Source organism: Plasmodium gonderi, assembly GCF_002157705.1.
Source record: "Plasmodium gonderi DNA, contig: Chr08, whole genome shotgun sequence".
NCBI lineage: Eukaryota > Apicomplexa > Aconoidasida > Haemosporida > Plasmodiidae > Plasmodium > Plasmodium gonderi.
In genome coordinates this window covers 917695-1061873 of record NW_021628933.1, presented here as the reverse complement: position 1 = coordinate 1061873, position 144179 = coordinate 917695, and the positions used below count along the sequence as shown (strand labels likewise).

At 31.2% G+C, this 144179-nt stretch overlaps 28 protein-coding genes across 28 annotated transcripts in view; 18 read left to right on the top strand and 10 right to left on the bottom strand.

Annotated features, from left to right (window-relative positions):
- The window catches only part of PGO_082100 (hypothetical protein, conserved), a gene marked incomplete at both ends in the record, with an annotated part of 2183 nt that extends 1745 nt beyond the window's left edge, over positions 1-438 (top strand). Inside the window, one exon of the mRNA XM_028687432.1 lies at positions 1-438. This exon is cut by the window's left edge and continues 1401 nt beyond it. Within this exon, the coding sequence (XP_028543233.1) occupies positions 1-438 (438 nt within the window).
- A 796-nt stretch (positions 439-1234) lies between these two features.
- Positions 1235-1894, top strand: PGO_082090 (hypothetical protein, conserved; the record flags this gene model as incomplete). Its single annotated transcript, XM_028687431.1, has 1 exon — positions 1235-1894. The coding sequence occupies one exon, from the start codon at positions 1235-1237 to the stop codon at positions 1892-1894; it is 660 nt and encodes a 219-aa protein (XP_028543232.1).
- Positions 1895-3543: 1649 nt separating this feature from the next.
- Positions 3544-4704, top strand: PGO_082080 (stomatin-like protein; the record flags this gene model as incomplete). The annotated part of the gene is made up of 1 exon (XM_028687430.1): positions 3544-4704. One exon carries the CDS (start codon positions 3544-3546, stop codon positions 4702-4704), a length of 1161 nt encoding a protein of 386 aa, XP_028543231.1.
- Positions 4705-9317: 4613 nt separating this feature from the next.
- Positions 9318-16685, top strand: PGO_082070 (DNA-directed RNA polymerase II subunit RPB1; the record flags this gene model as incomplete). The annotated part of the gene is made up of 1 exon (XM_028687429.1): positions 9318-16685. The coding sequence occupies one exon, from the start codon at positions 9318-9320 to the stop codon at positions 16683-16685; it is 7368 nt and encodes a 2455-aa protein (XP_028543230.1).
- A 1675-nt stretch (positions 16686-18360) lies between these two features.
- Positions 18361-22129, bottom strand: PGO_082060 (hypothetical protein, conserved; the record flags this gene model as incomplete). The annotated part of the gene is made up of 3 exons (XM_028687428.1): positions 18361-20991; positions 21323-21747; positions 22048-22129. 3 exons carry the CDS (start codon positions 22127-22129, stop codon positions 18361-18363), a joined length of 3138 nt encoding a protein of 1045 aa, XP_028543229.1.
- Positions 22130-22722: 593 nt separating this feature from the next.
- Positions 22723-28825, bottom strand: PGO_082050 (hypothetical protein, conserved; the record flags this gene model as incomplete). Its single annotated transcript, XM_028687427.1, has 18 exons — positions 22723-22778; positions 24083-24201; positions 24472-24542; positions 24665-24731; positions 24915-24996; positions 25296-25365; positions 25578-25718; positions 25928-25999; positions 26176-26249; positions 26386-26491; positions 26645-26724; positions 26849-26906; positions 27049-27099; positions 27224-27287; positions 27503-27545; positions 27850-27981; positions 28178-28319; positions 28454-28825. The coding sequence occupies 18 exons, from the start codon at positions 28823-28825 to the stop codon at positions 22723-22725; spliced, it is 1800 nt and encodes a 599-aa protein (XP_028543228.1).
- Positions 28826-32308: 3483 nt separating this feature from the next.
- Positions 32309-46522, top strand: PGO_082040 (hypothetical protein, conserved; the record flags this gene model as incomplete). The annotated part of the gene is made up of 1 exon (XM_028687426.1): positions 32309-46522. One exon carries the CDS (start codon positions 32309-32311, stop codon positions 46520-46522), a length of 14214 nt encoding a protein of 4737 aa, XP_028543227.1.
- A 1041-nt stretch (positions 46523-47563) lies between these two features.
- PGO_082030 (RNA-metabolising metallo-beta-lactamase domain containing protein) lies at positions 47564-50455 on the bottom strand (the record flags this gene model as incomplete). Its single annotated transcript, XM_028687425.1, has 1 exon — positions 47564-50455. One exon carries the CDS (start codon positions 50453-50455, stop codon positions 47564-47566), a length of 2892 nt encoding a protein of 963 aa, XP_028543226.1.
- Positions 50456-55153: 4698 nt separating this feature from the next.
- PGO_082020 (triosephosphate isomerase) lies at positions 55154-56993 on the top strand (the record flags this gene model as incomplete). The annotated part of the gene is made up of 4 exons (XM_028687424.1): positions 55154-56065; positions 56296-56416; positions 56606-56700; positions 56880-56993. 4 exons carry the CDS (start codon positions 55154-55156, stop codon positions 56991-56993), a joined length of 1242 nt encoding a protein of 413 aa, XP_028543225.1.
- An 884-nt stretch (positions 56994-57877) lies between these two features.
- PGO_082010 (hypothetical protein, conserved) lies at positions 57878-59796 on the bottom strand (the record flags this gene model as incomplete). Its single annotated transcript, XM_028687423.1, has 3 exons — positions 57878-58950; positions 59157-59240; positions 59724-59796. The coding sequence occupies 3 exons, from the start codon at positions 59794-59796 to the stop codon at positions 57878-57880; spliced, it is 1230 nt and encodes a 409-aa protein (XP_028543224.1).
- Positions 59797-62337: 2541 nt separating this feature from the next.
- On the top strand, positions 62338-67806 carry PGO_082000 (potential phospholipid-transporting ATPase; the record flags this gene model as incomplete). The annotated part of the gene is made up of 1 exon (XM_028687422.1): positions 62338-67806. The coding sequence occupies one exon, from the start codon at positions 62338-62340 to the stop codon at positions 67804-67806; it is 5469 nt and encodes a 1822-aa protein (XP_028543223.1).
- Positions 67807-68772: 966 nt separating this feature from the next.
- On the bottom strand, positions 68773-69099 carry PGO_081990 (E3 ubiquitin-protein ligase RBX1; the record flags this gene model as incomplete). Its single annotated transcript, XM_028687421.1, has 1 exon — positions 68773-69099. The coding sequence occupies one exon, from the start codon at positions 69097-69099 to the stop codon at positions 68773-68775; it is 327 nt and encodes a 108-aa protein (XP_028543222.1).
- Positions 69100-70738: 1639 nt separating this feature from the next.
- On the bottom strand, positions 70739-73450 carry PGO_081980 (endonuclease/exonuclease/phosphatase domain containing protein; the record flags this gene model as incomplete). The annotated part of the gene is made up of 1 exon (XM_028687420.1): positions 70739-73450. The coding sequence occupies one exon, from the start codon at positions 73448-73450 to the stop codon at positions 70739-70741; it is 2712 nt and encodes a 903-aa protein (XP_028543221.1).
- A 1125-nt stretch (positions 73451-74575) lies between these two features.
- Positions 74576-75245, top strand: PGO_081970 (ubiquitin-conjugating enzyme E2; the record flags this gene model as incomplete). Its single annotated transcript, XM_028687419.1, has 2 exons — positions 74576-75001; positions 75189-75245. 2 exons carry the CDS (start codon positions 74576-74578, stop codon positions 75243-75245), a joined length of 483 nt encoding a protein of 160 aa, XP_028543220.1.
- Positions 75246-78123: 2878 nt separating this feature from the next.
- Positions 78124-82239, top strand: PGO_081960 (kinesin-8; the record flags this gene model as incomplete). Its single annotated transcript, XM_028687418.1, has 1 exon — positions 78124-82239. The coding sequence occupies one exon, from the start codon at positions 78124-78126 to the stop codon at positions 82237-82239; it is 4116 nt and encodes a 1371-aa protein (XP_028543219.1).
- Positions 82240-84282: 2043 nt separating this feature from the next.
- Positions 84283-85947, top strand: PGO_081950 (RNA-binding protein; the record flags this gene model as incomplete). Its single annotated transcript, XM_028687417.1, has 4 exons — positions 84283-84403; positions 84554-84652; positions 84993-85147; positions 85447-85947. The coding sequence occupies 4 exons, from the start codon at positions 84283-84285 to the stop codon at positions 85945-85947; spliced, it is 876 nt and encodes a 291-aa protein (XP_028543218.1).
- Positions 85948-87271: 1324 nt separating this feature from the next.
- On the top strand, positions 87272-88403 carry PGO_081940 (elongation factor 1; the record flags this gene model as incomplete). The annotated part of the gene is made up of 3 exons (XM_028687416.1): positions 87272-87402; positions 87738-87888; positions 88203-88403. 3 exons carry the CDS (start codon positions 87272-87274, stop codon positions 88401-88403), a joined length of 483 nt encoding a protein of 160 aa, XP_028543217.1.
- Positions 88404-90457: 2054 nt separating this feature from the next.
- On the top strand, positions 90458-99842 carry PGO_081930 (ABC transporter; the record flags this gene model as incomplete). Its single annotated transcript, XM_028687415.1, has 4 exons — positions 90458-90599; positions 90932-91034; positions 91449-99364; positions 99730-99842. 4 exons carry the CDS (start codon positions 90458-90460, stop codon positions 99840-99842), a joined length of 8274 nt encoding a protein of 2757 aa, XP_028543216.1.
- Positions 99843-100212: 370 nt separating this feature from the next.
- On the bottom strand, positions 100213-101673 carry PGO_081920 (hypothetical protein, conserved; the record flags this gene model as incomplete). The annotated part of the gene is made up of 1 exon (XM_028687414.1): positions 100213-101673. One exon carries the CDS (start codon positions 101671-101673, stop codon positions 100213-100215), a length of 1461 nt encoding a protein of 486 aa, XP_028543215.1.
- Positions 101674-103334: 1661 nt separating this feature from the next.
- Positions 103335-104222, bottom strand: PGO_081910 (hypothetical protein, conserved; the record flags this gene model as incomplete). The annotated part of the gene is made up of 1 exon (XM_028687413.1): positions 103335-104222. The coding sequence occupies one exon, from the start codon at positions 104220-104222 to the stop codon at positions 103335-103337; it is 888 nt and encodes a 295-aa protein (XP_028543214.1).
- Positions 104223-108140: 3918 nt separating this feature from the next.
- On the top strand, positions 108141-109470 carry PGO_081900 (protein phosphatase inhibitor 2; the record flags this gene model as incomplete). The annotated part of the gene is made up of 5 exons (XM_028687412.1): positions 108141-108169; positions 108443-108551; positions 108767-108829; positions 109103-109239; positions 109365-109470. The coding sequence occupies 5 exons, from the start codon at positions 108141-108143 to the stop codon at positions 109468-109470; spliced, it is 444 nt and encodes a 147-aa protein (XP_028543213.1).
- Positions 109471-111997: 2527 nt separating this feature from the next.
- Positions 111998-113832, top strand: PGO_081890 (vesicle transport protein Sec22; the record flags this gene model as incomplete). Its single annotated transcript, XM_028687411.1, has 6 exons — positions 111998-112164; positions 112489-112595; positions 112879-112965; positions 113127-113273; positions 113496-113539; positions 113719-113832. 6 exons carry the CDS (start codon positions 111998-112000, stop codon positions 113830-113832), a joined length of 666 nt encoding a protein of 221 aa, XP_028543212.1.
- A 1127-nt stretch (positions 113833-114959) lies between these two features.
- PGO_081880 (CPW-WPC family protein) lies at positions 114960-116698 on the top strand (the record flags this gene model as incomplete). The annotated part of the gene is made up of 2 exons (XM_028687410.1): positions 114960-115099; positions 115165-116698. The coding sequence occupies 2 exons, from the start codon at positions 114960-114962 to the stop codon at positions 116696-116698; spliced, it is 1674 nt and encodes a 557-aa protein (XP_028543211.1).
- Positions 116699-118360: 1662 nt separating this feature from the next.
- PGO_081870 (T-complex protein 1, epsilon subunit) lies at positions 118361-119968 on the top strand (the record flags this gene model as incomplete). Its single annotated transcript, XM_028687409.1, has 1 exon — positions 118361-119968. The coding sequence occupies one exon, from the start codon at positions 118361-118363 to the stop codon at positions 119966-119968; it is 1608 nt and encodes a 535-aa protein (XP_028543210.1).
- Positions 119969-121910: 1942 nt separating this feature from the next.
- On the bottom strand, positions 121911-131981 carry PGO_081860 (oocyst capsule protein; the record flags this gene model as incomplete). The annotated part of the gene is made up of 1 exon (XM_028687408.1): positions 121911-131981. One exon carries the CDS (start codon positions 131979-131981, stop codon positions 121911-121913), a length of 10071 nt encoding a protein of 3356 aa, XP_028543209.1.
- A 5709-nt stretch (positions 131982-137690) lies between these two features.
- On the top strand, positions 137691-139079 carry PGO_081850 (nicotinamidase; the record flags this gene model as incomplete). The annotated part of the gene is made up of 1 exon (XM_028687407.1): positions 137691-139079. One exon carries the CDS (start codon positions 137691-137693, stop codon positions 139077-139079), a length of 1389 nt encoding a protein of 462 aa, XP_028543208.1.
- Positions 139080-139930: 851 nt separating this feature from the next.
- On the bottom strand, positions 139931-141338 carry PGO_081840 (hypothetical protein, conserved; the record flags this gene model as incomplete). The annotated part of the gene is made up of 5 exons (XM_028687406.1): positions 139931-140041; positions 140344-140412; positions 140575-140608; positions 140883-140995; positions 141267-141338. 5 exons carry the CDS (start codon positions 141336-141338, stop codon positions 139931-139933), a joined length of 399 nt encoding a protein of 132 aa, XP_028543207.1.
- A 2130-nt stretch (positions 141339-143468) lies between these two features.
- PGO_081830 (signal peptidase complex subunit 2) overlaps positions 143469-144179 on the top strand; it is a gene marked incomplete at both ends in the record, with an annotated part of 1954 nt that continues 1243 nt past the window's right edge. Inside the window, 3 exons of the mRNA XM_028687405.1 lie at positions 143469-143511; positions 143835-143899; positions 144157-144179. The exon at positions 144157-144179 is cut by the window's right edge and continues 59 nt beyond it. Of these exons, the coding sequence (XP_028543206.1) occupies positions 143469-143511; positions 143835-143899; positions 144157-144179 (131 nt within the window). The remainder of the gene's footprint in view (positions 143512-143834; positions 143900-144156) is intronic.

Here is a 144179-nt window from a genome sequence, read left to right as displayed (position 1 = left end):
ATTCTTGATCCAACTACTTTTCAAATCTTATGTAAACATATGCATGGAAATATAAAATATTTTGAACCAAGCGATTTCAACAGAGCTGCAAGAGCACTCAAAAATATCAAAATAAAATTTAATTTAAAAGATGAAAAAATTATGAATGCCCTTGCAAGAAATGTAATAAAACAGCATGACTTATTTCACATAATCGATTATCATCAAACTTGTAAATCCATGTTAGAAACAAATACTCTCAAAGACATTTACAAAATCGGTTTAATCAAATATCACAACAATGTTCCTTTTTATGGATTTGATGAATTAACATTGGACTGCAAAATTCAAAACCAAGAGAAAAAAGACAACTATAGGTACAAAAAGGGTACTATTTATTTTTCGAACAAAAAAATTCAGCAGGAATATCCTTTGCATAAATCCTTGAGCCATCTGTGAGTTGCAAAAAAAAAAAGAAAAAAAAAAAAAAACACATATTGTGTCGCAGGTACAGACATATACGACTTTCTACCGTTGATATTCCATTACGTATGGAGAAGGAAGGCAGGACACAAGTCTAATTCCGTACATGTAAACATATTCATTTTTTCGTTTTCACATGTGCATTTTTTTTTTTTTTTTTTTTTTTTTTTTTCTCAATCCATATACCCACTCGTTATTCCCTGCAGTAGGTATTTTTTTTTTTTTTTTTTTTTTTTTTTTTTTTCCCCTATTTGTTACAATGTTGTGAGTATATGTAGAAATTTCACCACAATCAACAACATGACATTACAATTTTGTAATGAAAATCGTCTAATTTTAACATTTTACGAGATGCAATTATCTGTGACAATTGTGTAAAATGCCACTGAAAGGAACTTCTAACCTAGGACTCAGCAATTAGAAAAGTCCACGAAAAGTTCACTGTCTGGACAAAGGACCAGCCCAGTGAATTCCCCCCCAGTGTGCATTACTTAAAAAATAAAATAAAAATCAGATAAACGAGGCAAAATCAGATAAACGAGGCAAAATCAGATAAACAAGACAAAATCAGATAAACGAGGCAAAATCAGATAAACAAGACAAAATCAGATAAACGAGGCAAAATCAGATAAACAAGACAAAATCAGATAAACGAGGCAAAATCAGATAAACAAGACAAAATCAGATAAACGAGGCAAAATCAGATAAACGAGGCAAAATCAGATAAACAAGACAAAATCAGATAATCGAGACAAAATAAAGTGAAGTAAAAATGACACCCATGGCCTTTTGGCTGATCCTCAGCTTGTGCATGTACTCATCTGAAGCGGTATACATGTCTAGTGAAATTCCCACGGAAAAAATATTAACAAGTCATACAGTTCTAAAGAGGGATATAAGTGCTGATGAAGAGAACAATCATTACATCATGCAGGACATCCTCAGCTTACCTGTGGAAAATCGAAAGAACAAAAAGAAGAAAATCATTTATGATGACTTGTCAGAGCAACTAAAAAACCAAATGATAGACAAAAAAGATGCCCGAAAAATAAAAAAATTGAAATTACTTACCAAGTCGAATGAATTTCAAAATTTGCAAAAAAATTATGACAAAAACAAATCGAATGTAAAAGTATTACATGATAATGTAAAGCAAATTATAAGTGTCGCACTTAACATACCTTTAGATGAAATAAACTTACATGACCTTAATAGTCTACTCACCAAATGGAATATCTTAAGCAGACAAAAGGTTACTCCAAACAAAGAGAATAATGATGAATATTATAGGAAAACCATAAAAAGACATTATGTGGATCCTACTTCTGTTACTATGCCGTTAGAAATGACAAATTTAAAAGAGGACAAGCTGAAAAAACAAAGAAGAAGTTTTTTCATAAATCCGGATTATATGTTCGAATTGACAATTTGAAAATTTTGAAACTGAAAATTCTGAAACACGAGTCCAAAAAATGGATCATAATGATGATCACTTATTTTGCATGAGCTCCCTTATCTCTACGTGGTAGTGTAAATAAAAACGTTGTCCATGATACTATCACATATGCAAATGACAATCAAATGTAAATTACAGTGCTTATAGAATCTTTGCAAATCTCAGAATAGGGAAAAAAAAACAAAAAAAAAAACAGGTTCTAAAGATGCATACAGCTTGATATGTGTAAATTTCGTTTGTCCTAAAAAGGACGTATACCAATATTTCTCTCTTTTCTACGATTGAAAAAATTGTATTCATGTTTTGTTCATTTAAACCTGTGTAGGTGATAAATATATAGAATGCATAATCAGCAAAATGTCATACATTTTTCTTTTTAAACACATAAAGGGTGGTGCGAACCGAGCCAATTTTTTTTTTTTTTTTTTTTTTCCTTTCTTTGCTGCTTCTTATAGTGATTAAGAAAATGAATTCCTAGTAAAATATGGCTGGTATTGGTCGCCTCCTATAGAATTCTGAGATCGTGTTTTATACCATTCGTCATTTATCACTTGTTCAATTTAGAACACACTTTCAAAATGTCGACTTATGCACTCGTGGACGAGTTGCCTTTTTTTTGAAATCGACAGAAGTTCAGCTCCATTTTTCTGCACGCGCAGATATGGTGGGGGTGGTTAAGACTATGCATAGATGTTTACATAATATACATAATAGGTATACGTTAATATATACATTTGTAAATATGTACACTCACACAAACATTCACATGTGCTTACATGTAGGTATATGATAACCGCAGCCCACACATATGGGCTCATATTTCGTTCACGTTTCTCCCGTAGATTAAAAGCAAAAGGAGAGCCAGAACAAGGCACACAAAAAAAGATTCTAACCCAAATGAATAAAAATAAAAAAAATAAGTTGTTAAAAAAGGGACATAATGTTATACGTATAATGCTATAAAAAATATATATATATATATATATATATATATATATATATATATATATATGTATATGCATAACGGTTCTACAAACAAGAATGACATTGTAAAAATAAGTGCTCAGTCCATTTGTAGGAAATGCCAAAAAAAAAAAAAATAAAATAAAATAAAAATAAAAATAAAACATTGTATCATAAAAAATAGTGAACGTTTTTAAAATATAATCCCAATAAAAACTTGTTCAAGTAAATTTCTAACGCTTTACCGTGTGAAATTTCATGTTATATGTTTATAAAGGGACAAAAAAAAAAAAAAAAAAAATCAAGCGAACGGGCGAGCGAGCGAATTTATTTACAACTGAACCACGTTTTAATGTAAAACGTCAAAAAGATCGGATGTAAATTCTAAGAGCAAATTTTGGGGGAAAAAAGTCTTTTACTTTTACGATTACTTTTATGATTACTTTTACGATTACTTTTACGTTTACTTTTACGATTACTTTTACGTTTACTTTTACGTTTACTTTTACTTTTACGTTTACTTTTACGATTACTTTTACGTTTACTTTTTTTTTTTTTTTTTTTTTTTTTTTTTGTGTAAGAGTGTATGTATGTATGCATGCCCCTCTCCCTGTGGCGCGAGCTGAGAAGGAAAAACAATTGTTAATGTGATTTGAAGAAAAATGATCGTGACAAATGGAAATTTTATGGGAAAAGGCATCTTGAGAAATTGCCTAAAATTAAAAGATAACCAAAGAAAACAACTATATAGAGTGCGTAGTTATTACACTCAAATGGTAAATGGTGGAAAATATACAGGTATAAAAAATGTAAAAAATGCATGGAATTGGAAAAATGAAATAATGATGTGGCGACAAGGAAGGTGCAGCTACTACACAAGCAATAATGGAAAGAAATATAACAAAAAGCTTCTAAACAATTTAGGATTTGTTATAATACCACAACAAACAGCATACATAATTGAAAGACTAGGAAAGTACAAAAAAACGTTACTAGCAGGTATTCATTTTATTATTCCATTTATAGACAAAATAGCTTATGTATTTTCTTTAAAAGAAGAAACAATAACTATTCCAAATCAAACTGCTATCACTAAAGATAATGTAACTCTCAATATTGATGGTGTCCTATACATAAAATGTGATAATCCATATAATTCTTCATATGGTATTGATGATGCAGTTTTTGCTGTGACTCAATTGGCACAAGTAACCATGAGATCAGAATTAGGAAAACTTACATTAGACGCAACATTTTTAGAACGAGATAATTTAAATGAAAAAATTGTTAAAGCTATTAATGAATCAGCCAAAAATTGGGGTATTAAATGTATGAGATATGAAATTAGAGATATTATATTACCTGTTAATATTAAAAATGCAATGGAAAAACAAGCAGAAGCCGAAAGGAGGAAACGAGCTGAAATTCTACAAAGTGAAGGAGAAAGAGAAAGTGAAATCAATATTGCCATTGGAAAAAAAAAAAAATCTATTTTAATAGCAGAAGGACAATCTTTTGCAATTAAAGCTAAAGCAGATGCAACTGCTGAAGCTATTGAAATTATTTCCAATAAAATTAAAAAATTAGATTCACACAATGCAATATCACTTCTTATTGCAGAACAGTATATAGATGTGTTTTCAAATATTTGTAAAAATAACAATACTGTAATTATACCTGCTGACTTGAACAATATTAGCAGCTTAATTTCACAATCTTTATCGATATATAAAAATATACAAAATGCTAAGCAATCCAACCATTCCACACAAATTCAGTCTCTCCCCAGTGCAGATATCATGCATTCAGACCAGAAGGACTAGTGAATACACAAGGAGGAATTTTATTCGTCTCCTTGATCATATATTCTATTTTATTTATGTCACGCGCTTATGCAACTCCTTTGATAATGCAGACATGACTTAACCGCACGCCCACAAAATCCCTCATCCTTTCCCTTTTCTCATGTATTGGATATCCTTGTACCTAAGGGATAAAACATGAAGAGGCATGCAATATCATATCCAACTAAATATTCGCAACGATTTGTTAGAACTTATTTTGCATACATCTCTCCTCTGCACCTGATCGTTTATTATTTGCTTACATTCTATTTTATTATTATTTTACGTTGTTTTATTTTACTTTGTTTTATTTTTCTTTGTTTTATTTATTTGTTTTTCTAGTCTGTTGCAGTTTACTCTTTCCTGCCCCAATCATTTCCTTATCTTATGCCGCTCCATATGACAGCACAGTAATGTGCATATCCAAGAAGCTTACATGTTATGTTTAAGTGCCTTAAAATCCCTTCCGAAATTTTAGTCGTATTTTTGTTCGATAAAATATTTGTTGATGGTATCGTTAGATGTGTAATTACAGATCTTTGTTTATATCATACAGATTTGTGGAATTTTTCCCAACTTGTGCATTTGCACAATATTACACATATTAGAAGCCTCGTCCTTGTTTCTGTTTTGTGTGTCTGCAACACATTTAATCACATATGAGGAACCATGGGCTTATATATATTTTTATAATTATTGGCAAAGTAAAAGTGAACTAACATGGATCAGTATAAGAGGTGTAGGGAAACCTTGGCGAAGGTAGAAGTATAATTTTTACTTCTTTTTTTTTTGGAACATTTTTCATTTTAATAATACATTTTTTGAAATAATTCCCTTATTCCTTTATTTATTTATTTATTTGTTTGTTTTTTTTTTTTTTTTTTTTTCTTTTTTTTTATATATATAAAACACGATTTTTATAAAAGCAAAATAACAGAAAGTACTATTTTGCGGAATAAAACGAATTCACTTTTTAAAATTATTGAGCTGTTATTACTATACGTGCATTCCTATTTTATTTATATTCATTCATTTTTTTAATTCAGTAAGAGGTTACTTTGGGTATCCAAAATAATCATACGTTCACCTAGTTGCATTATCATTTTGGAGATTATAACACACAAGGGGGTGGGTAAAAAAGATTTTGCGCCCTCGTGCTATGTGTATCATTTAAAAAAAAAAAAAAAGAAATGTGGAAATTTTATCTGTACACACAGAACCATAAAACAGTAATATGTTCTTCGTATTGATTTTTCTCAGCTTTTAAGATCAGCATTACACACATGGATGAGCATTTTTCTATAAGCATTTTTATGGGTTCATCAAGTGGACAAAACGCTGTCATTTGTGCATGCACACATGTATCTGTACATATATATATGTATATATATACATTTCTGTTATTGAAAACCCTCTGCTGTGTCGCACCGAGGTGCTGTTATAATTACGCAAAAGGAGCTAACGATTCCTTGGGAGCAGACGTAACTTGGTGTTGTCCCTAGCACGCCTTTTTGCATATTTCTCAACAGATTCAATGCTTCTAGATCCACAAAAAAATAAAAGAAAGACCAATCAAACAGAATGATCAATAAGTAATAATCATTATAATAATTCCATGTTTTTCATTTTTCCTCCTATTCAAATGACGAAATGCACAGTCGTTTTTTGCTGAATCGTTTATCTCCGAATAATGCTTTGCATAAAACTGACATTTATATTTTTTGAAAAATTGTTTTTCCAAATTAAAACATAACTCATTTTGAATTTTCCCAAACGAGGGATGGCCGCCTTATTTATGTGTCTTGTACATATATGCCCACTGTGTGTAAAAAAAAAAAACTGCTTGAAAAACTGCTTGAAAAACTGCTTGAAAAACTGCTTGAAAAATTGTTTAAAAAGTTGCTCAAAAAGTTGCTTAAAAAGTTGCTCAAAAAGTTGCTCAAAAAGTTGCTTAAAAAGTTGCATAAAGGTTGCTTAAAAATTAGCTTATATAATTTAGAAGACATAAAATAACGCACGGTTATCTCTTATGTAAAAAATTTATTTTTACAAGAGGGCTGAAATACGGCACTTGTATTTTTATTTAACATCCACACTTAATTTTACAAATTGCTTACGTGTGGATATATGCTCGTGAACCATTTTTGTGGTAAAAGTATTATAAAAATTTGTACTCCTTTATTATAATATTTTATTATTTTATTTTATTTTGAGGTAATGGATTTACAAAAGTGTCAAATGACACAAGTGGCTCATTTTGTTATATTTTTCCAGTTCCACTTGCATATTTTTATTTTACCCATAGGTTAAATAATATGGGTTGAGCACACCCCAAAAATAAACACGCAATTGTGTCAACATAAAGGGAGAAAAAAAAAAAAAAAAAAAAAAAAAAAAAAAAAAAAAAAATTTATATCCAATTGCTATTATTTTTAAAGGCATATTTGATTATTGGCAAACGGTGTAAATTATATGTATGCGTGTATATTGTTCACCTCATTGCGTGCTCGCAGATGAAGAAGCGGTATTGTATATTAGGAAATAATAGATAAAAGCATAAGTACGTTTATTTCTTTCATTTATTTATTTATATCTATCTTGTTTTGCTTTATTTTATTTTTTCATTCTGTAGGGACCGTCACGATGTTCATATTACCTGGTGTATATGTTTAAAAATAATGCAAACTAAATTTTTTTTTTTTTTTTTTTTTTTTCTTTTTCGAATAGTATTTGCCCTATTGAATGTGTCATTGGCTAAAACTAATTTAGTATACTTGTTCTTTCTTTATTTTATTTATTTTTTTTTTATATTTCTGTTAAGCCATTCAAAATTGTAACTGTATGCATAAATAGTATTGCATACATACAAGAGAACACCACGTGAAGGTGCAGATTATGTACATATTATATATATTCATATTGTTTTTCCTTTACCACCCCATTCCCTTACCCAACCCACTTTAATGTGTTATGCATATATAATATCGTATACATGTATATATATGCATTATGAACATATGACAATCTTGGCATTTTTTCATTTACACGAATTAATCCGCTTTTCGTACTATGTTAAGGGACTTTCCTTTCTGTTTCAAACCTATATTTCCCGAATACTTATAAAACTTATATATATGAAACTTTTGCCTCTTTGTGCAACCCCAAGGAGGGAGAAATATTTTCACACGTATATATATATATACATGCATACCTTCAAAACATTCAACAGCATCATTAGTGTCATTTAATATAATAATTCTGCTTCAATTCTCCACGTGACCCTTTTTTTCACTCAAGATTATATAAAAGAAAAAAATAAATAAAATAAGAAAAAGTACTGCAAGGGAAAAAATCCCCAGTGAAAGTTCTTTAATTTGTAGTATGCAAAATTATGTATATATATACACAATATATAACACCGTGTTAGTGGGCTATTTTTTACTTGTACACTTTTATACATATGCATATATATATACCACAATATATAGAAGAATAAGCTTTAAAAGTTTTTAACGTATAAATATGTACATATATATATATATATATATATATATATATAAACATTTATTTACCATTCCCAAAAAAAAAAAAAAAAAAAAATAAAAAAACTGCAGGTTCATATTTTTATTCTTTTAATTTCAATGAGCTTTAAATATACATTTTAAAGCTTTGCTTAAAGGAGGCCAAGTCATTTTCACATTTTTTTTTTTTTTTTTTTTTTTTTTGTTCTTTGTTCTTTGTTTCTCATATGTATATATAATGCATGTGCTTTCTCGCACATTCAAGCGGAACAACTAACTGGTGGTTTAAAGTACGTAGTAGTAAACATATGCATATACATTTGCATATACATTTATATATACATTTACATATACATTTACATATGCATTTACATATATATATACATATATATACAAACATACATACATATTTATACGTGAACTTATATATTTGACCATACGTCCATACCTACACTCCAACATTTTGACGAGTCAAAGAGACCATGTAGGTATTGTCATCCGAAGAAATGTAAAAAAAATTATGAACAGTTCATATGAAAAATAAAGAAAGTACATAGGAAAAGCCTTACTGTTCATAACAAAATAGAACAGCTAAAAAAAAAAAAAAAAAAAAAAAAAAAATGCGGAGAAAGTATTTATAATAAATAGAACATATTTTTGTGTATTTGTTTTTATGTATTATATGTACTCATGTGTGTTTTCCAAACATCAGAACAAATGGATGTTAGATTTCGTTATACAAGAGCTTTAGATGTGTTAATGTGAAAATGTCGAACACGAGTATATTTGCATGAATGGAAAAATTCAAGTCCTTACTATTCCCTATCCTCAATCCTATATATAATTAATTAAATACATGTTTGTTGTTTGAGAGTGATTGAATTTTTTTCTTCAAGAGCTCAGTGGTTAGCATAGGAATATTTGTAGAATTTGCTTACTTTAAGAAACGTTTCTATGAAGTGAAAAGAAAGGAAACAGGGACAAACACACCATTTTTTTTTTTTTTTTTTTTTTTTTTTTTTTTTCCCTTCACTCCTCCCCCCCTTATGAACACACACATGAAGCAATAAAATGACGATCGATTTGAACATCCCCTATTCAGCATGTGAATTAAAAAGGGTTAAACGACTTGAGTTGGGAGTGTTGGATCCTGAAATAATTAAAAAAATAGGTGTGTGTGAAATTGTAAATGTAGATTTATATAAAGATGGTCTCCCAAGGGAAGGAGGTCTAAACGATATACGGATGGGAACTATTGATTATAAAACATTATGCGGCACATGTAATATGAATGTGAAATATTGCCCAGGTCATTTTGGTTATATAGAATTAGCAAAACCAATGTATCATTATGGATTTATGAATGTTGTTCTTAATGTGTTAAGGTGCGTATGTTATCACTGTGGTAGGTTATTATGTAATATGAATAATTCAAAAGTAAAATATATTGAAAAGATAAAAGTAAATAGTTTGAGATTAAAAAAATTATCAGAAATATGTCAAGGAATAAAAATATGTGACCATTCCACTGCACAAGAAGATGATGCTCTACATCTGAATGATAATGCAGTTGATAGTTTCTACAATAATGATTTAAGCAATTTAAACATGAACCAACAAATGCTTTTAAATACCAATAATTATAGCAACATTTTCGAAATGGTCAATAAGGAAGATGTTGATTGTGGTTGTGTGCAACCAAAATATTCAAGGGAAGGTCCCAATATGTATATTCAATTTATACATAATAGTGAAGAGGATATAGACGAAAGCAAAAGAAAGTTAAGTGCAGAAGAGGCGTTAGAAATTTTAAAGAAAATTCGAAAGGAAGAAATGGCAATTCTTGGATTTAATTCAGATAGATGTGTGCCATCATCATTAATTTTAACCTATATTGCCATTCCTCCTCCTTGTGCAAGACCCTATGTGCAGTATGGAAATCAAAGAAGTGAAGATGATTTAACGTTAAAATTGTTAGATATAGTCAAAACGAATATACAGTTGAAAAGGCAAACAGATAGAGGTGCCAAATCGCATGTTCTGCAAGATCTATGTTCCCTTTTACAGTTTCATATTACAACTCTTTTTGATAATGATATTCCTGGTATGCCAATTGCAACTACGAGATCTAAAAAGCCAATTAAAGCTATTCGTACAAGACTGAAAGGTAAAGAAGGAAGACTCAGAGGAAATTTAATGGGTAAACGTGTGGATTTCTCAGCTAGAACAGTAATTACTGGAGACCCCAATTTAAATATTGATTACATTGGTGTACCCAAATCAGTCGCTATGACATTAACATTTTGCGAAACAGTAACACCATTAAATTATGATAATTTAAAAAAATTAGTTGAAAGAGGACCATATGAATGGCCAGGGGCCAAATATATCATTAGGGACAATGGAACAAAATACGATTTGAGGCATGTAAGAAAAAATTCAGAGAGAGAACTAGAATATGGATATAAAGTAGAAAGGCACATGACAGACGAGGATTATATATTATTCAATCGACAACCATCTCTTCACAAAATGAGTATTATGGGACATAAGGCTAAAATATTGCCATATTCAACTTTTAGATTAAATTTAGCTGTTACTTCTCCATATAATGCCGATTTTGATGGGGACGAAATGAATTTACATCTGGCACAATCACATGAAACACGATCAGAAATAAAACATCTGATGATTGTACAGAAGCAGATAGTATCACCACAGGGAAATAAACCAGTTATGGGGATAGTACAGGATTCTCTTTTAGCTATAAGAAAGTTCACGAGGAGAGATAATTTTTTAACAAAGGAAGAAGTAATGTCTCTTCTTATTTGGATTCCTTACTGGAATCATGTAATTCCGACACCTGCCATTATAAAACCAAAGGCATTATGGACAGGGAAACAAATTTTCTCCATGTTATTACAATTTGAAGATTTGGAAAAATTGAACGATCCGTTAAATAGTGGAAAAGTGGGAGTTGGGGATACCAACCTGAGAATAGATAATGAATTAGGAAGAGGAGCAGGAGCAGGTGGAAGCAGCACAGCACAACAGAAGATGATGGGCAGCACGCTCCTCCAACCTCATAGCCCATTAGCAATCGGAGATGTCATGAACATCAATACAAAGAACCAACTAAATAACAACGAAATGAATGGTACAAATAATCCAGATGATGGTGCCTTCAAAGGTGTAAGAGAAAGTTTGTATAGGAATGTAAAAATTAATTTAATGAGAGATTCATCAACCTCTTGTAAGGATGATAATCCATATTGTTCCATAAATGATGGGAAAGTTATTATAAAAAATAATGAATTGCTATGTGGAATTATATGTAAACGTACTGTAGGTTCATCTAGCGGTTCTTTGATTCACATTTTATGGCACGAAATGGGTCCGGATAAAACAAAAGATTTTATATCAGCATTACAAAAAGTTACAAATAATTGGCTTGAATATATTGGATTCACTGTAAGCTGTTCGGACATTATAGCCAGTAACAAAGTTCTAGATAAGGTAAAAGATATACTGAATAAATCTAAAAGAGAAGTAGCAAAAATTGTGAAAAAAGCACAAAGAGGAGAATTAGAATGTCAACCAGGAAAATCACTCTATGAATCTTTTGAAACGAGAGTAAATAATGAATTAAATTGTGCAAGAGAAATGGCAGGAAAAGTTGCATCAGAAAGTTTAGATGAAAGAAACAATATTTTTAGTATGGTTGCTAGTGGCTCGAAAGGGTCTATTATAAATATATCACAAATTATATCATGTGTAGGGCAACAAAATGTAGAAGGAAAACGAATTCCATTTGGATTTAACCATAGATCTTTACCTCATTTTATCAAATTTGATTATGGGCCTGAAAGTAGAGGGTTTGTTTCAAATTCATATTTAAGTGGTCTTACACCACAAGAAGTTTTTTTTCATGCCATGGGAGGAAGAGAAGGTATTATAGATACAGCTTGTAAAACATCCGAAACTGGGTATATACAAAGAAGATTAATTAAAGCTATGGAAGATGTTATGGTTCAGTATGACAGAACTGTTAGAAATTCATATGGAGATATTATTCAATTCTTATATGGAGAAGATGGTATGGCAGGAGAATATATAGAAGATCAAATCATTGATCTTATGAGATTAGACAATAAAGAAATTAGAAAATTATACAAGTACAATTTTGATAATGATGATGATGAAGAGGACGACAATGATGGTGAAAATAATTATCAAAAAAATTTCTATCTAACAAAAGCAGAAGAAAGAAAAAATTCATACGTAGATTACAGCAAACAAAGCATACTAAATCAAGAGTTTGAAGAATTATTAAAATGTAAAAATAATATATGTACAGAAATATTCACTGATGGAGATACTAGACAACACTTACCTATCAACATGAACAGATTAATTGAATTTGCCAAGTCACAGTTCCCATTTGTTCCTCATCTTATGAACAAATCGAAAAATCAGAATACTGATCAGATCAGGCCTAATATCAATTTGCCCGATGGGAGAAAGAAGAAAAGAAAAAAAAAAAAAAAAAAAAAAAAAAAAAAAAAAAAAAAGGAATCCAAGCAAATCCTTGAAGGAAGCAATGTGAATGATGATCCGAAGGACCAAATGAAAAATAATGATTTATTGTCAGAGATTAAGAAGGAGTATGAAAACAATGATCTCACAAGTGTTATGAAAAATCAGAACGCGTATAGCGGATTCGAACCATTTGATGAGGATCTCGGAGCGGAAGAACGTAGAACATATAGTGGAGAAAAAGGATGTAGTGATGAGAGTGGTGATGAGAGTGACGATGAGAGTGGAGATGAGAGTGTTGACGAGAGTGGTGACGAGAGTGACGATGAGAGTGTGCGAGAAAGCGACTATAACTATTATTACAGCGAAAACGGATCCATGATGAATCCCATAGATATTATTCACAAAGTGAATAACTTTTTGGAAAAACTGGTTATCATAAAGCAGATAAACAGTAGTGATACCCTGTCGCTGGAGGCACAAAATAACGCGACTGTGTTGCTGAAGGCACATTTAAAAACGTATCTAAATTCTAAGTTACTGATACAGACGCATAAAATAAGCATGAAGGGAATCGATTGGTTGTTGCAAGAAATTGAAAAGATTTTCTATAAATCACTTTGTCATCCTGGGGAATGTGTTGGTGCATTAGCAGCTCAGTCTATTGGAGAACCTGCAACTCAGATGACATTGAACACTTTTCATTTTGCTGGAGTGGGTTCAAAAAATGTAACTTTAGGGGTTCCAAGATTGAAAGAATTAATTAATATTGTAAAAAATGTGAAAACTCCTTCAACCACTATTTATTTAGATGACATGGTATCGAATGATCAACAAAAAGCTAAGGACATTTTAACAAAATTGGAATACACAACATTGAAACAGCTAACTTCACATGCACAAATTATATATGATCCAAATACAAGTAGCACTGTGTTAGAAGAAGATAAATTATGGGTAAATGAATTTTATGAATTCCCAGATGAAGATGATACTCAGTTTACTTTGGGAGAATGGGTTCTAAGGATTCAGCTAACCAATATACATGTAAATGAGAAAAAACTAACCATGAAAGAAATTGTATATATAATTTATTCAGTCTTCTCTAGTGATGAATTAGACATTATATATACTGATGATAACTCTGAAGATTTAATTCTAAGAATTAGGGTTAAATATCTAAATGGAGAATACAACTTTTTGAATGAAGATGGGGATAATGCAAATGAAGGGGAGTATGAAGATGAGGAGGAGGAGGAAGAAGAAGATGGAGAAGAAGAAGAAAATGGCAGGCAAGATGAGAAGAAATACAACAAAAATGCTGATACGTTTAAGACCAAAAAGAACATCACAACTAATGAGAAGGAGGAAGAGGAAGATGATGATGCTGTGGTTATTGCACAGAAGAATAATCATGATGGAGAGGATGATAACCAAAGCGTAAGTAGCAATAATTCACAACAGCATAGCATAAAAAGTGAAAATCGATTCGGAGATGGAAACGGTAGTAGTAGTAGTAGCTATAATAGTGATGAAAACAGTGATATAAATCTAGAATTAAGTCACGAAAAAGGGGTAAATGATAAAAGAAAAAAAAAAAATAAGAATATAATGAGTGGAGAGAAGCCCAAGAAGCTGAAGGAAGAAAACCTGGATCGAAATGCAGATCGATCAGAAAAATATGTAGAATATTATGAAGAAGCAGATTTGTTTCTAAAAAGTGAAGGTAGAAAAGCAGACGTTTCAAATGGAAAAGGATTGATGAATCCAGATGACATGCTTGGAAAATCCAATTCGAAATATATGGAAGAAGACGAAAATATGAAGGGAAAAAGTAGCGCTAGTGCTAGCAATTCAGCAGGGGAAACAGGAAATGGAAATGCTACTTTCGAGAATAACGGTGGGAGTAGTGGCACTGGAAATGGCAATAACAACAATGGCAATATGAACGAGGTAAATTTAAACAGCATTCGTAATATGAACAATCTGAATAATCAGTTTAGTATGAAGGAAGACACGGAGGATACGTTTTTAAAAAAATTAATGGAACAGTGCTTATCCACATTAAAATTAAGAGGAATCGAAAATATTACAAAGGTGTATATGAGAGAAGAATCTAAAATTACGTACGATTCAGAGAATGGAAAATTTGTAAGAAGTTCTCATTGGGTGTTAGACACAGATGGATGTAATTTAGAAAACATATTTTGTGCATCGCATGTTGATTATAAAAAAACAGTGTCAAATGATATAGTAGAAATATTTGAAGTACTAGGTATAGAAGCAGTGAGAAGAGCTTTGTTGAAAGAATTAAGAACAGTTATTTCTTTTGACAGTTCATATGTGAATTATAGACATTTGTCTATTCTTTGTGATGTAATGACACAGAGAGGATATTTAATGTCTATAACGAGACATGGTATAAATAGAGTTGACAAAGGTCCCTTAGTAAAATGTAGTTTTGAAGAAACAGTAGAAATTCTCCTAGAAGCAGCAGCATTTGCACAAGTTGACAATCTGAAAGGAATAACAGAAAATATTATGCTTGGTCAGCTATGTAAAATTGGAACTGGTGTTTTTGATATAATAATAGATAACCAGAAATTAAATGATGCAAATCAAAATTTAGAAACTATACAAGATATAACAAGTGCTGGATTTACAACACCAGATAGTCACCATGGAATCACTCCAGATGGGCTTCAATCCCCAGTAGCTATAAATACATTAAATTCCCCTTTACCATTTTCACCAACGTATAATGCAAACTTATTATCTCCAACAGCACCAATTGATAGTGTCAATTGTATATTATCACCACAATGTATACAAAATTATAGTGAAAATAATAATCCAGATAATATTATGTCTCCATCGAAAAACGATTTCAACAATTTAGATACATTAAAATTAGGAGGGAAATTTTCACCTACGCAATCCCCAAAATCTCCCACATCTGTTATGCACTCTCCTTTCTCTCCATTTGATAGTCATAATCAACAAACAATCGATCCAAGTTTATTATTTTCACCCAAACATAATAATAATAGCAACATCATGATGAATTATAATGTTTTTTCACCCAAGGCAAATATGAACAATATACAATCTCCAGCTATGATGTATTCTCCAAATCCTGCATTAGATATATTTTCTCCAAAACAACAGATGCAAAATCATATTTATTCTCCGTCGTATTCCCCAACATCTCCAACATATAACCCAACTAACAACACGGGTTCTGTTAATGTTAACATAGCTAGCAGTACAGGGATAAACAATAGTATTAATTCTCCCTATTATTCTCCAACGTCTCCAAATACACATCTAAACGATATGAACCCAAATATGATGAAGTATCATAATGTTATGTCACCTGCTTATTCGGTTGCTTCTCCCAAGTATTCTCCAACATCTCCAAAGTACTCTCCAACATCTCCAAAGTACTCTCCAACATCTCCAAAGTATTCTCCAACATCTCCCAAGTATTCTCCAACATCTCCAAAGTACTCTCCAACATCTCCAAAGTATTCTCCAACATCTCCCAAGTATTCTCCAACATCTCCAAAGTACTCTCCAACGTCACCAGTTCCTAACAATCCTAGTAGTCCACACTATTCACCATATGCCATAGCATCTCCCAAGTTTTCTCCAACATCCCCTGCATATTCAGTTACCTCTCCTGTGTATGATCGAGATGGTAATGTCAGAAATAAGACCCAGCAACAGCAGAACCCCTTGTCCCCTGCCTATATACTGCAATCGCCTGTACAGGTAAAACAGCACATACAAGATGTTAATGTTTTTTCACCCATTCAACAAGGGAATTACAAGGAGGAGCAGAACGATGATCCATTTTCTCCCATACCGTACAACATGGAGGAGGATGAAATGCAGCAGTGAGGTGGTAGAAGTGGTTGAAGTGGAAGAGGTGGTTGAAGTGGAAGAGGTGGTTGAAGTGGAAGAGGTGGTTGAAGTGGAAGAGGTGGTTGAAGTGGAAGAGGTGGTTGAAGTGGAAGAGGTGGTTGAAGTGGAAGAGGTGGTTGAAGTGGAAGAGGTGGTTGAAGTGGAAGAGGTGGTTGAAGTGGAAGAGGTGGTTGAAGTGGAAGAAGCTGCTCAATTCCCATAGTGACTGAACTTATCATGCACCAATTTTTTACATGCACTGTTTGTTTGAGATCAATATGTACCACGATCGAAATGTGATTTTTTTTTTTTTCCGTGAACCCTATTTGTATATCCTTCCTTTTTTTTTTTTTTTTTTTTTTTTTTTTTTTTTTTTTTTTTTTTTTTTTTTTTTTTTTTTTTTTTTTTTTTTTTTTTTTTTTTTTTTTTTTTTTTTTTTTTTTTGTTATAGTTGTTACTAATGCTATTGACACAGTGCATGTAACATGAGACGTGTAAACGAACCCCTCAATAGGTGCATATAGTAATTAAAACTTGTAACGGCTTTTATGAACGAACCGCAGGGTTTGTGCTACCATCCCAGCTCATTTATCACGAAAAAGGTTTTTTATCTATATATCTTTCGTTTCGTTTCTTTCCATTTCGTTTCGTTTCTTTCCATTTCGTTTCGTTTCTTTCCATTTCGTTTCGTTTCTTTCCATTTCGTTTCGTTTCTTTCCATTTCGTTTCGTTTCTTTCCATTTCGTTTCGTTTCTTTCCATTTCGTTTCGTTTCTTTCCATTTCGTTTCGTTTCTTTCCATTTCGTTTCGTTTCTTTCCATTTCGTTTTGTTTCATTTTTTTTCATTTTTTTTTTTCCGTTTTGTGTTTATATTACATTTATATTGTAACTCGGTTCATAATATCCATGCTTAAGATTGTGCCAGACAAGCACACCCATATTTTTACCTATCAAATCATGCATTGGAGGAGGAAGGCAATTTGATCCCTATTCTAATCGACTGTAAAAATTAAAAGATGTTTACAGCGAAAATCCCAGAAGTATGTTAATCAAAAGTTACATTTGCAACGTGGAGTAAAAAATCAACGAAAAAAAAAAAAAAAAATTACGCGCGCGTGGGGAGAAGCGTGACTTTATAGAAACGTAAGTGTATATATATAGCACTAAAGTATGGGTACAAATGGCATTTGGAGATATAAAAAAATAATAATAGTAAATAAATAGATTTACAAAATAAATAAAAAAAAAAAAAATTTCAACTAAGGGAGCTACTACTATAACTATCGGATATGGCCATCTCTCGTTTAAAATGAGTTCCATTTGTGGGGGAGGGATGCGTAAAAAATAGAAAAGGAAAAAACAACAGCACAGTTGTAAAAAAAATAACGGCAAAAAAAAAAAAAAATCATACAACAAGCGAGACAATGTGTATGCTTTATGTGATGGAAAATACATACTTCCGTCGAAACTAGTTCGTTAATATAATATTACCACTTTTATATACATTTTTTTTTTTTTTCTTTTCAGAAAATGCATAAAAGTGGCCCTCTCCTTTCGCTTTCGAACAAAATTAGGCAAACAAATTTAAGAGTGAAGACATGGCACCTCCCCCGCTCTCCTCTCCTCACTGCGTCCCTAACACGTGCTGTGTGACATAATATTTTTCCTCATTTCAACAATTTTCATTTTTCAAACAAATAATAATATATATATGACTGTCAAAGATATCGAACATATTATATTGCGGAAGAATTATATTTAAAAAATCATTTCTTATGTCACTAATAACATCTTTGATATCATTCGCAGACCGCTGATATATATTTCCCTTATGATAAACAGTCTCTCTACCATTATTCGAAATGATATATGCATTTATATGAGACATTGGAGATATTCTGTATAGCATTTCCATTTTCAATCTCTTCTTAATTGAACTTGTTTCATCAGACGTTTCTATAATTATATAAGCACTTTCGTTTTTAATTTTATATTCCTTCAAAGTGATTAATGTTTCAAGAAAAAAGGACCTACTCGAATAAATTATCTGTTTCGTGTTCAAATCTCTCAACACTTCAATTTTAATTATTGTTCTGCAATTAAAAAATAAATTTGTGTATGGTAAATTGGGCAATTTTTTCTTTCCATAAAAAATGTATAGTTTTAAAAATTCGTTCTCTTCCACTATAACAGATAATTTTTTTTTTATGAGGATTTCAAAAAAGTTAATAAATTTTATTTCTTCTTCTACATGTTGTTGAAACAATTTCATATATTTTTGGTTATGTTTTTTTATAAACCCCATTTCATTCGATATTTCATCATGTCCATGGATTCCTATTTGCTCCTGCGATTTATTATCTGATCCAGATCTAGACCCAGATTCAGACCCAGATTCAGACCCAGATTCAGACCCAGATTCAGACCCAGATTCCACCTTCTCATCCTTTTTCTTTTCTTCCATTTCACAATCAATTTCGCCCTCATCACATGTATCGACATCCTCTTCCTCATCAAGATCATAATTAATGTCACTTTTTTTATTCCTCTTGACATTCTTTCGAATGTATGTACTTCCCAAGGCATACAAAGAATCACAATACTTAAACGTTTTGTATGTCTTCATAATTTCAGGTAGCATTCCTAAGTAATTAATGGATATGTTACTTCTACTCCTAAGATATGGATACTTATTTTCCATATCCGGAAAATTTGCACTGTTCAAATAACTTTCAAATATATGGGACACCAGAGAATAATATTGTTCTTTTTTCACAACTTTGTACGATTCATCGTAGGACAAGTAATATGTGTTAAGGTAATCATCCACATTATTCATGTTGATAAAATTTCTTTCTTTGTATGTGCTACATGAGAAATTTCCCACTTGTATAGAGCACCTTTCGTTATTCAAAAATATATTATTTTTCTCAGCCGGGCAAGTGTTTGTTGAAATGTTCTTCTGCAGAGTGTTTCCACTGCTGCTACTTCCATCACTAACATCACTGCCATCACTTCCATCATTTCCATCATTTCCATCACTTCGATTCAACGGGGCGTTATTACAAAGGTTCAAATCCGAAGTAGGAGATGAAACGCCATTCTTCACGTTCCACTCTTTTACATAATTCTCAGATTTTTTCTCTTCTTTTTTTTTCCTTCTGTTCAATAACTCGCTTTGATTAACTTGAAAAAAATTCTTTAACTCATTTTTAATCCCTAGGTGACATTTCAAGATGAAAGTGTTTTTGTTTACATCATCTAACGAATTCAATATATTACTCCTGCAGTTCTTATTTCCATTGCACAAAATCTTGAAAATTTCTTCATATGTATAAAATGACATAAATTTTTTTTTATAATATTCATTTCTAGAGTCAAAGAAGATGTTTTTTTTCATAATGTAGTAGGGCGAATCATGGGAATGCTTCGAGGGATCCATGCTACTGCTGCTACTGCTGCTACTACTGCCCAGGTTGTCACTTTTCATTTCCCTCTTTTTGGAATACATAACATCGTCCCCCTCCCCCTCACCACTCCTGTCATGGGCTGACTCGCTATTGCCATTTGTTAATATTTTGTAATACTCTTCAGTAAATATAGTATTTTCATAATTTTCCACATTTTTTTTCCTCAGATAAGCTAGTATGTCTTGTATTTTCTTATCCTTAATTTTGTTGACATCTTCATTTAAAAAAAATTCCTTAATGTCAGCTTGCATATCTAAATATAGGTTACTCGAAAGTACATTATATTTGGCAGTGTAGTTATCTATGCATATCAACACATTGTTAAAATCATTTTTTTTTTTTCCTTTTTTTTTTGCTAACATTTCCACATTTTTTATTATAACATCGATCATGTGAAGATCCACAATTACATAATAATTCAGGTATGATAATTCATATTCCTTTATTTGTGGATCCTTCAAATATATATATATGTTCATAATTTTCTCATCTTTTTTTTCTCTTATATAGTTGTACAAAAAATTGAGGTAAAAAAAATTACTTTTAAAAAATGAATTATTTTCATAATTCAATACATTTATTCTTTTTTCATTTGTTAGAAAATCATTTATTACGTAACTCCAAAATGTATCCAAGTTGCTCTTTCCATATAAATAATCTCTAGCCGATCTTTCAAATGTACTTATATTTTCCTCATTTATCTTTTTTATTCTTTCTGATTTGTCTTTTATCACTTGACTGAATTCTTGTTCCATATTAAGCATTTTATTTTTCAGTGTGTCCAGGTGCTTGTTCAATTCCCACAAATGAGTTCGTCTTTCTTTGTCCAGTTTCTGTGACAGGAGAAGTGGAGAAGTGGAGAAGTGGAGAAGTGAAGAAGTGAAGAAGTGGAGAAGTGAAGAAGTGGAGAAGTGGAGAAATGTAGAAGTGGAGAAGTGGAGAAGTGAAGAAGTGTAGAAATGTAGAAATGTAGAAGTGGAGAAGTGGAGAAGTGTAGAAGTGGAGACGTGGAGAAATGGAAAAGTAGGGAAAATGAGGCGAAAACGAGACCAAGCTGATCAATTATGTCACTAATCGTATGAAGAATGGTTAGATTCACAGCATGGCAAAAACGGATCTCACACGAAGACCACTCCTTACATGAGCATCACTCCTTACACGAACCTTTTTGTTCAAATCACTAAGCAAATCAATCTTGGATAGAAGGTTCTTATACACAAAATTGACATAGTATATATTATCCCTTTGGATGTTATTTATAGTGTGATTAAACACTTTTAATTTTGCATTTTTCAAATTGTCCAGATATTTAGAATATCTACGTAATTTATTTTCATTATATGAATAAATTTGATTCAAAATATTTTCATTATGTTCATACGACTCGTACAAACTTGCATCATGTTGTACTAAATGTTCAAATTTGTTCTGTAATTCCTTTTTAAAATCGATAATATAATTGTTCATGTCTTCCAGGTAGTGAACAACATCTAGTATATTCTCGACTAACGAATCCACATTGCTTGTTAGACCAGATGCATCTCCATTCTGTTCAATGTTAGATGTAGGGGGAGTTGGAATCGAGGTGTCTGAAATAGGGGAGGGGAAAAGAGATGCACATGTGTATATAAGTACATGTGTATATAAGTACATGTGTATATAAGTACATGTGTACATAAGTACATGTATATATATAAGTACATGTGTACATAAGTACATGTATATATATAAGTGACTCTTCACATATGGATGACTTCACAAGACATGCGTGGTTAAGCATCCCTCGTAGATATTTCAAACCGAGGTACGTCTTACGAAATCTCTCATTTCTTCTTTTCTTTTTCTTTTCCTTTTTTATTTTGTCCCTTTTTTCTAACTGTTGCAGTGACAAGGCAGAGGGCCCCTCCTGAAGCATACAAATATTAAGCAATACACAAGTATGTTGATAATCCTCAGATGTATAAAATTCATCATAACTGTAACTGTGCGTTCGTGGGTTTAAAAAGGATTGCTCCTTTTTGCAAGAAGAAAATTTTGCTTCGTTCTTGATGTGGTTACTATCACGCCGCTATTACTTTGCTATTATGTTGTTACTACTTTGCTTTATGTTGCTGTTTCCATTTCTTATTTTTTGCTTTCCACGCAATTCTGCTGTACGTGCATTTCCTCTTTTTTCTTTCGCTTCACAAAGCGCTTTGCTATTATTAAATGGCATATTTGTGAAGTCTCGTATATGTGTGAAAAAAAATGTAACTAGCTATTTCCAGGCACGGTTGTTGTAGAGTCATAATATTTTGTTCACCAAAGAGGTTATGGAAAAAAAAAAAAAAAAAGAAAAAAAAAAAAAGGCAAAGATAGGGAGATGGCAAACGGGCAAAAATGGGGAAAAGGCAAAAGGGCAAAAATGGGGAAAAAGCAAAAGGGCAAAAATGGGGAAAAAGCAAAAGGGCAAAAATGGGGAAAAGGCAAAAGGATCAAAATGAGGAGATGGCAAAAAGGACAATTTACTGAAATGGAAAAACGTTAAAAATTATGAGGTTCCAAATAAGGAAACAAGAATGCAATTATAAAATGTGCTTTATCGTTTCTACACTTGACTCAATTCTCTTCAGAAGATTATCTGCAAAGTTGAAAGCAAAAAAACAAGTCAAGAGGTTACTTGGTGTGTATTTTTTGTGAGGTACAACCCATACCAATGTATCACTAGGGTGGTTGCATTTACGATTCAATCGGATTCGATTCAAATGTGAGAGTGGTGAATAAATGAGATGAAAGATATCCCCAAATCTTGGAGAATATACCATAAAATCGTTACATAAAAATACTGCGGAAGGGGATGGTGGTGGATAAGGTCACAGCCACTATCCAAATGAGTCAAAAAAAAAAGAAAAAGAAAAAGAAAAAGAAAAAACAGAAACAGAAACAGAAACAGAAACAGAAAGAAAAAAACAAAATATGACGCCAAATGAATGTATTACTATGTATATAAGTGCAACTGCTTATGCTTGCCTAACATTTTTTTTTTTTATGTTCTTTATTTTTTCTGCTCTTTTTTTTTTTTTTCTTTTTTAATGATACACGTGAATATGATGTATGTGGGTCTTTTTCGCGGAACCGATGCACAGGCACAAAACATGAAAAAAAATGCTTCACTTGGAAATTGAAAATGAAACAATTGTGCACTTTATGCTGTTGCGAAAATGCAATTTTTTATTAAGTTCCCTTTTCAAGAACTTCACGCGGGAAATACCATGTAGAAAAGTGGAAAAGTAAAAAACTCACAAAATTGCAAAGTTACAAAATTGCAAGGTTACAAAATTGCAAAGTTACAAAATTGCAAGGTTACAAAATTGCATGGTTACAAAATTGCATGGTTACAAAATTGCAAGGTTACAAAATTGCAAGGATACAAAATTGCATGGTTACAAAATTGCAAAGTTCGCAATTTTTTGAAAACACACAACTGCTTAACCAATAAAACAGGTGGAAAAAAAAAAAAAAAAAAAAAAAAAAAAAAAAAAAAGGAAAAACAAAATAAAAATAAATAAACAATTTTCTGAAGTTTCCTTTAGTGTAGCATAAAAGTATAAAATATAATTCTCATAGTGGACTAGGAAGAAAGAGACGTCGTTCAAGAGTTGAACAATGTAGTACTGTTTCATATGTGAAGAGAAGAACAAAAGTGAGAATTATAAAAGCTTATCCATGGATTGGAATACAAATATATAGAATGGAAAAACTTGTAAAGAGGAAGGTGTATATTTCACATAAATGTGAAATAAAGTATTCACAAGGGTGTTTGAGTACACATGTGAAAATTGCAAAAAAAAAAAAAAAAAAAAAAAAAAAATGGTTTATATAGGATCAATCTCTCTCTCATAAACTCATCTGGTATGAGGGGGAGGAGAGACGGGCAAGATATACCTGTGTTGCTGAGTAATTTACTTTGGATGTGCATATATTTCTGCTTTGCTATTTTTTTGTCCTTTTCACTATTCTCCTCGTTAAGGTTTAAATTCGATTGCACCTTTTTTTGTAAAATTCTGGGATTGTGAACGATAACGGATATGAATAAGTATATTATTATTTTAAATATATTTTAAAAAAAAAGAAAAAAAAAAAAATAATGCATAAAGAGTGATAGGAAAATGAAAGGAAAACCTTTTTTTTTTCTTCTTTTTTATTTCTCTTTTTTATTTCTCCTTTTTTTTCTCCTTTTTTTTCTCCTTTTTTATTTCTCTTTTTTTTTCTCCTTTTTTATTTCTCTTTTTTATTTCTCCTTTTTTTTTCCCCTCTTTTTTTTTGCGCCTTACCGTTCATTTCTCTCACTTATTCTTTGCAAAGATTCCTCAGACAAGATACTTTTTTGCTGCTTTTCTATTTTCTGCTAATAAAAAAAATGAGGAAAATTATTATTATGTATTAGTGGAGCATATATTATATTTGTAATGATGGTACTTCATCATGAGTTCTTTTTTTTTTTTTTTTTTTTCTTTTGCGCGTTACATTTTTCTTTATTTCTTCCTTTTTGCTGATCAGCTGCTCCTGTATCATCTTTTTCTTCTTTTTGATGCTACGAAATGGGAACAGATGAAATAAAATGTTCAAACAAAAAGGTGAAAACAGGAAAACGAAATAAATTCCAAGTACGTATACTTGACATGGTTAAAACAAGAGTATTATGTATCATGTATTCCCTTGTCGTTTTCTCCACAATTTTTTTTTTTTTTTTTTTTTTTTTTCTCCTTGTAATTACTTCTCTCGCATTGTTTTGTTCATCTTCATTTCCTCCTTTTTCATTTCCTCTAGTTCCTTCATTTTTATCACTGAATCTTGTCCTGTGTTGTAACAAATGAGTATTCGAAAATGTTAAGGGGGAAGGCACATTTGTTGGTACCGTGGCTACAGTTATGCTCATTCTTATACTTGCCATTGTTATTGCGATCGTTGGGGACGTGAGTGTGAAGGTGAAATAACAAGTGTTCATGTCATATTTTGTTCATCGCGTGTTTGCCCATTGGTTAATCTCGTTTCTCTTGTGCATCACTCCATTATACAGTCCTCTACTCTTTTGTCTAATTTTTTTCCCCTATTTTCTGTCTAATTTTTTTCCCTATTTTTGTCCTCTTTTTCTTACTCTTTTTCTCTCGCCATTTCTGTATCATATGCTTTTTCTCCTCAACTTTGGAATCGTTTTTCTTCTGCTCCTATGATTACATTTCGAATCCGAATTTGTACGTTAAGAAAAAGGTCATGTAAGGAAGAGAACACCATAGAAAAGAAGTTGACAAAATTGAAAATTAGAAAAAGATAAAAGAAAAAGGAAAACATTGTAAAGCATGATAAAACTAAAAGGGTGAACACATAAGTGATCCCTTTATTTATTTTTTTTTTTTTCTTTCTCCATCCGGGTGCTTACATTTAAGTTAATGATATTAATGCTGTTAAGATATTTGTTCCTCAAGTTGTTATATGTGACGAATTTCTCGTACCAACCAATGTGTTTGTAAATTTCTTCTTCCTGTTTGTTTATGCAGTTCTTCAACATCCCCACAATGAACTAGGAAAAATAAAATAAATGGATTCACAAATATGTGGGTTGGAAAATAAATGGATTGACAAATAAGTGAATGGATGAATAATAGGTGCGCGCGTCCGAATTGGTCCCCAGTGTGTACACCTTTATTCGCATGACATGCACATGCAATTATTCAGTTTCTGTGCAAAAAGAAGCAGATAAGAATTCCAAATGCTCATATTTCAGTCTACCTCATGTCCAAAATTTGCATTATTTTCATATATCTTCATAAAGTAATTATGTTCATCGTCTTTCCATGTTCCCTACACGATGGTAATGAACATGTGTGTGTTTCTATGCTTTTAAAAATATATACACACACTCATATGTATGTATATATATATATATATATAGTTATATATCCTTTTGTATGCAGGTATGAATACACATGGTCGAATAAAATGACGCCTTTTCTTCTTCCTTCTCCTTTTTGTTGTACTGTTTTCCCGCCTATGTCTTTAATCTGTGCATTAACTTCAAGCAACTTTTGTATTGTACTATCAAGAGCCTTATCTTTTGAAAAAAAAAAAAAAAATGCACAAAAATTAGTAATCGTAAGTCCATTTTGTGTTGCATCAAGAATGTTCTACAACCCCTAAATGTGCATTTTTTTCCATTTTTTTTTCCTTTTTTTTTCCAATCACTGTACCAGGGTTAGTCGATTCGTAACATTTCTCTAGGTACTTCACAATATTTTCGTTAGCTGATATGTCATGTTTCATTACGGTTAAATAGAGAATTCCGTTTAGGTAGCTCTTAGAAAAAGTATAAAAAAAAAAAAAAAAAAAAAAAAAAAAAAACAAATTAGACAAAAAAAATTAACAAATGGAATTAACAAAAAAAGGGGGAAAATAAAATAAAAAAAATGCTACGAAAAGGCTTATTTCAAAATGTGCCGTATGCTACACCTCTTCTAAACACTTCTCTTTAAAATCTTCGAAAATATTTTTTGACAAAATTAGGTATTCCTTTTCATTTAATTCAGAAACTGCATTTTTTGTAAAAAGGAGGAACTAATGGAAATCGCAAAATCAAATGAAATACAAAATATTTGCAAAGTGTGACAAATAAATTCTTAGCATTCTTTGTCTTATTGCACTTCCAAATATTACCGTGAGCTCCTATGTTCTTTTTGAACTCCGAAACGGTCTTTTGTAAAATAGACAACCACTGGTTTGAAGGATAAGCAAATGTAGCAAGTGTATATACAATTCGGTCTGTGTATGGAGACACAAAACTGTATTAAAAATGTAATATGGTGGATAATGAAAACAAATTAAATGATATATTTTTTTTTTTTTTTTTTTAAAACCTCCTTATATTCGTTATCTAAGAAGTCTTTGTGTTGTTTAATATTTCGTCTCTGTGCAGGGGGGGGGGGGGTTAGGGTAATATGCAAATTGGTGTATATATTTTAATTGCGAAGTTTTTACTTCCTTTTTTTTTTTTTTTTTTTTTTCTTATTTATCATTTTTTCTTAATATAACTGTTATTTGATCAATGTGTTCACTGTTTATGGTCTTATTCAATTCCTTATCTAATTTGCGAAATCTGATTGATAAATAAAAAAGGGATGAGTTAATTCTTATATTAGGTTAGTAGCAATCATGTAGAGATGGGTACAAGAACTTAGTGCCTGAAGCAGAGCTGAAGATTTTTCTTAAAAGTGAAATAAAGCAATATAAATGGATAAAAATATGGAAAACAAAATATGCCTAACTGCACATATGCATGTTTAGAATGATGTTCTCAAATTTTCAGTATACGATGATGTTAAGTGTCTATATTTTGATTTCCATTCATTTATGTCTAAGAGAAATGAAAAAAAAATAAAAAAGGAAAATGTGTGTGTGTGTGGGTGGGGGGGGGATAGAGGAAGAAAAAATATGATATCGTGTGCATGTGAATTTTAATTTTTTTTTTTTTTTTTTTTTTACACGAAATTTGTATCATTATAGGAACCATTTTTTCCACAGGTTCATAAATGAGTGTTGTTTTTTACTCATTTATTTTTATTCATTTTTTAATATATCCTTTTTTATTTTTCCCCATGTAGATGGGTCATGATTTACATGCTCAATAGGAATTTTTTCTGTGACAATTTCTCACTTACCCTTAATTTCGGAATTAAACATTACATCTTTTTTTTCATTCATGTGTACATATTCAATGTTAAGAATACTTTCCTTTGTGTAAACCGGGACTACATCTCCTTCTTCACCTGACATGTGCAGGTTGTTCACGTCTGGGTTGTAGTATGCGCTTGGGGTTACTTTTTTCTGTGTTCCTGCATTGAATCAATTTGTTTTTTCGAAGGTTGATGATGTGGCTCATGTTTGTCTATTTATTCCTATGTACTTCATATATATATATATATATATATATACATAAATAAATACATGCATGCATGTGTGTTGTCCCTATTTTCTTGCTCTGCTTACCGCTGCTACATTCCGCTTCAACCCCTTCTTCTACACGAAGCAATTCCTTGTCGTCCACATCCGAATGACCAGCATATGCATCATCTGGTGGTGTACTTTCTTCATCCACTGTATCCCATTGGGGAGTGTTGTTATGTGAACCCTATCATGTGAAGGAAATTTTTTCAGATTCACTTCAAATCATGAACGAAATAAAAAAGAAAAAAAAAAAAAAAACTCCTTTTTTAGAAATGTGTTATACGTGGTTGTTAGTGATGACATGCATCATTTTCTTACAGGATTCGAATTAAGGTCATTTTTGTTAGCACTTCCTACTCCAATTTCTTCCATGGAATATTTATCATCTTTATGGCATGGATAGAAGCTGTTATAGTCATTATCCTCTATGCTTCCTAAATTTTCTGCATCTTCATCTGTTAAAATGATGTGATCTTCACTGTCTACATAATTTCCTTCATCTACCTCATCATCAGAAATGTCCTTATTTGATTTACTTTTATCAGAAAAGCTAATTTCCTCATCCATCATACCTGCCCCGACAGTATTCATATACTTGATCATCATTTTCTTTTTCTCATTGTTAGTGTTATGTTTCGATTCATCATTTTCGAAATTATCTTTACAAAAGGAATCATAATTCTCCTTCATGTTTTTTTTTTTTTTTTTTTCTTTTTTTTTATGTGTCCTTTTTCCCCCTTTCACCAAGTATACTACGTTGTTTGTAAATTGATAAGATCAATATGGCATAACCATAAGTGTTGAGATTATGACTAATATAATTTATGTTGTTTTTGTGCATACAGTAGAAATTGCACACCTATACACATACACACACCTTTTACGTCTAATATGTTGACCTAATTCTTGTGCAACCTCTTATTTTTCACAAAAAAAAGGGAAATAATCATTTGTATAGAAATACTTTTACATGTAATTAAATTTGTTTATCTTTATTGTTCCTGATGAAATCGATATGAATACATTGTATTTCACAAAACATGTGTAGACTCTCGTTCTAAGAGAAAATACATAATTTAAAAATTTCCCTTTTTTGTAAGTTTACATATGTTTCTCTTAGAAAAAAAAAAAAAAAAAAAGGATGAAGAGGGAAAGGAGGCACACATATGTATACACTACTCCTCCTAAAATTATGCACATACAAAACGTTTTTTCATCGCAGTAGGAAAAAAAAAAAAAATGTGCTTCATTTATTAATTTCAATAAAATGTTAAATGGAAGCTTATTGCATGTGATATTTTAGAATCGAAGGAAATAAATATTAATATTTTTGCAAATATGTAGAGGCCAATTTTTTTTTTTTTTTTTTTTTTCCATACCTTCAAGGGGTAGACAACTAAACGGAATGGTACCACGAGACAGGGAGGGAGAAGTTATTTTTATTTTATTTTATTTATTTTTTTTTTTTACTCTTTTTTTCCCCTTTTAAATTGAGATAAAGAAAAATGAAGAAGCACGTAAATAGTTCACATTATTTAAATTCTTTTACATTCACGTTTTTGTAATATTGTTCAGTTTTTTCAAAACATTGAATTTATTTTGACGAAGGAGATATGTGAGTTTGTCTGGCCACAAGCCTGTACTGTGTTAATGCCTTTATGCTACGACAAATAGACTGTAGTTCAAATAAGCAAAAAAAATAAGGCAAAAAAGTAAGCCAAAAAAATAAAGCAAAAAAATAAAGCAAAAAAATAAAGCAAAAAAATAAGGCAAAAAAATAAGGCAAAAAAGTAAGGCAAAAAAATAAGGCAAAAAAGTAAGGCAAAAAAATAAAGCAAAAAAATAAAGCAAAAATATAAGGCAAAAAAATAAAGCAAAAATATAAGGCAAAAAAATAAAGCAAAAAAATAAGGCAAAAAAATAAAGCAAAAAAATAAAGCAAGAATAATTGGCTTTTTTTTATTTTCTTTTTTTTTCCTTTTTTTTGTCGCATAAAAAGTGCCCAAAAATATCTGCTAATTTGAACGAAACTTCCTAAATTTTTCAGCAAGAATATATTAATGAGAGAAAAAAGAAAGACATGCTTACATGGCTGTGCATATTTTTCTTATTCATCATTGCATTATATTCGTGAAAGAGAAAAAGAATATGTACAACTGTGTAAACAGACTGCACACATATGTTTATACATTCCTCATAAAATGAAAGTGAATATCAGTTGTGGGAACATCATTCTATTTATATAATGGACACGTGCGTTCAAAAGCAGAACTTAATGTGTATCCATTCTGGTATGCATTAATAGAGATATTTATTCACTCTTTCGCCACTTTATCTTTTCGACGTTTCGCCTTTGCGCTTATTTTTTTTGCAAACCCAGTTAAGTGATCTTTCCTGATTGTCATTTAATTTGGAACAAGAGGTTGAACAAAAGTATGCGTTTATGTTTTGTGAATAGGTCGTTTTTTCACTTTTTTTTTTGATTATTTTTTTTCCTCATGATATATGTTCTTTCCAGCCCTATGCACGTGGCAAAAACGAATGTATGCGCAAAACACATATACTATTGTGCATGTGTAAATGTATCATGATGTTGTCCAAAATTTTGTGATAAAACTGTGGGCGTACTTTTTTAGACTTCAATATTTTTTTCATCAGACTTGCTTTGGGGAAATAGTAAAAAAAAAAAAAAAAAAAAAAAAAAAAAAAAAAAAAAAAGCTATTATTTTTTCATACAAACGGAGGAAAAAAACTGTGACAAAGTTGAAGAAAAATGATAACAAAATGACCGCAAAAATATTGATTAGTTGTTCGAAAAAAATGTGCACAAAAAACATTCGCACAGTAAATACATGGAAAAGCATACACATGGAAAAAAAATTCTTCCGGAAATAAAAAGAAAAAAAGATACATGGAACATGCTTAAATGGAACGCATTTATGTGGAACGTATTTATGAGCTGAGTTCCACCACACCCTCCTCTCTCTGTGAAAAAAACTCAAATGTAACTTTTAAATTGCATAATGTCCATTTCAAATTTTTGAAAATTGAAGATGTGACAATAACAATGGATTTATGTATGCACAAGTAGGACGCAAACAAAATCATGGAAATTTTTTTTTGTGAGGAATAAATTAGCGTGTCATTTTTTTTCTTTGACGAATTTGTTCACGTGCGTTTTTCAGTATTTGCATATGTAAACCTATTTTCCACATCACTGAATTTTCCACATTACAACGCAAAATTAATTCAACGCCTTATTCTTTTTTACTTTGCATATTTGTTGTTTATTTTCCTATCCTACAGCGTGCGTTATGATTAATTTCCTCCTACTCCTTTTTGTGCAACTCCTGCAAAGCATTTACAAAGCGTTTACGAAATGCTTATGAAATGTTTACTAAACGTTGTACATTTTTTTTTTTTTTTTTTACCCACCTTTTGGTCAATTCATCCAGTCTTTTCATTGCCTCCCTCACCCAACCGTCCATTCTTTATTTTATTTTGTTTTATTTTTATGGGTAAAATATCAAAGGACAAACAATTGATGAGCATATATCCCTTTAGTAGGATCATTTTTAAATATTCCAAAATTTTTCACATGCATACGAATTACTCTTCATATGCCTGTAAACCAAATTAGCACGGATAGTACTTCCACAACGACTAGTGCATCACGCACACATACACACAATCATACATACACTAATGCAGATTGGAACACTTTGTGCACATAGAGCAATAAATCCACAAATATTTCTCTTTTGCCCATTGTTGTGCAGGGTTCATGTTGCATATACATGCACATATACACATATACATAAATGTATATATTTTTTTTTTTTTTTGTTTACCTTGTTGCTTGTCCCATTTTTTGTAAGGAACGGAAAAGCTGAATTTTTCCCCTTGAAATTTCTTTTTACACCTGTCCTGCACCAAATAAGAGCGCACACACACATATACACAGTCATGGGGCATAATTGTGAAAGTGATGATATGTGTGTAAGGACATGTCTATATGGATAAATGTATACAGTAAATAATAATCTGTCGAATTAGCGAAATTTTTTTTTTTTTTTTTTTTTTTTTTTTTATGTTCGACAAATTTTGCCAGTTCACGAATTGTATGTCTCTCCTTTACTTCTCCCTCTCCCCTAGTGACATTACTCCAGAATAATGAAAAAAAAGATAAACATTAAAAATTTTGAGTTGGAGGAAATTATTTTCATACTCTTAAACTGCTTAGATAATGAAAAACAATTAAATTGGGAAATAGTGAACACTCTTAAAATATATGTTATGTATCACAAATGTGAAATTTTAAATTACGTATTTTCTTTTTTACAAATACAAAAAGTAAGCCACGAAAATCAGAAATTGTTGCTTTACTTGATATATGACCTTGTACATTATTGTATTTTTAACCAATTTAGTAACACGGTTGATAAATATTTAGATTATATAAAAAGAGATGTAATAAAGAAAGGAGCAAAATTAACAGCACAAAATGGAAAAAATTACAAATTTAAAGATATATACATATTTGATAACATTTTAAAGTATTCTTTTTTTGATGGTGATGAGTACTGTTATCTGTATAAACATCAGTTTTCTCAAGGAAAAAATTGTCAATTGGAACTCAAAAATAGGGTAAATGAAACGGATTCTTGTGATCCCATATGCAGTAGTATTAGGAAAAGAGGTATAGACACAAAGGAGAAAAGAAAAAATAAGAGAAACATCTTCTATGATGATAAAATTTCAACATTAACATGCTTAAAAAAAGAAGAGTATAAAGCCACTGTAATAGAAGAAAAAAACAATTTCAACAAATTCAAAAAGAACAAAAATCAACAAAGTGATAATTGTAACTTCGGAAAAAGTATGTACAACATACAAAACACAGAAAAGATATCTGAAATAAGCAACATCATTAGAAATATAATAAACTTCCTCTTGAACGAAATTCTATACATTAAGCGGAATGATGAACGACACTACATAATGACCAATCTACTAATTCTATGCGTCATTAAGGAAGATGTCTATTTAAAGAAGAAAATAGTAGACAAGCTGAATTACCACCTGAATGCTACCACCTCCAACCCAGAATATGCAAACAGCGCATCAGAATTGGTATTAATCCAGTCCCCAAATGGAATCAATAACCATGTTAAGAATGTCAATACAGGAAGGAGCAGCAACACTGGATGTGGCAACCACACGAGAAGGAGGAGCAACACGAGTTGCATTGGCAGCAGTGGAAACCCAAGCCTGTACACATACCTCGAACTTTACATCGACATATTCACAGAAATACCTCACCTCACTAAAAGCATTCTCCCAGAATTTTTTAAAATCATCCTTTCTTTGGATCATAGCAATAGACATATGGATATGATATATAAAATTTTTTTCAAAATTTTTTATGAAATTCAATTTCCATCAGTTTTGTATACAATAGTCCATATGAACACAAAATATAAAAAAAAAAATTTTATTTCATCAAATAAGCAACACACGAATGTATATATTGAAAATGATGTAATTCATTTGTCTCTCGAAAATACTAGTGAAGATACCTGCACAACGTACACTAGGGAATCATCACTGAATTCGAATATTCTAAGTAAAAATAATGACATCCATGTCTTTAATGATGATATTAAAAAAGTGAAGTTATGTCAAACACAGGATAAGAAAGAAATGATAGGAGCTATGACAGACAAATGTCTACACCAAATTGAAAATAGATCACAGTATGACATTTTCTATGACGCCCAAAATGATATGATCCAATGCAACATGAGTTCTGCATTTCCTGAGAAGAAAAAACTCGAACAGAAGAGAAGTGACAATAATATCTCCAAAGATGCAAGTGATTCTACAAATACTAATGAAAATCAAGCTGAGTCAAGTCCACATGATTATCAAAATGGATTCAATAATTCCACATTATCAGAAAATTTTTACACTGCTATGAATTCGAAAGAAGAGACGAATGAGTTGCAGGAAGTTTGTAGCGATGATACTACTGGATGCAGGTCCCCTCCTCCTTTCTACGAAGGGAAAAAAACATGTGAGAATTCTCCAACAACAGAACATGAGGTGATTCACCCAAATGAGAATTCTGCAAAAAGAGAACATGAGGTGATCTACCCAAATGAGAATTCTGCAAAAAGAGAACATGAGGTGATCTACCCAAATGAGAATTCTGCAAAAAGAGAACATGAGGTGATTCATTCAAATGGAAGAAAAACCTTCATTGCAAGAAGAAGAGAGAACTCCAATCAGGAAATGCTGAAAGAGGGGAATAATCCAAGACTAACCGAAAATACAACAAATGAGAAGGAAATAAAAAAAACAAAAGAGGTAAAAGATGTGTGCACAAAAATGTTGGATTTATATTTTAACATAATTCCTAATATGAAATATAATAACGAAAATTATGGAAAGATCCTTTATATCATATCAAAACTGCTTCTATATGTAAATAATGAAGAAATGACAAAAAAGACGATAGAAATATATATATATTATTTTTTTCTGTTTTTCAATTCGATTATTAACAATGCAAGTGCGTATGACATTTCTTCTATTTATAACAATGATGCACAAGTATACATAAATTATAGTAACATAAAAGGGTTACCGGAGCACAAAGTGATTAGTAGCTTCAGAATGATCCTACAAAATTCTTTATACAAGATACATTTGATAGTTGCATTTGCAAATCATATAGTGAAGGTGGCGTATTCTATCCTATACATACTGATCAACCAAAATTACACAATTAATAATGCCAAAGGAGTTGTGAAATATATAACCTCTAATTCTTATGTTTCCATATTTATCGAAACTATTGAAATATTTAACATTTTCATATCATGTGTGTATACAAACTATTGCGTATTTAATTTTCTGAAAGAAAAATTCAAATCCAATGTAAAAATAGAAATTCTTGTATCCCTAATTCTGCTGAAGCAGTATATTCTCCTAACATCAGGGGATCTGAACAATGGTAACATTATCCATTTGTCTAATCAAAATATAAAGAAAAGAAATAATGATTATAAAAAATGTTTCAAACGATTAAACAAATTTATAAATGATAAAAATAAAAATAATACTAATAATGTTGAATTTATCATCCAAATTGTGGCAAATTTATGTGATAAATTTAATAACGATTTGAGTATTATCTATATGATACTAGAAATTAATTTAATTTTGTCATACTATCACTATTTTGAACACTTTTCCTACAATGCTAGTGTCATATTGGGGTTACTTCCTCCGATAAGTAGCCCTCTCTGCGATTTGTATATTCGACAGGAAGATTCATCACTTGGAAAAACAGACAACTTTGGAAAAGAATCAATAAATGAAAGTTGCTCCACCCATCGAAGGAACAATAAGGATGGAAGAAAAGAAGTTGATCTTAATGCAATTTCCATTCAGATGTGTAAAGAGAAAGGAAATGAAACACTCTGCATCGATTCTAAAAGGAATGTAAATAGAAATAGATTGAATAGTAATGGTAATGATTCAAAGGGGCTTAATTTTTCCAATGCCCAATTTCGGGAAAAATTTTCAGAAAATTACAAACAAGGAGATACAGATATAAACACGATGAAATATCAGGAAAATGAGATTAAAACATGGTTATTGATACCAAATAAACATGTAATAAAAATTTTTCATTTCATGATAAATATTCTCTTCACTGACGAGACACATTTTAAAACGAAGAATAAAAAATACGGATTTTGTGTTGATGAAAATGGCACAGTTGTAGACATAAATGACACACATAATGAAGTTTTAAAAAATGGATTTGATAACAATAGGATATTTTATGACACGCATTGGAATTATTTTATTTTTATGTATCCATCTGTTCCTTATATAAAGAAATTAATATCACTAGCATTTGAGTATAACTTTTGTTTATATTCACCAAGAATATTATACCCATTATTGTTTGAATTTTTGATAGATATCAAAAATAGTTACAAAATTATAGTAATCATTTTAAAGTCATTGAACATTATGTGCATATTACTTTATAATCATATGGTGAAGAAAAATTTAAGGATTCATTCAAAAATACATTATAATTACTTAGCCTTACCTAATATGAGCACTATTATGTTGGTCTTATTTACATACTGCATGCACCCAAACTTTGTTGTTTCATTTCTTAGTTTGCAACTTATTTCTATACTGAGATGTTTCACTCAAGGGAAAGCATTGACATCTGTTCAGAATTTTACATACTTTGAATTACTTCTCAATTTTATCAAATTAAGTGAAAAATGTATAACTTCGAAGGAAAGGGAAAAACATCTCCAATGTTCCTCATCTCTGCTAACGGAAAAATTGTATAGTAGGAAAATTCTAATGCACATAAGAAAACTTGCCAGATGCATAAAAAGAAGAAAGGGTACAAACAATATGCATAAACGAAATAATGCAAAGTTTAAAATGGCACTTTATTACAAATCTTTAATAAAAATGTGCTACATGGAGATAGCAAAAAGGATTAGTAAAAAGTTATTAAATGTTTTCTTGAAGACATATCCATCTGGGTACCATAAAAAACAACGGAAAAAAATAACCACCATTATTAAGCATTTCTTTAATATAGATTTCAAGAAAATTGAAATATACACATTGCATAGAGATGAAGAATGGAATCACACACTGATAAACACTGCTCAGATTAGTACACCATTCAGTATTGATATGACTAGTCTTATAGGAAATAAGAACACGCAGAGTGACAGTGAGGAAGCACTTCACACTAAAGTAGAATCCATGGATTATGATTTTACACAAATTCTTAGGCTGATGCAAAGATTTTTCAGTACTTACATAAAAATAGAAATAGACAAAATTTACAACTATCATAGCTACATAGTAACATATTTTTATACACTTATTGAATTGATAAGAATTATTAAAAGTAACAGTGAATTTGAAAACACCTTTTTCTTTCAATGTATTGTTAACATACTATGTGTTGTTGTAAAAAAGTTTAATGGGAAATTTGCAAATAAATTAATTACTGTTTTTTTCAATCTGAATGAAGAAGTAATAATAAATGAAGAGGAAAACATGTTCCTAACTCTTTATATGAATTTCTCAAGTATATATAAAAACCATTTTTTTAATTTGTATACAGAAAAATGCACTACATCATACATGAAAAATTGCATTGAGTGTATTCAAATAATGCGTGATGGTTTCTTATATGCAAAAAAGAGTAATGAAAATCAGCTAGACTTTAACAACTTTATGCTACTATCCAACACGTATAATAGTGATATTTCAAGACAAAAATATATTAACCAATTTTTACATTATCTCAATGAATACCAATCTGTATATCGATCTAACATTCTCCAGTTGGATGAACTAAACGGAGGATTACTCCTAAAATGGAAGCTTCATCAGCAGGAGTGTACCTCCAAAAAATGCAGTGAAAATTACATCAAATCTGAGAAGATAGAAATAGAAAAGAAGGGGAAAAAACAAGATAGAAAATGTGCAACAATTTTAAAGAACCATGGAGAAGAATTGAAAAGACAACTTTACAGAAACAATGAAGTTGTAAGAAAGGCTTACGAATTATTAGAAGGTGCACTAGGATCGTTTATTCTACAAAATGATATAAATTTCTCATTATGCAAATGTTTCCATCAAGATATTACAGCTTATTATATAGAGAGTATACTACATAAAAAGAATCTATTTCGAATTCTTATCTTATTGAATAATATCTACCATTCAGATAAAGCAAACAGAAAAAGTAGTGCATTTTCAATTTTTGGAAAATCAAATAATGTTATTAATGCAGAAAATATAAGAAATACCTTAATATTAACTACAGGAATGTGTATTAAAAAAATCCCTGCGTCCAAATTTCGAGATCTATACAACATTAATCAAGTTTATGTAGATGATAAGATATTCAACATTTATGTGAAGCATGTTTATATACCTGTAGTCAAATATAACATCGATTTTTTAAATTCCATTTTCGAGCAAAACGAAGCAGTGGAAAATGAGGAACAAATTCTAAACAAGATACTTGTCAATAAACAGAAATATATTGAAGTTAGATACAAGCAAGAGATAAACATGAACATGCAACTCAGGAACCATATTATCACAAACGTAGAAAAGGTGGAACAAGATTCTTCTTCTTCTTCTCTCAACATCTCACCATTTTTAAAAATGAACAATACACAATTTTTCTGGGCTACAGAAGAACACGTCAACACTTCCACGGACAGTGTAAATATGGAAAGTGTTACAAATGGAAGAAACAAAGGAATCCAAGAGATGAACAACAAAGATCTATGCAAATCCTTACCTCAGGAAAAAACCAGTCTTCTCACGTTTCAGCTTTTAGTGGATCCTGTTATATGTTCACTATACCAGGAGAAGGAAAAAACAATACAAGAAAATTTACTGAAAGCGATGAAAAGTATATCGAAGAAGCTGATGCATATTAAAATATGCTGTAGAAAAAAAAAAACACTACAGCGTGAACAAATGAAATGGAAAAATTGTGTATTACAAAACGTTTGTGATCTCCTCTCAGATTCTCCTATAAGTCTACTAGATGTGAAAAATCATCAGTATGGTATAAAAGACGTGTGTGAATATTACTTGAATGAAAAGGTAAGCGAAGTTCCTTTCTATTCCTGTCTTTACATGTACAAGCATATAATAATTTATTCATCTCTTCATTATATAGCAAATTTTGAGGAACTAACACTTCCCATGAGTAGCTTCACATTCAAAGGGGTAGAAAAATTTGCTATATATTTTAAATACACAAATAATATAATTTTTAATAAAAGTGAGTATAGCATTAAGGAAGATATAAAAAAAGGACTCAGTGAAGAATCGAATAAGAACAACTTTTCAAATATTGTCAACACAGAGTATGAAGAATTATATATTAAGGAAATTAACAAATGGGAGAAAATGATGAACCATGAATGTGGGCAAATTTCAGGAGGTTCAGCATCAAATAAAGTAATTTATAATGATCATTTTTCGCAAGAGAAAAAAGAAAGGAGCACAAAAACTGAGGAAAAGAAGTATCATTCAAATTCAAATTATGTAAAAGCAACAGAAACATTCTCACATGATATAAAACTCGACATTCAAACGGATGTCTACATAAATTTGCAAAATGCCTTGAAGAGCATATACTATTGCCTTTTCATAAAAGAACCCATACATTTCCAGCTAGTTTTTATCATTGTAAATGTTCTAATAAATTTATTTCTAAAAATTGTGCATAATGAAAAAAAACAAATGTATCACAAGTACCCTGAGAAATGGCAAGTATCTGAAAGCGTAGATGATGCAACACAGAAATGTAGTAGTGCCAATTTGGACTCCCATAAAATCAGCAGGAGTAACGAACAGAGTGAAATGCAAAAAGTGGTTCAATTATCCCGTTCATATAAAAATGAAAACGTGTTGAGAAAACAAATGGAGGGGAAAAAAAAAAATAAAAAAAAATTTGCTAAAAAATCTATTCAGTTTAACCCAAAAAATGAAAAACAACGACACGTCGAAAAAATAAAACAAAATGAGGAGAAGCAGAAGGAACATGAAAGTGATGATAAATTTCAACAAAATGTTCATGATAAGAAAATAGATGCAAGTGCCAAATTGGAATCATTGCTAATGAAACCAAATTCGTGTGAAGGTAGTGACAAGTTTGTTCACATAGACAGGGAAATTAAAGCACATGGAGCAAATGATACAATCTATTCAAATAATGAAGATGCAAAATGTAGAAATGTTTATAGAAATCTCGTCTTGGGTGTAACCAAGGGAGAAGAGAAAAAAAAGCATACCATGAAAAAGTACAGAAAAGTGCACAAAAAAATGAAGAATCAAATGTTTGGAAAAATCAGCCAACACGACATGAAACTCCTCCATGGAAAGAACAAAATATTTCTCAATCTAAGCAAGTATCAAGATTTGGCTTTGTCTTCCATAAATCTAATCACTTCTATCATAGTTAAGGCAGTTTTAGAAATTAAATTCTTTCCATTTCAGATGAAGATAATCAAGTATATACACGACACGTGTGTGCTAACCAATATAGGAGAAATTAAATTCATTGCGTTTCGCATACTAACTGAAATAATAATAAATTCTACCATTTCCTGTAAATCTGAAGAGGATAAAGATGCTGAAAAGAAACCCTTTGACAAGGATGCATACCAAAATTCGTTTCCTCAGAAGCGTATGAAAAAGGGAAAGTATAAATCAGGAGAAGATATTCACCATTATAGAGATTCACTAGACATGGAGATGTCTAAAGAAGAAGGAAGTAAAAACGGAGAACTGCATATGAACAGCATAACAGAGAGGAAAGATCATCATGTGAAGACTATGTCATCGTGTAATTCATCCAATTTTGAAAAATATTTTAATTTAATTTTTTCTCCCAGTGTGAATTTTTCACATGGGAAATTTTTCGATGTGAAGAAGGATAGACATGGTGAGTACTCTGGTGAGAGGGATTGCCATGGGGAGTGCTCTAATGAGAGGGATTTCCATGGAGAGTTCTCAGGTGAGAGGGATTCCCATAGAAAGTGCTGTGAAGAAAATGCCGATCACACGAACCTGGAACAGAGGAAAGATTCAAGTGAACATTACCTTGACAGCTTCAGTAACGCAGAAGATAATGCACTAAACGACACAATAAATGAAGACAATGAGATGAGTTACGTGAACAATGAGGAACTCGTTCTAAGTGATCAAATTGGTGAGCGAAGAAATTTAAGAAAATATAAAAGTAGCGACAATGGGTGGTTCGATTGTAGTTTCATATATGAACCTGAATCAGATGACAAATGTCCATGTGTCAATTCAGGAAGAGAGAAAAATAGAGAGGAAACCAGGAATGGACTTAACGAAGAAAAGAAAAAGTGGGTTAAAACGGAACGAAATTATGTCTGCGAATGTATAGGTCTCTTAATTCCTTACATTAAGGACAATGAAAAAATAATAAGCTATATGAGCATATGCTCTGTTTGTGCAATAATAGGAAAATTGGAAAACAAAAAAGTATTGCCAAAATCACACTTCATTTATTTTTTTTTTAATCGAATAGAAATGATTTTGAATGTATTATCAGGGGTCATGATGAGTCTTCCCAATTCTGGTCAGAAAGCACGCAAAGAGATCAGGAAGAATGAGCTTCAAATGAAACATAAAGTAAAGCAGAACATAACCAGTAAGGATATACAGAATATAATGGTAGATGACAAGACAAACCAATTGAAACATTACATCCGAAATAAGGATGAAAATATGATTGAAGAAACGTTTAAAGATGAAGAGGCAATAAACGAGAAAACCAGGTACAGTGATGAAACGGGTAGTAACGGATCAGAAAGGAAAGGTACTAAACTGGAAGAATTAACACATGAAGATATAGAAATGATGAAGAAAGGGCGAACGTTCCATAGTAGAAGACAACCTGCTCCTAACATTTCCAGAAAGTTTAATTACAAAAATGTTAGATATAACATGTACAATATAGAACGGTACAACGAATTTTACAAACGGGTAAGAAACAAAATAGAAGAAATAAACAGAGAGAAATATCAGAAATGGTTTATTAAAAGGCTATGCATGTTGTTAAACAGGAAAAAAAAGGAAGTAAACTTGTTCAAAATTATAAATAATATAATTAGTGAAACTTTTTCAGAGAAAGAAAAAAAATCATACGTAAATTATCTCATTAATTGTATTCACAATAGAAACAAAAGGGTTGCAATGAATGGTCTAAATTTGCTTATGTATTTTACATGGACTGAACAAATTAATAACGAAGATATTGACATAATTATGAGTAGAATTCTCAATGAGTTGCACTATTATACAAAATTGAACATTTTAAATGGTGTAGAAGGGGAAGATAATATTGCACATTGTAGGAGCACAATAAAACCAAATAGCACACTAGTTACATATTGTAACATGTACAAAAAAAAAGAGAAAAAAATCAAGAATCCAAATATTTTAGAAAGATCATTGCATATAATTTTACTCTTTTGTAGAAAATATTTCTATGTAATTATAAGCAAATTATGTACACTGCAATCTAAATATAGCTATGAACACATCTACTTCATCTACATGATATGTAATAATGAAACCTTGTTACATAAGGCATTAGACTATTTATTTTACATAATAAATAATATGAACACAATCAAAGTTAATAACAACTTTAGTAATATACTATCCTTGATTTTCCATTTCTTCAAGTTTCGAAATTCATACCTAAGGCACTACGTAAAGACATACTTTACAGAACTTTTCATAATCATCTTCTATGTCTTAGGGGTAAAACAATTAGCTCATGTGAATGGAGCAGTGACTACCCAGGTGAATAGGAAAAACGAATTTCAGTGCATAAATGGAAATAGAAGCGAACATGAATATAATCACACTAAGGTTAAGACTAAGGTTAAGACTAAGGATAAGACCATCAATCCTATGGCACAACAACAAATGCTGTTATATAGTCCATTATGTTCAGATAATGAACACGATGTAAAATTGAAAGAGAAACAGGAAAAATGCACTGATTTTCATTTTCTCAAAATGGTTAAGCAAAAAGAGGAAGGAACCAGATCCAGCTTGTCTGATATGAATAGACGTATAAATAAAATTGACACAAAGAATGGTTCAAGTGCACGTTTTATTAGTATATTTAAAAAGGAGGAAAACCATTTCAACACAAGTTACACTCATAAAGAGAGTAACGATGATTGTGTAAATTGGAAAATAAATCGAAGAGAAAATAAAAAAAAGATAAACGATTTAGATACTTTTACAAATATGATCAATGGATCCCCATTTTTTACCAAAAAAAATAGCATACTCCATACTAGGGATGTAAAAAAAATATCAGGAAAAGAATTCAACCAAAAAATTTACAAGAACTATACATACAACATAAGTGTAAATAATACATTAAACTGTTTCAACATCATGAAAGAGATGCTAAAATTGAATAATAAAAAAAGAATTTTAAATAACCTTGAAGAGAGTAAGGTGGAAAAGTTCCTATACTACAAGCACTCATTTGAGAATGGACTAATGAAGTTGATATTCATTTTTTTAAGCAATATCAGTCGAAGTGGCAACCGAGGGGAGTTCCGCAAGGTGTTCAATTTTGTAGAAATGTTTATCAAGAATGATAACTTAAATTATGTAATTATATCCATATTGATATTGTCACAACTGTTATTATGCATGCATATAGAGACAGAAAATTTAAAATTAATTGAATCCACAATTAAAGCCTTATGTTATATCGGCTGTGCTTACAAAAACGATTTGATTACAAAATATTTACATCTATGTTTCAAGAATTTATTCATCATTTTTAAGAATATCATGAAATATCAAATCGAAACAGGATTAGAACCGTTCCCTGTTCTAATCAAAGAAAAATATGCTTTACATATTCTTAATTCTCTTTTTATGAACCTAGGAAATAATGATAAAAGTATCCTTAAGGAAACATTGAATGCTTTCAAAGAAGCTTGCAAATATGAAAATGACAAATGGCCTTCCCACCGATGTGCATCTTATGTAAAAATTTTAACAGAACCTGCAGTAGTTCTTACTTATCTGAATAGTACTCATGCATCTGAGAAGGCGTACATTTGTGGAATCCTCACCGAGATTTTTAAGACATGCTATATGGAACAATCAAAGAAAAGGATCCAAGGGATTCGTCTCACACATGAAAAATCAATAAAAGTGGAAAAATTACTCAAGAAACACATATACGAAATTCTCACTTATCTGATTATCCATCTTGCAGATAAAAGAAGAAACTTATCAACCAAAGTTTGGGAAGCTCTAAAAGAACTCCTAAGATTTAAATTCTCTGAACATGTCAATCAAGCGTTAGCATATTTTGACCGAAAAATGTTTCTACCAAGTAGATTAGACGCAGAGGTAGGGGCAGAGGCAGATACACAGGCAGATGCAGATGCAGATGCAGAGGCAGACACAGAAACAGACAATTGCATTGTCATACAGAAAGAATATTTCAAAGATGCAAATATAAGTAAGGAAAATAAAATAATATCATTGGAAAATGATGAAGCATACTACTTTGCACGCATCCCCAGTGAGAATAAGAAAACTGGGAGTGTCAAAGGACAGATGAGTAGGAACAGACTTGTAAATAATTATCCCAGTAAATGTTTTACAGAATCTAAGATGAAAAAGAAAGAAGAACAAAATTTATGTATGAACAAAACAACTCCTGTTCAGATGAATTACTCCAATGATACTACTTCTAGGGAGACACAGGAGAGAAGAGAAAAAAGACTTAAAATGAATGATATCAAAAAAAGACATTCAGCTGATAGTGTTTCAAATAAATCGAACGATAAGAGTGATGGTAGTAAAGAGGATAGTTCATCACAAAAAAAGAAACAAAAAGTCAACATGTACTATTATAACATTTTTGTAGAAATATTTATTCCTCTTATCATATGTATCGACACAAAGGTGTCTTACAAAAAAAATTTATTTACACAATTAAATAATTATTTGTACGAGAGTGAATTCAACCCGAATGTAGAAGATTGTAACAACCTGATTCATATAAAAAACGAAAAAAATAAATTGTACGAAATATTTTACACTCATTTGAAGTTAGACTTGAGAAATATTAATAGCTTATACAGAGCCTACATTATTCTTCTAAACAGTAGAAGATATTTTTATCAAAAAATAAGGAACTCGAAAATTCAAATTAGTGATGATGTGGAGAAAATGATAAAAGAGTATGAAATAAAAAGTACCAAATTTAGGGCAGAACATGTGCTATTTGGAGACTTGAAAAATTACGTACATAAGAAAAAATTTGAAAGCGGAAAGGGAGGAAATGACAAAATGGGCGAAATGGGCGAAATGGGCGAAATGGGCGAAATGGACAGAATGGACAGAATGGACAAAATGGAAAAAATGGAAAAAATGAATGAAATGAACGAAATGAACGCAGAAGGAAACATCCCCAATAGTGGCACGCCTGCTTTAGCTAATTCTCTCTTGAATACCCTATCAGAAACTTTAAACTACTCCTATGATAGCATCTTTCTCAACAATCATAGTGCAAGCATTGAGAAGGAAAATGAACACAAACGAAAATTTGCAAAAGGAAATAATGCCGAAAAGGTGTCACACAAATGGAACCAAAGATATGCAGATTTGGAACAAAATGCGTACACTTTTATGTCTGTATCGAAAAATGAGCATTACATAAACCAGGAGGAAGAAGCAACTGTGGAAGAGAAAGGAGAAAATAGTGAAGAAGCAGAAAGGGGTTATGGTGTGGCATTGCATAGAGATCTCGAATCGAAAAGAGACCAAATTGAAGACAACAATTTTGTTAACAATCACAAACGACCAATGCATCGAGATAAAGAGGAGAAAGCTTTCCTGATTCTACAAAAAGGATTGCAACACGATTGTAATGAAGTGATAAGGGAGAATAAGAACGACTTGGTGTTTGAAGAAGGGATGATTAAGACGAAACTTAAAAAGAATTCTTCCTTACTGGAATATAAGAAAAGTCATTCATTAGACTCTGAAGAAAAATTATCTGACGAGAATTATATGAATTTTGTTTCAAGTAGTGATGAGGAGGATGGAAGAACAGCACCATGTCAAGAAATAACATCTGGGGATGAGTCATATGAAAAAGATATGATCACATCAGAATTACGTCGATATACACCGAATGATAGAAACACAAAACAATTTATCATGAGAAAGTGTGAAAAAATACAACTATTGAATGATAAATACAACTTTGTTAATCATTTTAAAACTGTATTAAATTTAAAGATGAATCAAAATTTGTTACACTGGATTGAAATGCTCAAGTTCATAAAGGAAGATCCATCATCTGATTTAATTTTAGTAGAGGAAGGAAAAATTGCAAATTTTATTGATTATTTTGAGTCTTCTTTAATATGTGCCTTAACAGTCATAAAATTTGTTTCGCTCTCATTGGATTCTAAAAAGCTACATAAGACTGCCTTGAAGATTATGAAAATGGAACCTCGAACAAATGAACAAGTAAACAATGTGGAAAACGGAAAAAAAAATTCACACTTGCAACATCAAATGGAGGAAATGTATTTAATACAATCGTTATCCATATCTACAAAGCTTGAAGCCCTTTGTTCTTCTGTTAGCAAACAATTATGCACATTTCTACAGCAGGATATAAGATGCACTGAGCATTTACCTCTAATTAAGTCTCTCTCCATCCTACCAACATTGAAGCATTTTTCACAATTTTGAAGTGCCTTTACAAAGTTCCCAGTTGGAAAATGTGCAACACAAAAATGTTCACATGTCTCTACGCAAGTTCCCCCATGATCTCTTGCACTTGGCATGTAGAAGTGACCCACACACATATACATATACATATATATATATATATATATATATATATATACCTACATACTGTCGCTTTTTTCTTCCTCCCTTTCTTCTCTTCTTTTTTCCGGTTCACTGGGTGGGACATAATTCACAACACATGGCATTTTTTTTTTTCGTTCCTCTTGTTTCGTTCCTCTTGTTTCGTTCCTCTTGTTTCGTTCCTCTTTTTTCGTTCCTCTTTTTTCGTTCCTCTTGTTTCGTTCCTCTTTTTTCGTTCCTCTTTTTTCGTTCCACTTTTTTCATTTTGTGCCCTTTCAGTCTATGTTTTTTTTTTTTTTTTTTTTCACCTCCACCTTATTTTGGTACAAATAAAATTACCATTCTTGGAGTCTTCCTCCATTTGGCTTTTATGAGAATTGGGACATGCATTTATAAAGATGCATTCTTAAAAGGGCAGAAATTAGAAACCTCTTATGCAAACGTAGAAGCGATAAAAAGGGGAAAAAAACACCAAAAAAAAAAAAAAAAAAAAAAAATGAAATAAATAAATAAAAAGTATGACGTATAAAAATAGAGTCCAAACTCTTACTTCATATTTGCGTATATCTTACGAAATGCTGCTAACCTAAACAGTAATGAAGATGAATACACATTCCATGATAAGAAAAGTATAATTATGTCACACCATTACAAACCCTGGTGGGAAAGTTGTATACATCCCCTCTCTTCTCTTTTTGCATGATTTCCGTTTGGCTTGGAAAAAAGATATACGAAAAAGTTGAAAAAAAAAAAAAAAATATATATATATATATATATATTACTTGTACAGTTTTTCTTCCTATTTGTTTTATTCCATTTTTTTGTGTTAATTAGCCACATCATTTTTATATATATTTCTGCTCATTAAACATAACTGGGTAAGTCTACTGGATCTGCTAAAATTTATGCTACTTCATATCCTCATTCAGCATATTTACGAATGGATTCTATAAATTTTTGTATTACTGATCCAGGAGCATCATCCACATATGACCATTGAATAAACAGAGAATTTTCACCATCGTGAATAGCTCTTAGTGACATAAAGGATAAGAGAAAAAAATAACCAACATGATGTTTTACATTTTTTATAATCACCTTTTCACCCAGAAAACGAATATTATTTTTATTTTTCATATTCAAAATTTCTTGAAAAAAGGTAATAACGAAATTGTAAAAATTTTGATAACTTATAGTGATATTTTCCTTGAACCGCAAGTTAATCAATGGTAAGGTTATTATTTCTTCTTCCATCACATAGTTATTCCTCTTACTCATGAAGTTACTCAAATTGTTCCTCCTACCTAATGCACTGTCATCTTTATGATACTCGGTTCTTGATTGATTTTGTAAGCGGTTTGAATTTTCTATATAGCTTTCATTCTCCTCCTCTTCCGACAAGAACAAGATTGAATCATCGCCTGGTTTTAAGCCTGTAGTACTTTTCTCAACTTTACATGAACCCTCTTGGGTGAACATGTTTTTTTCGCTAACAGGAAAATACAGACAATTCATAGATGCATGGGAGTATTTTTTACTTATACAGTCGGTTGTACATCCCTTAGGGTCTTTTTCTCCTTCTTCTAATGTACCTTCCATTCTGGACATATCTTCGAATTTCCTTTTTCCTCTTTGCACAAACTGATCAAAAAGAGATAACTCCTGCGTTTCACCACCCTGGGTATCATATGCACCACCCACGTTACTACTTGTACATAATTCAGCGGAATAACTCATGTTTTCTTCCATTCTTTGATCTTCTCCATTTTTCTTAACCGTTTCAATGTTCACATTACAAGTCGCTTGAGAAGTACTACAATTCTGTATGTCTTGCTTTTTAACACTACATTTTTTTAAGAAAAATTTGGAATTTTCTTCAGAATCGCTACACGAATATGAACTTTTAAAAGAGAAGAGGTTAGATATGCTGAACGATTGATTATTTCGACAAATTTTATAGGAAAAATTCCTTTCTTTCAACTCCTTCAGGAGTTCTCGTTTTGGGAAAAAGAAAAGGAAAGGCTTTTCTCTAATACTGAAGTAGATAATATATGAATAGAAAGAAACAGAAAAAGTAGAATCATAGAATGAGGATTGGAAATCGTCTCCTTTATATGTATAATTGGTTTTTGTATTAGACAGAAGGGTATTTCCCTCCTTTTTGTCTTTTAATTTTCGAATTATATGTTCATAAAGTGCGTGATGAATATACACATGATCCATAGCTCCTTTTGAAAAGTTGAACTCACAATATTGACCCAATGAGGGACAAAAAGAATTAATTAAATATTGTGTAGATATATGTTTCGATAATTTTTCCATTGAATTTTTTTCTCCGTGTACAAAAATAACATTCTTTGGAACTACATGTCTTATAAGTTGTTGTATACCATTCGAATCTGCATGAGCTGAAAAAGATAAGTAAATAATTCTGCATGCAACATTTATATATGTGTTTCCATCAAAAGATATTTTTCTTTCTCCCATAATTAATTTGTGACCTACAGTACCTTGAACACAATACCCTGGTAAGACAATTAAATTCTGAGATGAACCAGCCCATGCTTTAAAAGCTTTCAATGATAATCCTGTGTGTAACATTCCAGGTGTGGCAAATAAAACCATAGGTCTATTTTGACTTAAGTAAGTGTTCACAAACGGAGAAATGTTCGTAAAATCAAACAAATTTTTTTTATCTGTTGAAATACATGTACTACTAACCCATGAGGAATATATTTTATAATATTTATTTGCATTTTCTGTTAATCCACATCCAAAATATATGGGATAATTAATTTTCATTTTTTTCCAATATGTGTCTAACAATATAGATAATTCTTGTGCTCTTCCAATAGCAAAAACTGGAATTAAAACCTTTCCTCCTTTGTGCACACATTCATGTACCATGTTGCACAAATCCAATTCGGATGCTTTTCTAGTCGGTCTCACATATGTGGCATACGTTGATTCAGAAATAAATATCTCAGGATTTAGTGATGGTATTTTAGTACTCCCTAAATGTTTATCTGGGACTGTGTTATAATCACCAGTGTAAATTACACTAAAATTGTTTACTTCTATTTTGAATATACATGCACCTAATACATGCCCTGCATAATAAGGTGTAATGGACATATCCCCCATTTCATATGTTTCATTAATTTGTAATCCAATAACTTTGGAAATACAGGAATGTATATTTTCTTCATTGATGTTCCATGGATCCTTTTTTAAACTACTTATATTATAATTTAACAATTCATCTGATTTTTCATTAAGCATTTTTATTTGCCTTTCTAAGTTTTTTTTCTCCCATTTTATATCTGCAACCCTACATCCATCTAATAATAAAATTGGACTTAATGCCTTGGTAGGATAACTCATAATTATAGTCCCTTTATATTTTAAAATTTCTGTAAAAAAAGGTAATGCACCTATATGATCCATGTGAAAATGACTAATTATTACACAATCTATTATTTCATTTATCCTCTTCAAATTATTTATTAATTTTTCTTTATTAGAAATGCTGCTATTCACTATGCTTATATTCACCTCTGTGTTCAAATGGTGTTCATACACATTTCCTTCTTCCATTCCTTTTTTTTCTTCCTCTACCAATGGGTTATAATCATTCTCACCAACAAGGATGTTGAAATTAGGATATTTTCTTTCATCTTTATACCCTAAGTGCGAACCACAATCAAACATCACTCGTCGATTTTCCAGTTCCACAATTACGCAAGATCTTCCAACCGTTTGACCTGCCCCTAACACTTGAATGATGATTTTAGTCTCGTTATAGTGATTCATCTCAGAGCGTTCGTGGCAGTTCATCAGTTTTGAGTCGCGCACTTGGAGAACCTCTATTTGAGGGATCCTTCATCTCGTGGTGTTTTTTTTTCCACCAGTGAGTGTTCTCATAGGTGTTATTCATGGATGGTATTTCGGTATGATATTCATGGATGGTATTTCGGTATGATATTCATGGATGTTATTCAATGATGTTATTCATGGATGTTATTCAGTGATGTTATTCAAGAGGTTGGTTCCCCCCCCTTCACATTTCTTTTTTGTGATAAATTCAAAAGCTACAAAAAAGTTCCACTCCTGGTGGATACGCCTCCCCATTTACACAAAAAAAAAAAAAAAAGAAAAAGTAAACCCACTTCAAAGAGTAGGTGATGATTTTAGGATTCTTCTTCTCTCTTTCCCTCAAATTAAACGAGGCACCACGTAAACATATAGAAGTGCCAACAAATACATATTTTATAGTTGATCTCAGTAAAAATTAAGAAATACAAGCGATTTGAGAAACTGGACTCTTCTTATAAACCCCAAAATATAATTTGAAAAAAAAAAAAAAAAAAAAATCTCAAAAAAGAAAAAGCGCAAAGGGACGAAAAAATTTTTTTTAGCATTTTTTTTTTTTTTCCCTACTATGAAATGTTTCCCGTACTTATTAGTGCAACGTAGAAGATCTGTAAGGGCTTGTGGGGTGGGTAGGAATCACATGCAGGAACAACCAAAAAAGGGTGAATGTTTGCAAAAAAAGAGAAAAAAAGAAATACCCCTTCAGTTTTGCCTATTCATATGCTTCCCTTTTTATGCTTCCCTTTTTATGCTTCTCTTTTCATGCTTCCTATTTCATATTATCCATTTTTTTTTTTTTTTTTTTTTCATATTTTCCTAGGTTGAAACAGCTTCAATGTTTGAGGAGAAGCTGTTGATCTTCACCTGACACCCTTTTCATTTCATCGTGTTTGTGTCACTTTAAACCTCCCCATCAGAAGTGTGTTAGAAGGTGTGTGTAAAATAAATCCATATTTAAAAAAAAAAAAAAAAAGAAGAAAAAGTTCCCCCTTAAAGTCTATCTAACCTCGTTTTACTTAAAATGCTTACTGGAAGTAGGTAAGGATTGCAGGAAGATTGAGTTTATGATGATAATAGCCATTGAATTTTTTGATTTTTCAACGTTTTGAAAATTTTACAGGGGCTAAAAAATTCTCGACAGAAAAGTAACATATTTTACAAAGTGTTTGTACTCCTTTCGCACTCACAACAGTAGTAGAAAAAAAAAAAAATAGAACAAACAAAAATAGAAAAAAAAAAAAAATTATGCACATGGGAAAACATAAAAAGGTTTAACAACTCATTTTTAAAAAGGCTTTTTCTTGCGAAAAGTTACATATATTGTGAGAAATAAATGTTATCATTTTCCCATAACACATTTACCAATTTGTGAAGAAAAAAAAAAAAAAAAAAATTATTTCAGAGTGGTAACTATATGCAAAAAATAAACAAAACGAGACCTTTTTTTTTTTTTTTTTTTTTTTTTTTTTTTTTTTTTTTTTTTTCACACATTTTTAACTTTTTTCAATTGTTTAAATGGAACTTTCTAAATTTTAAAACAAGTTATATTCTTAGCTGCACCGGAAAGTCCGAAGGTTGTCAAAAAGGAAATTCAAGCAAATGTGCTGAGCGTGCAAATCGTGCCAAAACCTCCTAAGTGTTCTCAAACATTCACGTGTTTTTTTTTGTGGCTACCCCCAGTATACAAACAACTGTGTAGAGGGAAAAGTTCTGAAAGCCATTTGAGTAGGTCACTTCGCACACGTTCCTCGAGACATATAAAAGTCTGTGCAAGGAAAAAGCTCTGTACATTCGAAACAGTGTGAGGTACTTGTTCCACTTGGAGAGAAAAAAAAAAAAAAAAAAAAAAAAATACAAAAGAGACATTGCAAAGCGGCGAAGACAATATTCAATTTCATCCTAAATTGCAAAAAAAGAGAAAGAGAAAATAACCGAACCAAAAAGTTGGCAGAAAAAATTGTAACAATCTAGCAAACACGCAGGAGTACAAAAAAAGGTGCACGTTGCGCAGAACACACACGAGGAGGGGAGAAAGCATCATGGATTTTCCCAATGCAGAAAACATTAGCCAACTGTTCAATATGCATTATATAATCGAGGGAGGCAAATACATAAGGAGAGAGATGAATGGAAGAAAATCATCTACAAAAAGTGAAAGTTCTTCACATAATTTTTTTAACTTAACAAGAACAAATTCTCCAGGTAATACTATTATGAATGATTATCAATTCGAAATTTTTACAAGTTTAAATGAAAAAATTAGAGCTCAAACCCCCCAAAAAAACAAGGTAGACAAATGTATAAGTACAGATATACCGACACATGAACATGGCACATTTTATGCAACTATTACTATAAGGTGTAAGGAGTGCGATCAAGAGATTAGAAGAGATCTGGAATTCTAGGAAACCAAAGAAATACATGCAAGGAAAGAGTTCCCTATGGTGACCATGATGTTTCACTCCTAATTTTTTCACAAAATTGGATGAATCACTATTTTTTGAGTGCGTCTCCCCATGGATATCATTGTTTTTGCGATGCAGAAGGCTAGATCATTCTTTCGTTGTTCATTTATATACTTGTTTATTCATTTATTTTTTATATTTTATTTTTTTTTAACGAACACACACATCTGCGTAGAGTGGAACGCGAGGGAAGCCTCAATTAAATTGATTTACGTCCATTGGTTCCGTTCTGTTTTGTTTTGTTTTGTTCTGTTTTTTTTTTTTTTTTTTTTTTTTTTTTTTTTTTTTTTTTTTTTTTTTTTTTTTTTTTTTTTTTTTTTTTTTTTTTTTTTTTTTTTTTTTTTTTTTTTGCGTAGTGGATATCTAATTTCTCAAGGGGAATATTGTGATCCCCCGAAAAATCTCCTACCCCAGCAGTCCATGTGGACGTGCAGAAATTCACAGAGATTAGAAGAGGGAGCTGAAGATACATGTAGTATTCATTTTATTAAGGAACATCCTATAGTTGGAGTTTTCCCCATTGTTTCACCCATTTGCATAATTTAAGGTACCCATATTAAGATGGATAACAAATGGATCAGTTATAAAAATATGTGGCATGTGGGAAAGAACTAATTTAGTAATACATGTCGATATGATGTGATGAAGCAGTTACCATTATATTTGTCATACAAGCAAAAGGAATTATTTTTAACTTTTTTATTTTCATTTAAAAGGGCCATGGGAGCCTCGAAGGGTATGCTGTACTGTAAAACACAACACATGATACCATGGCAAATTCCTACATGCCTGAACAAGCTTAACCAAAGGATAGAGGAAGGGGTCCACAGTGAAGTGTATTCTAACTGCATAAATGTTGTGTACATTTTTTTTTTTTTTTTTTTTTTTTTTTTTTGTCACTATCTGCAATACAATCAATTTTTATTAATTAGTTTTATGTAAAGTTCATTTCACAGTAGTTTTTTTTTTTTTTTTTTTTTTTTTTTTTTTATGTACTTCCTTCAGGATATGGTTTGTGTGGAGAATTACTGTTAATACTACCTACATAGCGCACTTACATTTTTCAGTTCCGTTTGATTGACAGTACACTACAGCATGTATATATATATATATATATATGTGCAAATTTTTTAAAAGTAAAATGTAGAAATGGGTAATTAACTTTTTCCCATTATGATTCATTTGAATTTTCATTTGAAGCAGATTCTTCATTCTAAGCCTGCAATCAATCACCCAACTTTTTGCATCTTTGCTTCCATCAATGCATCTATCGTTAGAGTAACAAATGAATAAATTTCTTAATTTCCTCTTTTTTAGTTTCCTAATTTTTTAATTTCCTCTTTTTTAATCTCCTAATTTTTTTTTTTTTTTTTTTTTTTGCACTATAGCATGTGCATGATTCGTGCATTTGTCACAAGAAGTCCCATTTCCGAATACATCCTCAAATTCTTTTTCATGAATTTCTACATTTGCCTCTCCCCGTTTTTTTTTTTTTTTTTTTTTTTTTTTTTTTTTTTTTTTTTTTTTTTTTTTTTTTTTTGTATTTCGTGTTAAGTAATGAACTTATACAGGTCTCTTCCCCCATGGATTGAATGTGTGCCTTTTCACTTTCACCAAACAGCACAGGGGGGGTAAACATAGAGTATGAAAACTTGCAACCTCTTGATCCTTTTGGCTTTCTACATAAGTAGAGATGTACATATATATATATATATATATACACCTAACATTATAACTTTTTTTTTTTTCTGTTTTTCCTTCTTTTTCTTTTTTTTTTTCTTTTTTTTTTTCTTTTTCTTCTTTTTCTCTCTAATTTTTTTTTTTTTTTTTTTTTTTGCAATAAATGAATGTGCATGGTTCGTACATTTTCTAAAAAAACACACATTTCCGTAAACCATCCCTCAAATTCTTTTAAGAAATTTGTAAACTTTTCCTCTCCCCGTTTTTTTTTTTTTTTTTTTTTTTTTTTTTTTTTTCTTTTTTTTTTTTTTTTTTTTTTTTTTTTTTTTTTTTTTTTTTTTTTTTTTTTTTTTTTTTTTTTTTTTTTTTTTTTTTTTTTTTTTTTTTTTTTTTTTTTTTTTTTTTTTTTTTTTTTGTTTGTTTTTCTTGGTTTTCTTTTTTTTCCCTTTTCCTGTTCGTCGCCTTTTTCTCTGAGGTTCCCTTTGTGCCAAACATGACAAAAAGAATACTATATGTGTTATGTATTTATTGGTTTAACAAAGGATGCATAAAATTTAATCATTGTCATTCGGATGGATCATCAGTTGATATGTTTTTTAATAATGATAAACCTATGAATGCATTTTACATTTGCTCTAGATCCTTGTTAAACGGGAAGAGAAAATGTTCCAAGAAAAAAAAAAAGTTATGCAAGACACGGAAATTATACTCTCAGTGGGGGTACCTGAATCACGTCACAGGCACACATTCATTTTTCAGTTGTCATATGGATATAAAACAGACAAATTCAAGTACCAAAATGGATAGTCAAATGAGACGCCAAATGGACAGCCAAATGGGAAGCCAAATGAGAAGCCAAATGGGAAGCCAAATGGACAGCCAAATGGACAGCCAAATGGACAGCCAAATGGACAGCCAAGGGGGTATCGAAACTAAGGAAAGAACGAAAGATAAAAAAATTATTATTGGCAACTGGAAATGCTACCTGCCAAAACAAGAAGCATATAATCTAATTGATAGCTTCACAAAAATAAAATATTCTAATCACATTGATATCATTTTGTCCCTTAATTTGTTATTCATTCCTTATTTACTTGAAAAAATTAAAGAAAATAATTCGAAAATATTTGCATGTTCGCAAGATGTAAGTTTAGTAAACGGTTTAGGAGCCTTTACAGGAGAAACAACAGCTACATTAATACGAGAGTTTGGAAATGAGTATACCATAGTTGGACATAGTGAGAGGAGACGAGGATTTTGCAACAATGGGGAAACTATAGAACAAACAGCATTGAAGGTGTATAATGCTATGCAATCAAAGCTGAAAGTTATATTATGTGTCGGGGATGATTATCAAAATGAGAATTTTCAATTTCCATCGTTTAGGATGAGAAAATTGTTTTCAGTAAGAAGGCACACAAAATAAAGAAAAAATGGGGAAAACAGAAATACATTGTGCATTATATAAACGAGCGGGTGCTGTGAAGAAAGATTGACATACTTTCGTTACTCCGATCTAACCATTTCTACTTATTTGCTTTGAAACTACGTTGTTTATCACATTTGTTCATTTTTTTTTTTTTTTTTTTTTTTTCCTAACTTGCACATCGATTCCTTAATCTCACCGCTTTGCAGCTGATAAAACAAACAATACGAAAAGATGAAATGAAAAATATTATCATAGCTCTGGAACCTAGTTTTGCCATTGGCACGGGAAATCCTGTGTTATGTGAGGTTTTGAATAACTGCTATTGGGGTTAGTTAAAATAACCAGAAAGGAAAGAAAAAAAAAAAAAAAAAAAAAAAAAAAAATGAGCAAATTTGACACGTCATCGAGAAGTGCGTTTTCTACGCAGCTTAATATAATGCAAATATGTACATCTGCATATATTTATACATATAAATTTTCTTTTCCTTTCTTTTCTTCATCTTTTCCCATATGCAGACATAAAAAGAAATATAGCAGAAGAAATGGACGAGAAAATAAGCAACGAAATGAAAATATTGTATGGAGGTTCCGTAACAAAAGATAATATAAAGGTATATGTCTCCTTCATGGGAAGATGAAAATTTCACCTTCATTTTTTAATTCATTCGTATATTTTCAACACTTTGTGGAAGGGACTCCATTCACGTTACTACGTGCCACAGCATGTCACTTCTTGTCATTTCGGATCACTTCACGTCAACCAGTTCATATGACTTACACCTTTGTGCAGAACTACGTGGAAAAGACTTCGGTTGATGGATTCCTTATTGGAAAGGGCTCACTTGACGAGACTTTCATAGACATAATAAAGTACCTTGATCGTGGTTACATGTCAAATGGATAGTTAGTAAAAATGTCAAGTGATGACCAAGTAAAATGATAAAAAAAAATTATATGATACACCCCACCCACCCTTTCCCCTTTTTCCATCCCCATGGAAAAGAACTGCGTTATGCATGTATCATCCAAGACAAGAGACCCCGTTAGATTCCACATTGTCCGCTCTGTAATGTCCACCCTCCTGTACCTTTTTGCTTTCCCCTTTTCTTCTTCCTCTCTGCTTCCTTTCTTCTTCCTCTCTGCTTCCTCTCTGCTTCCTCTCTGCTTCCTTTTCTTTTCTGATTAGTTTTATATTTCCTTCATTTCGGTTATTCTTCCTTTTTACCCCCACTGCTAACGAATTAACCGTCTGGCAGTGTTCAAAACACATAGGTACTACACCAAAACACAGGTAGCAATAAAATAAAAAATGAAATAATTGAATATGGGTATGTATCATGCAGTGATAAACACCTAGACAGTGTCACATCAAATTGGTAGTTACTACGTTCTCTGAGTTATGAAAACAAAATATTTAAGGTGCGTATGAGTTTGTGTGTGCATGTGCCTGTGTAATTGTTGTTCTTATCGATTGTTCGGTTTTTGGGTACCTTTGTCCACATATGTATTTGTGAAGAAGGGAAACAAGCAGGAGGGGGTAAAACATAACAAACAAATGGGATTAAAAAAATAGAAGGCAGGGATAAAGGTACATACAGAAAAAAAAAAAAAAAAAAAAAAGGAAAAAAAAAGGAAAATGTGTACACTATGATAAATTAAAATAAACTGAAAAAGTGACATACATAATTTTGGGGGGAGGGGGCCATTGCGTTCCATGTAGCACAGACCCAGCTAAAAAGGATGCAAAAAAAATAAATGAATAAATAAATAATTGCTGACAAAAAAAAATTACATTTTTATAATTTTGATTTTTTTCATCTTCTTCAAGCTCTTTTTCTGCTTTTTTTCCTCATATTTTCTCTGCTGCTCGGCAGACATTTTTTCTATTTTTTCTTTTTCTTCCTGCAACTTTTTGGCTTTTTTTTGCTCTTGCAATTCCTTTAGTTTCTGCTTTTTTTTTAAATCCTCCTTTTCTATAATGCTTCGAAGTTTTTTCACGTGATCTCTAACCTTTTCAGGTAATTCAATGCAATGACATGCATCGATCATGTAAATTGAAAAATTTATAAGAGTTCGTAAATCTTCCACATTTTCTGGGATAACAAAATTTAGAAAACAAAATTTGTGCTTTCCGCTTTTGTTGTTATGTTGTTGTTCCCTTTTCTCCTTTTCTTCATGTTTCTCATTTATTTCTTCTTCACAATCGTACAGTGCAATGTCGGAGATGCAAATGTAATTAATGTACCTATCGTATGTGTTAAAAAAGTTTAATAATTTCCCACTCAAGACCAAGTCCATAATTTCGTTGGAATCTCCTTTGATGTCATAGGTTGCCTTCAATTCCTTTTTTTGCAAAATTTTTGTGTATTTATTCAAATTCGGGAAACGACAGTCAATATTTTTTTTCTGGTGCTTTTTATAAATACATAAAACATTTTTGTCTAATTTTTCAAAATGAATAGCTATATTCATAGTATCATTTTGGTTGATAAAATAATTAAATACATAATATCTCCACACACATTGTCTTTTACATAAATTTAAATTAACAAAGTAATAATTACAATTTTTTCTACCTGTACAATAAAAATCATATCTGTCATATGACTTTTCTAGTAAAAACGATTTGTCATTTCCCAATTTTGCAAAATTTTCCAAAAATATATCTTTACATGATCTCAGCCAATAAAGTGCAATCATTCTGTTCTTTTTTTTACCCATTATTCCATTCACAATTGTCACTATTAAAATACAAATAAAAATTCCTATTTTGAGGTAAAATAATTTCTCATTTTCACCTGTCCATGTGAATGATAAATTATTTTCTTCCCTGCTGTTTCCATCATTTTCTTTCTCTCGGCCTGAAAAGTCGAGAAAAAAAAAAAAAATATATACATATATATATATATATATATATATATATTCAACTTCTACAACATTCTCAAATCAACGATAATCCATTCGCATAGGCCAATTTTTATTCACACATCTCAGCGTATGGACTCGTTTACACATTCTATTTACATTCAATCAGTGCGTGAAAATTTTGTTGTCTACACATTTTTACCATCTTTTGAATTTTTCATTCGATCCCAATCTCCAGGACGAGCTTCCTCCGATTCGTTAACTATTATAATGTCATCGAGATTGTCTGAAAAAAAAAAAAAAAAAAAAAAAATACATAAATAAATAAGAATAAAGGATTGCATAAAAAAAAAAAAAAAAAGGCAAAGCAAAATTGTTCTCTTACACTTTTGCAGTGTTTGTATTTTGCCCTTTTTTGCACTTTGGCCTGTTTGTATTTTTGCGTGTTTTTCTTTTTCCAACAAAACGGATATAAAAATTTAAGCATGAACGACGTCATATTAATGTAACACCTTTTGGAGAAGCATATAAAGAGGAAAAAGTTTTGGAAGGAATTTATATATATCCTCTCCTCCCTTCCCGCCTCTTTCCATACATAGAAGCATTCCAAATAATAAATAAAAGGAAGTGCGGATATTTTTCAAAATATGTATGAATAAGTTATGGGGGTAGACAAGAATCTATTAACATGTGTGTTGGGGGTCTGTTAAGACCATCTGTGCAATGGTGAGAATTTCATCGTGTCGAACTTTTGTTTAATTAGACGTACCATTATGTGAACGGGTAAGGTAAAACGAGAAGTAAATTATAAAGAATAAAACAACTGTTGTGAATTGTTGCATTTCTTTAGTTTTTTTTTTTTTTTTTTTTTTTTTTTTTTTTTTTTTACAAATACACGCACTGCTGCACTATCTTATGATATATTATGCTGTGCTATGTTGTCCTATGTTGTCCTATGTTATGCTGTAATATGCTTCTTCTTTTTTGTTCCCCTTCACTCTATTTGTGCAATTCACGCATACGTAATTGTAATGAATGCATTATTTAATGTTTTCTCTTTTATTTTCTGTTTTTTTTTTTTTTTTTTTGAGCGTGGGACATTTTCCTCTTATGTTTAAAACTTTTGGTAGTAGTTAAGCTATGTGATAGAGTGGGTGTGATCTCAATACAGGAATAGAGTACGGGGTTCAGTCTTCAAATTTGTACTCCTGGGAGGGTTTCAATTTTCTGTTTCTTTTTAGTTTGTAAATGTAAGAGCTGTTCCAATTCTGTTCTGGTGTTCTCCCCTCCCACCCTTTCAGATTTCGCTACGTTACTATTTCGTTATTTCTTTTCTTCTCGACTGCTTTTCTGCTTTATTGCTTCTGTGTTAAACTTATTTTTAGCTTCACCCAAAGGATGTTTTGTTACCTAATTGGAATTGCTAGTGTTCAATGGTATTTTCCATTTGACGGAAAAGGTTCTTGCGGTGTTTTCTTATTCTCTGTTGTAACACAATACATCACCATCATTATTTTATTTTATTTCAGTTTATTTTATTTTATTTTGTTGTATTTTGTTTTATTTTGTTGTATTTTGTTGTATTTTGTTGTATTTTGTTGTATTTTGTTGTATTTTGTTGTATTTTGTTGTATTTTGTTGTATTTTATTTTATTTTTTTTTTTTTCCTTTTTTTAAGCAATTTGTTGGCGTAGTTCTCAATATGCGTATTTCTTTTCTTTTCTTTTTTTTTTTTTTTTTTTTTTTTTACAGTGAAGGAGTTTTGGTGACAAGGATCTTTTAGAACTTGGGGTGTTTTTGCAGTTTTTTTTTTTTTTTTTTTTTTTTTTTCTGGTTTTTTTTTTTTTTTTCTGGGAATTCGTGTTTGTATGGAAAAGGGTAAATACGCACATATATGTGTTAATGTGTAAATACGTTTGTTTTATTCCCTTACCTAAGTTTTATTTATTCTATTTAAAATTTAACCTACTACACACATATGTGTCAAGATGAACGGCGTGCATAATTTTTTCTTTTCGTGGGTTACGTAATTCGAATACGATGCCTTCTGCATTCGCAATTACGTGCACTTGATGCAGTAGCATTTGAGAATTTTTCAATTAAGAAATTTCCAAATGAGGAATTTCCACTTGAGAAATTTCTACAGGAAAATCTCACACATGTGACACTTCTATTGCCCCTTTTTATTTTCCTCTTTGCCTTTGCCTTTTTTTTTTTTTTTTTTTTTTTTTTTTTTTTTTTTTACCCATTCCCTCATTTGGATAAAATGGAAAACACTCACGAACACATCTCGAGCATGTGAACCTTTTTCTACATTCACTTTTTCCACTTTTTTTAAAAGTTTACAACACGCACTTGTTTCGGCTTGGGAGCAGCTGTTCTTGCTTGGGCACAAGGTCAAGGGAAACACTCACCCCTACCTGCCCTTTGTAGTTGTGAATATTTACATGTTCATCTACACAAGCACATACCTATCCACACACTCTTATACTAGCGCACAGAGACATGTTTAACTTTCTCATCCCGATTACCCCCTTCACCACTTGAATCAAATCGACAATTTCAATAGACAAAATAGCCCTATCAAAATTCTTTTAATTTAATTTTATTTTTTCGTTCGATCAAAAAGGGCTTTTTTCACCACCTGCTTACTTCTTCCTTTTGTTACATTTCTCTATCTTCCTGCTTCTCCATTTGGTACATTTCTGTATCATGCTGCTTCTCCCTTTTTATTATCCCCGTTCCACCCCAGGTGTCACATGCCACTAATGACAGAAATAAAATTTGCATTTCCTGCGTGGGTGTTATTTGTACCATGAGCTCATTTGAAATGAAACCCTCCTCTCAAAGAAGGAAGAAATATTTATGGCACTCCATCACTTGGGGCGTGTAGATAGTCTAATAATTTGTGATTGATCCCTATCATTTGGATATCTTTTTAAATTCATCTTTTTATTTTAATTTTTATCACTCCGGGGGTATAGTGTTTTCATACAGGAGAACGATTATCCGTTGGTCTTCAGCTCGTCCCATTTGTTTGCACTGAGACAAGAGCTTCAATTTTTTCTCCCTACACCCACCACCACCACCCGAATTACATGTCTGATATCAGTTCTAGCTGAGTCCCAGGGTATTAGATTCCATTTTTTCTGAATTCTTGACAAGTTTAGGAATTGCAAATAGTGTAGGTGTATCTGGTTTTTTTTTTTTTTTTTTTTTTTTCCAACATTTTTTCTAGCTTTTTCTTCTTACCCCTTTAATAGCCTTTTTTTTTTTTTTTTTTGAGGTACCATAAGCTGCTGGATGAAAAATATAGATCGAACCGAGAATACACAACTGGAAAGACACGAATCACAAAAACAAGAGAAAAAAAAATCGGAGTAATGCTGTATACACAGATAGCTAACCTGTTTCAGTGGGTGTCTGTCAGAATAAGGGGAACGAGTAATGATAACAGAATCTATTTGATATCAAATTTTGATGTGAATAGGGAAGACCATGAATTTTATGTGAAGAAAGCACAAGAAAAACTAAAGGATGAAGATTTAAATATAGATATAATATATGGAAAAAAGCATAAAAATGAAATTAGAACTGCAAAGTATAAGTTGTATACCTTTCTTCCATTAATTGTCTTTTTTCAATTTTTGCGATTGGGAAATTTGTATTTTTTATCAATATCCATGTTGCAACTAATTCCAGAAATAACAGATTCGAAAGGAATGCCCACATATCTGATTCCACTCATTTTCATTGTTGTTGTGGCTATGATAAAAGAATTTTTTGAAGACTGGCAAAGACATAAATCAGATAATGAAGAAAATAGTAAAAAAACTATGGTGTTCCAAAATGGAATTCTAAAAGAAAAAAAATGGGCTGATGTGAAAGATGGAGATGTAGTTAAAATATTTTCTTATGAATATTTTCCTGCGGATTTAATAATTCTTAATTCTTCTAATAAAAAAGGTATTGTTAACATAGAAACCAAAAATGTTGACGGAGAATCCAATGTTAAGCAAAAATATTGCCTTCCACAAATTGTTAAATATTTCATAGATGATCAACACGCTGGCTATTGTAGAACTGAATTGATAAGTGAAAGTCCCAATGATAACATATTTGATTACAAAGGGAACATGCTCTTGCCCCCTCTGCAGTATAAAAATGATATGGGCCGAATCGTGCACTTTTATGATACACACCGTGAGGGTAAGCCCAAAAGGAGGAAGAGAAAAAAAAAGACCCCCAAAGGTGCAGAAGATGAGAGAAATGACAAAGATGAGAGAAGTGACAAAGATGAGAGAAGTGACAAAGATGAGAGAAGTGACAAAGATGAGAGAAGTGACAAAGATGAGGGAAGTAACAAAGATGAAAGAAATGACAAAGATGAGAGAAGTGACAAAGATGAGAGAAGTGACAAAGATGACGATGGCGGAGAGGACAACTTGAGCAGCTTCTCTAACAGCCCGAACCGAGATGGCCGACTTAGTAAAGATCAAGCGACATATGGGACACAGCTGAAAAGTAGAAGCAAATGCAAGAAGAGACACGAGCAGTTCTCTCAACACAGGGTCGTACAAGTGAACATAGACAATGTAGTACTGAGGGGAACATCCCTGGTAAACACAAAATGGATATACGGATTAGTAATAAACACAGGAAACAGAACAAAGTTGATGAAAAATGCATCCACAAAATCAAGACAAAAATGGTCAAGATTGGAATTTGTATATGGAAATCATGTAATAGTTCTAATAATGTGTCAAATTTTTATATCGTTCATCGTTGCTATAGCTGGTGTTCTATGGATGAGAAGAAAGGGATATAAATTATGGTATTTAAATTTAGGCCATCAACCTGATAGTGTCAAAACATTTTTTATTACTATAGGTTCTATGATTCTATTATTTGGATCATTTATACCTGTCGATTTGTTATTAATATGGGAAGTCGTAAGACTTTTACAAGGGTATTTAATCAATTGGGACAACGATATGTACAGTGTAAAAACAGGAAGACATGCTGTAAGTAAAGCTGGTCAACTGTTAGAAGAGATGGGAAATGTTACACATATTTATTCAGATAAAACTGGAACACTTACTCAAAATGTTATGCAACTTCAAAACATTGGATTGGGGAATAAAGGTATTTATGGATATTATGATTTTTGTAATATTATGGAAAATATGAAAAAACAAGGATTTGGTAGTCAAAATTTTTCTAATCCAATATCTGTAGAATGTTTACAAAGATCACAAAATTCTGAAAGTGAGGTCCAAGACATACATTCTATAAATGATGATGCTTACATCACTCATGATATTTGTGATGTACAGGAAGAAAATGGAAATGAACAAATCAAAGAAAAAAATGTACACAATAAGATTAACTCTAGCTTCAAAATGAACTTAGATAATGATAAATCGAGAATACCATATGAAATTCCTCGTCTCACATGCTCCAAAACGTCTGCCAATCCACATGCTCAGAAAAAAAATATTATGCATCGAAATAGTCTGAGTTCAAATCAGATGATTTCGAATATATACACAGAGGAAGACTTTAAAAGGGAAGAAAATGAATTCGTTTTCTTCAACCGAATTCTTTTTGTGAACAAGATATACAGTATCAGACATGACGTGGAGGATCAAGTGCATTTCCTCCTCCTCGTGCTCAGCCTCTGTCATAGTGCTATGATTCGTAATGTGGACATAGATGAGATGGACGACACTGCGCGGGGGGATGAGGCGATCTACAGGGCGAATATGGGGGGGTCCAACGGGGCGAATAAGGGGGGGTTCAACGGTGCAACTAACGGTGCAACTAACGGTGCAACTAACGGGGCAACTAACGGGGCAACTAACGGGGCAACAAACGGGGCAACTAACGGTGCAACTAACGGAGCGACCAACGGGGGTTATAACGGGGGTTATAACGGGGGTTATAACGGTGTGACGGATGGACCATATGATCTGGTCAAGGGTGCCGGATCAGGTGAAATAAACGAAGGCAATGTTGACAAGAAAAAGATATACGATCGAGAAACTCAGATGAACTACACTTATATCACTGAAACACAACCACAATATGATGCAAGTTCACCAGATGAACTAGCGTTAATCAGCACAGCGCTTTACCTTGGGTGTGAATTTGTAAGCAGACCCAATCTGACGACTATTGAAATTGAATTGACTTCAACATTTGCACAAAGATTTATATTAGGAGAAAAATCATTCAATGACTTTGTGCAAAAGAAAGCTTACTATGAAGAGAATTTCGATATGTACTTTTCAGAAAAAAACAAAAAAAAAAAAGACACAGAATTTGATGAGCAGATTACAAAAAGGAGCAGCAACAACCATGTTATTAACAATTTAAAAGAGGAATGTGCCAACTTTCATATGTCCATACCTATTAAAAACATTTTTACACCAAATAAAATGAACATACAGAAGGAAAAAAAACAAAACAAAAATGTTATAGTTCCATTATTATCATACGAAATTTTAGACGTCTTTGCATTTGATAATGTAAGAAAACGAATGTCATTAATTGTCAAAAATGAAAAAAAAGAAATCTATATGCTAGTTAAAGGAGCAGATACTAGTGTTTTAAAACTAGCATCAAACAACCAAGAACATACAGTAGATCACGTTGTATATCAACTCAACGCTTTTGCAACATCTGGATTGAGAACCTTAGTCTTGGGATATAAACACATGACAGAGGAAGAATTTATCGATATGTATCATAAGCATGTAGAAGCAAGAAATAAATCAGAATTGTATAGGGACGATGAAAAATATTTGCAACAATTTTATGATGAAGCTGAAAATAATCTCACAATTATTGGATGCACAGGAATTGATGACAAGCTGCAGGATGAAGTTCCACAGGTCATACAAGACCTCAGAGACGCAGGGATAACAATATGTGTATTAACTGGAGATAAGCTAGAAACAGCCATAAATATTGGTCATTCTATAAACATCTTGAATAAAGAAACGTACAATGCTGTTTTTACAGAAACGGACCCGACAGTGTTGTTGGAGCAAATAAATATCCATGAGAAAAATACCAACGCTGCAAATTTGTTGAATATAGACCATGGTACCAAATGGTGGAATAGTGTAAACTGGGAAAATTTAAATTTAGATTTAAGATCTGAAACAATTTTAAATTTTATGAAAACCAATTTTTACGGTTCTATGAAAAAGAGCATCATATCTTCTTCCAATGTGTACAATTTCAAAAGTGAAAATTCAATACCTGAACTAGCGAAACAGGAAAAAATATTTAATTCCTTTTTAGAATCTAGTGAATCATTCACCAATAATTGTAACGAATTAGACAAAGCAAAAATAAAGGAAAAATCACACTATTCGCAATTCTCTATAACAGTAACTGGAGCAGCATTGGATGAAATTATGAAAAATAAAATTCTCAAAATCAAATTTTACACGCTAGCTAGAAGTGCATCTACACTTATTGCATGTAGAGTAACCCCAAAGCAAAAGTCTCTTTTGGTTAAAGAATATTCTGCATTCAATCCACGGGGTACATCATTAGCTATAGGAGATGGGGCAAACGATGTTGGTATGATACTGACAGCCAATGTTGGTGTAGGAATAGCAGGCAAGGAAGGGCTACAAGCAGCTAGATCTTCAGATTTTACCATAAGCGAATTTAAATATTTAAAAAAATTATTATTTGTTCATGGAAGAGAATCATTAAGAAGAAACTCCTTCTTAGTCTATTTCTGCATTTTTAGAAATGTCAGCTTTTGCTTATGCTCTATGGTTTTGAATTTCTGGACAGGTTATAGTGCCATAGATGCATGGAACCCGTGGACGAAGCAAATTATCAACATAGCTTTCACATCATTACCTGTTATATTTTTCGTAGCGCTGGACAAACAATTACCACATCAGATTCTTTTAAAGAATCCGTTACTCTATGAAACATCACCATCTACATTATGGCCTCTATATTCAAATAAAAAAATAGAATTTTACACACAAAAAATAAAAAAATTATACAAGAATATTTTCAGCTGTTGTCTCATTCCATTTAAACTTATTCCTTTTTTTCAAAAATTAGCTAATAAAATGAAATCATGGATAGGAAAAAGATCAAAACCAGAAAAATATAGAGCTTATGGCACACATTATTTGTTCGTATATTTATTATTTGCCATTTGGCTAGCTACAGTAGAAACGGTCATTATATTACATTTTTCCACTGGACAGTCTCCCTCACTATTCCAAGACAATCACAATATAGATATCGATTTTAATACATTTTCACAAATACTTTATACGCATCATGTTATAGCAGTAAATGCAGTAATTGTATTGTTAACAAATACATGGTTCGTTATTTCACATATTGTCTTATGGATTGAAATTATTGCAACATTCTTTTTTTGGTTTATATTAAGTAATACCAAGTTTTTTTTAGATATCATAGGTGCTGATGAATTACATGGTACATTTGAAAAAGCTCATTCTTCAGGAAATTTTTATCTCTCCTTATTAGCCTCAGTATATATATCTCTACTACCTCTAATAGTTCTTATGACATATCAATTTATGAAAAAGCCAACTATGGAACAGATCGTTTTAGAACAACTTAAGTTGGGAAAATTTGAAGGGTTAAGGAAATATGAAATTAAGAAACTTGCGTACATTGACAGTAAAAATAGTTTTAATGCCTTTTCACACAAAGGATTTGCTTTTGCAGTAGAGGCAAAGGAGGCATTCTGGGGATTAGTACAAAAAGCTATTTATAAAATTAAAATTCCACTTGCAAAGGAGGAAATGACATCTCTAAAAATGAAGAAAAAGAATTAAATAACATACCTGTTTGTTTCTCTGCCATAAACTGCATTGTTCAAATCACGAATAATTAGATGAAGGAAATATAATGTATCATTTCTCCGCTCTGAGACAATTTTTCTTCATCCTTTGCAGGAGAGACATGGTGAGTGGCTTTTTTTTTTTTTTTTTCCTTCGAATAGTGTTGGTCATGTTGGCTGTGTTGGACGTAATGAGGAGCGTATGCATCCCCTTCAGATCATGTCTGGATTGTTTCGTTGGTTCGCATGCCACGCAACAGACAAATACGTGCAGTGCGTTTCCTCCTTTTTTCATATTGTTATATTATATATATATATTTTTACAACCTTGTCATTTCTTCACCAAGTTCACCACATTTTACCTTTTTTTTTTGTTTCTTAAATTGTTTTTCGGCACTGCACAGAATGCACCGATGCACCTGAGCCTACTCTTGCATGTGTTCCTTTTTGTTTCAATTTATTTTATTCCGCCCCCTGATGAAATTTTGTTGCTCCCTCGTAATCCCCGTTGCACCAGCTAATTTGTTATTTTACCCTACTCCTTTATTTTATTACTTCATTTCATTAATTCATTTCATTACTTTATTTCATTACTTTATTTCATTGCCTTATTTCATTACCTTATTTCATTACCTTATTTCATTAATTTATGTTTTATTGCCATATTTTTTTAATTTTTGAGAGACAGTAAAAAAAGAAACTGTTATAATATATGAAAAAGTGTACAGAAAAAAAGGACCAAACGTATGGTATATGTTACGCAAGAGGTGATAGAAATGAAAAAAAAAAAAAAAAACACATACACAAACGCACACATGTGTGTAGGTTCATATATGCACAGTTGTGGTGACACGTTCTATGCTGTGCCAAACATGAATCTTGGGTACATTGAAGCCAATTTTAAAAAGAAGGCTGGGAGCGGAAAGAAAGTAGATATACAAACGAGAACCCTCTATTTCCCTCATTCTGTTGCCTTTTGGAATTCCCATGGAGTGTTATCTAATGGGCATACTTGTCGAGCCTTAATCCACCTTGATATACAGTGCAAGTGAAAGGCATGATTACATACACCCCATGCAACTGTACAACTCTCTTTGTCAATTTTTTTTTCCTTATTATTACCATCATTTTCGTTTAACTTAGCTTGACATTCAATACATAAGTCCATTATATGATTTCTACAAATGGCACAATTATCTACATTGATGTCCCAAGACCATGCAGCTACTCCTGACCACTTATGGATTTTAAAAATTTTCTTGTCTTCGTTCTCTTCGTTATTAACCATGATGTTTTTTTTTTTTTTTTTTTTTCCTTGAGTAAAAGTTGATGCAGCTATAGTGAGGTGTCCGTTACACGATTTGGTTCAGAAAAAATGTGTACAAAGGTGGATGCATATGCATATGTATATAAGTTATATATAAATGTATCTATATATACATTCGTACATGTAGATATATTTATCCTATAAGAAAATTAAATGCTTATGAATTAAAAATCCTACTTAGGGAAAAAACACTTCTTTTGTATTTTTGAAAAACATCTTGCTGTGTAAATTCTCTTCCCCCGAGCTTGCTAACAAAATGGATATATATTATTTATAAAATAAAACATAATAATAGTGTTATTATGCATTGGCTTAATCCCGTACTTTATGTACCTATAAACTCAACCCTTAAATGTGGGCGGGAATGAGCAAAGAAAAAAATGACCCATATTTATAAAAAATTCTGTATTTTATATTTTTACTATGAAATGGACACATATTCCGCATACCAAGTTTAGCAACACAGTGATAAGAAAATAAAAAAAAAAAAAAAAGCACAATCATACTTTTCGGGATTATTTCTTTACATTTTCGTTATCTTCATTTTTTGTAAATGCTTCTAATTTTATTTATACTGTTTTTGTTTCCTACTCTTGTGTGCATTTTAAAAAAAAAAAAAAAAAAAAAAAAAAAAACAATTTAATTTTAATACAAAAAACAACCCTATTTGAATGAACTTATTTATATTCCAAAATGGAGTAGTAGCATTTATGTGACATTTATTTTTCTTCCCCATGATATAGAGAAAGAACACCTCGTATATAATCCTCACGCACTACTTAGGTTCATGTGTGTCAGTTTTATGTCGTTAAGAAATGAGAACGCGAGCACAACACTGCTGAAAAGTTATACGTATTTTAATTCCTCTTAAATGGTTACCAATTTAATCCCACTTTAATGGTGTACGAGGTTAGCTCCTTTTAAATGGTAGGCAAAGTCAGTTCTGCCGACATGTGTGAACTATTTTTTGTTAGGAGATTTTTAAATGGCCCATACGATATGTAAAAAAAAAAAAAAAGAAAAAAAAATAGCAACACACACATGCGAATATGTAGTTTTTGTGTAAACCGTAAACATTTTTACAATTTTTAAACATCACCTTTTCCTATTTGGTAAAAAAGAAAAGTTGCACAATTTTTTAATATTCAAAAAAATAATGATCTGCTCACGCAAAAAAGCAAAAAAAAAAAAAAAAAAAAAAAATTAACAATGTGACAAAGCAAGGTAAAGCAAAACAAAACAAAACAAAGTGATAAGATATGAATCCCTAACGATGCTTGCAGCACAAGCAAATCAAGGGTACAGATTTCATGGATTACATAAGAAATAATATGCAACTCAATGGTTATGTAAAACCCTCAAAAAGAATAGCAAAAGCTCATGTTCTGTAAGTTAATGTCTATTTCTCCCCCTTACTTTGAAAAAAATACCCGTATATTCTGCTTCTACGTCAACTTAATCGACATACAAGAATTCCACTTCTATGTGCAAAAAAATAGAATAACAGATTGGAATAGAAGTCGGAGAATGAAAGAACAGGTTTTCCTTTTTTTTAACTCTTTTTTGCCATGTCTTAACGTAGTGGTAGAATAAGGGCATATCACATTTCTACCTCAGCAGCTATGGATATGTGGTCACTTGGGTGTATTGGAGATAATACACCATTATATTTATGGAAAATTTCCTTTTCAATACCTTTTAATATTCTTTTGACCTTAAGGCTAGGAGATAAAAATATATAATCCAAAACATCAATAAAATTATTGTTCCAATTGGTGTATGAAATATCTCCCTTTTTGTATGCTGAATATAAAGGCATGAAAATTTTCCTGTTTAAATAGGGACCACTAATTTGTTCAGAATTATTGGATTTTTTTTTTAAGTCAAATAGTGTTGGATATTTATTCAAGTCATCAAATTCTTTTTTAAACAATTTGGCGTTTATCCATATATCCGAATTTGAGGTAATATCCTTTCCTTCAAAGAAAGAAAAAACTTCGGACTCAAAATTTGTATTGAAATCTCCATTCAGCACAACATAAACGGGTTTACTATATTTTTGTTCATATGTTTTTTTTAATGTTTCCAAAATGTGTAATAATGTATAGGATTGCATTGCTCTAATATGGCTAGCTAAACTGTGAAAATAAAAATGTGTATTGGCAATAAGGAATATCTTTGCGGACTTAATATGTGTGTAAATACCAATTTGAAAAATTGTTTTAATTTCTCTGATAATTTCCTCAAGATCCTCTGACAAGTTGATAAATGTGTCATAGACCTCTTTCAATTCTGAATTTTTTATTACTTGATTAAATTCATAATTTTTATACTCAATTAAGGTGAATTTTTTTTTATTAACAAATAAGGAACAACCATCATTTCCGTAGTTATTTTTTGGCTTGTATGAGGTATAAAAATTCTCATGCAGGTAAACAGAAAATAAATTTGAGTGTAGATGTTCACTAACTTCTTGCAGACTTATAATGTCATAATGATGACTGATATCATCTATTAGTAAATGGGATCTATAGTTCGTTTTTAGATAACATGGGTCTACATTTTTGAACATGTATTCAAGTGCATACTTCGTGTTGGTGTATATTGGAGCAAGAATGTTGTAAGTCAAAATGCGTATCAAGTTATCGCTTCTATCGTCGTTTATATTTATTGTTTGGATAAAATCAGCATATCTATTTTCTTTCCTTTTTAGTTCTTCCTCAAATTCATTTCGCAACACTTCAATTTCATTCGTTACATAAAAAAAGAAAGGGTTTTTTTTATTATATATAACAAGTTGAATATTTTTGTTTACATCTTCCTTGCTTGGCTTATAAAACAAATCACATGATATTATCACTTTGTTGTTATTCGAACGTACCCAATAATATGCATACTCATTAATGTCTGCCAACGGTACATTCACAGGTATGATTGGATGGCCATTATATACATCCATGGATACATAAATTTGTTTAAGGTCATATAATCCTTTGAATATATCTATTTTGTGTTCATTTATAAGAACATAACTTAATTTATTAACTATATGCACCAAAGTCGCATTTTCATCCACTACATTGTTTTCACTATCAAAAAATTGTATACAGATTCTTGAACTTTCATCATTTTGTTGTGTAGAAAAATCAGTCGCACAAGGTTCAGTGTTCCTATTCCTGCTCTTTTTTAGCTCTTTTTTCTTTTTTTGTTCTGACTTTTTTATATTTAAAATTAATCTATTCATTAATGATTTTAACAGTTCATCTTTTTTTCTTAATAATTTGAATTCCTTAAAATGGAAATATAATTCTATGTTAAATTCGTCATTTTCAGTTTTATTTATTTTAAGGTAGTTGCAATTTTTTCTTATATCTTCAAGTTGTTCAATCGTGAAATATTTGCTACACCACATTACATGTTCATTACTCTTACTACAAGATTGGCTGTGATTATTGTATGAATCCACTGTATGTATATTAGTACCATTATCTCTGCGTATAAAATTCCCCCCATCATGGTTCTTTTTAATATCACTTTTATTGTCATCATCCATTCTTCCCCAATGGTTTTCATTACATTTCTTTCTTATTATCAAATCACTTTCGGTATATTCAAATGTGTCTTGCTCAATTGAGTAGCTATCTTTATATATGTTCTTTTCTTTCATATGAATTGAGTTGTCTGCAGTTTTATTTTCATTAGTCCAAATGTTCGATTTCAACTGAATTGTTTCTTCCTTTTCTTTGCTTTCATTTTTTCCTGAACGTGTGCAGTTAAACGTCGAAAGGGTACTTTCTCCTGTGTCACTCATTTTGAGCATAAGAAAATGTTTTCTGTTTTTCAGAGGATAATCAAGAGGGGTCCTTATTTTGCTTTTCCAATTCTGTGTCAGTGACGAGGTCCTGTGCCGAAAGTTGCCACTGCTGCTATTGCTAATGCCGATAATGCCAAAGCTAAAGTGACTCCCCAATTGCCTCAAATAAGACTTTGTCAATACTTTTCTCGGATCATCAAAATGAACACTTCCGTATCTGTTCTCTCCGACGTGGAGAAAAAGCAACCTTGGTTTGTTCGGAATGCTATGGAAATGTTTTGTCAGCAAAAATAGGATTTTTTTTTTTCTTCCACATGAAATGTCTCCTTTTGTGGGATAGCAGTTTTTCTCCTTTTGTTGTACTTTTGTTAGCCTTGCATTTGAAACATATTTTATGCTTGTTTTACTGCAAGATAAACAAAGCATGCTTTTTATTCTTGGGAATAATAAAACTATGATTACTGCTGCCAGGTATATAAAGAAATATATCCTTGTCATCTATAAAGTTTTATTCAAACTTTTGCATTTGCATTGGCATTTTTGTTTTCATTTGTGTGTTTTTTTTTTTTTATTTTCATTTTCATTGTTTTCTCTTCAAAAATTTTCCTTTTCCTTTTCAATGTTGCGGATGTATGCTGCATTGCGTTAGTGTAGAAAAATAAGATGTATATCTATTTCTTCATTTGGGTCAAAATTTTGAAAAAATGACACTTTGCCATTTTCATTAATATGAGTAATGAAAAGGGGTGTACAAGAGGATAAGGCGAGGTTTCAATATTTTATTCTTCCCCATTACATTTATTAAAATAATATATACACAAAATTACCCAACTTTTTTCCTATGCAGATCCTGTAGGAAGTTTTATACTGATTTAACCTCGATAGGAATTTCCCCAGCGTGTTATTTTTCCGCTGAAAATTATTAACATGACAAAAGTGTTAGCTTAAAAAAAAAAAAAAAAAAAAAAAAAAAATATGACCATTCAGGTTATTTTTTTTTCGAAATAACCATTTTAAGAAAAAATGTGAAGAAAATTGAGGTAATAAAATTGATGAATAGAAGACGAAATATAAACAAAAAATATCATAAAATAAGAAAGAGGAAAAAAAACCCACAAGTTGTCAAAGAGGTAAAGAGGTGAAGGAAAAATATACATACGTACGTACATGCATACAATAGTAAAGGAATAAGCTAGAAACACTTTTCAAAAGGTGAAAAAACAAAAAAAATTAGGGAACATATTCGATAAACAAACTCTAGGAAGCAGCCCCCCAATAATCTTTTGGCATCTAATAAAAATTGAGCATAATAAGGAGGAACAATTTTTTGAAAGCTCAATTTTCATTCCTGTTAAAAGGCTTTTTTACTATGTTATATATAACACGAAACTAGGGGGAGAACACTTTGTAAGGAAAAAAAATATAATAAAAAAATATTTAAAAACAAAAACGATTACATGCGTAGACAGCTTATCAGTGAAGGAATATTCTGCTTTAACAAATGACATGGAAAAATACGTATCACAATTGACAAATATTCTTCACAACTTGACGATGACTCACAAGGAATAACTTCTACCAACTCTTTAGTGTGTCACCCCCACCCCCCACCCCTTAAACAGCATGTCCACATTCGCGAGAAGAAGGATAATTCAGGATTTAAATAAAATCAATAAGGAGCAGAACAAAAGTTTTGAAGCAGCTCCATTTTCAGATAATATAATGTGTTGTCACGCAATTATCAGAGGACCAGAAGATACCATATGGGAATGTGGAATTTTTCATTTAATTATTAGTTTTTCCGAAGAATATCCCGTAAGCCCTCCTAAAGTAAAATTTTTGTCAAAAATATTTCATCCTAATATATACACCGATGGGAATATTTGTTTAGATATATTACAAAACCAATGGAGTCCAATTTATGATATAACTTCCCTCTTAACATCTATTCAGTCCTTGCTGAATGATCCAAATACTTCATCCCCTGCAAATCCTGAGGCAGCAAGGATATTCATTAACAACAGGAACTTATACAATAAGAGAGTTTTGGTAAGACACATCGGACCAGTGTTAGGATGTATATGTGTGAGGGAAATATATATAGACATATGCCTATTAAGGGTGGTGTACTTTTATGCAACACTTTTTTCTTTTTTTTTTTTTTTCGTATCACTTAAAATACTACTACATGATGTGGGATACATTTATTTTATTTTATTTTTTTTTTTTTCGCAAGATGTGCGTCGAGGATAGCTGGGAAATACCAAAATTTAACATGAACAGTTTTAATTAAGAAAGAAGAGAAAATAGTCATATTTGTCGCAGAGGATATGTATTTATATAAAAATGAGAAGGACACTCTTCGATTATATTACCGCTCGAAAGTCCTAATGAAGAATGAATAAGTAAAGAAAAAAAAAAAAAAAATACCTGACCACGACAAGTATCTTGCAAAAGGAAGTATCACTTTGCTTTATAAAATTTAAAATGAAGAGAATATATTTTTCCTCAACTTTTCCACTCGCATTAAACTATAAAGCATATAGTTTTCGTGGAAACAGTGCAGATCGCATTACTTAATCTATAATGTGTAACCCCCAATGGGTATTTTCATTTACCTTTTGAATTAATACTTTTATGAAGACTAAGATTAAATTCCGATTTGTGTTACACTAAGTTTGGTTAATATGAAGAATAAGATAGAACAAAAAAATCTGTTAAAAAAAATGTGCACAAATTTTTTTTTTTTTTTTTTTGGAGTTACCCCAAAAATGGAAAATAAGACACGAATTTTAGCAATTTGATATTTTTTAATGCAAACAAAAAATTTGAAGAAAAAAAGGGGAAGAGGTTGAAAGGGTAGAGGATATATATTTGTATATGTGTAACAATGTCGAAGAAACAAAAAAATATATTTTTACATGCTTATAGACGCCTGAACATGCCACACAAATATTTTTTTACTTATGAATGTGTAACGTGCAAAGAAGTTAGGACAAAAATAAGGGAAAAAAAAACACAGTATGGTAAGTATAAAAGGGACAAGGTGAGTATTAGTATTCTTTAAAAATAAATAGAAAGTGAAAGATAAGAACAAAGTTGGAAAAGCACAACTAAAATATATATATATATATAGTGTACACACTAGTGGATCTACGAATGCAGGGGCGCGGGAAATGCCATGCATGGGACTGTGACATACACAGGTACAATGAAAAAAGGACATATGCAAAAAAGAATATATGAAAAATAGGAAAGGCACAAAATGAGATAGGAACAAAATAGGATAGGCACAAAATAGGTTAGGCACAAAATAGGTTAGGCACAAAATAGGATTCTAAATAAAGTGCTAAACGCGAAAAATTACAAACCAGCATCTCCATTTTTTCCCGTTTCATTGGCACACCACTACTTTATGCACATTTTGCGTATTTTCAGAAAGTGATAATTGTTCCTTCTTAGTAAACTCCTAATGAGAAGTTTTGCAAGTACAGCAATAAGCAAAGATGTTAAAAAAAAAAAAAAAAAAAAAAAAGCATACTCATGTATAGTACATACATATGTCCATATTATGTACACGTCAAAATTGTGAAAAAAAAAATAAAGAAAAAGAGGCAAAGAAAAGGGTAAAAGAAATAGTATGATGGAAAAATCCTTGTCTAGAATAAAGTCCTTGGATTTATCACATAGAGTGCGTTGAAGTATGCGAAAAAAAAAAAAAAAAAAAAAAAAATCAGAAGAAAAAATTTACAAAAAAAAATGTTTAATATTAGCAAATTTGACGAATGTTTCCAGTTTTTAACAAAATTGAAGAATACTTCCAATTTGTGGCACATTTGATGAATCTTTCCAAATTTTTAACCAATTTGATAAACAGTACAAATTTTAACTAATTCACGTAATTTCTTTTTTTCGTTTTTTTCGTATATTTTAAAATATGACACATAAGTGTTTTTCGTATGCGCACTTGTTTAAAAAATAATTTCCTACTCAAACGTCCCTGACACTTTACGGGAATTCTTCATTCACATAGGAGTCCATAAGACTTATTTACTTTGGTATATTTCGATCGTGACGTTAACATATTCGCCAGCTGCTGCAGCGTCATATGAACTTATTTTCCACATACCCCCAACCGTATGTATGTATAAGTGTATATGTGTATGTATATATGCATGTATATACATATGTTCATGTACACACGCCTTTGTATGGATGATCCGCATGGGCTGAGGGAGAGAGGAGTGTTAAGAATGGGAAAGTAGACCTTTTCCCGTCACATGTTTAAACAGTATTTTACGAAGGAAATTCTATGAAACGCATGCAGATACACATAGGCCTACACAGGTATTCATGTGTGTATGCACCTACATGCAACCGCACAGTTGGTCTTTATTGTTTTTTTATTTTCACATTTTATTATATTATTATGTTATTATTTTGTTATTTGTATATCTGCATATTTGCATATTTGCATATTTGCATATTTTCAGATTTTTACATTTTCAAATTTTCATATTTTCATATTTTCATATTTTCATATTTTCACATTTTCATATTTTCATATTTTTCTCTTTTAATCACGAAAGTGTGCAAATATGCCCCAATTATTTCACAAAAAAGGTAGAACATCTTTCACCACTTCTAACTTTGCGTAAATGGTTGTCTGCTCATATTCGTCTGTGTAAAAATAATTATTAATTCGCCGAATGGTTATTAACAAACGTCCATTGCAGTAGCACATTACTGTTACTCAACTTAAAGAAACCAAGGAAATTTTTATATCACGCAAGAGACTCAACCTTGGTGTTAAAAAATTCTCGTGCTTTTATTCAGTATGCCTTTTTCGCTATCTGCCACTGCATATGCCTGGCTTTGTCAAGGCATGGACTAAGGCGGAGATCAGTACCAAAGGACTTTTTTTTTTTTTCTTTTCTCTTCATCTCACACGCTTATCATCATCCACATCCCTCATTTTTCAGCTCTCATTTCTGACTTCTCCCATCCCACTGATCATTCCCTTTCCTCTTTTTAGGTAGAATACATCCACCACTGCGACCACACACATGTGTGCATATTTACTAGTTAAAAGAAGCAAATAAAAAAAAAAAAAAAAAAAAAAAAAAAAAAAAACTATTATCACACGTGTGTATGTGAATGGGAAAAATAAAATGAGCGAGAGATTCTCCAATGTAACTAAGTGGAATAATGACGAAGAGAATAACAAAAGCTTAAAAGAAATTTATGTAAATTACAAAAAGTTATTAACCCTTAATTCAAATAGTACGAATGCAGAGTGTGTCACAAACTCGGCCAATGCTGTGGACGGAGCTAGCTTTTTTGTGTGTGCACCTGACCATGTTAATACAGATAACGGTGCAAACTTTGTCAGTACGAACATTACTAGAGGGAATACAATATTTTTTGAAGCACAAAGCGAAGTAGATGAAAAGGAAATAAGCAATTATGCCGCCTTGATACACAACGATGAGAAGGATGAACAAAATTTAAAAAAAAAAAAAAAAAAAGTCAAGGATGAAAAACGTTCAGAAAATGAGAATACCGAAATACACATTTCGACTCATATTTTCCCTGTGACAAAAAATGATGCTATTCAAAATAGAAAAATAAATATATTAACAATATCTCCCGAAGTTAGTGATGCAAAAAAGAGTTGCAAATTCCCTCAAGGGAATAATTTTCATTTGAAAAAATCCCTCAACGATGAATTCGTGTCAACTCATAACAAGAAATTAATTTTAAAAGATAGTGACAATTTCATCAATCTCCCACGTGTTGGTGGCTTTAGCAAGGTTAGTGCACATAGAAACATAATCCAACCTGGTGATGCTATCAACAACAAGCAGAAGCAAGAAGAAAAGAATCATGTCCCGACCACGCGAAGTGTAGAGGAAAAGGGGAAAATCAACAAAACATATAACAAAAATAACACTCATACAAACAGTATAATCAATTATAATGACCGTACTTTGAAAATATTTTGTAATTTAAGAGAAGACAGTACAAAGAGTAGTAACCACGAAAGTGGAAGTCGAGGACGAAATCGATTCCAAATTGGTGCTGGAATTTTTCAAACAGGTGGAAGTAATTGTAAACCAGTTACAGCCATCCCAAATGAAAAGAAGAGGGAATTAAAGAGAAAAAACAATTTCATTTCAGCTAGTACAATCGCTCAAAATGGTACAAGCAATAAGCCGTGCATAGCAAAGCGAGAAATTAAAACAAAAAACGTGAACATGAGAAAGAAAAACGAGAGCAGAAGCGAGAACAAAGTCGAACACAAAAGGAGGTTATCATTAAGGAAGGTCCAAAATAGTAAAAACACCATGGACAACGTTAATGAGTATCCAATAACGTCTAAAAACATTTATGACAGCATATACATTCCTCAAATCAATATAAGAAATATAATAAATTCGGATCTTACATGTAACTCAGCAGCAGAAGCTGCATACGCGTATAGTAACAACGTCACAACACTTGGTTGTGACGAGAATGGCAATAACGGTGCAGGTAATGCATTAAAACGGTCTGACAGTTCTAACCTAATAAACACACTTAACGCTTATTCTAACGTAAAAGTTGCAGTGCGAATAAAACCAATTTCAGAATCGGAGGAAAATATCGTTTCTATATTTAATAAAAACTATGTTCTTATCGAAAAAGAGAATCAAAAAGAATGCTATTTATTATCACAAAAAAAAAAACAAGCAACATACGTTTTTGACGTTGTTTTTGATGTTAATGCAACGCAGGAAGAAGTATTTTTACATACAGCTAAGCCACTAATTCCACATGTTTTTAAAGGAATTAACTGCACAGTTTTTGCATATGGTGCAACGGGTTCTGGAAAGACTTACACAATGTTAGATGATAAGAATCACAATGGAATTGTCCAGCTATCCTTACTGCAACTATTCACAATAATAAAACAGAAGAAATATCAAAATGTGAAAATCATTATGAGTTTTCTAGAAGTGTATAACGAAACGATTAGAGATTTATTAGGGAAGGAAAAAAACAAACCATTGGAAGTACAAGAAGATATTGCAGAAGTAAGAGTAAGTAATTTATGCGAGGTGCAAGTTGAAACGTATGAACAAGCTATGATGTTAATAAATGAAGGAGTAAAAAATAGAAAAATGTCACCTACGAGGGAAAATAAAGTATCTAGTAGATCCCATGCAATACTACAAATTTATGTACATAATGAAATATTAGATAATAATATGAACACAACAAATTACAAAGCTAAATTATGCTTCGTCGATTTAGCGGGTTCAGAAAGAGCTAGTGCTACATCTAACAAAGGAGAAAGATTTAAGGAAGGTTCCTATATTAATCAGTCCCTACTAGCATTAGCTAATTGTATTAACTCATTAGCATCTAATAAAAATATACCCAAAGTTAGAGTCAAGTATAGAGATAGCAAATTAACACATCTACTGAAAAATTCTTTAGAAGGAAATTGCCTAGTTGTCATGATTGCAAATATTAATCCATCGAGAAAATCTTTTCAAGAATCAAACAATACACTAAAATATGCCTTTCGTGCAAGGAATATTAAATTATGCGCAACTGTTCAGACAAATGATAATAAAGAAAGTGACTTTGAAAAAATTTTAAAAAGAAATGATATTTTGCAAAAAGAATATGATACATTGTTAGAAAAATATAACAAATTCAAGGAATTTTTCTACAATTTAAAAGTACTTTTCCATTTGTACAAAAATGTACACTCTTGCTACCAACGAAAAGATAGTACATCTGGAAAAATGTCTATCCTAGAATTAAAACAAAATATTTCCATATATGAACAATTGATTAAAATCAAATCAGAGGAGGCAAAGAAAAAAATTAATTCTCTCAACCAGAATGAACAACAAGATGAAATGTTTCAACTAAACATTTTTGATTCTGTTGTAGATAAAGATTTAGACTATTTCATTCACACAAATTTTGATATTCTAAATGGTAAAGATCGAAACAAACAGGTTCTTCTCGATAATATATCGTCAGACATAAATTTTATGAAAACTGATTATAACAAAGTGTGCAAAAAGGGTGTGGAAATTTTTTCACACAATGAAGGAGAAGTGGAAGAAGCTGAAGAAGTGGAAGAAACTGAAGAAGTGGAAGAAACTGAAGAAGTGGAAAAAGCTGAAGAAGTGGAAAAAGCTGAAGAAGTGGAAGAGGCTGCAGGAGTGGAAGGAGAAAACAACATATCACATGAGGAGAATCCGTTGAACCAAAGGGGAATAATAGCTAATAACGAATTTACTACTTCAAAAAATAGACACAGGAAACCATCTAATGGTCTTATTACAGACCCTGTTCTACCAGTGAACCGTCCAGACATTTATCATATAAGTGCACCCACAGGAAATGCATCAGCTGATGGAAGAATAACTATCACCATGGATAGTACGGCACGGAACGTAAAACGGTGTGAGAAAAAAAGTTTATTTCAAACGGATAGCTGTACTAAGAATACAAAGGAGGATGAAAAAAAGAAATGTGGAGATATAATGAACAAGAATATTTCTAATGGGATCAGAAATATGAACATTACAAATGTGGAAAAGACGACAAGTGGTGTGAATATTTTTAGTCATGCCCATAAGACACATCAAGGGAAAAAAGAACAATTACAAACATTCCACAATAATCTGACAGATATGCAAAATAGTATATTAATGAATACTATAAACAAACAAATGGGAAATTCTTCTCATGGATCTATAATAAAAAAAAAAAATGTAACAGAATTTTTGATGCAAGGTAGTACAAAAGAAAACACGGAGCATTATCTTAGCTTAAGTAACCATAAAAATAAAAATACCATAATCTCCGAATTTAAAAATCATGACCTGTTTAATTACAATAAAATTTTAAATAATGAAAATATAAACAGCTATAACGATGGGATACACAAAGACACAAGCAACATCTTCAAAGATAGTAAAAATCTTTTCGATAATTCAGATATGCTCAAAAATTGTACAGAAAATTTTTATGATTCCAATGGAGACAAAGATGTAAATTTGACAACCTTTGGAAAACCTATGGAAATAAATCGAACAAACGATGGTATTAGTTTTCTTAAAAAAAAATCAGATTCACAGATTAACACTCTTAATAATAATATCGAGCTTAAGGGGAATAAGAGGAAAATAGCTCTTCTTGAGGAAAACCTAAAACATGAACATTACGATGAGAATTCTACATCTGTGCAGAAAAAAAAGTTAAAAATAAGAGGAAAGTGATATAACTCACCACTTTGTACTTTCAAACCTTGTGCATCATATGTAGCTACTTTGTGAACAAAATTACATCCAGCTCAGACACAAATTTCGTTCAAATCTGCCAAACAGGGCAATTTACACAACAAATGTTAGAAGTTTTTTTTTTTTTTTTTTTTTTTTTACACACAATACCAAAAGTAGTGCCCAAGTATGAACTCATTTCTCTACCTAATAGCACATAATGAGGATGATAAAGTCAGATGATCAGATAGTATGAAGCATAAAATGGTTCATTAGCAAATCAATAATCCGATTGTTACTTAGTAGTACTGTTTGTAGACCCGAATTTTGCCGTGTCAACATGTGTGAAACACATTTTTCCATCGATGAGGCCCCTGTTCAAAAGAGAGAGAGAGAGAGAAAAAAAAAAAAAAAAAAAGTGCACCTATAATAGTATGGTACAGCACGGTATATGTGTGTTTTCCTGTGTGGAAAATGTGCTGATTGGTGAAAACTTTGCACATAGATATGGTTAACCGTTTAGCCATCGTCAGAATGGAAAAGGACTCTTGTATTACTCCCCACAGTGCTTTTTTCGTGCAATATGCTTCTATTAATTAAAGGGAAATTCCGCTTTTGCATTTTTTTTTTTTTTTACAGCATCATCAAGGTTGCCATTACCACGATCTTCACCGCTACCACTACTATCACTTATTACTATTTTAATTTTTTAATTTTTTTAATTCGTAATTTTTTTAATTTTTTATTTTTTCACCCTTTTTACACACAAAGCTGGAGGAGACAGTGGGAGTAGGAACGAGAGAGACGTGCTTAGCTTCATTCCATTGTTTGTATTTTTGAATAAGTTTGTGCTTATGTGTGTGTGTAATAGAATCCACGAATTTGTACCCAACCGAAGTTTTGCAACATTTTTGTGTTCATGTGCTACACACTTATATATATATATATATATATATATATATATATAATAACACATGTTTCCATAATGGCACTTCAAATCTGCAGTTACATGCGATATCAGCTTCAGCCACACAATATGCACATACATATATACATATATAATATATATGTATCCACGTTTTTGTTTTTTTTTTTTTTTTTTTTTTTATGTACATTTATAAAAGCTAACATTACGTTAACCCCATAACTCTATTTCTTATTTTTAAGTTAACCCCAAAAAATAATAAGTTTTTTTTTTTTTTTTTTTTCGGAGATTCAAAAAAAAATATATTTATTTTATGAAAGAGCAATGAAGCAATGCTCCATGCTGTTCTACAAACTTCAGGTTTATGCATATTGTATGTATTTTATATTTTTTCGTCATTTGTGCTAAGAAATAAAAAAAAAAAAAAAAAAAATGAGGAATATAGTATTTTGAGAAATGCTTCTTCTATTTTTTCTCCTTTTCTTTTACAAATTTTTTTTTTTTTTTTTTTTTGATTTTGTTACTGCTTCGAAGGAATAATATGTATACTTAGAGAAATATTTTTGAAATAAGGTATGACAAAATTGTATGTCCTCATGTTCATATTTTAATGGAACCTATTGTATCGTCTTGAGTGAGGGTTAACATAAATTTTTTTTTTAACTCAAAAAAAAAAAGAATGGTGAAAAATAATTTTAAAGCACTTAATCTGTAGGTTCTTTTTTTTTTTTTTTTTTTTTCTTAATCGTAAGGTAGAACAAAGAAAAAAAAGAAATCTAATGTAATTACAACCTATTTTATTGGATTATAATTACCGCGCCTGAAAAAAAAAAAAAAAAATAAATAAAATAATGAACCACTTGTAAATGATTGCAAATATATATGTTCATCTATGATGGAATGCCATTAGACATATGACTACAAATTAGCTTATGCCATATTGGATAACAGACCGTATGTAAACTATATGTTAGCCAATAGACTGGGGCTATATTTTTTCAGTAACAAAGGGGAAATCCAAGCAGTGAGTTCAGATGATTAAGGAACGAAAATAACCAACAGAAACTAACGACAAAGCGAGACAAGCGAAGAGACAAAAACACAGGCATGTATTACAAATGGGCATATACGACAAGATAAGGAACATTGAAAACCTGAACGAAGCGGAACTGAAGAACATTGGAAATTCGGATGCTTCGTGGCATGATCAGTATAAGGAATCCAGTTATATTTACATTGGTATATAACCCCAATTGCAAGTGGACTTGCGAGTGCCATCTCATGTTACTGAACACGGATTAACACGTAGAAGAGTGTTTAGGAACATCATTTTAATCATGTACACACATACACATTACGTCCTATTGCTTGTTCTTGTCCAAATCGCAGGTAACCTAGATAAAAGACTAACTGAAGGTGACATCGTTATTGTTTTTTCACAATTTGGTGAACCGATAGACGTTAATCTAGTGCACGATAAGGAGACAGGTAATTCAACATAACTCAGAAAGTGACAACGATGAAAAATATATATATATATATATATATTTTTATATAATGTGTAACTGTATTATCTCACATCATGCAGTAGTTAGGACTGATGCACCAAAACATGTATAATTCATGAAAACATTTTATCTTCTCGCATGATCCTGCGTAGACTGGTCTAAATATGATCCCTCTTATGCATGCTCGTCTTTTTTAAAATCCTCCATGATTAAGATATGTATGGTTCACTTTAACTCTCCCTATCCCTTTTCTACTCATATTGATTATTGAAACATTTTGGATAATTCTTGCTTTTTCCCCTGAACCCTCCACCCATTAGGAAAGTCAAAGGGATACTGCTTCTTATCCTATGAGGACCAGAGAAGCACAGTCTTGGCCGTTGATAACTTCAACGGTTACAAACTTTTAGACAAGCCATTAGTCGTTGATCATATACTAAATTATAGGATTCCCCAGAAATATGCTAATGCAGATGTAATTTTTTGCGTTGTTTCGCCTTGGCTTGCATATACTATATTATATTATTTTTATTTTATTTTTTTTTTATTTTTTTTGCCGTTCACGCGTGTTCCTTTTACACCATGAATACGTATATATATATGGAAGCATACTTAATGATGTATTTTTCCACTGTATTGGTGAACCGTTGCACTTTCGCACTCCGTCCATCTTTCTGTATGTTTACATATGTACCTTCCTTCTGTATGTCTATTGAACTGCCCCTCCTTCTGTACATCTTTTTTTTTTTTTTTTTACAAACTTACACCATGCAGAAGGAAAATGAATACAAACCAAGCGGCGCGGAGGGCCAAGGAATAGGTGTATACAACGTCATTGAAAGTGAAATAAACTTGACGAAAGCTTTTGAAAAAATAAAGAATAAGTATAATGAAGAGAAAAAAAAGGAATTGCTTGATGAAGATGAATTATGGGCTCAGAACTTTGAAAAATCGTTAAAGAAAAAATCAAATGATCATCGAAAGGAAAGAGAAGATCGTATTTCAATTTCTTTTCCTGTGGTTGAAGATAGAAAACATGGATGTTCAGGAGAGAACTACAGGTTACAAAAAAAACACAAATATGTAGATAAAGAAAAATATGATAATGTGTCCCATGCGCGTGTGAAGCATTTGTCTCATCACACCAAAGGGGAAGACATTCGCAAAAATAAAAAACGCATAAATTATAGTGACAGCCAGGAGAGTGGCTCCAGTAGAGGTTATAACAAACGGGGCCATAGTGCATATAAGAGAGAGAGGAAAAATCGACGATGAAAATAGTAATACGAATATTTCTCTCGTTTTTGTTGCGTGTAAAATGAATTTATCCGTTCGCGACCCATTTTTTCTGCACCTTTTTTCTGCACCCATTCGAGGGGAAAGGCAAACGGGGAAAGAAAGTATAGACATCGATCAGATATGGAATTAATAAAAATTCTTAAAAAAGAGGAATTATAAAAATGTTACTTTATTGTTAAAGTGTGATCCAAATAAGTGTTCTCACACAATAGAGGCATAGTGCTCTCGATGCAAGCATTTAGAACTCAAAATATTAATCCCACTGCATACCCTCCCTGAATGAATATTTTATTTAACGTGAATCAGAAATGTTTACATACATTTGTATGCACCATGTGAATATGCATAGGGATAAGAGCGCATAATTTTGTAACTTCCGTATATATGCGTTCATTCACCTCATGTGGGTGCTTTAAATGTGTGTACACATATGTATGTATATGTATATATATATATATATATATATACATAAATTTATATGTGCATTCATCTTATTTTTTAAATACCTGATCTTCGTTTTCATACATTTGTTACACCTTTTTTGTGCAATTTTTACTTTATTATTATTTTTTTTATGTACAGAGATATACCTCATAAACCTTGACTTTTTTAGGGATCAGATTGATTATCCCCACCCCCCTTTCAAATCTTAGCCATTATACATTTTTTAACAAATTTGAATTAAAAAAAAAAAAAAAAAAAAAGTTTCAAATTGAGAGATAAAAGAAAAAAAAAAAATGTCCTGTTTTAGCTAAATTGTAGACTTGAAAAAATCGATGATCGAATGAGAGTGCATAAAGATGGAAAAGCAATGCTAGCGATTTAATTGTTTGCTTAAGTAGGAATATGTGTATTCACATTTATCCATATGTTCATGTGAGAAGAAATGCATTTATGTGTTTATGCGCATCATTGAGTGAATACTTGTTAAATGTACTTTGTAACAAAAAAAAAATAAAACAAAATTAAAGCAAAATAAATGAAATAAAATTAAAATGAAATAAAAATGAAATAAAAATGAAATAAAAATGAAATAAAAAAACCATCTGAGTGTTGCCCTATTGAGATAAATCTCCCCCCCTTTTCTCATTGCAAAACATTTAAGAAAAACAATTTTTATGAAGATATATTTTTGTTCTCTCATATTTTTACATTCATACGGGGAATGTTTTCATTTTCGTTCACAATTTTAGCCCTAATTCATAGAAGTAGAGGTGCTACGAATATTCATCATTTTTCGTGGTAAATTTTACACAAACTCTGCTGGATTTCACAAATAAAATAAATATAAAAAAACAAAATGGCAAATACATATGATGAATTGTATGTACCTCTCAGCTATTACCTTCTACATAATGAAGGGGGTCAAGAAGGAGTAGTGGGAAATGATCAACCAGCGAAAAAAGGGACTAAGAAACAGGTTATTAACAAGTAAGGTGAAGAAAATAATCACAAACTGAGAACAGATAGGAGAAAAAAAAAAAAAAAACCAATAACCAAAATGGCGAGAAATGGCGAGAAATGGCGAGAAATGGCGAGAAATGGCGAGAAATGGCGAGAAACGGCTGTACCATCCAACCTCACAGTTAATACAGTTGCACGGCATGTGCATCCGTGGTAGAGTATTTTTGTCTTCACACAAAAAAGTTCATATATGTATATATATACATTTCTGTGCATATACATTTTTTTTTTTTTCGCACATGAATATCTATTTTCTTTTTAACCATCACCCTACCCCCGTCCTTAACTCTTCCTTTGATCAGATCTTCCCTTATCATTGATATAAAACCATACGGTGAAGAAACAGATTTAGATCAAGTCCTAAAGCTTGTGAAGGAAATTCAAATGGATGGCTTGACTTGGGGAAAGGCCCATAAAAAAACTCCATTTGCCTATGGCCTCTTTAAGTTACAGGTAATGCAAATATGAATGCATACACATGCACAGATATATACATACATATATATATGCGCTTTGCAAGGACCTATTTATGCTAATTTTGCCTTCACCATTATCGGATGTAAACACGTATAACTTAATATTGTGTGTTCACGAGGAGTGCATTAACATAATGCACAACGACCTACACGAACAGACGACACATGCTGTATAAACACGTTCCTTCCCCCCCATGAGTGCACACGTTTATCAAAGTAACACAAACAGATGTCTCACCCCGTTTCCCTCGTCTTTATCACCCCATTTGCAATCCTCCTTATCACTCTTAGGTTTCTTGCGTAATAGTTGACGATTTAATCAACACAGATGAACTGATCGAACGGATAGAAAATGTGGGTCTAAGTTCAGAGGATATTAAAAAGAAAAAGGAACTTCAAGAATTGATGGAAGGAGACAACGATGAGGAGTTGGATGATGAAGTAGAAGGACTTGTTCAATCCGCAGAAATTATTTCTTTTAACAAATTATAACTTCTTTTGTTTCCTTTTATTTATCCAGCTTAGCATTTGAAAGGTGTATTTATATAAATTGCACGCACCTACTGTGGTTGTGCATCTACATAATGTACGTTTTTATGTGCACATAGGATTACACGCACATGAAGAAGTTATGTGTGTGTGTGATATTTCTCGTAATCTCATTACAAGAAGCATCGACAGAAGCATTACAAGGAACCCCCTCCCCTCCCCCCCCCCCTCTCCACAGCTGTGGCAAGCTGAAGAATTCATTTTTCATTGGGTTAATTTTTTTTCCACAAATTGGAGGCAAAATAAAACGTGCTGATTTTACATGCAAAGAACTAAAAGAAAAAGTCTTCCTGCATGGTGTTATGAGTGTTCTGCTACATATTATATATATCCCAACACATATGAAGGTTTTCTTCCTCCATTTTTAACTAATTAAATTACAATCATGCACACACATATGGGCTCCCATTGTGCTGTGAACAAATATTAATACATCTGTTTAATGGCCTTTTATATATATAAACCATTTTAAAGTAAATACATAGTAATTAACAAAAAAAAAAGAATTCCATCTAAAGTGGATCCTATATGACCATATATCAAAGTAGTTTAATATACACCATGTTTTTACTATATCTATACGTGTTCCTTTTCTTCTTTTTGAATTTGCACATTTGTGAAAAAATTGAAAGTTCAAAAGTTCTGAAAGAAACAATTTTAAAAAGAAAATAATATGGAAAAGATATGGAAAAAATATGGAAAAAAATATGGAAAGAAATATAGGAAAAAATATGGAAAAAAATGTGGAAAAAAATATGGAAAGAAATATAGGAAAAAATATGGAAAAAAATATGGAAAAAAATATGGAAAAAAATATGGAAAAAAATGTGGAAAAAAATATGGAAAAAAAAAAAAATTCGTAAGAGTATTGTGTAACACTATTATAGTAGCCATTGTAAATTATTTAATCCACGAGTTTTTAAGAAACGGACGGAGCAAAAGGTGTTTTTTTTTTTTTTTTTTTTTTTTTTTCCCATATACTCTCTCTTTTTTTTTTTTTTTTTTTTGGGGGGGCCTTTTTTTTAATTTTTTTTTTTTACTCTTTTTTTTTTTTTTTTTTTTTTTTTTTTTTTTTTTTTTTTTTTTTTTTTTTTTTTTTTTTTTTTTTTTTTTTTTTTTTTTTCCAACATTGGATTTTTCTAATTTTGATTAGGAAATTTTATTAAGTTAATAGAAAATCGGAAATTCTAAAAAAAAAAAAAAAAAAAACATTCTAATACACTATTTTATGACATTTTTTAAATTACTTAGAGAAGTAACATTTTTGAGTTCTATCCGTTTATTTTCCTTTTGTTTAGTTTAGATTAGCTAATTCATTTTATCGTAGTTTAATTTTTTTTATGTCAAAAAAAAAAAAAAAAAAGAGGCCGTTGCCACTTTGAAGTAATTAAATATGTTCATGTTTTCTCCCATCATCTTGATCAATGAAACTTTTTTGTGTATATATATCCGAGTTTGCCACCCGATTCTATAGGCTTCCTCAACTAATTTAAATGCTTTCCTATTGTTCATATACATGTATATAGATGCGTATACATGCATATATATGCAAAGAAAATACATTTTTTATATGTTGCCAGCGATTGGTCTCCTTTTCTCCTTCCCATCTAATGTTACTCTGTTATCTATGATTGATTGGGTTCATTAGATGTGCATATAAATATATGTACATATATATATACATATATAAACATCTATATGTGTACATTGTGCATAGGTTCATTTGTTTATCTGTCCTTTTAACTGTCGCTTCTTATCACAAAAACCGCTCATTTCTGACATTTCTTAGTTTTTATGCACCTGAACATGCACACCATACACTCACGCAGTCGTTATATGACACCTATACTTTTACACATTATATTAGAATGACTACCTCATTTTATAACTTTTTTGTTGCCTTTTTTTTTTTTTTTTTTTTGTTTGTTTGTTTTTTCTTTCTTCCCCCTCGTTATTTTTAATTCAATTTAAAAATAACGCTAGTTAAATAAAGTAGAATGAAGACCCGTAAGTTATACGGATTGATAAAAAAAGCGTATTATGAAAAAAGAAAAGATTTAATTTTTTACTTTTTCTTTTTATTAATACCTTTTTTGTTAGTATCATTTCATTTGTTCCTAAGGAATATAAGTGATAAGTGTAAGATATAAATAATCAAATTTCTGCATATCTGAGTTGTTCTTCAGGATGCATCCTTTTTTTTTTTTTTTTTTTTTTTTTTTTCTCAACAATTTACCATTTGGGGTGTATACAAATTTGTTTGCATGCACGAGTAGATACAATTCTGTTTTTTGTTTTAAACTTTACACATTCGTTTTCAAGTGTATGCCTAGTTATATATATAAATGTTCAAAAAAGTGAAAACACTTGTTTTTCTACATATGTATTGGTAAGCTTATTTCTTATCTTATCTTACTTCATCCCTATCTCATCTCATCTTTTTTTTTTTTTTTTTTTATATAACTTCATAGATTCGCTTGAAATATATAACGCTACTCCAGAAAATGATAAAATAGATTTGAATGACACAATAAGGCAGTATGTCTTATTTTTGAGCAATGAATTGTGTTCCAAGTAAGACCAGAGGGAGAGAGAGAAAAAAAAAAAAAAAAAAAAAAAAAATTAAAAAACTTAATCAACAGAATGCAACAGAACAATAGTAAAATCAATACATCTTTACGTCTTTGTACATTTGGATGGAATCTCCAATTTGTGTTACTGTTTAAGTTTATATTGGATATATGTCTTTTCTAATTGAATGTCTTAAGTGCCTGACCGTGTACCCGTGTGCCTTGTTGTGGATGACCGGGACAACATCAGACATCTCCCCACCTAACATGCCAACTTTTTTATTTTGAGCACACGCGAGATCATCCCATTATTTTGTCACACAAGCACATATATATATACATACGTATGTGCATGTGTAAATGCTATGAACACTCTATTACGTCTCAATAACGGCATTCCTATTTCCTCCCCTTACAGAGAAGTAGAAGAGAATGTATACATAAATCACATCTGCGTGACACCAGATGATAATATTTCGAGGGCCTTTGTGGCCTATGCAAACGAAGTTGATCTGAACATATTTCGAGTGTACAAGAGTGAAGAAGAATGTCTGAAGAATTTAAAATACGCTATACAACTTAGAGCTAGCGATTTAAGCAATCTGAACAAGAAGCAAAATGGAGGAAAAGATGAAAATAAAAAGATTTCTAACTTAATATCCATTATTAAAAATAATTTGAAACAAAGCGATTCTGTGACCTTGGATGAACTGTATGGAAAAATACATTCGCAAAAAAATTATGACGATTTGTTAAGTTTACATTTTGATGAAGAGACAAAAAGAGAAATTAAAAAAACAAAATTATATAAGTCATTTATTAAGGATATGAAAAATTTGAAAGATGAAAGTAGTTACAATGCTTTCTTCAAAGATGAAAAAAAAAAAATTTTTTTTTTTAATTTTGTCAAGAGTAATCTTATTCAGACGAACAAATCTTGTGGATTATTGGCCATTGAAAATGTCACATATTCAGATGAAGAAAGTAAGTTGAGTTTTTCCTACGTTTTAGGGAGAAAGCCAAGTTGGGAAATTAAGAATGATGCAAAATATAATCACATGAATGGACAAAATTCACGCAGAAAATTTTCTCAAAATGATAGAAATGAAAACCAGGTTAAGGGAAAGAACGAATTTGCAATTTACCCTGTATTTTCAAATGAACACAAAAATAAAAAGGATGTCATTACAAATGTGAGTTACAAAATAAGAGTAGGAGATTACGCTTTGATTGAATCTAGTGAGGATTATTTTTTTAACGATATTAATATAAATTTAAAGCAGAATTTTGTAAATTTCAGCACCATCGATGATTTGTCTTTTAACATTTATTTTAACGAATGGTATTACAGAAGTTTCTTCATTGTGTTGGAGTATCACTTTAATTTATTCTTGTTGAGGTATAATAGCAGCGTGCAGATGGCTTATAGTGATCGAATTGGTTCTTGCCCAAACGAGAAACGTGATTCGATCTATAGCGAGAAATACAATTCTCACAGTAACGAAAAATATAATTCACGTGTGAGAATCTCTTCTCCAACCGATTCAACAGACACGTATTCATCCGACATGCCGAAGAATCCCGTGGAAGGAGAACGACAGTCGAAGAGCACATCCATGCTACATCTGAATGATTTCTTTTTAGTGAAAATGCCAATGAGGAATATGAAGATAAACGCTTTTGATGCGTTTGAAAAAAATATATTTCGAGTTGTGATGTTTTTGTGTGTCTGTCTATTCATTGTAAATATATGCTTTGACATCAACAAAGAGAGAAAAATGAATATGGAAAATTTTCTATTTTGTTTAAAAATAAATAAATATTATTATTATTTTTCATGGCTTTTGTTTTACTTTCTTGTGTTATTTGTATATAATATCTTATTCAGTTATATAATATATGTATATATATACAAAAGATTTGTACATTATTTTATTGTATTCACATGTATTTATTTTTTTATGATGAATAGCTTATTATTTACCATTATTTGTATGCAATTTTCTGATAATAGTGTAATAAATTACATTGCATCCTTTTTATTTTTTTTTCTCTTCTCTTCCTTCCGCTTAATTATACACTCAGGTATTGGAAGAGTTTTGTCATTCCTCGTTTTGTTAATTCCTCACGCATCCTTTTGTCTAGCATTAGATTTTTTTTTCATTCTAATTAAAAATGATATTCCAGTTTATTATTCAGAATTATTTATTAAATTTGAAAATATATCCCTAATGCATCTTTTCCTTCACTCTCTTTTATCCTTTCTATTGCTAATCTGCATATTAACTTACATGATCTATTATCGAAACAACCACCATGGAATGTTATATCAATGGACAAGGAAGAAAAATAAAACTGTAAGAAAAAGTGAAACAAGTTGGGATGAACGAGTTGCAAATTCGAGAAATACTTTTATGTTACAGATGGAAAATCACGAATTGAGTGAAAAATTATGCAAAGAGAGATTCACCTATCATATTCCTTCTGAAGAAACAAAACCAAAAAAATTAAAGCAATCACAAAAACCAGGAGAAAAACAATATAGAAACAGTGAATTGAGAGAAGAACATTACAGAAATAACGAATCAGACGATTGCTATTTGATCATAAAGAATGTGAACAAAACATATGGAAGAAAACATGTTTTGAAAGATGTTTCATTAACTTTGAGAAATAACAGAATATTCGTTTTGCTTGGAGAAAATGGATCCGGAAAATCAACACTCATTAATATCATAACAAAAATGATAACGAAAGATTCAGGGGAAATAAGCTTCTTTAAAAACAGATCGAAAAAAAAAAAAAAATTGAATAATCTTACAAGGGTCCTAGATACTAGCGCTGATATACCAAATAATGGACATAACATCTTGACCAATTTGTCTACTACCCTTCCCAATAAATGTAGAAAAATTATACAACATTTAATAACCTCTCCAATGATTGGAAAAATTTGGAAGAAAAGGAAAAACGGAATGAAACTGAGTTATTGCAGCCAAAATGTTATTCTTTATGAAAATCTAACATTTTTTGAAACGATTATAATCTTTTTATTATATTATAATAAAAATATTGAAAAATATTTAAAAAAAAAAAGAACTTTAAAGATTATGAACGATTTGGATTTATCTCCATATCTGAATCATAAAATTAAAGATTTGATAGATGATGTAAAAAAAAAAATATCCATTTTTATCTGTTTTCTTGTGAAAAGAGATGTGTACATTCTAGACGAACCATTCATTGCTTTGGATATTAAAACAAAGACCAAACTTTTCAAATTTTTTGATAAAATTAAAAAAAATAATATCCTTTTTATATGCACCCATGATATTTATGAAGCCAACTATTTTGCGAACGACATTGCCATTATTAAAAGTGGACATATTATTTTTAGTGGATCCAAATCTCAATTTCTGAAACTAGTTGATTATAAATTTGTTCTTAATATTCGGTTTAACAATCAAGAGACGGAAAAACAATACCCATTTTTCTCAAATTCAGGATCTATTCAGGAAAGGTCAATTCGGTCTGCGCGAGCGTCTAGAGATGGACTTACTGGAGCATCTAAAGATGATCCTACAGGAGATTGTGAAAAACTACCATCTAACCACAATCGTAGCAATTTATTCAAAATTTTAACTGAAGATATAAATACAACAGATAGAAAAAACATAGAGACAGTAAAAAAACATATAATAGATTTTGTTAAAATTATGAGAGAAGAAAATAAAACTTGTTTTATATTTTTTAATTCCAATTATGTATACTGTACTTACAAAATTAACGAAACAGAATCTTTAAAAAAATTGCTCTACTTATTGAGAAGGTTCAAAAATATTCTGACCTATCAGCTAAAAACGATTGACATATATTACACGTACATATACATCTACTCTTATAGTGAAAAAAAGAACCTTTTGATGAATGTTCACGATAGAGATCTCAGCTACCTAATAAAAATGGATCCTCTTTTTTATCTCTTCTTCGCAAATGTTAAATATTTCAATGAGTTGAATAATAATATGCTAATTTCTAAGAGTCAACAGAGTACCAAACATTTACCATCCGATTTTGGATATCTAAGAGACATTTTGATCAAAACAAAAAATAGATGCAACTCTCAATATGAATGTGAAAAGCGTGCCTACTTAACTGCACGTGAATCTGATGAATTCCTTTCCATACATACTGCAGATTGTACACCCATAGTGCAATCGCACACACAATCATTTACACAGGTGCAAAGGTGTAGACACACGAAAGACACGATGATGAGAGTGAATAACTTCTACATAGGAGGAATGATCAAAAGATGGATTAGCTTGTTCGCAACATATGTTAAGCCATCTCTATATATGAAATTAAAAAAGGATTTAAGCAACACCAGTTTTTACTGGTATAAATTTTGGGTTCCAATATTTTTACTATCCCTAGGTTTACTCATAATTAAATGCGTGTCTCTTTTTGGAAAAGTTAAAAATATAGAATTGGATTATGCAACAATTTCTTCAAATCATTTGAAGAAGAGTACATTAAATTATTATATTATTTATACATCTGAAATGATTTCACATGATGATGAACACAAAATGCAACAAGTGGTTTTGAGCACTGGAGACAATAATAAGACCCCTGTGGATGTTACTTCCAAATGGTTCCAAAAATGGAACTGGAGGAGACAAGAAAAAAAGGTACATCCAATGAAAGAGATAAAAAATGACATACAAGTAAAGAAGAAAGGAAGTGTTAATAATATATTTGATTTCACAGAAAATAACTTTCTGTATTACAATAATACGATAAAATCTCTTCTGGATAAACATTGCATAAATGAAAAAATTAGATATATTGACGAATTTATTAATGAAGACAATTTGTATGAACATGTTAATAATTATTTGAAAAAAAAATCAATTCTTGAGGATGATATATCGTTAGGCACGTACATATTTCATATTAATGAAAAACAGGTTCAAGATAACGATTTAGATACCAGTTCACATGTAGAAATGAATATAAACCTTTTTTATAACTACACCTCTATTCATTCGTATGCATATTATACCAATTCGGCCTTTAATATTTTATCAGATTTTCAAAACTCTCTCATGAATAGTGAAATAAAAGGAAACAGTGAAAAATGGAGCATAAAAGAAAATATCGCGAATGGATCATCCAATCTAAACAAAAAAAAAATAGATGTAACTAATGAACCATTCACCATAAAATTTCATGAATACTTTCTAAGGGACTTCTACATCAACATGTATGTGTTCTTGTCTATAGTAATATTTTTTTGCGTTTTCTTTGAAAAATTAAAAAACGAAATTGAATATAGAAAAGTTTTCTATCACTTCCATGTGCATAAATATGTTCATTATTTTCAAATTTTGCTATTAGAATATTTTTACTATTTAATATATATTATACTATTAATCACCGTTTTGTATCTATTTGAGTATCAAGGATTTGTAATTTCATCCTTCTTTTTATTTCTAATGCTTTATGGATTTAACACCTTTTTATCTATTTCTTTATTTTCTTCTTTATATTTGCATAGTTCCATCCTTTTTGTATTTATAAATTTCATTTTTTGTGGAATTGTTAGTATAGTTATCTATGTTTTAGCCATTTTGTCCTATGCTTACAATAATGAAGTGTTGATGAATCTATCTCATGTTCTCGTCTGCATATTCAGAATTCTAGATTCCTTCTCCCTGTCCCATGTTCTTAATATTAGTAGTTTATGTATTAATATGAAACGTCACATGAAGCAAATGGATGAAAATGTAATGAAGGCAGATTCAAGGGAAATTTTCAAAACCAGTAAGATTTATACATATCTCTTTGGAACATATAAAGATGTATTTCCATCAAATCAGGCAACTAAAAATTATCCTGCAGGTGTTTCTGAAGTAATGAATGGATTTTGTGGTGAATCCAGTTCGTTTTACAACACTACAGGAGATTTTTACTTCCTAATAGTTAATTGTGTGTTGTATTTGCTTATCTTGTTTTATAAATTGTATAAACATAACAAGGCTAGACAGAACCAGAACCAAAGCCAGAATCAGGATCTCAAAAAGGTAGATGCAAATGAACTTGACAGAGATGTTAGAACCCATTCCTCTTCCCAAAAATATTTCTTCTTCGTTAAACATTTCTACTTGGCTAACATGGCATACAAGTGTGAAAAGGATAAGAAAAAAAATGGATTCTTTAAAATTATCAGTTTTGTGAAAAAATTCTTAGGATTACAGAAAAAAAAAACAATCGTAAAGGATTCTTACAACTCATTTGGCAACTCAGAATCGGAGACAGAAACGAATGCAAGCCTCGATCAGCATGATGAGAAGCAAAAAAGAAATGTAAAGGTGAAATTGTCAAAACCATTAGATAATCAAAGTTTCCGCTACGAGGATGGTGAATGTGAAGAAACCATTGAAAAAATGACAGATCTGGAAAGTGTGTTGAAGGTGGAGGATGATTCCACAGCTGAACGACACATTGGAAAACACTCCGCAGAAGAAAAATATATACTGAAAAATATAAACGTAAGAATGAAGCCATACAAGATATATACCTTTTCATCCATATTTAACCACGACTTGAATGTTCTTTATTTTTTTAAGTTTTTTTTCTCCAATGAGAAGAGGAAAATTGGCATCGAGCGTTACCACTGCCTGGGGATCAACAAGGCCTCAATGCAGAATGGGAAAAGAGCCAAAAGTGGAGAAGCTGTTAAAATTGGAGATGCTGCCAATAGTGGAGAAGCCTCCAATAGTGGAGAAATCTCCAATAGTGGAGAGCCAACAAAACCTCGAAGAGATAAGAAAAAAAGGAACAAGAGGAGAGGTAGAAAACACCCAAACAAAAACACCAAGTCAAGCAATAATAAAAACACCATTATCAACGAAGCATTCATAGCACCAATGCAGAGGGAAGATGAAACGAATTACAAAATTGTGCTCATACCAGACATGACAATATATGAACACGTTAAGATAATCCTAACTTATAAAAACATAATACTTACAGATATGGAACTAATGTACATGATTCATTTACTCATGCTCATCGTTAATTTGAAATGTGATATACATCTAAGATGCAATGAGCTCAGTGGGGGGATGAAGAAAAAAGTGGAATTAATTCTTAACTTGCTACGAAATGAAAAAATTATTTTCCTCTACAAATTGAATGATAACATAGATTTCTGTTCTCAGATTTACATAAATACTATTCTGAAGAATATCATATTGGTTAATGAGTATGACGATATGTTCAGCCTGGGTGATCTAAGCGAACGCAGCAAAAACCACGTTAAAAGGGACTCACAGGAGGAAGGTGAGATTAATCAGGTGATGCATCAATCCTGTACAGTGTACAGAGGAGACAAATCAGAGAAAGAGAAAAGTGACTACAATTGTGATAGATACGGATTGCCACAGGATGAAGGAAAGACGACGACGTGCCTCATTTCGTCCAACATGCAAAGTTCGAATGAAAATATAATAAACTCATATATCAAGGAAAATATTTTGAAAATTAAATTTACTCCTAAAATTTTTGTAATTTATACACATATATACACAGACATTCTTTACTATGATTATTTATACTTATTCAATAAAAAAAAAATTACATACCACAATTGCACAAAGAATATTATTACAACTTTCAAGAATCATTATTCTTTTCATGTAAAGTTGAAGGGAATTGACGAAGCAAAGATCCATGAATATATAAAAGTTTTCTTTTGCACCAACAAACGTGCGTTTCTGAAATTTAGAAAAGTTGTGAATATATTCGACCAGAGAAATGCTATAATGAGGAAAAAAAGTGGATATGCATGCCTTACTGAAGGCAATCCGGCATGTGACCGTGACGATGACAATGTCTGTGACAATGATCAGGGAGCCCATGGCATATTCACAAACTCAACGATTTCATTCATCGAAAAAAACGCAAAGAAGGGTGCGCTGAACCTACGCAACATTTTCTACATTTTTAAAACCGTCAAGAGAAAAAAAAAAAAAAAAAAAAAAAAAAAAAAAATTTTTTTTACAAGATTTCTCAAGTTTCACAAAGTCCTTCTCAATCTAATAATGGACAGCAAATCTGATGTTATTTTATACCTAAACAGAAATAAATACATTTCCATATTTCTGCTCTTCAAATTTGTAATTTGTCACTTAGCTTATGCTAGTATTCAAAAGTTTGTTCAAAAACATAAGGAAATAAAAACAGTTTACTCTGAGATTACTAAGTTCAATCATTACTTTTTTATTTTAAAGATACCACACAGTAGGCACTTCTTCAAGTTGTTGGGTAAGCTTCAAAAAAAAAAAAAAAAATAAATAAATAATAATAAAAATAAATCAGGGAATGGAGAGAGACATAAACTATTCGAGTAAAACCAATATGATGATGAGACAAGGCGCCGTACATTCGTTGGCAAAATCCACTCGTCGTCTATATGGACATACTCTTCTCTCCTGCATCTCCCTCTTGTATCTCTGTATGTATTTTCATGTGCCTTCATTTGTCCATATTTCATTTGTCCATATTTCACTTGGCCATATTTCACTTGGCCATATTTCACTTGGCCATATTTCATATGACCATATTTCATTTGACCATATTTCATTTGACCATATTTCATTCACGCCCCATTGTATTACGCACCTCTGCAGAAATTAACCAAAGAATCAAGTTCAGAGACAAGGAAATACAAGTCCAACGAGTAAACATTAACAATGTCAATGCGAACGATATTTTCCTCCTCCTCTTTAAGAAATTGCTTTGAAACGTTTTCTTCTTTTAATATATTGTCAAGACCTTTTTTTTTTTTTTTTTTTCTGTCCACTTTCATGATAGCTACCTTTTTGTATAATTTTTTTTTTCTCTTTCATAAAATGTAGTTAACTACGTGAAAAAAAGAAAAAAAAACATACACCCCCAATGCCCAGGCAACATATTACCCTTTTCCTCTAGCACAAAAAAAGATTATATAATAATTAGGTAAAAATTAGATAAAAATTAGATAAAAATCATATATATATTATATAAAAATTATTCAAAATACGTCAGTGTAAATTCTCATGGAATATATCTTCCTGCCAATGTGGACAATGAACAGGTGCATGTGCTGAGGATGCCCTCTTCGCCCAATTTGTCTACTTCTGATCCCCATTCAAATGCGTCCAATTCTTTATCACCCCCTCTCTGCCCTCCAATTTCTGACACATCTGCTCAAGTACCTGATTTACATGTTCCATCTCTCGCAACATTAAGTCAACACTCAACTCATTATTTATCAATCTCTTGTATATGTCTAACACTTTCTCGTTATCTTCGGTTAGATGAATGCGAATAACTTCCTCAAAGAAAGCTGAAGGGTTCTCGGCACGTGGAACTACTCCCTTCGTGAGAGATTGAACATAAGAGTGCAACATATCCATTGATTTCGCTTTTTTCACATTTTCTATATACTGTTTGCATTTCTTTACTTCCATTCTGTCTAAGTAAATATAATTCATTATTCTCTTTATCATGTTATCATTTATGCATAGGTTTATAAACATGGCCAACGACAACAAAATGTGTCCCACGCTTTTGCATTGGCTTCGCTCTTCACTTTTGCACTGCCTTCTGTCTTCACTTTTGCACTGTCCACTATGTTCACTCTTGGCTTTGCTTTCCCTTTCGATCGTGGTTTCCTCCTGGGTTAGGAGAAAACACGGTTCAGTCAACAGCCAATCATACTGATTTACTTTTTCTCGAAGTCTCTCAAATTGCGTGCACATAATGTTCTTCCGAAATGAGACATAGTTGTTATAATTTAAGATCTTCATATAAGTTTTTTCCATTTGATAATCATCAGATTTCTTAGTTATCTTCTCCTTTTCCTTCTTCAGCATTCTGATTACCTCGAATATGTTCATATTTTTCCCTCTTGGAACACAGTTGTTTATGTATCTGTGCAGTCTAATATTGCTTAAAAACTGTGGATCTGATAATTGTGCAAATGTTATAATTTCATTTAGCTTATCACAGAGTTGATTAAAATCTAAAAATAATTCCATCTTGTTATCACTTGTTAAATATGTTTCTTTAATTTTATTTATTTCTACAGTGCTCTGAATAGTTCTTCTTATCGCAACAATGTCGTTTCTTATTTGATCAATTCTTTCAAGAACAGATTTTGCAACAACAACATCAGTAGTATTATCAACCGTAGGGAGCTGAGAAATTTCATAACAATCATTCGTACACCACTTTTTTGCTTTTAATCGTTTAATTTTTTCTTTTCCCAGAATTACTTGATCTCTGTCTTCAGTTTCAATATTTATCTGTTTTCCTACAAATGATTTAAATGACATGACTGTGTTCATATTTTTATATACAACAAGTGAACCTGTTTTTTTTGTATCTTTACAATTCGCATTATTATTCACTTCAAATAATTTCAAATTATTTACGTTATACTCTTTCCCTTCACTAGTAAAAGTCTCATAATTTTCTTCATTCACATATTTGAGAAATTTATCCTGTCTATAAACCGATTGTAGTTCTTCATACACTTCTCTTTCGAAGATCTTAATTTCCATATCCCTTTTCTTTTCTGTCAGAATCATTTCAACTATTTGTGTGAAAAGATCAAAGGGAGATGATGTCGAATTGGCAACTTGGTAGGGACAAAATATTACTGTGCGAAAAAAAACTTGACTGAGATGTAAAGTAAGGGAAAAAAAAAAAAAAAAAAAATTGAGCTTTTGTTTTTACCTTCTTAACAAAAGGAGAATATTCGAAAAAAACTAACCTTCGTCCGTTCTAAGCGTGGAGGCATGTACGTGCATATGCATACAAGTAAGAACATATTTATAGATACATGCATACGCTCACACGTGTACCTATGCGTTAGAGTTGGACCTCACTGCATAATTTGCAGAGCTTCCCGTTTTATCAAGCAAATGTGCACACAGGAAAAAAACTGCAAGAAAAACGTGCTGCAAATATTTAACGTCTTTGTATACACACAAACAAAAGGCCACTGTCATTGAGTGAATGTTTGTGTGTATTTGTATGGGGCAAAGAGTTTTTTCTTAAGACTTTCACAAAAAAAAAAAAAAAAAAAAAAAAAAAAAAAAAAAAGGAAACATATACCTTTAAGCGTTAATAATATCCAATGTGAACTCGTTTTTATGCATTCCTTTAGCAAAAAAAGAGCAGAAAAAATTAAAAAAAAAAAAAAAATTGAGAACTATTTTGCAAGTTGATTAATTAGGCTAAATTTGCCAAGACGGTGGACATTTAAGCGTTGTACTTAATTACATTGCAAGTCTCGTTTCTTCCTTTTTGAGGAGAGAGAGAGGACTTTAAATATCTCTTTTGTAAGCAAATAAATATACATGCTGCACATGCTCTACGTGCAGTGTAATATATTTACTTTTTTTTAATCAAAATTCTTGTGCTCAATTTTGTGTATGTCTAATTGGCAATAGAACAATTTATGGAAGAAATAACCACATTCATTGGTAGTAGACTGTTACGTGTATGTATAAGAAGTTTATTCATTTTAATTAACTGGTCAACCAATGTGGTGGTCAAATAAGAACAAAATAATTTTTTTTTTCTTTCCTACAAACTTGGTTGATATTATAATGACACAAAATGAACAAAAAGAACAAAAAAAAAAGAAACAAAAAAAAAATAATGGGGCGTTACAATTGAAGTGTTCATGAAACGAGAAAACGATTAGGGGGACAGCAATGTAAAAAAACATAAAGAGGTACTTTGCATGCACTTGTGTGTGTGCATTCTCAATAAATTGTTTTGAACGCTTGTACATAATCCAGTGAATATGAAAACTCCTTATTTCTTCAAAAGTATTATCTTAATTTTGTGTTTCCCCTACTACATGCATATGCAGTTTTCCAATTAACTGATATACCAATTAGTGCTCACTTATTTGGGTTATCATTTTTACCTTACCAGATCAGGTGCTTCTTTTTTTTTTTTTTTTTTTTTTCCCCCTACATGTGTATCTCAGGGAAAAAATTTATACATATACATATACATGTGGTCGATGTGGTAACATACACACGTACAATGGGGACCACACCTTCCAAACACTTCATTCTATTCACGACATCGCGAAGAAAAAAAAAAAAACATTCATCCATACTACAAAAAAATGATTGCACAAATGATCATAAATGTTATCACAAGTATAATCACAAACATTGTCAAAAACATTATGACAAACATTAACACAAAAATAAGAGGACGCCTTTTTTCATTTCAAGGGGGATAAGAAGTTAACTCGGATGGCCCATACCTCATCTGTCACTTCATCTCTTACCACTTCACATAAATAATTAACAACACAATCTGAACTAGATAAACAAACACAACCAATGGGCATATCAATAAAATCAATCACAGCAATCGATGAGGACAAGGTTAAATTACAGATTTTATCAAACCAGGGATAAAGATCCTTCATATTTTGATTAAATAAATCGTCCAGTTGTTCCTTACTATTAATATGGTTCATTCCATATTTCTGAAAAAGAGTATCTGCACTATGCTTTAAGGATTCTATACAGAATAATCCAACTTGTCCACTCTCTATTGTTAAAATATTGGTAAAATAATTTTCCAAAGGCATAAGTTCATTTTTATTGTTCATATAATAATCTCCTCTTTTTTGATCTTTCAAATCACTAGTTGTAGAACTAAATTTATTGTTCTCACAAATTCCAATATGACTATTATTCGGTTCTAATTTTGTCCAATTTAATTTATTAATTTTGTCAATTGTTAAATATTCATGCATAAATTCTGTGTTGTTAAAACAGATAAATGATAAGACCATTTCATTTCTAACATTTTTGTACGAGTTCGCGTTGTTAATATATCCAGCATCTGTTTCTTCTTCTGCAGCTGATTTCATACATAAATTATTATTTTCCCTTATTGCAAACGAGGACCATAATCCAGCTTTGGAATTCTTTATATATATACCGTTTAAGCTTTCCTTCGGTAGCAATTCTTTCTTCCCACTGATGTAACTATTAAAGTAGTTCAGCATGCTATAATTTATATACAACGGATCTATCAGTAGCAACTCGTTCATCTGAGTAATGAAACATCCTGCATCTACCAACTCGGAATTTGTCATTGTGTATTTACGTTTCTGTTCCTTCCCTCCCCCCTTTGGTTTTTTTTTTTTTTTTTTTTTTTTTTTTATTCCTTTTTTTTGTGGATGAAGAATTCGTACTTTGTTGCAGGTGTGGGTACAATGTGAGTATAGATCTTAAGTCATATACACTTCGTTTCTCCGTTTTGTGTGCTCCTAATGGAATATTCTTCTCTCTTTTTGTCAATTTTAACCTTCAAAATTTCTTTCTTTTCTTGAGGGCAAAATTTATGTTTTTGCTTCTCTTCACTTTCGCAAATATTCTTTCCTGTCAATTAGGAACAAAAAAAAATATTAGCTCATGTGAAAAAGTAAAAAGGTTATTAAAGTCATCAAAAGGGAAAAATGTGATGAACGCATCATGCACACTCTAAATTTTTATAAAAGTACCAGATGGTAACACACGTCTCGTGCCACTCCACATCGTAAAAGTCCAATTCTTTTTATATTACCTTTTTAGAAAATATCCATACACCGAAAAGGTTGTCAAAAATAGAAAATTCTCAAAAAACAAAAAAAAATTGTCCACTTCGTATGCTTGTTTTATGCGAACAAATATGATTACAAACAAGTTTTATCACAAAAAGAAAAGGATGCTGAAATTAGAGAAGCCGTAAAAAAAAAAAAAAAAAAAAAAAAAAAAAACACGCTCGGGTTATGCGCAATTGTAGCAGTGAGGATTGGGAAAAAGTGGTCACCCGCTAAGTGCCTATATCTTTCCCTTCCTGAAGCAAAGCACGCACAAATGGGTAAAAAAAACAGATAAATACATGTGCTTGAGTAGTAACATATGAAAATGCTTGCATGCATATATACACATACGTATACATATACATATATACACATACATATACATATATGTAAATACCGATGCTACTTACTATGTTACAATTCCCAGTGTTGTGCAGGAACACATCATTTTTTACATAGATCTACACACTGCAACAAGTGTTTTTGTATGCACACCCCCTCGTCTAATATCAAAGCTGATGGCTATGTTCCTCCTTAAATTTCTCCCCCACCCTTAGCTTATAATTTATTTTTTAAAAAACAACAACAAAAAAAAAAAAAAGATATACAATCATGTTTAGTAACCCTTTTTTTAAGATGCTGGAAAAAATATAAAGTTCAAAATAGGACAGAAAAAGGAGTGGATAAGTAGCACTAAAGTTTTAACACCATTACATAGACGCAAATTTGAAAAAAAAAAAAAAAAAAAAAAAAAAATTCTGCTTTAAGCCAACAAAAAAAAAAAAAAAGCTTCAAAAGGGTTGTAATTAAGAGGTTCCATAAGTCATGTCCTTCGTCCCGCACATATATATGTATATATGCACACATAAACAGACATGCGTACTCGTATGTGTAAGAAAAAGGGTGCAAAAAATTGTCCCTTCTCTTCGAAAACGGACAATAAAGCTAATTGTCTGATTCATCACCACGTGACCTTTTGAAGTTTTTCTTCTTAAAAATATAAATTTAAAAAAAAAAAAAAGAATATCATATTAGTGATGTATACATATATATGTAGCTAAATGTAAGGGATACGCACCCAACAATTCCTAATTCGAACAATGTTCATGAATGGGAAATTCAGGCAAAGAGATACTAACAATTATCGTTGTGTATATACTAATTTATCCATTTTTATCAGAGTTGTAGTATTCTTATGACTTTCGATATATTGACAGTGCAAGAATGTAAAATTTTACACACAACTGCATAAGCGTGTGTGTTACGTATGTATAATACAGAGAAACATATACATCATATTTCACAGTTCCATTCGAAAAAAGTTGAACACGGCATCATTCATCGACATTCAACACTTTTTCCATTACATTATGTAATAAGAAACTAAATAAAGTTGTGTATTTAAACACATGGACATATATTAAATTCTCTCCACATAAACAATTTTTAGAATTTTTGAATAAAGATAATATAACGTATTCAGGAAAACGAAAGTATATGTATGTGTTCATCACACTTTTAATAATATATTCTTTACATTACACACATATTGTTTTGGAGTAATTATATACAAGAAAAATGGTAAGATACTTATGTTCACCTACATACATATCAGGTATAAAGCGATGGATCATACCACACATGGTATTTTCTCCATTCTGGCATAGGAATCAAATACACCAATTTTGCGATACTATAATTATACACTTTCATCTGTTCAGAACTATGATGATTTGAACATCTGTGCAGGAATTTCAAAGAATTCAAAATTTGCTCCTATTTTATTATTATTTTATTTTTTTTAATCAATAAGAAGAGAAACAATATTGTGAAAAAACAAGAGCGTGTCAGAATTCTCTTCTACATATGGGGGATTTCCTTCAGCCCCTTTCCCAAATGGTAACATGACAAAATTTCATTAATTCATCGTTTTTCTTGAAACTTGGACATATGAAAATGCGCTAAATTGTAGATCTCTGCAGGGGGCACATAAGCACAGATGCGCATTCTCATCAAATATGTCCATCGGATTATGCAACTGGAATTTCCACACATTGCTAATATACAGTTGCTATAATTCTATACACTTTCCTAACTGGGACATGAGTTCAATAAATAAGCAAAAGGGAATTGGAAAACTTGACAATCCGGATTTATATGGTACTTATTCCTCATATAAGAAATACCAAATCCATGTATTTGCATGTTATGGAATACCATGGGAAAGTCAAAAAAGAAAAAAAAGAAAAAAATTTACTAATTTTGAACTACAGCTAAAAGTTAATATACGGGATTATATAAGGAATCTGTGTGTACACAATCTTTAATTTCAAAAAGTGGTAATTACTTAAACTTACGCAAGCACCCCTATTGAATTATACATTCTTTTCTTTTTTTTTTTTTTTTTATGTGCATACGGGTGATAAATTTTCTATAATAATGCAAGGAGAGTAATGTCTTATGATATGTATTGTGTATAATGAAGATCTCACACATGGTTAAAAATAAATAGGTTTGAGGAGGTTCATTAAAAATAACGGGCATTAAATACAGCCTTAAATATTTTATAATATTCCCGTGGATAAAAATTTTTTTTTTTTTTCCCCTATGGGCGTTGACCACGTGTGGGGTGACAAAGCAGTCAGTTATAAAGGAACCACAAAAAAAATGGCCAAAAAATAGGCAAAAAAATTGACCAAAAAATTGGCAAAAATATAGGGAAAAATATTGGTTAATATATTGACAAAAGGCAAATATGCAATAGAATTTAAGGGAATTAAATGAATTAAAAATTCTTCAACACTGCTACTACTACTGCTTCTACTCTTTTTTTTTTTTTTTTTTTTTTTTCGTACATACGCAACAGGAGTACCAAAATTTAACTTATGCCTGAATGAACCTTGAGAAGCCATTGCGTATATATAAGTAGTTCCAGTTTCTTTTAAACTTTACATACCGTTAAAAATTGCCATTTTTTTATGCATCCTTGAATTATAGCATTAAAACATAAGTTGTCATATGCGTGTTGTAGCTACACATAATTGGAAGTTCTCGTGTTATATCAGCATACTTTTTTTGTGAATATTATTTGAAAAAAGCACTCCCCAGGCTTTTCCCTGCATGCATACATTCTTACATATACATACCTACATATACATCTCTACAATATTTACCTACATGAGATACGATACCTATATATATATCCCCATATTAACATACCCCAATTAAGCAAAAGGACAGCAGCTCGAAACCTTTGTGACGTCGTATATATGCAGCGTACATATATATATATATATATATATATATATATATATATATATATATATATGCGTATGTTTTGTAGTTGCATTTACAAGGAAAATATGAATTTCTAAAAAACATTTGAAACGCATTGGAAAGTATTGAAGAATATGAAAAACAAGACGAAGGATGAAAAAGAAAATCGATAAAACCGTAACGTAATGACGAAGAAAATGAAACGCAAAATAGGAATTCTTAAAGAGAGGACTTGGCATGATTACACATCCGTAGAGTGTGCAGAGATATATGCCTATATTCATTCCACTTTATGTACGAGTGTTGGAATGGTCAATTTAATAAAGTGTCTGTAATGTTCCATATGGTGAATGGAAACATTTTAGTAACAGAGGCGTTGAATTATACAATTTACGAAAAAATATATATATTTATTTATTTTATTTTATTTTTTTTTTTTTGCCTGACTTGTTCAGAAAAAAAACTATATCATGGGACGAAGTCACCATTAATGAGCAAGACAAGGATAGAGGTTCGAGAATGAAAATTCTTGAGCCGAACACTCCCTTCAATTTTATTTTGATGGTACAACTCATTCACCTTTCCAATCGACTTTCTTTTTCTTTTTTTTTTTTTGTGTACATGTATATGTACGTTCATGTTTGCACATACAGAGGCTCACCTGCGAAGTATGCATTCAGTTGTTAGTAATTATATCAGTTGTGCAAATTACTGCCATTCTCAACGTACGACATTTTTCCATTACAACCTCATTTTCAAATTTGAAACATTTAACGTAGGATAGTGCTTCGGAAGATGAAGCTTCAAAATTTGGAGACGCAAAGGGACAAAACGAAGGACAGGTAAAAAAAAAAAAATAAATAAGAATAACAACATAGCATCATGCCGAGCACATGAAGATAGACATTTTTATATGTTCTCATTTGTTCTATTGAAAACATGCACAATATATGAATTGTTATTCGGCTTTTTTTTTTTTTGTTTTCTTTCTTTCTTCATTTTATTTTTTTTGATTTGTCATTTTGCTTAAATTTTTAGAACAATTGTTTGAACATATATGATAATAATTTTTCTTTCATTTTGTTTCCAATTTTTTCACATCTTCCCATCGACAGAATGACATTGCCAACGATTTAATAAACAAGTTAAATCAGTTGGTTGAGAAACAGGAAAATAAAACCGCTTCTAATATTGATTTTAAGGAAAAAAGGAAGAAACATTACAATGAGTATAAGATGCTTCAGAAATTGAGGTAATATTTGCATATTGCAGCGCTCGAGCACGTGCGAATCCCCCACTTGCATGTGCATGCGCATGCACATGTATGAATACATATATATACATATACTCGTACGTCATATGCTTTCGTGCACACAGAAAGTCCGGCACATTTGATGAAGTAGATGAGGTAGACGGAGAGTTCAAGCTAGAAGATCATGACTCGAGCTGTGAAAATTCCCATATCCAGGAGTCAGAAGAGTAGAAGTCGATGGAGGAAAAGAAGGAAAAAAAAACTCAGGGAAATAAGTGGTTAACGGCCACCTAGGGGATGATAAAAACCGACACGCATACACACATCCCAAATGTTCAAATGTTCAAGTATCCATATGGAATATTAACTTCCCATTTTATAAGAAAATTATTTTAATACATCATGTGTGCCCAATTAAAAATGGACATGCTTTTTCGTATTACGGATTGTAGTATACGCGAAAATTATGAGTTTATTGTGCACACAGCGATAGGCCCTGTGAATGTACGCATACATACCGTTGCCTTTATTTGTATTTATATATATATATACATACGTGTGCATTTGAAGGAATAAACGGATGAAGACAGTGCCGTGAATTCCCCATTACTGGAGAATCCAATATGTAGTTGTAGTTGCATGCGTAATGTTTTTAAATTTTTTTAAAATTGTAAATTTTATTTTTGCCATTGTGATACAACTTCCCGTTTGGCAATTTTTTTTCATCAATTTTTTATACGGAAAATAAGGAAAAAAAAAAAAAAAAAACCCTGTATAATTAAATTTTTAAATACATGTCCTTTTGCAACGCATATTAAATTCTGAACATTAGCGTGTAACCCTATTCGCAATATTACATATGCATGTTTTATTTGTGAAAAATGATGTAAAAAGAGATTGGCAACAAAAATCTCCCATTTATGTAGGTAAAGGAAATTATATACAAATGGACAAAATGTATAACTAACAACTGTCTCAATTTCACCCTGAGCGTTATCATTCTATTTCTGCAAAATGCAACGTGGATTGTAGTAGTGTCTTAAATACCAATTATGTTGCTTTTTCAAAGGCAAACCGAGCCATTAACAGTTTTTCCTATCAAAATGAATGGATTTATAGGTTAGCTCTTGTCAGAATGTTTCACGCTTGTCATAAGAGTATTCCCGTTTAAGCATCAGCACAGGGGTGATATGAGGCCAAGGAAGAAATAATTATCACTTGATACTTTCTCAAATGTATCAACCATGTTCATATAAGCTGCTTGCATATGTAAGGATATATATATCCGTGTATATATATGTATACACATTTATGAACGAACAAAATGTTATTCTTCTTAAGTACATTGTGCCCCGTCTTCGTGTAATTGGGTGATGGTGGGATTTTTATGATTTGCCTGTTTTAATCTTTCCCACAACGGTCTTCCTATTCGTTTATTACATTTCCAAGTTGCTTTTCCATTTGAACAAAATTAAAAAAAAAAAAAAAATCTGAACAGGCAAGACGAATTTCCGAATTTTTTACTTTTAAGAAGATTATTATATTTTTTTTTTTTTTTTCCTCCTAGCTCTGTTAGTTTTATTTTTATTTATTTGAACAATTGTAATAAAACTTCTGTGAACAGTCAGAGGGAAAATCTACGAGAGTAAAACAAATGAAAAAAAAAAAAAAAAAAAAAACTTTTATAGTACACCTATATTAGAATGACATTCATAAAACTTGAAAATAATAATTTTATTTTGAATTCAAATAAGGGATTCCACAACTGAGTGTTTTTTTTTTTTTTTTTTAAATTATCCTGGAAAATAAAGCATTATATGTACATGCATATTTTTTAAAAGAAATGCAAAGTACAACTGGCAAAGCGGTGTGAAAAAGAAATGACAAATGAGTGACAAACTAAATGACCCAAACCAAAATTTGGAAAACCTATTTGAAAAAAAGAAATAATACGAAAAGGAGAATATTTTCTCGCATGACAAAGTGAAATACTTCTTTTTTTTTTTTTTTTTTTTTTGTTATCTTTATTTCTGAATTTTCGTTTTTTTTTTTTATTTATATTTTTACTTGCACCGTAGATTTATTTTGCTTTTTTCCCACTTTTTGTGCATTCTGCATTATTTTTTCTACCGTTTTATTTTCCACTTTTATAAACAAAAATAGCTTGGTCGTATCACTTGCTCAGTTCTTCTGAAGCACAAGAGGGAATGAACATATTTTTGTGTTTGATGCCTGTTTTAAAACACTGTATATAATGCACACCTTTCACCTACACGTATTTTGCCTATTTTGACAGTTTCCTCAACGTTAGCATGAGTTTTTGTCACAATAAACGCATACATGTATGCGCATTTTTACATGCACAGAAGAATCCAATGTGAAGTTATATATATATATATATATATATATATATACTTGCATAATGATTTACCTCTAAAAAAAGGAAGAAAAAAAACCAACATAAGAATTGCACACTAAATGTGCATTCTTCAACGGCTCATATTCGTATACCCTATTTATTTTTTTGTGTTTTTTTGACCTCCTTCCCCTCTTGTACTTTCTATTAACGAACCATTAATATCCTTTTACAATACGTGCAAATAAAATATGATTCAAATTTTTTTACGACCGAGTTTGAAAAGACTACTTAATATCTTCCATTTGTTAACCCACTTAAAAAAATACATAATTTAATTAAAAAAAAAAAAAGAAAGAGATAGACAGATATATAGATAGAGGGGAAAAAAAAAAAAAAAAAATGTGTGATGTGGTAATTTTGTGTAGAGTCAGTGATGGGATGACCTTAGTTGAAACGAACAGCGAATCAAAAAACATCGCACACAAAATTGAGTTAAAAAAGTTATGTAAGAGACTGGAATCCTTTCCAAATTTGTCTACCGTGACATCAAATCAGTTCAACTATCAGTAAGTACTGGGAAGCATAATCTGTTTGTAAAAGAAACGCAAAACAAAATACTACACGACAAAAATAAATATAAGACAAAAATGGGAAAGAATGACAAAAACAAATTCCAAATGCCAGTGTCAAAAGAAACTATGTTTTAGCGTTTCCAAATGTGCACACGTTTTAGACAACTCACCTGAAATAGAACGAACAAATTGTGAATTTTCCTTTGGAAAAAAAAGAAAAAAAAAAAAAAGAGGGACCTTACCTTTTCTGCTGTTTCTTCTACTCAGTGAAGATATTATTATACGCACCATATATTATCTTTCTCTTTTCCTTTTTAGCTTTCTTATAGAAAATGGAATAGCATATATAGCAGTTTTCCCTGTCACTTATCCGAAGAAATTAGCTTTTTTGTTTTTAGGCGACATTTGCAAACAGTTTAATGAAGGTTATACACACTGCTCTTATTTCTCAATTCGTATCACTCATCTCGCATCTCTTATCTCTCATCTTTTTCCTCGCGTGTTTCGTCTGTTTCTTGTTTTGCACAAGTACCTTTCTGTCCAATTATTCTGTACAAAGTGCGTGCTCATGCATCCATGTGGGTCAAGCAGTGCAACCGTTGTGATTTGTGCACTAGATATTTTTGTGTTCCCTTTCCCTTGTATGATTTTTTTTTTTTTTTTTTTTTTTTTTTAACATGGCTTTGTTTTCGTTTTTTCCACGCACAGAACTGATGATACAATATGGAACCCATTCGATTGATTATAGATCCATTATCGAAACAATTGAGAAACCTTACTCCTTCATAAAATTCGGTAGGAAGTTGTGACTATACCTGATGTATCTCATGAATGTTGCTCTTTATGTTTATATTTATTTTATCACGTTTTTATTCCATCTTCCCCGTTTCTTCCTCCCGAATTTGCTTTTTTTCACAACTTTATTATTTCTCCTCTCATCCACAACACTCGCCAAGATAGAAAAATTTCAAAGATAAAACAAGAGTATAAAGATCCGAGATCTAATATTGCCATAAAAAAATTAAATGAAAGTTTGAATGAAGTTAGCAGCATAATGAAAAAGAACATAGACGATATTCTCTTACGGGGAGAGAACCTGGAAGGTCCGAATATTTACACGTAGCATTTGTGGCAACTGCAGTTGTTTTTTTTTCAAGTATCCGTAGTTGTTGTTTCATATCTCCCTCCTGTAGTTTCTGTTATATTCCCTTTTATTATTTAACACCGTGATCTGTTCATTCCTTCGTTCACGCATATATGTGTGAAGAATTTACTCTCTTCTCCCCTAAGTATTACTCAATTTTCTTTTACTTTTTCACATTCAGACGTCGGAAGGAAAGCCTTCAATTTGAAGTATGAATCAGAAAAGGTACGACATAGTTTGCAATTCTATCAGAGAATGCACACGTGAGTATATCTTAATTTCTTTGCAATATTAAACAGTGTTGAGTGAACCATATGACACACTGTCTATATTATATACATTCTATCCCCTATGCAATTTTTCGGCTGGCTTTTTATTCCTCTTCTCTCCTTTTCCATATGCAGTTTAAAAAAGTGTCAAGAGTTCTAAGTCTGAGATATACCTTGTACCAATACGGAATCCTAGTCTTTGTAATCTTTTTCTTTTTTTTAATAATAATATTCAAAAATTATTTTTAATTTCTTATCCATAAAATTTTATTTCCAATTTTTTTTTTTTTTTTTTTTTTATGTTTTTGTACCAAAATTTAACCCACAGCATATATATATGTTTAATAATTTTAAAAAGCATTGTATCCAGGTCGAACGGGTCTACTCGCACATTTAGCAGCGTAAAAAAAAATGTGCGGAGTGGAATATGTGTGTATATACAGCGGTAGACACATATGTGTGAGGGGGTATGAAGCCAATGGAAAGGTAATAATTCTTTGTCCGTTTAATCGAAAAGAAAAAAAAAAAATTAGGTATTAAAATATTTCTATTAACGCCTTTACATATTTTACTGGTAAAGTGGTTCCTATTGATCTGTACAGGTGTGTTATCGTTACTTCGTCCTCTTGGTTAGCTGGCTTTATTCGCAAGGTTATTATTTCTCCGCGTTTATTTTACATTTCTGTTCGTATCTTTCTCCCAGACAAGTTTTTCTTTTCTTTATTTTATTTTCTTTCTTCCATATTCTTTCTTTTCTTTTCTTTCTTTTCTTTTCTTTATTTATTTTTCTTTATTTTATTATTTTTTTTGTTTTTTCCTTCTATCACCCCCCTCCCTATCGTTTAACTACATAAGTGTGGCAAAGTATCACTGGTGAAATATAATAAGTGAATTTCAAATCTTGTTTATGCTACTAAGAGGATATGGTTTCTCATCGAGTATGCAAACACATGTGCATATAGAAGGATGCATACATGCAATAATACATTCCCATTTTGTACATATAAGGAATATTATCTTTCCTTTCCCTTTCTTTGTGCTCTCTTTCTCCTTGTCTTGTTTCGGTGAAAATGTTTTGCATGTGAGTTGCGCTCCCAACACAATATATGTCTGATTGCGTATGAAACTGAAGAACCTAGAGTGTCACCTACTTTCTCATTGTTCAGCCCGAGGAATTGCTAACGTGCGTGCGTGTTCATGCAGATTTGTACATATTTGTGTCTATCTACGTTTTTTCGCTACTTCACTTTTTCTCTTCTTTGCTTCTTCACTTTTTGGAGTCTTCCTTTCTGAATGTTTGTTGTACACATGTGTGCGTTCTTGTAGCTCGCGCCTATCGATCATTTCTCTAAAGTGTGCGCAACTTCCATTTTGACATGAAGAAACGACTTAAGCTTGTTTTCATTTCCCTTTGTGTTGTCGCCCTCAGTTGTCCAGGTAAATTATATGCGAGAGTGAAAGAGAGCCTGAAAGAGAGCCTGAAAGTGAGCCCAAAAGACCCAATGCAATCTCAAATGTAAATCTCAATGCAGGTGGCAATTCGCACAAAAAAGACAATATCACTCGGAAGAGTGAGGAAAGAAAAATAAGCAAATACAACTTTGCTTCTTTGAGGAAAAAACTGCACATAGAAAATCAAGAACAGGTGAAGGGGAAATCAGGTGCTGAGACAAACGAACCGAGAAAAGAGAATGAAGGTAAGGACGAAAAGGAATTTACCCATGTTCAAACAAAGACTGGAGAGGAAAAACTCACCATAGAGAAGGAATATGAAAAATGTATCAATATGATTGAAAATGAATTTAAAGATAAGAAAGTCAAAGGGGATTTGAAAATTAAGGAAGAGCTAGAAATGTTGTGTTTGAAAAAGAGAGAGGAAGATGAAGTAGAGGAGAAAAAATTAGAAAGAGAAAAATTAAAAAAAGAAATGGAACTTAAAACGAATGGCAACGTAAAACTTCAGAGCGACTGGAGGGTGCAAGAGGAACACCGGAAAAAGGAAATAATATCAAATTTGGGCCTGTCCAACAATCTTGATATTTCGCTAGAAATTTTGAGTGAATCCCTATCAGAGGTAAAAAATTGTATGCGCAATTATTCAGAAGCGTGTCCGCTAAATTGGAAAATAAGTGAAAACAATAAAAACGTTTGCAATGCACCCGATTCGTATATAGGTCCCTGTGGAAGACAAATGAGTAACGATATAGATGTTAGTGAAAAAATTGAAAAGGAGAAAACGTGTTCCATATTTTGGCCATGTGATTATGCATGCACCCAAGATTTTGAAAATTCAGTGTGTCCATTAGGCTGGGTTATGGGAAAGAGTGGTGACTATTGCATATCCCCAGATGGATACACAGGAAGTTGCTTAAAAAAAATAAAATTTATAAATATGAGTAGTAAAGAAAAATCTATATACTCCAATCTATGTGACATTAGATGGCCATGTAAACAAAAATGTACACATGATTATTCTGTTTTATGCCCCGATGGGTGGGTAGAAGGATCTGATGGATACTGTTTCGCAACGAGTAACTACAAAGGAAATTGTGAAAAAAAAATTTACTTAAAACATCTCGATGATGTCATGAAACAAATGTATGAACACAAATGCCAATTCAACTATCCTTGCATTAATTCTTGTGAAAAAAATTATGATGATATATGTCCCAAATTATGGATACCAATTAATGATAAGGAGTGTGCACCCACAGAATACTACAATGGAAATTGTAAAGATAATTATATTTTCGTGGGTAAAAATATGGAAGAAGAAAAAAAGGAATTTGAGAAATTCTGTCATGTATCTTATGCATGTCTTAAAAAATGTGACAGAGATTATTCTTTTAATTGCCCAATTGGATGGGGAGAAACAATAAGTTTTTGTTTAGCCCCTTCTTCATACCAATACAATTGTGATAGAATGATGAAGAAAAATATGAACCAATGGGAAAAAATTCAAATAAGCAAAAAATGCCTTGTTTTTTGGCCTTGTTCAAACTATGAAATACTTTTAAAAAATTTGTTGCATAACAATATTTCTCCTTCAGATTATTTGTCAGTTGTAAATGGTCCCGTTGATGATGCAACGGGAGCAGTGATACATCCCTCATGAGATTCAGATGTGTATGACGTTACCCCGATGAGAGCAGATACTCCAACATTACCCAAGTGGTGCAATGTTGGAAAGAGGATTTCCCCTTCTCATTCGTGTAATATGCAAAATTGAGAAGCAGAATGGCAATGAAGGGAGTTCCTCCCATGTGCTTACAAAGTTCTATCACAGTTTTATCATAGTTTTTTCACTTTTTAATTTTTCCCTTTTTCCCACAATTTAATACTTCAAAAGTATAATGACTTTAGGTGCGTTTTCCTTTTTATTTTTATGTTTGTGCTTCTGTGGATGAGCGGGGGGGTGGGGGGAGGCAGGTGGAATCATGAGAATACAAATTATTTTTTTACCAAGTAGCAATAGCACACCACGACACTGTTTTATATACAACGAAAAGGAAATGGAAAAAAAAAAAAAAAAAAAAAAAAATACAAAACAAAGTCAAAGCCAGTGTCAAGCCAGTGTCAAGCCAGTGACGATAATTTTATTCTACGTACATTTCTGCGTGTACTTTTTTTTCACAAAGATTATTACCTTCACAATTAATTTCCCGTTTTGTAAATATATATTCGTCCGTCCATGTGTGGGCGTATGTGCACTTATTGAAGTGATTACCTTATTTGTGTATTTACTTGTTACCTACAGAAAGAACTATTTTTTTTTTTTTTTTTTTTTTTTTTCCTCACTCTGACACAAGTGATATAAAAAAACACAGTTTATGCGATTTCCTTTAAAAAGCAATGATCCTTACAACGTAATATTGCACGCGTTTATAGCTTACGAAAAATAAAATAAAATAAAAAAAGAGATAAGCAAACAGAAAGAGAAATCAAGCAATAACAAATGATACAGAGAAAAAAAAAAAAAAAAAAAAAAGTCAATCAACCTAATAACGAACAACAGATAAAACACAAATTCTTGGCAAAATTTAAGTAGAAAAAAGTGTAAACATAAAATATATATATATATATATATACTTATACACTTACGAAAATTCCAGATACCACATCGCAGAATATATACATGCAGAAAAATATCGCAAATATTGCCCAGCCGCGTGGGGAGAGTTTCTAAAACTACACAACTTATGAGCCTTCACCACGTCATGTTTCAAGTGAGAAAATATTTTCATCAAGCATCTTTCACATCCAACCTTCAAATCCACTCTTTGCAAGTGTACCCTTCGTTCGAAAGCTTTTTTTTTTTTTTTCCCCTGCTACATCAACATTGTTACATATAATATATACTGAAAAAGGAATATGTAATTTTTTTTTTTTTTTTTGTTGACGAAAGATAAAAAATCAAAACCCCAATCCCAATAGAAGATATATATTTTTACAAGTATAAATAACCATCAATCATATTCACGAATTATATAATCAATCATATCATCAATCTTATCACCAATCATATCTCAAAATTCTGGTGAAGAGAAAATTTTACACCTTGTGCAAACGTTGAAACAAAACTGAAAACAAATTCATTAGCGAAATTTTAATTTCTCTTGGGAATGTAACATCATTAATCTAACACAGGTGAGCCACTCACATAAGCTAAAAAACCTCACTTCCCTACCTGTCATTATCAGTAACATAACAACATCCCAAACGTTATCAGCACACGATAATAACTCCTCCCTCCTCCCCCCTCGGGTGTAAAGAAAAAATGAATATCGCTATCGATGAGTATGGACAACCGTTTGTAATTCTGAAGGAAGAAGAAAAAAAAAGGATTAAAGGAATCGAAGCGCACAAGAGTAACATCCTAGCAGCAAAGGTAGTTGCTGATATTTTGAAAAGTTCAATTGGACCTAGAGGTATGGATAAAATTATTGTTAGTGAAGACAACAATGTGACAGTAACAAACGATGGAGCGACAATATTAGAAAAAATAGATGTGCAACATGAATGTGCAAAATTATTAGTAGAATTGTCAAAGAGTCAAGATAACGAAATTGGAGATGGAACCACAGGGGTTGTTATTATTGCAGGAGTTTTACTAGAAGAAGCATATGCCTTAATAGATAAAGGTATACATCCATTACGAATTGCTGATGGATTTGAAAATGCTTGCAATATAGCATTAAAAGTTATTGAAGAGATAGCTATAACTGTTGATATTGAAGAAAAGAATCATGAAATTTTGAAAAAATTGGCTAGCACATCACTCAGTTCAAAAATTGTTTCTAGCAAAAAGGATCTATTATCAAATATTGTTGTAGATGCAGTTCTCTCCGTTGCAGATATGAAAAGAAAGGATGTTCGATTTGATTTAATAAAAATTGAAGGGAAAACAGGGGGTCTCTTAGAAGAATCAACTCTTATCAAAGGAATTGTTTTGAATAAAGAATTATCTCATTCACAAATGTGTAAAGAAGTGAAAAATGCAAAAATAGCCATTTTAACATGCCCATTTGAACCACCCAAACCAAAAATAAAACATAAATTAAATATAACCAATGTAGATGCATATAAGGATTTACAAAATATTGAAAAAAAATATTTCTATGATATGATAGATTCTTTGAAAAAAGCAGGAGCCAACTTTGTCATATGCCAATGGGGATTTGATGATGAAGCGAATTATTTATTACTCAAAGAAAACATACCTGCTATTAGATGGGTTGGAGGAGTTGAAATGGAGTTAATAGCCATTGCAACAGGTGGGAAAATTATCCCAAGATTTGAAGATATTCATGAATCAAAATTAGGAAAAGCAGAATTGATAAGAGAAATTACCCACGGAACTGTCAATAATCCCATGGTCTTTATTGAAGGATGTTCCAATACAAAAGCAATTACTATTTTGCTAAGAGGTGGAAATCAAATGATGATTGAAGAGTGTGAAAGAAGTGTACATGATGCACTCTGTTCTGTCAGAAATCTAATTAGAGATAATCGTATACTACCAGGTGGAGGGGCAAGTGAAATTTATGCTGCACTCGAGATTGAAAATGTTGCGGATAAATGTAAGGGGATAGAACAATATGCCATTAGAGCCTTTGGAAATGCTCTCCTTTCTATACCTATAAATTTATGCAATAATATGGGTCTTAACAGTATCGATATAATCTCAGAAATTAAAACCAAGATTATTCAAGATAAAAAAAAAAACTTAGGAATTGATAGCCTCAATTACAGGGTTGATGACATGATAGAGAAGGGAATTTTCGAAACATTTAATTCCAAGTACAATCAATTCTCTCTAGCTACACAGGTCGTCAAAATGATACTTAAAATTGACGACGTCATTGCACCGAATGACTTTAACTAGGGAACCATGAATTTGCTCTGTTCCACAAACAAAGGGAACGTATCAAAGTACACTTGACAAAATATACACATGCAAAAGCACACTGTTTCGCGAGTCCTTTTTGAGTACCATTGTTACAAGCAGGTCATACGTCAGCCATTTTGGGTCACGAATATTTACTCCCATTTTATCTTGTTCTCTTTATGTGTACTTCATTGTGCAAACTCATTATATTATTCCATACCAATCTTGCTTTTCATTAGTCATCATTTTTTTTTATTTTATTTTACCCAGTTAGGATAACTTATTTGGAAGAAGCGCAGTTGGGTACAAGAGTGCTCAGCACCTCTCACTTTCCACATATAATTGTTTCTCCTCTCGAATGTGCAATTTTTTTTTTATTTTATTCTGCTTCATTCTGTTATATTTATTTTATTTTTTTCCCTATCCTGTTGGAATTCAGTGGGCTTATATTATGCAAACTTGTTTTAGCGGATAACTGAATGCATGCCTATGTGCATGCCCGTGAATTGAACATTTCTATTCGAATAACCATTAAGCTACACCTTCCACATCATATAAAATGACATGAAAAACATACTATAACAACATCACTCAGAAACGTAAATAAATTTTTTTTTTTCTTTAATTGTTATATTAAAAATGGTTATAAAAAAAATGAACCATTCTTGTTGAAAAATAAAGTAAAATAAGTATCACAATAATTATGCCATATCAAAATATTCTGTCGAAAGAGAAACAACATAAATTTCATCCTATCTTGAGAAACCCTATTTTCAAAATGTTCCTTCTTTAGCGTGTGTGTGGGGTGAGGTTACAAGAGTAGTTAGCGACTATCACCACAGCTCATCAATTTCTTTTCTCATTTGTTCGAGGGATTGAGGTATTTAACGCAGTGCTAAAGTAAAGAAGTCAAATAAAATGAAGGGCAAAAAATGAAAAGCAAAAATACAAGGGAACAAAAAACACCATTCGCTGATACCTCTTCCATTGCAAGCAAACGTAACAAAATCCTTTACCTTTAAATTCACAAATTAACAAAAGGAGCACTTTTCTGCCATGTGTACATATATATGTACAACACCTTACATTATATGTGCATCATAATTTGCATCTAGAAACGGTCCACAAGTGTGTTCCTCTGTGAGTAGTGTGAATATTATTACACATTATGCTCCTTAGTCCTACATAAGAACAGTATTGAACAATTGAATTTTTGATTAATGTTGTTATTAAGAGTTTTATTTAAAAATGTACAATAGTATACATAATAGTATACACAATAGTATGCACACACAATATGCGTGCAAAATGTGTTAAAAAGTTAGGTCAAGGAAAAACACTCTTCTAATTATAAGTAATTATAAGAGCAAGTAAATTAGATGCACAAAATGCATGGATGATCGCTATTCTCAAATGTGTTACACACATTGCTTTCAAAAATGATACACGTAATACGTGAAAACGAATAATACACAAGGATTGCATATTTTGCACGTGCTTCCATATTGTATCCTATACATATGAATAGAGAGCAAATAACCCCCCTTCTACCTCTTACAAGGATGTATCTTTACAGTATACACTAATTATATTAAATTAAAAGATGATAACTACAAATATGTCACCATGCATAAACAAAATGAAATAATAATACATGGAAATGAGTAAAAAAAACCCTCCTCATAACTATAAAAACATAGATATGATATTGGAAAAAGGGCGATGGATAAAAGATTTTTTTTTTTTTTTTTTCCTCTTCCAATGTACATAGTGAGAAAAAAAATACGAATTTTTGTGTGCAGCAAAAGTCGTACTTTATATATATATATATATATATATATATGTGTAGCTCTTATAAACTGTATAAACAGGAACTAGGCATTATACAAGACACTGATTACACACACACATGTCTTCCCCTGTGTCATTCTCCGTTTCTTCAAGGCCTTAAAATATTTCTGCAACTTCTTTGGTTGGATGATACACAATTGGAAATTTTCAGATTCTCATTGCAATTTCTTCTTTCATACTGTGTCATTGTTAAATCACCTTGCACACTTTGGATGGGAATTAAACCTTGGCCATATGCTTGATTGTCGTCATAATGGGACACACTGTTGTTATTTCCATTCATTATAGTAATCGAAGTCTTACCTTCTTTTCTGCATATACTGTTGTGCGATGCTGCTGTATAATTCATTTTGAATCCCCTCCTTTTTCTATTCTCCTCCTCGTTCACAATTTTGCTCTTCACTTGTACCAGATAAAGACCATTTGCTAATATGGAGGAAGATAATATTTCTTTCAAAACTTCTGCTTCCAAAGTACTTAAGTCAGGATTATATATTCCTGCAAATTCGTATTCACCATTTTGCAACACATTCATTCTGTAATTCCCATTTGGTATATTGTTATTATCGTTCACTTTAATATCTATAATTGTCTCTCTCACAATGCGCAAGATCTCGGGTCCATCTATTAGTTCCACTTTCTTCAAAACGATGACCTTATTTAATATCTTATTTTCCTCTACTAATGAAGATTCTGCTTCAACGAGTTCCGAACCACTAGGTTGTCTATCACTGATAGTGGCTTTTTTCTCTTGTATTACCTTACCTGCTAGATTTAATACATTTGCCTTTTCAATGGTGACCTTATACCTTCTTCCTTTCTGCATCTTTTCTTGAGACAATAGCATAACATTCTTCAATAAAGAAGAGTCCACTTCTTTTCCTTGGGCATCTTTTCCAATATATATATTTCTATTTTCATCTATTACATGTATGTAATAGTCTCCAATTGTTATGTCTCTTCCAACAATTAGAGAGAACTCTATTCCAAACACATTATCATTTGTTATGACATCATTATCCTTGTCATCACTTACACTTTTAATAGTTACATGGTAATAACTCTCCTGTGCTTCCAATGCTTTATTTAACATTTCATTAAGCTTCTTATTATTATCCTCATCATTTTGCCCCACCACATCATTATCTACGTAAATGTCAATATAGAAATCTAACAAAGTTCCATAAGAGTGATGATATGCCCACGAGTATTCTATCAGCATTCTTATATACTCTTTGTTTATATTGGGTCCATAAATATTTGTTATGAAATATGACCCATTCAAAACTTGTACATAATATCGTCCGTTACTTAATCCCGTCGCTTGACCATACAAGACTTTTTTTAACTCACACTTATTTCCTCTTCCATCATTGTGCAAAGAGACATATGCGTAAAAAGGGCGATCACCTTTATGCAAATCACTTGGGTGTTCAATAAAATCTCTATTAATGCTACTACTACTACTATTGCTACCACTCCTTTGTCCTTCTTCTTCTTCGTTGCTTTTTAAGTGTTCCCTGAATGCGTCATCAATTTGTTTTTTGTTCTCGTCTATTAAGTGTTGATGCTCCTTCTGTGCATTATATTTTTGAATAGAGTATGGATTGTCGAAATAATCTCCTTGTTTGCTTAAAAAAACTTCGTCTATATAAACAAAGTAATTATCGTCTTCCAACTTTCTTCCTGATATTTTCACAATATTTTCAATATCAGCCGAATTCATTCTTTCATCTCCCCTTGATATATAATTAATTGAGTATTTTTTATCCTTGTGTGTCATGTAATATTGTCCTGGTTTCACGTTAAATCCGTGTAAGATATACGATTCGTTGAATAGAAGTATGCCTTCATCGTCTTCTGACGAACTAATTATTTCCACTGAATAACCTTTAATTACATTATTCCCATAATGTTCTTCGTTTTTATTCACAGAAACGGAATCTATGGTTTCAGTTAAAACTATCTGATCAGTATTCATTACGTCATTTACATCTACTATCTCGTCATTTGAAATTTCTACATAATAGGACCCGTTACTTGGCTTCTTATATAACAACTTAAACAAGTCTTCGAAAAAGTACTCATCCCGAGTAAGACTTTGTGCTGCAAGATGATTACTCGCAGCGGTTAATGCATCTTCACCACTAATCATTGTATTGATCTCATCTGAAACATATTTTTCTCCATTGATCTGTATGAAATACCTAGAATCGGTTAATCCTTTCTTTCCAATAAACTTTATTACTCTGTTTTTTATATATAATGGCATTCCAGCATTGTCTAATTTATTTATGACAAGACTATAAACTTTCTCATTGTCACTATCACTCATCAATCCGACATGGGAAGTTTTGAAATTTTCCACCTTCTTAAGTTGTACATTAAACATGTAATTCTCGCTCTCTTTTACTTCCCATGCTTTGTTAATGCACCATTTGAACAATTCTGTATTTTTCAAAGGGACCTGATCAACTGTATGTGCTATGTATTTTCCTTTATTTATAAATACGTTATAATTTCCTTGTTCTCCATTTAATTCTTCATTTTGCACATTGATCACCTTTCTAAATTTTCTACCATTGCTTAAAGTGTTAAATGAATTTTCTACAATACATACAAGGGTATAGTTGCTATTACGCCTGTTTCCTCCTCTAAGATATGATTCATCAAGTTCCTCATTTTCTTCACTTTGGGTCAGATGTATCCTCTTTTTAATATTCAATTCATATGTACCATTCTTTAAAACTTTTTCATTCATCATGTCTTTGAGAAATCTATTATTTAGGACACAATCTCCTTCCAAGCACGTTGCCATAAATATCCCATCCTTCACTACTACTTTAGCTATGCTAGAATTTAAGGTTCCCGTGAGTAATGTGTACTTATCTTCGTACGCATCTTCTTTGTTTTCCTCATTTACATCTTTCCTCTTAATGCTTATCAAATAATCAACTCGTCTATTGTATTTCCTTTGAGCATACTGAATATTACCTGGCTTTAGTTGTTCTTTGGCAGAATCGATAGTCACTTTTGGAACTGCAGATGGTGCGGTTTCTGTTACTGGTGAGTTTTCTGTAACCGGTGCAGTTTCTTTAACAGGTGCAGTTCCTGTAACCGGTGCAGCTTCTGTAACCGGTGCAGCTTCTGTAACCGGTGCAGCTTCTGTAACCGGTGTTACATTTTTTGCTTTTTCTGATACTACCGCCGATTGTCCGTTTTTCCCAAACAAATTCACGTTAAATCCATTTTTCCTAAAATTGTAAATGCTATACTTGTCGTATGCCGACCCATCTTTATTTACCCTTTCCACTGACATCTTCATATCAGGGATTTTTTTCTTAGCTTCATCTGAGTCAACGATTTCTTTACCATTACTAGAAATTTTTACCATATAGTTTCCCTTGTATAGTCTCATTTGCTCACCTATTTTTTTGTATATCTCATCGAACGTTTCCCTGTTCATCAAATGTTTCTCTTCTGCGTCAGTGAGATAAGTGTCCTTATCAGACACGGTTAAAGATATTACACCCTCTCTGACGATGCACGACGTGTGAACAAGAAAAAAACACTCCTCCATAGAAGTCAAGTCTTCTATGTTTCTACTCGTACTCTGTATTGTGAGCATGAAAGATGTGCACACCTTTATATTGTTCTTTGAAGGGGACACAGTGGGTGTTGTCGTTGGTGCAACTTCTGGGGTTATGGGTACGGTATCTTCAGATGTATTTCCACTCACGGCGTTGCTACCTTCAGTACTTTCGCTACTTCCGCTACTCTCTACCTCAGGTTTCTTTTCCTTGTCAAGGTTCACCTCGTATTTATTGCCATATATATCTGTTATGACTATCTTTATTAAGGTACACGACTTTGCAAGCATCAAGGAGTATATATTATGTGTAGTTGCGTTGTTTAATCCTTTCATCCTACTCTGCAATGTTAACAAAGTAAGAGACCTCTCTTTGAATAAATTTTTGCTAAACGGGAGATTTAAAAACTCCGAATGTTTCAATTTTCTTGGGTATTTATATGCCAAGTAATCATCAATTGTGTAAATTATGGTATTCATTAAATATGATCTCAATGTGAACAATGGCTTCACAACATTGTAAGGATCTGCATGCAAAATAACAGGACCACATACATCTATTTCATACTCTGCGAATTTTGAACTGATAGTGTTGTTTATCAATTTTACTTTTATTTGAACATCTTCTACTTTAGGAACAACTACTTTATCATTTTTTACCTCGTATATAGGTCTTATAGGCATGTTTTCATATATATGTGTTCCAACAATGCCATTCATATTAGTGTCATACTCAATCACATACTTGTTGAATTCATATACTCCATTTTTTATATGCATTACTGGTACATTTCTACACACTAAGTATACAGTATTTGTCTCTAAATTAAACTTCTTTGCAAAACTCGATGTGTCATAATTCTTATGAGGGTAACATTTCAATACAAATTGATTGGTATTGTCAAAAGTATTGGCTATTAGCCCTATATACATAACATTTTTAAGAGATAGAAAATTATGTGGGGATAGAACAAGTATACCGCTTAGATATTTCCCAACTGAATCGCTATGTCCTTCATATAAGAATACATTGTTGAATGAGTTATATACATCTGGCTGCTTTTTAATATATATAGCACTATCTGTGTATGTGAAGCTGGGTACATTATATATCAAAATGTCATCAGGTTTGAACAATGGTCCGGCATTCGAAAGTGTAGGTAAAGATGATATACTTCCTCCATCACTTTCAACAGCAGCACATGTGTTTCTATTCTCTATGTAACTTGTTATCATGCGATGAATGTCCTTAAAATCAGTTTTAATCGCGGCCTCTATTAACACGGGATCTTTTCCAGTCTTATCTTTCAAATCGCTCAAGTTCTTTAGCAGTTCCATGTAAAAATTTACGTTAAATTGTATTATTGATTGTTCCTTTACATTTTTAAATCTGAGCATGTTTTTCTTTATGTGGATCGATTCTAAATTGGTAATGACGAGCATTGCCTCATTGGACGACGGCAACTTAGTGTCATTTAACTCTAGAATTTCCAAATATATTGAGTTATTTCTAATAATCTCGTTCACTTGAGGCGGTACTGATATGAAATAATATATCAATGATAATATTTCTTCTCTTGTTAGAGAATTAGCAAATTCTTTGTTCAACTGATATGGTAGTATATTGCTATCCATTTGGCCAAATAATTTCACCAAGTCATCCCTCTCAAAATTGCAAATTTGAAGTACTTCTTTCAAAATGGCACCTCTGTCTATGCAGTAATGGGTGTCATAAAATATGTTCGAAATGAGAGATTGATTATCATTTGGGATATGCAATTGACCTTTGTTCAAATACAAGGTACTACAGGACTTGCTTCCTAAATTATGTATTCCAATTGAATATACTACCTCCTCTACTATCAAACGAACTGTTCGATAAATGTCTGCAGACATTATATCTCCTCCCATATTCAGTTGAAATCTTTTTGACAATGTTAAATAACTGTTATTAATCATGTTAGCGATTTCTTCCTTGCTCTTGAAAAGTATGTCCTTTCTCTGATAATTTTCCAAGTAAGATACATAGTATGGGGAAAACCCTTCATAATCAAAATCGGGATTATGACATACTTGCAGTCCGTTATGATAATGATGACACTCTAACATTTTATCATAATACATTTCTGGCACTGTGAGATGGGGTATTTTAATTTCTGTATTCAAAATCATGCTGTATGGGTGCACAAAAAATGTTTGATATTCTACATTTATTTCCCTTACTAAATTGTCACCTGCTTTTGATACTATTATAACTTTTTCTAACATAAAGATTGAGTTACTATTCATGTTGTCTATGTACGTGCTGAACACCACAGTTTTGTCTGTCATATTGTGTGGGGCACCACCCTTCAGTAGTAATACTCGTTTTAGCTCTAAAATCTCTTTTTTGTTTATCTCCCCTACAAAGGGAATGGACAAGTTTCTAAATACGAAATAAACGGTATAATTGCTGTTGTTACCCATATTTACCTTTTCAATGTCTTCATTGCCTACTACACTAGGGAGAAAAATAAATTTTTCCATCGTAATCGACACTAATGCTCCGTGTTTGTCAAACTCTGTCGCAAATTCTGTGATCACATTTTCATTGTGATTTATCAAGTCCAGGTTAATACACTCCATGTCTACGTACATAGATTGCATTGATGATTCTTCTTTAGATACGTATCCTGATTCATTCATTATTTTCTTAGTCATGTATGAAATGTCACTTAAGCTCCAATTTACACCTAATACAACGGATGATAATACTTCACGACCTAACAATTTCTGCACTATGCTATGTCCCTTTGTTGATAATGCATGGGCATCATTATCACTCACAAATTTCTTGTCATTTATTATATACTTATAAAGTATGTGATACTTCAATGAATTTTCTACTTCATCCACAAAATTAGAACAACACAAAGCCTTCTTCTTTATTACAAGAACATCATGCTTTGACAAGTAGTACGCCATCTCGTTGATCACGTATTTCTTGTTAACATACTTAAACTCATCAATGTAAACGAAATATTTAATTCCAGCAAAAGGGGTGGTGGTGTTAGGTTCATTTGATCCATCTTCTACTGATGTGCAATAGCCACTACCGGATTTGTATAATTTCTTTGTATAAGACGATGTTAACTCCGTTATATATGCAGCAAGCAATGAAATTTCATTTATTAGTGTATCATATCTCGTTGTGTGACTTTCCAATGATATCTCAAATTTGTCTTTTAACACAGAGCTTATACTTTTCACAACAGCTTGATCGACTGGTTTTAACTTGTCCAAATTCTCCAAAACGAAACTGTCAATTAATTTAATTCCAGTTAATTCGTAAAAAAATGAATAAAAGTCGTAACTATTTGACAGATATGCCACCTTAAACATGAGTATGTAAACATTGGAAAAATACTTATTCGGGTGTTCAAGATTTCTATGTGCATACAATAAGTTTAAGTTGTTTTCATCAATGCTCACATTTAATTTATACTTTTTAACTGCTTTCAACGGGGCATGTGATTCATATATTTCCATATTTACCAAGTCAAATACATCGTGTGAATGTTCGTGTTTTTTGAAAAAGTTCAAATGTATCTTTTTGTTCTTGTGGTGTATAAAATATTTACCCAATTTTCCCTTTAACAGTACTTCTATTATCATTTGTATCGCATCACAGTTTAGAGAGTCATTCACGAGAATGTTAAATTTATTCATCAAGTATGCATATGCCCCCAAGCATTCGTAATTATACGGAGACACGTTCACAAAGTGAGGAGAAGTTTCTTGTATGTTGTATTTTTCTTCACCCTCGTAGAAGTATATGTAATCATTTAAAAATTTCATATAAACATTGGATTTTATTTTCTCATAATTTATACTTATTTCTCCAAATGGATACAATGATATATCATTTTGTTTTGATGTCTGCACATGCGTTAACAAACCCTTGTTATCTATCACATTAACGGTGTGTACTTTCACATCAATCTGTGGGTATAACCCTTGGTGAAATTCGTAGTCCTCGTCCTCATTGTTATTATCACTGTGCAATCCGTTCTGCAACTCTCCCTCTAAAACAGTGGTGAATAACTCTTTTGAACGTCTCAAGCTAATCATGTTTGAATGATTGTTTATGTAAAAACTGTTATTGTAATATGTTAAAATATAGCTTTGCTCGTGGTGTGAAGCAATTCTATGAACACTACTCTTTCTTTCTGAATTATCTAATTTGTAGACAACTTGCAACATTTCTTCGTGTCTTTCATCAAAATGTGTCCATAGATTCAGTCCTAATCGATTATTTTTTAGAGTAGCTATATTCTCAGATACAAACCCTGCATTGCTCAATACTAACTTGGTTGTTACGAGATTGCACCTATTGATGTATTCCTTACACAATGTGTCCTTGTATACTGATGGAACCGATACGTTAGGTATGATGCGTTGAGGAACTGGAGTTAAAATACAATAATAATCTTCCATTATGTTACGAATTACGGAAGGGGTTAGCACAATTTCGGGATATGGATTGATATTTATCATGTGTACACGTAGTAATCTCGTATCAAAAACGTAACCGAAGTTATAAGCAGGAAAACAAACATTTGGAAATCCTTGATTTTCTATACATATTTCACTAATTGATATATAATCCAAGTTCTCTTTAATCATTATCGGATGCTTATTATTACAATTTTCTTTGCATTCAATAGGAAAGGAAACTTTTTTAAGTACCGTTATGTCGGTCATATTTACATCTGTTCTGTCACTCTTACTTCCAATAATTTTCATGGTTACTACAGTATTGCTATTTACATATTTCGAAACACGTTTTTTTAAATTCTTCACAACCGTATCATCAACCTTGATATGCACAAAAACGGTGTATCCGAATATGCCATTGTAAAACAACTCCAACGTGACATCCTCAAATAGGACCTTGTTCGTTAGAAGATGTTTTAACATTAAATCTTCAGTTAGGTTATGCTCTATATAAAACACTGAAAGGTTACAATCCAGCTCGTACGTGTGATACATAGTTGATATGTTTGCATAACTTTTAGTAAGCCTCATAATATTACATATGTTTTGTTGTTCTTTTCGCAACTTTAAATTTATATACTTACTTAACTCCTGGGCAATAGATTTCAAAACAACTAAACATATTTCAGATGAAGATCTAAGTATTAGTTGATTATCCTTCACTTGAGCAAAATGGTTTTTTCCATATTCTGAAACAAATTGAGATTCTTCTTGAATTATTAAAACATTATTCAGATTTATTGCCTCTGCATTAAATTCATACGCAAGAGAATTTAACAATACTGCCAACTCCTCGGCATATACATTATATTCCTGATCTACATGGGAAATATTGTTATTTTTTTGCAAAGTTAGTCCAGTAGTATAGTATAGCATATTTTCATATGAAATGTTGTACAACTGCTTAAACAAGTTAAAAAGAATTCTAAACATGTGTACATATTCCATTCTATTATCCACGTTACTTTTATAAATGTACTTCTTTTGATAAAAAACAAGACTTATGTTAATTTTGACTAAACTTCCCATAACACTTCTCCTAGAAGAATAGTAGCCTCTTTTGTACATCAAAGGATGTTCAATTATGTAATTTTTATTGCTTATTTCAATGAGATTTTTACTTTCTAAACTTTCGTCGAATTTGATAAATATCGGATTCTCTGTAAACATCATCAATGATGCCTCTGTGTTACCTCTTGTAGAATTAAATTTCTTTATAAACTTATCAACCATAAGTATGTGGTAACAATTCATGCTACGTAAATCATAATGAATGTTGTAATTATCCGAGTGTGTCATTATGATACCTGAACAAGGATATACCAATTCGTTATAGTTAGAGTATAACTGTGAGTAATGTTCAAATGTCTTTTCATTTATTTCAGAATGGAAATATAAAAGTTTGCTAAATAAATAATTTCCATGTATAAATTCCTTTTGCGGAAATGTTATTTTATTTTTTTTGTCAATTCTTACTGTGTGTATAATCCTGTCTTCCATTGATGTTAAGTCAATTTCTTTATAAGTGTCATTACATTTGTTACAGTAACATTTGTCTCCGATATCATAATCTTTATGGTATATAAAATCTGCCACTTCCAAAACAATGCTGTAATGCAATGATGGAATGTTTTTAAAAATAAAATGAACACTTCCATCAATGGAAAAGTTATTTGTTAAATTATGCATGGAGACAATATCACTAGACCCTTTTTGAACTAACGTAGCTTTAATTACATGGCCACTTATTCCATGTTTTACATATATGTGATAGTCTGTTGTTTCACAAATTCTTTCGTATTCTAAGACACATGTGTTTCCAAAGGATCTTACATCTAGGATATAACGCCTTTTTCTAAATAATGACTTTGAGTCTTTCTGTTCAATGTTTTGATAGTTGTCATTACTACTTCTAACGTTACCTTCAGTGTCAAATGCATTTGCAGTGACAGAACCAAGGTCATTATACCAAGATGGATAAACTATGCCAAAGAGGCACAGAATAAGAGCATAATACAAATTTTTAATATACATTTTTGCTTTAAATATATCTAAAACATGTGCGCAATCATATTAGTTTAATTTGTAAGTAAAATTATAACATAAATTTGATCATAATATTATTATATTTATATGCACTATATATGATACATATAACTTTACCTTTATATGTATGTAAAGGTAGACATATATATATATATATATATATATATATATATATATATATATATATGTTTTTACATTTATTTCTTTGCTCTTAAAAGAGAATTTTTATTTTATAAAAAAAAATTATGAAGAAAAAAAAAAAAATTATGCAAAAATATTTTATGAAAAAATATTATAAAAAAAAATATATTTATTTTAAAATATATTTTATTTAATAAACATATATTATTTGAAAACGAATAAAATAAATAAATATATTAATTTATTTTTTTGTAGAAATAATAATGAATTAGTAATGTTTTTTTTTTTTTTTTTTTTTTTTTTTTTTTTTTGGTTAGCCATTTTGAATAGATAGATCTTTTGACATATGTATTTTTGGCTAGCTTAGTCCTTATAAAACGGTATTAAATTTAGAATGGTACATTATTGTACTGAATATGCCTATATTTATAGATATTTTTTTTTTCCAAGTAGCTAAAAGTTCCTTCCTTTTTTTTTTTCATGTAGCCAAAATAATTTTTTTTTTCTAGGTAGCTAAAAAAAATTTTTTTTAGGTAGCGAAAATGTATATGCTTTTTTTCATATATCAAGAGAAATTTTTATTTAATTTTCTTATATTTTTTATTTTTTCTTGTGGTTGAAATGACGTTCTTGCAAACGAGGTACTTTGATAAACCGTACTCTACACATTCTAAAGTACAATTTTAAGCATTTGCAACATTCACGAATAGGCATGCATTTTGTTTTTAACATTTTTTTTATTTTAACATGATCCTGAATGGAAGTACTTACTTGTGTGCATATATCAAAAATGTAAGTGTATATAAGTGTGTGTGCATACGGAAAGGGGTATACATATATGTAAACGTATTCACATAAATTTTTTTATATTTCTCACACGATTCTCAACAGTTTAAAGCTGTTTATATATTTATCTGTGTCATTATGATAATAATTTTATATTTATATAGAATTTTAATTTTCGCAAACGAAGTATATTTAAAAACATAGATGATATAAACAAAATTATGAAATAAAAAAAAAAAAAATGTTGCCTATTTCCGAAGTTTAAATATAATATAAATTATCTAGTGTTATGGAAAAAGGATTAAAAAAAATTCCTTTTTTTATAAGATATTAGTATTTATATTCTATTCGATTGAAATGTGTCTAATTCCATACAGTTTCTTAAAATATATATATATATATATATATAAAGGGGAGAAGGGAGAATAAGGAGAGCTTTAAACCTGTTCAATGTCATAACTTTTAACTTGAGAAATTAATATTTTTGTTTTTAAGAATAAAGTATATTTATAATTATATAACAGATAAATTTGTAAATTTTCACTTTTCAATATATACATATGTCATTGAAAATCACATCCGGTGTAATGACTCCTACATACGTTGATATTGCTCTACTTACAAGTGCACTATAATTTTCAATGTAAGGTGCATTTCACTTGGACCGTTTTTCACAACTTAGTAAAAAGTTGGAAATATAAAGGAATATATTAAATATAATTTCATCAGAATAGCAGTAATAGCTTTGTATTATTTAAATGTATATAAAATAAATACATTTGCTTAATTGCCGATCAGCAAAAGAGAAAATATTCATATATAAAAACTCATGCACACACGCTGGGTTATTAGAAGTGTAAAAAAGATATTTACAAAAAATTCGTCCATCTTATTATCCATTTATAGTGAAAAATTTCTACAAAATGATTGTTTGAAATTTAAAGGTGAAAATTTATTTTTAAAGCTTATGTATGTCATTTTTTTTTTCTTTTTCTTGTTTTTTTCATTATATTATTCTTTCTTTTCTGTGTGCTCTATAATTTATATCCTAAAATGAAATGAATCATTAAAATGGCATTTGAAAGAAGGTTTAATATTTAATGCGTGTAAAATATTGATATTAGGGTACACCATTTTTTTGACATATATGGCTGACCACTTTATTTTTAAATTGTACCCTCTGGTTTAGTATACTCCTTAAGTGTACGTATAGTCCGGGGAGAAAAGCTTTTGTTTCCTTTTTTTTTTTTAATAAATTTTTTTTTTTTTTTTTCTACAAGTGGCGTACCTCTTGTATGTCTTCGGGAATATGTAAATGTAAGAACAAATTGATATAAAGCTGTAAAAGTAAATGGTAAAATTAACGAAATACATTTTCTTAAAAATAGTCTCTTTGATGCATGTAACGCCTAATTATGGATAACTTGGCATAACAAATAATGTGAACAAACATTTAGACTTTTTATTATTTTCTAAAGGTTGCTGTTTCATAAGGTACATAACTTAGTTAAATGGTTAAACGTTCAGGTATAAATATGCAAAGAAGCCTATGTATTGATTAATATTATGAAACTTGTGATATCAAATGATAAGCACGCAAGAAGTTCAGTATTTTCTTTGAGATAAGAATTGAAAAATATGCAACATTGTTGATGGTTAGATTTCGTCCTATGTTATCACACAAATTGTATGCATTGCTATGGATTAAAAAATAATTCGATTTTGATTGAAAAATGTATTATAATCTTTTTTTTAAGAACGAATTCTAAAGTCGCTATCCAAAATGGACAATTGTAAATCATGCTGACACTCACGCAGAAATGGAATTTATATCCCTGTACACTTTGATTACAACATAAACCAAGCTTTTTTTAAACACTTTATTTTCTTTTACTCGTAAACAATAACACATTGAAAACTCTCTTATACATATATGTATACCTAATAGCCTATTAAAGGTACAAGTGAACATGCAGGAAGAGGAAGCTGCTTAATTCATCCTTTATCACTTGCATGGTCTTTGTAAAAGGTGTACCTTCGTAAGAAAAAAATGACCCTTCCTTGAGTAAGCAAAATTGGAATATCGCTTACTTGAAGATTTGTAATTATTTTCCTTAGTTTCGCGAAATCTTTACATCATTTTCCCATTTCTATTCTATCACAAGCGTGTATGAGCTTTTCCCAATTTGGGATACCTCCAGAAGTAACTTCCTCAGAAACATTATATATTGTTCACAGGAAACTGATGGAAAGTAATAACATACTATAAGCCCCATGGTTATGTGTTCCAAATATGTACATGTATAAATGCTTATATGCATATTTTACCTTTAAAATGTGGTTCCACAATGTTTTTTTATTTTCTCTATGGGTTTAAGGAAACATTTGTGATGATATAGTTACACTCTCAATGGAGATTACTACTAAACATATATATATTTTTTTTGTTGTTGTTGAAGCATTTATACTTTTAAAGTGTCATGTGTATAATTATCCATTTTGCTTCAGGGGGGATATAAATGGGGTGGCGAGGGTTGCAAGGATACAGAGAAGTGTTGAAATTAAATAAAAAATAGGTACTTAATCCTTCACAATGCGCATTAGCATTCACTTTTGCGTGTACAGAATGATAATTATTCCATTGTTCTTACGTAAAAATTGTCGCATCTTTGGTAGGTTTACACCAAAAACGGACACATAAGTAAGAGAATTTTTTATGTAAGCATATTTGTCTGGTTATCATATAGGTTCACCAAAAAGGATGATCCAGAGGAGTGTGCGAGACATGTAAAATATGCCTGTGAACAACTGTACTTACCGTAGCTCCACTCCCTTTTTAAAATTATGGGAAAGGAGTTATTTTCATGTACATATATATAAAGGCACTAATTAATTGAAATTACACTGAGAATTGTTTGAAAAACCATCGAGTCTTTCGCATAGAATATGTAGGAAAAAAAGGCAAAGTTTAATTGAGGAATTGTGAAATAACATATAATTTCGCAAAAAAAGAAAAAATAAATATATAAATATGTATTTTTCCTTACAGATATGTGTAATATATATGCATATGATAAAATTTTATGTGACCTAACAACCCCTAGAAGACCTTCTTTTGATGAAAGAATACAAAAAATATATATTTGTTGTAAGTTTTTACAAAAAAGCAAACATTATTGTGATAAACAGTGACTAATGTTGAATAATTCTTCTCATTTTTGATTCCTTTTGGGGAAGACATTTTGAATTTTTTTTTTTTTTTTTTTTTTTTTTTTTTTTTGTGAACTGTTTTAATTTCATATTTTGAAGGAATTAACTTACACCATTAGAGTGCTTAGCCGAGAAGTCATGCAGGGGTAAAGGTTTTATTAGTGTACCAAATATTTGTGAGGTGGGCATTTGCTTGATAAATGTGTTTCTAACCTATAAAAATAAAATACCGAAAGGGTACATTTTGAAGCAAAAAATAAAAGAATAAATAGAACAAGCGTTAATTTTTTGCCAGAATAAACTCTCTACTATTTGAATCATCATTTCACCCCCCTTATTTGACATTAATATATACAATGTCTGAAGGTAATACATATAAATATGGAGTGTATGGTTTATGTGTTACACATTATATACCAACTTGGAACTGTATCTATACCTTTTAATGAGCACAGGAGTGCTAGCATTAGCATACTTATTTTCAATAAAAATGAAGAAAAGCCGTATAGAATTCATATAAGGGTAAATTGTGGCACACTTTTTTTTTCTTTTTTTTTTTTATCCTATTAATCTTTTTCAAAAACCTATAAAAATAGTTACGCCTCAAGGTGAGAAGGATACTTTGTATACTACAGAAAACAGGACGATTCAAACTAAAAGCATAAAATGTGAACTTAAGAAGTATTGTGTAAAAAAAAAAAAAAAAACACTTTTTTTTCCATTTCAAGGCCAGTAAATAAATACTATAGTCCATTATCTTTCCCCGTGTTAATAGAGTGCCAAGGTCTGAAATGGGGAAAAAAAGTTATCCAAAAATCTGCCCTACTTTTGTTGGCATAAAGTGGAAAGCGCTAAAAGCGTTGATGATGAAAAAAAAAAAAAGTAAAAAAAATATATTAAAAAAAAAAGCGAAAATAGTAGGTAAAAAAAAAAGTGAAAAAAAATGTAAAAAAAAAAAAAAAAAAAAAAAAAAAAAAGTGAAAAAAAAATGTAAAAAAAAAAAAAAAAAAAAAAAAAAATATAAAGTCTCCCCCCCTCAAGCCCCCTAAAAAAGGAAATGAATAAATAGCATGTGTATATGTAGAGAGAAATGGAGGAAAGTTGTGCATTTACATAAAATGGGCACATTACACTTTCATTCATTTTTCTAATTCCCCATAATTTATACACTCCTATTTCTTGGTGCCTCAGAAGAAAATACTTGTGAATGTGAAGATATAATAAAAAAAAATAGTCTTTTGTAAATATTCACCAAAAGCAGTAAAATACAGTACATAAACATGTGACATGGAACAGCACAGTTCTTATACCCTACACAGCATTCACCTAAAAATAAAAAAAAAAAAAAAAAAACACACCAAAACATATAAAACCGTATGAAACTATATCATAACACACCAAAACATATAAAACCGTATGAAACCATATCATAACACACCAAAACATATAAAAACAATATCGAAACTTACATTACCCTAACAAGGACACGCTTATTCAATACAATCAAAGTGACCCGTTTTCAGCCCATTGGGTCACATAAATTCCATCACTAAGATAAAAATGAAATGTTTTGTCATTGTAGATGCACAAAAGGACTTTCTTCCCATGGGGTCCTTCAATTCTCGAAAAGATTATATTGACGCACTGAATAAAATTAACTCAATAAGACTAAAACTACACAATTGCAATGAAGCAGATTTAATAAAATTAAAAGACTGTAAACATATGATGCAATATCAACAAGATAAATTATTGAAAGAGAACATTGTCGAATATTACCAATGTAGTAATGATATAGATGATCAAAGGATGGAAGAGGACATCCTACTCTTTCCACCTGACAGTGAAATGGCGATTAATGACCTATATGCGTGTAATGGGTTACACAACAAATCTGCGAACACGGTAGTAAACGGGATGAAAGGCATTTACAATGCTCATCACAGCAGTAATTGCCATACAAGGGAAGAGGTACGTCAAAAAAACGTTAAAAATGATTCACTGTGCGATGTTCAGAATAGCTTTCATCATGATATGCACATGAGTAATAATCACCTAAAGGAACATGGTCCCATTGTGGCAGAAATTGAAGCAGTTATAAAAGGGGTAAAAGAAAAACCAAGTCGAGTAAGAACGAACTTTGTCATGAATATTTTATCAGTAGATTATCACCCACAGTATCATGTTTCTTTTGCTGAAACACATAGAACCGTTTACGAGCAAATAAGTAAAAATTGTGGTGTAAATAAGAATAACACGAAAATGAATGGAAATGGAACAGACATGGCATCCTTTACTGAACCAATAGCATTATTAGAGGGAGAGGAGCATCTACCCAAAGACAAAACATATGAAGAAAAAGAAAAAACAAAACATAATGAAGAAGTGTGTGAAAATAATAATGAGGACGATGACATCCAATCAACGTTTCTGAAAAAACATAAAATTTCCAATCTAACGGATGTAATAAAAAACATAAGAAATATTACATCAACCAAGTATATCTACAAAAATGTCAATTCATTAAATGACATAATGGAATATAGCAAGCTAAACTTCTTAAACGAAGTGATAGATGTGTGGCCAGTTCACTGTGTTAGAGATACTCCTGGATGTAAAATTCACGAAAAGTTATTTAGACATATCAACGATATTGTTATTAAAAAAGCCGACACAGAAAATCATGATAGTCATACCATATTTGAAAATAATACAATTAATCACAAAATTTTAAAATTATTGAAAGAAAGAAATGTAAAATCGGTCTACATTTGCGGTTTTATATTCGAATACTGTGTTAAAGAAACAGCTTTATCCTTTTTGAATCATGGATTTGAAACTTACATCGTGGAAGATGCAACGGCATACTTACACGGAAGACAAGAAGATAAAGAAAATATAAGGAAAAAGGGTATACACTTTGTAAATTCTTTAACCATGTTTCTTTGATCAAGGAAAAAATAAGGAGGGAGTATATAAGTTGTAAATACACCCCAATAGGACGCTCCTGCAAAATCAAGCACTCCTGCAGTTTCCTGCATGTCAAGGTTTTTAATCCAACAAAAATTTGCTCATCTGCGCATATTCCCATCACCACTCCTATGAAAAGTCGCGCTATTTTTCCTGTTCTCAAGTTGCCACGGCTGAAGAACTCGCTCTTCACATGCGATAGGCTATTTGTATTACCATCAATTTGTCATCATAAATCCGCTCGAAAATATATTCATTCTCTTAATATTTTAGCACGAGTGGGGGCATATAGATAATGAATACCCATTTATTTCATTTCAAAATTAGAAATGAAAAAGTGGTTATAAAATGGTTATAAAAAGGAAATAAAAGGGTTATAAAGAGGCCATAAAAGGGTTATAAAGAGGCCATAAAATGGTTATAAAGAGGCCATAAAAGGGTTATAAAGAGGCCATAAAAAGGTTATAAAAAGGCCATAAAAAGGTTACAAAAAAAATGTTACATTGCGATTCAGCGTAAAAGGGGATGTAAAATGTGAGATAAAATTTTCGTTACAATGTGTGGGATGTGGGAAACAGCATAAACACGTACAGGAGGATGAACCAAAATGGAAAACTAATTATAAAATGTATTTTTTGAAAAATAAAAAAAAAGTAAAACGTAATAAAGAACATATAGTGAGTGATGCCAATATATGTAGGTATAAAGAAAAAATAGCAGAATTAAATCGATGGCGAAAATTATAAGAGAGAGAAAAAATACTTAATCCATAATGACATACCTCTATATGTGACGCCTGAACTAGCTAAGGGATGCCCCTTGGAATGTGGTTAAAATTTATTAAGCTGTTCTCTATCGAACTTTAGAGCTCTCCGCTTCCATGCCCACAAAATAAAATTTTCATTATGGCTGAGATATCTTTTATTATTTTCTAGCTTTGCCTGAAGGACAATGGAAAATGGAAAAATATTCGATGTGTCCATTCCATGTGTGTGTTGTTAAATTTGAAACTGTTATAACTACAGATGCAAAGAAGTGTTAACTTGTATGCAAATGCGTATAACATACAATACAGAAAACATTCATGAATAATTTGTACATTTTCACTATGTCCTAACATGTACATCCTAGCTCTTAATCATGCATATAAATGTAACCATAATTATGTAACTTCCAAATTGCACATACAACAATTTGTTTTTTTTTTTTTTTTTTTTATTGTGTTTGTCTCGTCATTTCACACCTTGACACATTTATCCTGAATAAGGTTATTTATTAAATTAAAATATGTCCTTTTTACCTTTTTTGTGGACTAACAAAAGAAAAATGAACAATGCACACCCGTGTGTGTGTTTGGTTATATTCATGTGATATCTATAAAGCATATGTGTCCGCCTATATGTACGTACGTATATAGATTATGCTTGTTATTGATTTAAATGTGTTCACATGTGTACAAATTCGTATAACTTACATTAATAACGATATGTTTAAACTTTTTCAAATACCTATAAAAAAAAAAAAAAAAAATTAAGTGGAATACAAAAAAAGTGATTATACTGAACAATCTATCCTAGGTTGCGATGAAACGATCATAATGAACATAGTCTTCAAATTATTGCCAACCCTGAAGATCTAAAAGTGAATTCTCTACATATACGCGGACATGTACACTGAATGGATATGTTACAAGCTAAACTCTGTAACTTACAAAATTTATCATCGTAAGAGAAAATTTTCGTACTCTCTCTCTTGCACTCAGGCAGATCTCCCCTTCCTCACCATGTCAAAACTTCAGTGTCTGTGCATCTTTCCTTCTTTATATTTGAAATATAATAACACGTGAAAAAAGCAAAATGTACATATTTCTCATACTCTAGGGTGTAATTTTTGTCCTACAGTTTTTAGGGGCAAGGGATGACCAGTTGCAAGTATGACTAGGAGAGGGGATGTCTAAACGCGACATTCGCGCGATACACAAGCGTATGATTGTGCTTATATATTTACACACATTTATAGAAATTTATATTATTTACACATATTTATACTTATTAACAAATATTTACACATATTCACACATATTTATACTTATTAACACATATTTATACTTATTAACACATATTTACACACACAGATGAGCAGTCGTGTGGGTTTTTTATGACCTACCTCTATGAGGGAATTTTTCGAGTACCCGCTGTGTGTGTACTCATTTCCGCCGAACGCAATATCAACATTCATTTTCTTGTGTTGGAAAAAAGGGGAAAACAAAAATTATCACTTAGGATTAAAAAGATATTTGCATGCCTGTGTCCCATATGTATACTTTCGTTCCAAAAATGCGTATAAAATTAACATTCATGCAAATACATATGTGTGCATAACATACATGTGCATACATATGTATTCAAACGTGTGCATATATGTTCACCTAAAACCGGAAGGATTTGTTCAATCGATACAATTGAACTCGGAAAATTTCATACGGGAAATTAAAAACGGGCACACGTAATGGGGCACACTTTATTTACTCTTTTTTTCAAAACATATTTGTCACACTGTGATTTGTTACGCTGATTTATCGCACTGTTTAGTCACGCTGATTTGTCGCACTGTTTAGTCACGCTTATTTGTCGCACTGTTTAGTCACGCTGATTTGTCGCACTGTTTAGTCACGCTGATTTGTCGCACTGTTTAGTCACGCTTATTTGTCGCACTGTTTAGTCACGCTGATTTGTCGCACTGTTTAGTCACGCTGATTTGTCGCACTGTTTAGTCACGCTGATTTGTCGCACTGATTTGTCACGCTGCTCTTTCCCTGAGCATTTTCACACTGATTTGTGACACTGATTTTCCTCTCGGTTTTTTCACTCTGATTTGTCACTAGATTTTTGTCCAATCCATTTCGCTCCTTCCCATGCGTTAAGACGTCTTTTTCTTTTTCTTCTTTTACTTTTACTTTTTCTTCTTCTTTTTCTTTTTTTTTTTTTCCTTTTTTACTTTTTTTTCTCATGCGCTTGTCAATTATGTAAAAATAATAATACAAGTGCAGGAATGCATGTACGCTCTTTTCATAAATTTTTTTTATGTACAAGCTGAACATTGTGTATATTTTCCCTATGAATATTTTTTTTCAGTAATCCCTACACTCGTGTAACATCCGTGTACGTGCCTTCCCCCTTTAGTTTTTTTTGGTACTGCTGTTTTACAGTTTTTTATTTCAAAGGTTTTCCTCTAACTTTTTTTTTTCCTTCTTTTCATACTCTTTTTTTTTTTTTTTTTAAACGTTTTTGTATTCCTCCTTTCTCTAGATTGATAAGAAATTCAATAACACTTCCTTTATCTTTTCTTAAATGACCTGCTCCCGCCTAGATATGCTTACTATATCTACCTTGTGATCAAGTGTTTCAAGAGACTACAATTTTTCTACGAACATAAGATTTTCTCTTTCCCTTACTTATTCTACAGTTCAAATTAGATTCACTTTTTATTTTTTTTTTTTTTCTTTTTGTTTTTGTTATACTCTTATTTTATATGAGTTTTTATTTATTTTTTTTTTTTATTTTATTTTATTTTTTTTTTTGTTGTATTATGTAAGCTAAGTTTCGTAGATTTAAACATTGCAAAGCATACCATAATAACAAACATATTTGTGGAGTCGTGGCATATGATGAGATATAGCTAATCCGTAAATATTGGGGCCTTTCTCTTTATATAATTTTTCTTTTCTTTTTTTTTTATTTCTTTTTTTATTTCTTTTATTTCTTTTTTTAGTTCTTTTTTTTATTTTTTTATTTTTCTTTATTTTTTCTCTCTTTTTTTTTCACTTTTTTTTTCTCTTTATTTTTCATTTTTTTTTTCTCTTTTTTTCCCCATTTTCCCTCCCGTTTTTTTCGCCTTCTTTTTCACGTTCCTTCTCCCAATACGCTCATTAAAAACATCTTCATTTTCTCATTTGCTGTGCCCAACAAATTTTGTGTAATTTTAATTCAAAGAAATTTCGCACATTAGAAATTTTCTAGCTCTATTGTACGCCATATATATGATAATATAATATATACATGCATACACCCCAGCAGAGAGTACCACCACAACTTCCTTAAGCATTCATTACATTTTTGTTATCATTGGGGTACAGAAAAAGAATTCATGCAAGTTTTCTCCATATTATTACCATTATAAACCATACTGGAGTTTTCTATGAGCTTTTCACCCTTTGTATGAACTTCGCACACTGTGTATGAACTTCGCACACTTTGTATGAACTTCCCACGCTTTGTATGAACTTCGCACGCTTTGTGTGCATTTTTCCTCTCAATTAAGAAGTTGTTTAATTATCCTAAGACAGAGAAACTATTGATAAACAAAAAAATGGGAACGACAAATGGAGACGATGAGCATACGGATAGTACGTGTAAGGATTATACAACCATTATATAGAGGATGGAAGTATATTCGTCCATGCTGACAACTTCAGGATGTTCTTTCCTCTGGCCCCCGTGGAATCATAAAAAAATGAGAGACAAATTAACTGGGCAAGGGAATCGAAAAAATATATAGAATAATAATACATAGGATAACACACAGGAAAAAAATATATAAATAAAATATAATGACGTTTAATCTGAAGGGGGGGGGGGGGATATAGGCACAATTACCATTATCTTTGCATAACCCATTCTGTATCGTTTTTATTTGCTCACCCGTACCCCACATACACAAATCCCTTTCTCACAGATCTTGTTAGAAATCTGTACAGTGAGCAAGAATTGAAAAAGGTTACACAGGATTATATATGCGAAGTATGAAATGAAAAAAGAATTATGCATTTGTGTAAAAATTATATGTAGCAAAAAAGGTTGTTCATTACGACAAACTTGATTTATAAAATGTGCGGATTGCATTCATTACTTTTTCGCATAGCTCTCACTTTGTATCATTTTGCAACTGTGTATATCACACATCTGCAGACACCCACAAGTGTACCTAGTTATGTACATATATATATATATTTTTTTTTTTTATATTTTTCTAACCCTTCACTCATTAAACTATAAAGAAAATAAGAGACCAAAACATTTC